This window comes from Nerophis lumbriciformis, linkage group LG23 (genome assembly GCF_033978685.3).
Source record: "Nerophis lumbriciformis linkage group LG23, RoL_Nlum_v2.1, whole genome shotgun sequence".
Classification (NCBI taxonomy): Eukaryota; Metazoa; Chordata; class Actinopteri; order Syngnathiformes; family Syngnathidae; genus Nerophis; species Nerophis lumbriciformis.
In genome coordinates, this window is record NC_084570.2 from 32,953,978 (window position 1) to 33,096,660 (window position 142,683).

Consider the following 142,683-nt stretch of genomic DNA (forward strand, 5'->3'; position numbering starts at 1 on the left):
ACGTGGACACTGACTGAAGATGAAGCTAAGTTGCTAAAAACATACTACGACAGATTCTCAGAATACCTCACCCCGAAAGCAAATCCTATATTTGCAAGATATAAATTCCAGGAGAAGACGCAAGGAAACTGTGAGTCATTTGAGCACTTTGTGACAGATCTCAAGCTACTAGTTAAAGACTGTAACTACACAAACAGTGATGAGATGGTCAGGGACCGTATAATTTTCCCTACCAACTCACCCAGAGTGCGTGAAAAATTACTCAGCCAGGGGCCGGAGCTCACGCTCGAAAAAACGATCGATATAGCCCGCTCCCATGAGCTATCACAAGTGCAGCTAAAGGCTATGGCTAACTGTAGCCACGAAGTACACGCAATCCACCGCAAACCTGGAAGGCCAAATTTCATAAAGGGAGCTAGCAGGCACCATGACAGCCCAAAAGTGCATGAATATGCCTGCAGCAAGTGTGGAGGACACCACAATAAATTAACAGAGTGCCCAGCAAAAGGTAAACAATGTTTAAAGTGTCGAAAATTCAATCACTATGCAAAAGTGTGCAAAACTAAGTCCCACACCCCAGGTAGAACAGTGCACAGAGAAATCCACACAGTTGGTGAAGATAATGAAGATGATAGCTCAGAGCTATTTGTGGACACTGTTACTACAGAGAAAGAAGATGAGGAAAGTGCATATGCAGCCATTGGATTGGGGCCACAGAACAGAAAATTGACTTTTAAGCTAGACACTGGGGCACAAGCAAGTGTGATACCAGCCAAAGACTTTAATGCACTAATGCCCAGTACACAATTAATGACTGCTGACCGTAAGTTAACAGGCTACGGCGGACATGCGTTGGAAGTGAACGGCTACTGCAAAATAGCAAGTACATACAAAGCTAAGTCAACCACAGAAAAGTTCTACATAGTGAACTGTAAAGGCCCACCCATCCTAGGCTACAAAGCCTGCAAGGCCCTGGGACTCATCAAAGTAGTGTACACAGTCGACAGTGACGAAGTGAACAGCACCCAGTCAGACCACATCCTAAGTGAGTACTCAGATGTTTTTAAAGGCATCGGCACATTCCCAGGTGAATGCAATTTCAGAATAGACCCCAAAGTAGCACCAGTTGTCTGCCCACCACGGAGGGTACCATTTGATCTTAAAGACCGTCTAAAAATAGAGCTAGACAACATGGAAAGGGACAGAATAATATGCAAGGTGACAGAGCCCACCCAGTGGGTTAATGCCCTAGTAGTGTGCGAAAAGCCCAAGACACGCAAACTCAGAGTGTGCCTAGACCCAAGACCCCTAAACAAGGCAATAATGAGGCCATATTACCCCCTACCCACACTGGAGGACGTGACATCCAAGTTAGCAGGGGCAAAGTATTTCAGCATCCTAGACGCAAGATCAGGGTATTGGGCAATCAAGTTAAGTGAGGAATCCTCACTGCTCACTACATTTAACACTACTTTCGGAAGATACCGTTTCCTCAGGCTGCCCTTCGGCATCGTGTCCGCCCAGGACGAGTTCCAGAGGAGGGTGGATGAGACATACGAAGGCCTGAGAGGAGTAGCTGGCATCGTTGACGACATCGTCGTGTTTGGAAAAACAAAGCAGGAACCCAACAGCAATCTCCGGGCCATGCTCGACCGCACCAGAGAGAGAGGCATACGCTTGAATCCAGATAAATGCCGCATTTGTGTTTCTGAGGTGAGCTACTTTGGCCATAAGCTCACAGCCAACGGTTTGAAACCAGATCCACTTAAGGTGAGAGCCATCAGAGACATGCCACCACCAACAAATGAGGCAGAGCTCGAAACCGTGCTAGGCATGGTCAACTACCTAGCGAGATTTGCACCCAACCTAGCTGAGGTGTGTGCACCACTCAGACTACTGCTAAGACAGGACACGGAGTTCATATGGGGCACTATTCATCATAATGCGTTTCAGAAGATGAAAGAGATCATCACAGCGGAGCCAGGGCCAGTGTTGGCTTACTTTGATCCTGAAAAAGAAGTGACACTGCAAGTGGACGCGTCAAAAAAAGGCCTGGGTGCAACCATCATGCAGGAAGGAAGACCTGTAGCATATGCATCCAAGCTGCTCACCAGCACAGAGCAAAATTATGCCCAAATCGAGAAGGAGCTGTATGCAGTCCTGTATGGGTGTAAGAGGTTCCATGAGTACCTCTATGTGCGAAATATAACTGTGGAATCAGACCACAAACCGCTAGAGACCATTCTCCGAAAACCCCTAGCCCTTGCTCCACCGCGTTTACAGCGCATGATGCTTGCATTGCAAAAATACAGCATAACTCTCACCCACAGACCAGGCAAAGAAATCCCTGTAGCCGACACACTGTCGAGAAAATCCATGGATGAAGAGGACGAGTCTCTATCTGAGGCTATGGAGACACAAGTGCATACTGTAATTAGCACAGCCCCGGTGAGTACTGACAGGCTGGACAACATCAAAATGGAGACACCTCAGGACGAGCAGCTCTCCAAGCTAAAGCAAGTCATCCGGTCAGGCTGGCCGGAGACACGAAAACGATGTCACCCACTCGTCAGCGATTACTGGAACCACCGTGACGAGATCACAGAAGCCGACGGGATCCTCCTAAAGGGTGAGAAAATAATAATTCCATACAAGCTCAGACCACACATGCTAAAATGCATCCACACAGGACATTTAGGAGTTGAGAAGAGCAAACACAGGGCAAGAGACATAATGTTTTGGCCTGGCATGGGTCAACAGATTGAGGAAACAGTCCAAAGATGTGACATATGCCAAACACATCGTAGTGCCAACACCAAAGAACCCATGCTCTCACATGACATTCCAGAGACCCCATGGGAGACTGTAGCAACAGATCTATTCACATGGAACTCTGAGAACTACATCATCATCTGTGACTACCTCAGCAGATACTTTGAAATTGAGCGCCTGCATAACATCACCACAGCCGCTGTCATTCACAAGATGAAGGCAGTGTTTTCGAGGCAAGGAATCGCCCGCCGAGTTGTCAGTGATAATGGGCCATGTTACAACTCAAGTGAATTCAAGCAGTTCGCAGAATCATGGGGTTTCCAGCACATCACCTCGAGCCCGCATTACCCGCAGAGCAATGGCTTGGCAGAAAAGACGGTTCAAACTGCAAAGCGAATCCTCACCAAGGCCAAAGAGGACAAGAAAGACCCCTATCTCTGCTTTCTGGAGTATAGAAACACACCAGTTGACGGACTAAAATCCCCAGCCCAGATCCTGATGAGCCGCAGACTGCGCTCCATCCTGCCCACGACAACTCAACAACTCCGACCTCAGGTGACCCCCGAGGCTACTGTACGTGCAAGGAGAGAGAACTGCCAGCTGCACCAGAAACAACAGTACAACAGATCTACCAGACCGCTGTCAACGCTGCGCGCCGGAGCACCCATCCGTTTCCAGCAGGGCGATGGCACGTGGAAACCAGCGACAGTCATCCGACCAGCTGAGACACCACGGAGCTACCACATCGAGACCGGTGATGGACAGTCATTCAGACGCAACCGACGACACCTGCTAGACAACCACACACCCATCACACAGCAGCCAGAGGCCAGCGATGACTCCAACACTACACCAGAGGACCCAGGTGCGCAACATCATCACACCAGTTCAGTGTGTGAACCTGCTCACACCGAGCCTTGCCAACGCACAAGGTATGGACGTGTCATAAGGCCGAGGCAAGTCCTCGACTTATAATTGATTGTAAAGGGTGTAGGCGGATCGCTGCCCTAAAAAAAAAAAAAAAGAAAAGAAAGAAAAAAGAAAAAGAAAAGATTGAAGAAAAAAAAAGAAAAAAAAAAAAAGAACCTGATTTGTAACATTGCACTGCATTAATAGATTACATGGTGAGATGTTCACTGCTGTTAATTTTGTTCCAGAAGTAACACACTTAAATACTGCAGCACTTTTGGGTATACTGATGTTATATGGTGTACCGATGTTACTTGCACTGCTAAAGATTTACAGTATACTAGGACTCAAATATTGTGGCTCAGAATTGTGTTTAAATGCCTCCGTTTTTTTGCATGCCACTGATAATCCCCATATACACATCTTATTTTTGTTGAAGGGAGATGTAATGTTTACGGCTGAAACCTTTATTGTGAAAGCCTGTTCCTTACTGCTGTAACCCGGATGTATTGCACTTCACTAACCGGAAGTGGAGGAGATGCAGGTGTTCGACCAAGAGGTAAAATAAATAAAGAGCTCCCGGGCTAAACTGAGAATTAAGTGTCCAGTTAATATCAAGATTAGTCTATAATACTTATCGTGTATAGCTAATCACAACAAATACTTTTAGTCCAACTTGGAGCACGGGGCCTCGAGTGGGACAGTCTTCCCGTTCGGCTGCGAGGAGTCTCTGGGCCCCCCGGGGGGGAGTGCATCCTGTCATTCTGCCCACGTGGGCTGTGGTCTTTCTCTGGTTGGGGGCTGGTTGTCTCCTGCTTCTCCTGTGCCTTGTCCTATATGTCCAATAATGTTCATTATCACCTGCCTTGTCAGGTGTCACGTGAATGGTGTCACGAGTCAAGTGTCACGTGTCATCTGTCAGGTATCATCTGTCAGGTATCATCTGTCATGTGTCACCTGACACGTGACAATTGACATGTGTCAGGTGTCACATGTCGGTTGTCACGTTTCACGTCAGGTGTCATGTGTCATGTTTCAAGTGTCATGTGTCAGGTGTTAGATGCCACGTGTCAGTTGTCACGTGTCAGATGTTAGGTGCCACGTGTCAGGTGTCACGTGTAAGGTTTCAGGTGTCAGGTTTATTACTTGGTTATAAACTCATCTGCTTTTTGTCTGCCAACTCTGCCTTCCTCGGTCAAGTCCCTGACAGAAGAAACTGACCCAGCAGAGTAGGAACCAAATACATATTGGTACCAATACTTACAGTATGAATTAATTGTCCTCTAGTCCTAAAGTGATAATGCTACGTGTAAGAAAGCGCCATGGAAGTGAGGATTAGTGATTTACAAGCAGCATTGCACTGTGGAGGGACATTAGCCGCTAGCTCTCTAGCGAGGATGAATGAGGATGCATCTGTTTGCTTTGTGAAATTTGGGGGCTACAGCCAGAATGTGTCACCAACATAACGACAGTATAAAAATATATATTGTCAGCCAAATGTAAATCATTTATATTGCAATTGTTCTCTCAAATTGAAAGGTTTTGACAAAGTTACACTCGATCTCTGCTGTTAATGACCCCTTTCAAAGCTGTGAAGCCAGGAAGGTTTCACCATCATCAGTGAAAAATGTAAGTGCTCACTTAGGGTTGTACGGTATACCGGTACTAGTATAGTATCGCAGTAGTAATGAATCAAAAACGGGACAATACTCTGTTTGAAAAGTACCGGTTTGCCATATTTTTTTCTCTTACAATCATGACTGTTGTGGCGCATGGTCATACTGTCATTCCCTCCACTGCTGGAGCAGCCACTGCGTGCCCCGCTCAGACGCCACACACCTACACAGCTGCGAGCTATCTGCAATCGGCGCACCAGGACCTGATGAGGCTCAGCAGTATAAAGCCCAACGCAGCCGGGTGGTGGGCCACAGCAGCCGTGGATAAGACTTTGGGGCTGGACTCAAATGATGCTGCTGTCCGGGCGAAGTTTCGAGCAGTGTTCAATCACCCAGCAGATGGAGGGGACGCCTGCGCAAGACTGCACAGCATCCGACAGGGCTTCCACTCAGTGGCAGCCTACACCCTGGAGTTCCGCACCCTGGCAGCAGACAGCGAATGGGGAGACAAGGCGCTTCAGAGCGCCTACATGAGAGGCTTGAATGAAGCCATCAAGGACAGCTTGCTCCGGGATCGACCCTCTTCTTGCCGCAAGCTCATCGACCTGGCGTTGCTATTTTACCAGAGACTCTTGGAACGTGCAGCGGAGAAAGCTCAAACCTCCGCTAGTGTCTCTCCAACACCCCCGCCCCGACCTGCCAACATCCGGGCCCCGGGACAATCAGTACCCCCGCCTACGTCTACAGCAGCAGTCGTGGAGCCGATGCAGCTGGGAAGGTCCCGCTTGGCGGCCGAAGAGCGGGAGAGGAGATTCAGGCAGCGCCTCTGCTTCTAATGCGGCCTCGCGGGTCACACCATCCTTAGCTGCCCGTCAAGACCAAAAGGATCAGGCTCTCCAGCAAGGGGGATCCTGGTGAGCCATTCCGCTGTCCCCTCTATGAAGAGAGATCCTGAAATACTCTTCCTGGTGACCTTGTCCTGGAACTCTGACAATGGGGGCCTACTTGGACTCTGGAGCCGACGAAAGCTTCCTTGATTCGGAGTTTGCCCGACAAGCCGGAATTCCCTTAGTGCCCCTCGACACATTTCTCCCTGCACAAGCCCTGGACGGACACCCCTTGGGACCCATCAAGCATCATACGGTGCCCCTGTCTCTGACCCTCTCGGGTAACCACACTGAGACCATCAGCCTCTGGGTGCTTGACGCTCCTGTCGCCCCACTGGTCCTCGGGCGCTCGTGGCTCGACAACATGACCCCCACATCTCTTGGTCCTCTGGCAAGGTCCTCGCATAGAGCACTCCTTGCTACGCGCACTGCCTCAGATCGGCAGTTCCTCAGTCCAGCAGACCCAAATCCGCCTCACCTCCCACCGATCTCTCCCGTATTCCTGTGATGTATCATGACCTTGCGGCCGTGTTCAATAAGGAACATGCGATCTATCTTCCCCCGCACAGACCCTATGACTGTGCTATCGACCTGCTCCACAACGCTGTCCTTCCCTCCAGCCGGCTGTATAATCTGTCTTTTCCTGAGAAACAAGCCATGAGGAATTACATCTCGGAATACCTCGCCTCGGGAATCATCACCCCCTCTAAGTAACCGGTTGCAGCAGGTTTTTTTTTGTGGGCAAGAAGGACGGATCGTTGAGACCTTGCATCAACTACCGGCAACTCAATTGCATAACTATTAAGAACAATTATCTGCTACCCCTTCTGACCTCCTCCTTTGAGCCCCTCGCCCCAGCCACAATCTTCACTAAGTTGGACCTACGCAATGCCTACCACCTGGTGCGCATCAAGGAGGGTGATGAGTGGAAGACGGCCTTCAATACCCACCTCGGCCACTTTGAGTACAAAGTGATGCCGTGTAGACTCACTAACGCCCCAGCCGTCTTCCAGGCACTTGTGAATGATGTCCTGCGGGATATGCTTGACCGCTTTGTTGTACCTGGATGACCTTCTAATTTTTTCTCAAACTCTGCAGGAACACCAGCAACATGTCCGTCTCGTCCTTCCATGCCTCCTGGAGAACCGACTTTGTCAAAGCCGAGAAATGTGAGTTTCACGCACCATTTGTGGGGTTCCTGGGCGTCATCATTGAGAAGGGACACATCAAAGCAGACCCCAAGAAGGTGGAGGCAGCATTAGAGTGGCCCCAACCCTCTACCCGGGCGGAGTTGAGACGCTTCTTGGGATTTGCGGGATTCTACCGACGCTTCATCCAGGACTTTAGTAAGTTGGCCGCCCCGCTCCATGCTCTCACATCTACCAACATATCTTTCCAGTGGACCAGAGAGGCCAGTGTGGCCTTCAAGAGCCTTAAGGAGAGTTTTGTGTCTGCTCCGGTCCTCATTCACCCTGGCTCTGACTGTGCGTTCATCGTCGAAGTAGACGCTTCGGATTCTGGGATTGGCGGTGTACTGTCCCAGCGCTCCAAGGCAGACAACAGTATCTACCCTTGCGCATATTTTTCCAGACTCCTCTCCCCGGCGGAATGGAACTATGACCCCGGAAATAGGGAGCTACTAGCGATCCATGAGGCCCTTTTGGAATGGAGAGGGCGCCAAGCACCAGTTCCAGCAACATTAAGGCTGATGCCCTATCCCGTCAGTTCACGGAGGAGCCCGCACCTCCAGGGCAGAACCAATCCTTCCTACGGCCAGGATAATTAGTATGGCCACCTCGGAAGTGGAGGACCAGATTCGGGCTGCCCTGCGCTCCAACCCTGGACCAGGGGACAGACCTCCCAACAAGCTATTTGTGCACCGGGAGCTACAACCTAGAGTGTTGGACTGGGGGGCACTCCAGCATTTTTTCCTGCCATCCGGGATTACAGCGCACTTTCTCCTTCATCCGTCGGCGGTTCTGGTGGCCGTCTGTGGCTATGGACACCCGTGAGTTTATCGCCACTTGCACAACATGCTCTCGCAACAAGTCTTCCCACAGACCGCCGGCGGGCCTGTTGTGCCCCCTACCTGTTCCCGGCCGTTCCTGGTCACACATCGCGTTAGACTTCATCATTGGATTTCCCTTATCCCGAGATAACACCACTATTCTCACCATGGTTGACCGCTTTTCCAAGGCCGCACAATTTGTCCCTTTGCCTAAACTCCCCTCTTCTTCCGAGACCGCCGACTTACACACAGTGCATGTTGTCAAACAGCATGGGATACCCATGGACATCGTCTCTGACCGTGGCCCCCAGTTCACTTCCCGGGTGTGGCAGATCTTCTGCAAAGGGATTGGGGCTACGGTCAGCCGTACCATCCGCAGAGTAACGGACAAGTGGAGAGGACGAACCAGTGTGTGGAGACCATGCTGCGTTGTGTTTCTGCCCACCAGCCCGCCTCGTGGAGCAAATTCTTGCCCCGGGTCGAGTTTGCCTACAACTCAATGAAGAGCTCTGCTACCGGTATCTCCCCATCTGAGTGCTCCCTCGGGTATCAACCCCCAATGTTTCCCCAACAGGAGGCCGAAGCGGCCGTCGCATCTTCCCACAGACTCATCAGACGCTGTCATCAAATTTGGAGGACTGCCCGTGCTGCCCTTTTAAGGGCTTCAGAAAGAATGCCGGCACCATCATACACTCCCGGACAACAGGTCCTGTTATGGGCCAAGGGCCTCCTCCTGCAGGTACCGTCCCGTAAATTGGCACCCCGTTTTGTAGGACCTTATGCTGTGGAGGCCATAATTAACCCTGCTTCAGTAAAACTGTCTCTTCCCTCTTCCATGAAGCGACTGTGGTCCATGTTTCACAGATCAAACCTGTTTCTGTCAGTCCCCTCTCTTCCCCTGCCCCTGTTCACTATTTTATTTAAGGACTAAATTACAATAATAAACATATGTTTAATGTACCCTAAGTTTTTTTGTTAAAATAAAGACAATAATGGTCCCCTTTATTTAGAAAAGTATCGGAATACATTTTGGTGTCGGGACCAAAATATTGGTATGGAGACAACTATGCTCGCTGTTGTGCGTTGCTATTTGTCTTTTAGCCGCAGCGTGAGGACAAACTGTAGGCCGCCAAGGAGGAAGTCCTCTGGGTCTCCTCTGAAAGGAGCCATGCAGTGTCACACTTTAAATTATGTACAAGTCCTATAAGGTTTTGCTCTTATGGACATACATATTTGACTAGCACTGCTCTTCCGCGAAGGCTCAACATTCACTATATGTGTTTACGAGCACATACACTTGCTTGTACCTCGCTTTTTTTGTTCATCTGTTCCAACATGTTCCACTTAGATCGATTCGTAGGAATAGCAAATACATTTTCCTATTAGAAGTAATGTTATTCCAATCGATTTGTTCCAGACACGCCAAACTATTAAAGAAAAACACACACAGAAAATAATTATACTTTGACTTGCAGAAAACGATGCAAAATAAATAAAAGATGAATGAAATGGATAAGTCACCTTTACCTTTATTGAAGACTACACGAGAGCAACGAGAAAGGAGAGGACGCCACTTAAGTACTTTTTTATATTTCAATTGTGTTTCTCACCTTCTTTATCAAGGTGCTGGCATTTGTGCTGTATCCAAGAACAATTGCACTGACAATTACAGCACAACAGGTCGCACCGTCATGACTCAACAACCTCAAAGCAGTACAACTTGCAATTTTCTTTGGCTCCATGCTAGGTTATTTTGCAATTGTACACAATTAAAAAAAATCACTTTAAACAAAAGGAACTTATTACTGCTGCGTCTTTTATATCACTTACTTTTGTGACTTTTACTTTGTGTCTCTTATTGTTCTGTCCTGTAAGTTTTCCTAGAGCCTGTCAAAGATGAATTTCTGTTTTGTAAATGTCAATACCTAGGGTGCTCCTCCGTGTTCTCAGGGGAGCAGAGCTGTCTGATACCAGGCGGGTCCCCAGGTGGTGGGTAAGGGTGGGCCTTTCGGGGGTTTGGGGCGAATAAGCTCTATGAGCAAATAAACGCTTGGACCAAGAGTGGCGACCACTACCAGGTAGGGTTGTCTCGATACCAATATTTTGGTACCGGTACCAGTACCTAATGTATGCATTGATCGGATCACTGGTCGTATAGCGGTTAAAGTAATAAAAATAAATTGCATAATTAATCTAAGTGTGTTCATGATCAATACAATACTTTTTTGTGATTAATCACGTGAGTTAACTTGTTAATTTTGGATAGCCATGTCTTAAAGCACCTCTTCCTGATGTTGGTGTTTCAGTGTTATAACTTCACCTTTATCTTTACTTTTTACACCAAAATGCGTCCATTCTCCCTTTTCCGTCTACACACTGTGTCTGCTTGTAAGTACTCTGTGTGTGTGCGCTGCCGAACATGCTCCTCTGCTCGTCATGCCCGTTACATTTTTTTTTTAAATAAATAAATTGGAAACCAGTACTTTTCAAACAGAGTATAGTACTATTTTTTATTCATTAGTACCGCGCTGCTAGTACTATATAGACTAGTACTATACTAGTATCGGTATACCTCACAACCCTACTACCAGGCCACGGCGGGTTTCAAGCTGGCTACTTGTTTCCCTACAAATGCCGCATATGCCCAAGGACGGTGTCTTCACCCTTAAAAAAAGAAGATAGCAAGTGCGCTCTCTGCGTCTGTTGGAATATGGCGGTGAGTTGTCTTTGCTTTATCAAGCTGTCTTGAGGGGTCCTTGGGCAAGACTGCATACCCATTCAGCCCCAGAGTCACGGTTCCAATGAAGCCAGGGAAAGCAGGTATTGGCTGATAGCAAAACACTCAATATGACCAGGCAGATGTTTTCAACCAACGAGACAATGGCTCGGAGTACCCGTTCTGCTCAAACAGAAAGCCATGGCAAACTACTCTTTGTAAACACGTGGCAAAAAACACGAACACGGCTACAAATCTGCAAAATACGTGCTATAACCTTGTACCACCTTCGACCCCAGGCTGGAACAAGGCTCTAATGCTACTGGGAAGGACCAGGATTGAAGAAGAGGTCCCTGATGACAATGCCTTTTAAACTTATTGGACAGGAAAACAATCATGTAGACCCTCCAAAAAGAAGAGACCCAATATTGTGGGTACATGGACTGTTCATACCCTAAAAGAGGCAGGAAAACTATCGCTGCTGATCAGTGTTGGGACTAACGCGTTACTTTGTAACGCCGTTATTTTCGGCGGTAACTAGTAGTTTAATGCGTTATTTTTTATATTCAGTAACTCAGTTACCGTTACTACATGATGCGTTACTGCGTTATTTTACATTATTTTTCATATATCTAGAAACTGAGAAGATCTGAGTGTGTTTTATTGGAGAGCTGCGGTGTCGTTCTTCTGATTCTTCGTGTCACAAGGAAAAGAAGAGGCGCGCTGTGTGTGTGTGGGGCGGGGGGTGGGGGGGGGGGGCTGTCTGTGTTTACTAACAAGACATCAACGCGGAGCCGGAGCCGAGTTTCTTAACATGGAGATATTCTCACTACTTTTCTTTTGTCGAGCACAAAGAAAATAACATTTTAGTTCAATGTAAGTTGTGTCTTGGATCAAAGATCCTATCTACTGCCCAAAACAGCCATTTAAATCTGTTGAAACAGCTACAAAAGCAACATGCTTCGACGAAGCTAGTAAAGAGAGACACAGACTCCGATGACACTTCACCTCCACCTCCACCACCACCTAAGGATTTTAACAGAGGGACTGCTAGCCAGGACAACATTGATAGAACCAGTGCAGCATATGTGCTAGAAGACATGCAGGCTATTTCTACAGTGGAGTCACCCGGTTTCAGGCAGCTAATTAGCATGATAGCGGGCGTCAAACGGCAAATGACACGAAAACATTTTCCAAGTTCCTGGACACAATGGACAGTGAGTACATAAACATGGAAAGCAAGCTAAAGAAGACACTCCAAACTCTGCCTATGCTCATCATTCAGCACTGAAGGTACACACACTCAGGGGCGCCGCTAGGGATTTTGGGCCCCATGAAAAAATCTTTACAGGGCCCCCAACACAGTGTCATTATTTTTTCTGTATTATAATTTCATCATCATTAGGGGCCTCTCTGGGCCCCCCTCCATCATGGGCCCCTAGAATCCGTCTCCTTTACCCCCCCTTTTCGGCGCCCCTGCACACACTCTGTCAATTATCTTATATACTCTTTCATTCTAGACTTCTAAAGTGTTTGATTATCACATCACTCTAAATGTATAGACTATAAAGTTCACAAACATAAAGAGGGATGCTAGTGGGCCAGGCCAATCTTTCCTTATCTCTAAACTAAAACTGGGGAAATACGTAGAGTGTTCAGGGCTTCAGTACACTGTTGATCTCCTGAAAACATGATTTTTTTTTCACAATTCCTTGAGAGAAAAAAAGGCCTGGTTAGGCGTGTGTATAGCAGTATGTGTGCTGTATATGGTAGTGACATAACATATAATCATGTCATATGTGCCTTCCATGGGTGAAGCCAGGTTTACAGCTATGTTGTGACATGTTGTTATTATGCGGTTTGTTACTTATGTATGTTATGTTGCAGCTATTTAAAATAGTTTTGTCAATTTGTTCTGGCCCAAAATAAATTAGCCCTTTGAAACATATCTTTGTCTTTGTGTATTGTATGTAGACCACATTGCTTAGTAGAGTTCAGTGATGCAAATGCATGTCAAGTTGATCAACAGATTGTATAATTCTCCAGTGCAATAACAGTACTGAAATGAAGGCTAAAAGGGCATTATAACATTTTTTTTTTTTTTAAAGAAGTAACTAAATAGTTACTTTTCACAGTAACGCATTACTTTTTGGTGTAAGTAACTGAGTTAGTAACTGAGTTACTTTTGAAATAAAGTAACTAGTAACTGTAACTAGTTACTGGTTACTGGTTTTCAATAACTAACCCAACACTGCTGCTGATAACAAAATCAAAATGAACATAACTGGATTGTGTGAAGTTAGATGGGAAGGAGCAGGTCAGAAAACCAGGGAGTAAACGGTGTTGCGGTTGTCCTTGACAAATATCACTCAATCAGCAACAGGATTTTGCTGGTATAATTAAACAGTAAAGCTGTCGTCACCAACATCATAGAGATATACGCTCCAACATCCAAGCAACGACGAAGAAATCGAGAACTTCCAAACAGCAAAGGTAGAAGAGAAATAACAATTATACTGGGAGACTAATGCAAAAATCTGAGAGGCTCCTAACAAAGAATGCGGCATAGGTCGGAATCTAACTATCAAATCAAATCAAATCAACTTTATTTATAAAGCACATTTAAAATTTACCACAGGGGTAGCCAAAGTGCTGTACAATGAGCAGGTTAAAAGATAAAACGAGTACCGAGCAAACACAACACAACACAAACAGAACATGATAAAAAATAAATAATTAGTCACATATGACATGGTTATAACCAGAGGTGGGTAGTAACGCGCTACATCTACTTGAGTAACTTTTGGGATAAATTGTACTTCTAAGAGTAGTTTTAATGCAACATACTTTTACTTTTACTTAAGTATATTTATAGAGAAGGAACGCTACTTTTACTCCGCTACTTTTATCTACATTCAGCTCGCTACTCGCTACTAATTTTTATCGATCTGTTAATGCATGCTTTGTTTGTTTTGGTCTGTCAGACAGACCTTCAAAGTGCCTGCCTTACTGGTGACGTTTCACTTCGTTCCACCAATCAGATGCAGTCACTGGTGACGTTGGACCAATCAAACAGAGCCAGGTGGTCACATGACCTGACTTAAACAAGTTGAAAAACTTATTGGGGTGTTACCATTTAGTGGTCAATTGTACGGAATGTGTACTGTACTGTGCAATCTACTAATAAAAGTTTCAATCAATCAAAAGTGTGAAGGAAAAAAGATACTTTTTTATTTCAACCGTACATCCCGTTAAAAGCCTAAAGACTGAACGCACATGAGGACATTCCTGTCTTCACAATAAAAGTGCCGCTCCATCGCGCCTGCGCTTTCAAAACAAGAGTCTCCGAAAGCCAGCGCAAACAAGCTAGCAAGCTACGGAGTTTGCCGTCAATATATTTCTTGTAAAGTGTATAAAAACAAATATGGAAGCTGGACAAATAAGATTCCAAAAACCCAGCACTTTCATGTGGTATTAGACAGAAAGGAGGAACTTTTCTTCTCCTCCATTTGAAAACGTGGACGTTATCATCACTACTGTCTGATTACAATCAATGCAAGTCATCACAATCAGGTAATACACCAACTTATATTCTAGACTTCATGAAAGAAAGGAATCTATATGTTGAACATGCTTGTATATTCATTAAAACACCTTTAACATGTAAACAAAAACAGCAAAATAAATAAATATAAATTATATACTGTATATATCAATGTATGTATATATATATATATATATATATATATATATGTATATATATATATATATATATATATATATATGATATGAGTGTGTATGTTACTCATCAGTTACTCAGTACTTGAGTAGTTTTTTCACAACATACTTTTTACTTTTACTCAAGTAAATATTTGGGTGACTACTCCTTACTTTTACTTGAGTAATAAATCTCTAAAGTAACAGTACTCTTACTTGAGTACAATTTCTGGCTACTCTACCCACCTCTGGTTATAACCAACACGTTGTTCAAACATCCACCAAGAAAACACTATACATGGTTATCACCTGCATGAGTGTGACTGCCTTCGTCAAGAGCCAGAGAGAGTCAAACTGTGCCAAACTCAGATTGAAAGCCTACAAACAGCTCGTATCTTAAATTAATCGGCGTTCTGATTTAGAGCAACTGATAAAAAACACATAATGCAAAGTCGTGAACCCTTGAAACAATATTGCACCACACATTTTTAATGGGAGACAGGTCTGGACTACAGGCATGCCAGTCACTTTCACTCTTTTACTACGAAGCCATACAACGTGGCTTGGCATTGTCTTGCTGAAATAAGCAGGGGCGTCTATGAAAAAGATCTTGCTTGAATGAGGGATTCAATGTGGGTTTTTAGCCTTGCCGCTTAAGTGCCGTGATTCCTCCATATTCTCTGAACCCTTTGATGATTTTACGGACCGTAGATGGTGAAATCCCTAAATTGCTTGCAGTAGCTCGTTGAGAAATGTTGTTCTTAAAATGTTGGACAATTTGCTCATGCATTTGTTGACAAAGTTGTGACCCTCGCCCCATCCTTGTTTGTGAATGACTGAGCATTTCATGGAAGCTGCTTTAATACCCAGTCATGGCACCCACCTGTTCCCAATTAGCCTGTTCACCTGTGGGATGTTCCAAATAAGTGTTTGATGAGCATTCCTCAACTTTCCCTGTCTTTTTGCCACTTGTGCCAGCTTTTTTGAAACATGTTGCAGGCATCAAATTCCAAATGAGCTAATATTTGCAAAAAATAACAGTTTCTCAGTGTGAACATTAAATATCTTGTCTTTGCAGTCTATTCAATTGAATATTGGTTGAAAAGGATTTGCAAATCATTGTATTCTGTTTTTATTTACCATTTACACAACATGACAACTTCACTGCTTTTGGGTTTTGTAGATTTTACTGTACGTGCGGACATGGCAGAAAAAAAACAATGCTATTCTTGCATTTCCTTCCTCATAAAACATACAACATGCTTCCAATGCACACCCCTTATTATAGGTAGTATAAGTGCAGTATGCATTCGTCTTCTGTTGTAAAGTGTGCCAAAATACCCATAATACCTGCATGGGTGGAGCCAAACATGCTACTGCCTGTTGATTGGTTGACAGATGAAAGGCACTATTGGGTTAGGGTAACAACAGACCTGTCGTTATTCACGCATGGTACCATCACATATCTTCTAGAGTTTTAGGGTCAGACTTCATGGTCACAGACCATAGCTCTCAGCGTAAAGATGGTATTGGAGACGCGGCAAAGGGACGCCCTTCTCCCGTCATTATCGGGTTATTGAAGAGTGGAGGAGCTGCAGCCGGAGCTGAGCCCTCGCCCTCGTGATCACCATCACAAACATCGATACTGGCCTTCCCCCAGCCGCCATCCATTACGCCCCCCCACCCCTTTCTGCTGGGAATCCCCCACTCGTGCGTTATATAACCCGGCCACTGCTGCAGTCAGGGCGCTGTGATGCTGATTAATCCTCCACCTGGGACAATGAATGATGGCGTCGTCTACACACACTGCCTCTCCTAGGTCTTGTCAGCGCACATTTGAGGCCGCTGCAACAATCGGGCCCATTTGCACGTCTCCCCGTGACAAAGCAACGTTTCTCTGGTCACGATTGGACGCCTTTCTTCCTCTTCTTCGTCCTCCTCACCTGTTTTTTCACCAGGCTGGAAATTCAATTTGTGTGTCAGCAAGTGTTTGTTTTCTCCTTATTGCACCAACGCTGTGCACAAATGATAGGATGCATGTCAACAAAGACTAGAGGCAATAATGAAACACTGTCCTGTAGACATGCAACAACAATATTGTTGTTATCATAAGTACTATTGTTAAGTTATGGCCACTCCTTGGTTACAATGGTATATTACATGATTAATTCCTGCCGCATTATTGTACTCTCACCAGAATACTTTATGTTGCTGTAATACATGAGTAGTTATTTCGGTTGTACGTACACAGAAAGTACTTACATTACAGGCTGCGCTGATCAATCAGCCACCAACTAATTTTATTGAAAAAGTATGTGATCGCCATCCATACATCCATCCATCTTCTTCCGCTTATCCGAGGTCGGGTCGCGGGGGCAGCAGCCTAAGCAGGGAAGCCCAGACAGCCCTCTCCCCAGCTACTTTGTCCAGCTCCTCCCGGGGAATCCCGAGGCGTTCCCAGGCAAGCAGGGAGACATAGTCTCCCCAATGTGTTCTGGGTCTGGGTCTCTTACCGGCTGAACATGCCCTAAACACCTCCCCAGAGAGGCATCCGGGTGGCATCCTGATCAGATGCCCGAACCACCTCATCTGGCTTCTCTCAATGTGGAGGAGCAGCAGCCTTATTTTGAGCTCCTCCCGGGTGACAGAGCTTCTCACCATTTCTCTAAGGGAGAGCCCCGCCACCCGACGGAGGAAACTAATTCCGTCCGCTTGTACTCATGATCTTGTTCTTTCGGTCATGACCCAAAAGCTCATGACCGTAGGTGAGGATGGGACTGTAGATCGACTGGTAAATTGAGAGCTTTGCCTTCCGGCTCAGCTCCTTAACGACAACAGATCGGTGCAGGGTCTGCACTACTGAAGACGCCGCACCGATTTGCCTGTCGATCTCACGATCCACTCTTCCCTCACTCATTAACAAGGGTCCGAGGTACTTGAACTCCTCCAAAAGATCTCCTCCCCAACCCGGAAATGGCACTACAACCTTTTTTGGGCGAGAACCATGGACTTGGACTTTGAGGTATTGATTCTCATCCCAGTCGCTTCACACTCGGCTGCGAACCGATGCAGTAAGAGCTGAAGATCCTGGCCAGATGAAGCCATCAGGACCACATCGTCTGCAAAAAGCAGGGGTTCTAATCCTGCAGCGACCAAACTGGATCCCCTCAACGCCTTGACTGCACCTAGAAATTCTGTCCATAAAAGTTATGAACAGAATCGGTGACAAAGGGCAGCCTTGGCTGAGTCCGACCCTCACTGGAAAGGGGTCCGACTTACTGCCGGCAATTTGGACCAAGCTCTGACACTGATCGTACAGGGAGCGGACCACCACAATCAGACAGTTTGATACCCCATACTCTCTGAGCACTCCCCACATGACTTCCTGAGTGACACGGTCCAAGACCTTCTCACAAAACACATGTAGACTGGTCGGGCAAACTCCCATGCACCCTCAAGAACCCTGCAGAGATTATAGAGCTGGTCCACAGTTCCACGACCAGGACGAAAACCACACTGCTCCTCCTGAATCCGAGGTTCTACAGTACACTGAGTAGACCTTACCTGGAACGATATTTGGAACGCACTCTCCGGTTTCCCTTCTTAAAGAGAGGAACCACCACTCCTGTCCGCCAATCCAGGGACACCGTCCCCGATCTCAACGTAATGCTGCAGAGTCTTGTCAACCAAGACAGCCCTACAGCATCCAAAGCCTCAAGGAACTCTGGATGGATCTCATCCACCCCTGTGGCCCTGCACCTGAGGGTACAAACCGTAATGGAGCTCCTCTGCAAGTTGTTATGGGTGTGCTGGTTCCTCCTAGTTAGTGCTGTCATCTGTAGGTGTCATGCATGTGGTGGTGCACACACACGGAGTGGAAAAGGAATATCAGACGGGGCCGAGCGATGTGGGCGTGCAGTCGCAGCTGCAATCAATATGTAAAAAGTGAAGCCGGAGATGGGGGGTGCTGGTGGAGAGGAGGCGGGAGACGACACTAAAAGCACATTTGAATTTTCTTCATAATTCTCTGCTGGATGGCTGCTTTGCTGAAGGCGACGGATAGATGTGAGAGGCAAGGAAGGAGGGGAGGAATGTGTGGGAGGACGAGGAGGAGGAGGGAGAAGAAACAAAAGGAAGGACATGGGATGCCAGTATGCGGCCTCTGAGGGGGAGGGAAGCTGGGAATTGAATGGCTTCAAACGGGAAGGCAGAGCAACAGAGTCTCTCTGCTGTGTGCAGCTTTGGACGCTCGTTCGATTTGACGCTCACAGAGGACTCGACTCATCTAAAGTCTTCACTTTAACACAGGAGTTGAGATTAGTGTTCAACATCAACACCTGTTGTACACCTGCTGACAGGTACATGCATTCAACTTGCTGAAAAGGAATGTCAGTAGATTAGGGTTGTCTCCATACCAATATTTTGGTACCAGTACCAACATGTATTTCGATACTTTTCCAAATAAAGGGGACCATAAAAAATCCTAGGGTACATGAAACATATGTTTATTATTGCAATTTAGTCCTTAAATAAAATAGTGAACAACTTGTCTTTGAGTAGTAAGTAAACAAACAAAGACTCCTAATTAGTCTGCTGACATATGCAGTAACATAGTGTGTCATTTATCTACCTATTATTTTGTCTATATTATGAGGGACAAACTGTAAAAATGTATTATTAATCTACGTGTTCATTTACTGTTAATATCTGCTTATTTTCTGTCTTAACGTGTTCTATCTACACTTCTGTTAAAATGTAATAATCACTTATTCTTCTCTTCTTTGATACTTTACATTAGTTTTGGATGATACCACACATTTAGGTATCGATCCGATACCAAGTAGTTACAGGATCATACATTGGTCATATTCAAAGTCCTCATGTGTTCAGGGACGTATATCCTGAGTTTATAAACATAGTATGAATTTTTTTAGAAGGAAAAACAGATTTTGTTGCGATTAAAAAATATCGATCATAGTAGTATTGACCAGATACGCTATTGTATTTGGTATCATTACAGTGGATGTCAGGTGTAGATCCACCCATGGCATTTGTTTACATTGTGACGCCGGTGAGCTATTGTATCCTCCTACGGTGTGTAGTGAAGCATGTTTAGCTATTCCTCGTCCTGCAGTGATAATGATACTTGTAAGAAAATTATTTTATTTGTTGCCATGGAGGCGAGGATTAGTGATTTAGAAGTAGCTAAAACACTGCAGACTGCGGCTGGATGTTAGCCGCTAACTACCTAGCCATGTTTTAACGCACCTCTTCCTGAGGGTGTTTCAGTGTTATAACTTCACCTTTATCTTTACTTTTTACACCAAAATGCGTCCATTCTCCCTTTTCTGTCTACACCCTGTGTCTGCTTGTAAGTACTCTGTGTGTGTGCGCTGCCGAACATGCTCCTCTGCTCGTAAAACCAGCAATGTCACGACGTGACGACGACGCGCCGTCATGCTTGTAAAAAAATAAACTTTTGGCGAACTGGTACTTTTCAAACAGAGTATAGTACCGTTTTTGATTCATTAGTACCGCGATACTATACTAGTACCGGTATACCGTACAACCCCACAGTAGATATACTACATGACATAACGATGTTAACCTTGGGTCCCCCCCCAGTCTGAAATAGTCCACAGATTGTCAATGAATGTGATATTAATAACAATCAACCTGCGTGACATTTGGGTTGGGTTTTTTTAGCATATAATATATATTTTTTTATGAAAGGTGGCCAGCATCACAACATTAAACTACCAGTATAAAGGAAAAATGAATGCTATTTATATGCTGATTTGTTTTTATCCGTTAAACCATATCCAATTATATTTCCATATCGTCTAAACCAGTGGTTGTCAACCTTTTTTCAGTGATGTACCCTCTGTGAACATTTTTTTAATTCAAGTACCCCCTAATCAGAGCAAAGCATTTTTGGTTGAAAAAAAGAGATAAAGAAGTAAAATACAGCACTATGTCATCAGATTCTGATTCATTAAATTGTATAACAGTGCAAAATATTGCTCATTTTTTGTGGTATTTCTTGAACTATTTGGAAAAAAAGATAAACAAATAACTAAAAACTTGTTGAAAAATAAACAAGTGATTCAATTATAAATAAAGATTTCTACACATAGAAGTAATCATCAACTTAAAATGCCCTCTTTGGGGATTGTAATAGAGACCCATCTGGATTCATGAACTTAATTCGAAACATTTCTTTACAAAAAAAGAAATCTTTAACATCAATATTTATGGAACATGTCCACAAAAATGTAGCTGTCAACACTGAATATTGCATTGTTGCATTTATTTTCACAGTTCTTTTTGACAGACATTTTAGTGAGGGTCAAACCATCATGACATGGGGGAAACTCTGGGTTTATGGTAATGAATGGAATAGCCTACTTGATTTGATGTTCAGTTTATGAACTTACATTCATATTTTGTTGAAGTAAACTTACATTCATATTTTGTTGAAGTAGTATTCAATAAATATATTTATAAAGGATTTTTGAATTGTTGCTATTTTTAGAATATTTAAAAAAAATCTCACGTACCCCTTGGCATACCTTCAAGTACCCCCAGGGGTACACGTACCCCCATTTGAGAAGCACTGGTCTAAACATCCACAAAATGCCACAATTTCGAATGGCCATTTTGAATATTTCGCTCCAAATGACGTCACGGGGGGTTAGGGTTAGGTTACAGGCACCGTTTGGTAACAATTAAGGTGTGTAAATAAACATTTACAAAAATGTTCTGTGTAATTAACCCATTTCACAAAGTATATGTAGAACTGGACAGCACAGTTGTCACTGTTGAATGGGAAAAAAGGATTGTATGATACAAATTAATATCGATGAACACATGAACCTGCCATGACTTGTACAAAGTCTACCTTGCCTTACGCCCGAGTGCAGCTGGGATTAGCTCCAGCCCCCCCCAGCCACTCCGAAAGGGTCCAGCGGTATGGAAAATGGATGAATGGATGGATAATACACGAACACAAAGAAAATGTGTACCCTTGAATACCGGTATCAATTCCCAGGTACCGTATCGATTCAGATGTTAAAAGTTACATCCCTATTTTATAATGTCGTAACACAGTAAAGTGCAGACCTCCGCCAAAGCTGTGAATGAAAATATCCTGACCTGTTCCACTGGAGTCCTGTAGGAGGTAGTAGAGTCCTCTAGGAGGTAGTATTACAGAAGAGAATACATTTGTCCACATCTTGTCATTGGATTAAAAATACAACAACATTGGCACACTGCTCCAGTAAACTGCTTAACCACTCATAAAAACAGCAATCATCATAGACATATACACACATAACAGATATCAATATTGCAGTGTAGGGTTGTACGGTATACCGTACCAGTATAGTAAGTATCGTGGTACTAATTCATCAAAAACGGTACTATACTCTGCTTGAAAAGTACCGGTTCGCCATCATTTTTTTTAACGGCATGACGACGCGTTGTCGTCGTCACGTCATGACATTGCTGGTTTTACGCGCAGAGGAGCATGTTCGGCAGCGCACACACACAGAGTACTTACAAGCAGACACAGTGTGTAGACAGAAAAGGGAGAATGGATGCATAAAGATAAAGGTGAAGTTATAACACTGAAACACCCTCAGGAAGAGATGCTTTAAGACATGGCTAGCTAGTTAACAGCTAACATCCATCCGCAGTCGGCAGTGTTTTAGCTACTTCTAAATCACTAACCTCCATGGCGACAAATAAAGTAAGTTTCTTACAGCTAGTATTATCACTGGAGGATGAGGAATAGCTAAACATGCTCTACTACACACCGTAGGAGGATACAATAGCTCACCGGCGTCACAATGTAAACAAATGCCATGGGTGGATCTACACCTGACATCCACTGTAATGATACCAAATACAAGAGCATATCTAGTTGATACTCCTATGATTACATCGATATTTTTTATCGTCACAAAATAATTTTTACTTTTTTTTAAAATTAATATTATGTTTATAAAGTCAGGAAATATGTCCCTGGACACATGAGGACTTTGAATATGACCAATGTATGAACCTGTAACTACATGGTATCGGATCGATACCTAAATGTGTGGTATTATCCAAAACTAATGTAAAGTATCAAACAAGAGAAGAATAAGTGATTATTACATTTTAACAGAAGTGTAGATAGAACATGTTAAAACAGAAAGTAAGCAGATATTAACAGTAAATGAACAAGTGGATTAATAATCAATTTTTACAGTTTGTCCCTCATAATGTTGACAAAATAATAGGTCGATAAATGACACAATATGTTACTGCATATGTCAGCAGACTAATTAGGAGTCTTTGTTTGTTTACTTACTACTAAAAGACAAGTTGTCTAGTATGTTCACTATTTTATTTAAGGACTAAATTGCAAATAATAAACATATGTTTAATGTACTCTAAGATTTTTTTTCAAATAAAGATAATAATGACATTTTTTGTGGTCCCCTTTATTGAGAAATGTATCGAAATACATTTTGGTACCGTTACAGGTACCAAAATATTGGTATCGAGACAATCCTAGCAGTGTTAAGAAAAGAGAATTAACCAATAATAAAAGTGCAGTGCCTTGAAGAAAGTGTTTTCTGCTGTTTCTGCTTTTTCTAAATCTGCTCCTTCTTGGTTTGATAGAAGTTAAGTTGGCATGGTATGTACAGTCTTTTGATATGTTTGTGGATTTGGAGAGAAGTCTACAATTTGCAACGTTCTCTGACAGCTGATTATTTTCTGTGCTGTGCTCATGATTCTCTGTATTGTTCTCCTGTCAGCTGCTGACATTAGTACAGTACATGAGAATCAGTGACGTGCGGTGAGGTTCATGGCTGGTGAGGCGCTGACTTCATCACAGTCAGATTTACAAACATATAGACTTAGACTTCCTTTTTATTGTCATTCAAATGTGAACTTTACAGCACAGATAAGAATGAAATTTCGTTACATAAGCTCATGTTAGTGCAGGATAAAAAAGCAATAAGGTGCATATATAAATAAATAAATATATATAAATGATATATATAATATATATACAAAATAAACAAATATATACAAATATATATATATATATATATATATATATATATATATATATATATATATATATATATATATATATATATATATATATATATAAATAAATAGATTACTGTACAGATAAATATATTGCACTTTTTCACATGCATCCAGGTTTATGGATGTATGTTATATTGTCTTTTTTATTCCAGCGAGTTAATCCATTTTGGGGGGAGTTGAGGGGATAATTTATTTATTGATGTTTTGTTCAAGAGTCTTACGGCCTGGATAGGAGGAAGAGGACTACTGATGATCTTTTCGGCCGTCCTCACCACTCTCCGGAGAGACTTCCAGTCTGAGGCATTGCAGGCTCCAGTCCAGACAGAGATGCTGTTGGTCAGCAGGCTCTCTATAGTGCCTCTGTAGAACCCTAAAGAGTATCTTATTCACCATTTGATTGGCAGCAGTCAACGGGTTATGTTTAAAAGCTCATACCAGCATTCTTCCCTGCTTGGCACTCAGCATCAAGGGTTGGAACTGGGCGTTAAATCACCAAAAATGATTCCCGGGCGCGGCGCCGCTGCGGCCCACTGCTCCCCTCACCTCCCAGGGGGTGATCAAGGTGATGGGTCAAATGCAGAGGACAAATTTCACCACACCTAGTGTGTGTGTGACAATCATTGGTACTTTAACTTAACTTTAACTTTACACATACAAACTGTAGCACACAAAAAAGCACATTTAATAAAAAAAACGTTATTATGGTCTTTGTTACGGCTCAGACTCCTGCCAACGCCGTTCATCCATCTGTGCACTCCAGTGAGTGCACCTCGGGACACGCCCACGGCTGCGCTCAGCCAGGGACGCGCCGCGCGCGTCTCCGCCCAGCAGAAGCCGCCAGCTGCAATCATTTGCCGGCAATCGGCACACCTGCCTGTGATGATCAAGCGGTCTTCTTAAGCCTGGACAACCTTCGGTCGCTCGCCGGAGTATAGTCTTCTCTTACCCTTGTAAGCATCCCGTGTCTGGCTTTCATCCCGCGAACTCGCGCCTCCCCTGTGACTTCCGTGTTTCCGTTGTGTTCTGATGTTCCTGTTGTCTTCCTGCAGCGCTTCCTGTGTTCTTCCGTGATCCCCTGTTGTTTCCCCTACCTCCCGGACTGCCCTTTTGGATTCTCGACCTCCCGCTTGGAAACGGATCTTGCCTCTTCTCTCCTGCCCTGGATCATCTGCCTGCCCTATGGACTGTCTTCCTGCCTTGTTCCTCCTCTCGCCCAACACAACACTTGGTAACACACACTACAACTAATCACACACATAGCCACACGTCACATACACTTTTGGATCTAGTTCACACTCCATTTTTCCTTAGTTTATATTTGTATTGTTTGATTATTATATATATATATATATATATATGGTTAATATATATAATAAATCATTGTACATACTGCCATCTAGTGTCTGTCGCCGTCACCTCCCCTTAGTCCAACCATTACAGTCTTACCTTTACTTATAAATGAAGTCCATGCGCCGCTCCTTCTGAACAAAAGCATCAATAACTTTATAGAAGTCTTCCTTATCTTTCTTCAGTTTTAAAAGTCTCTCTGTCTCGATGGAGATCTTCCTTTAAGTATTACCTCCTGCTTCGATTGAAAGTCCAGTTTAGAAAACTGTTTTATTTTAGATATGTAATCCTCGATGTTGAAAGTCCAGGCGAGAGGAAAAAATAAACGATCGCTGCTAACTGTTGCTGCTTGTTGTCACTTATTCTGCAGCTGAGTAGTCGCAGAAATGATCTCTGGGATCACTAGCGCCCTCTACCATCATGAGGCGGGATTACTGTGAGTCTCAGCCAGTGCGTCTTCGCAGCCGTTTTATGATTGCTCAGCACAAGAAATACGTTACACACATACAGTTGTTGACAAAATACACTGTACATTATATACCTCAGCTAACTAAACTATGGAAATGTATAATATAATTCATATAGCAATACGGTCTCACTGCACAGCAGGCCAGCAGTTAGCCGAGTCATTTCGCAATCCATGGTGAGGCTCAACTGGCTGCTGACCAGAGGTGGGTAGAGTAGCCAGAAATTGTACTCAAGTAAGAGTACTGTTATTTTAGAGATTTATTACTCAAGTAAAAGTAAGAAGTAGTCACCCAAATATTTACTTGAGTAAAAGTAAAAAGTATGTTGTGGAAAAACTACTCAAGTACTGAGTAACTGATGAGTAACATACACACTCATCATATATATATATATATATATATATATATATATGTATGTATATATATATATATATATATATATATATATATATATATACTGTGTGTGTATATATATACTGTATATATATATACGTATACATTGATATATACAGTATATAATTTATATTTATTTAATTTGCTGTTTTTGTTTACATGTTAAAGGTGTTTTAATGAATATACAAGCATGTTTAACATATAGATTCCTTTCTTTCATGAAGACTAGAATATAAGTTGGTGTATTACCTGATTCTGATGACTTGCGTTGATTGTAATCAGACAGTAGTGATGATAACATCCACGTTTTCAAATGGAGAAGAAAAGTTCCTCCTTCCTGTCTAATACCACATGAAAGTGGTTGGTTTTGGCATCTTATTTGTACAGCTTCCATATTCGTTTTTATACACTTTACAAGAAATGTATTGGCGTCAAACTCCGTAGCTTGCTAGCTTGTTTGCGCTGGCTTTCGGAGACTCTTGTTTTGAAAGCGCAGGCGCGATGGAGCGGCACTTTTATTGTGAAGACAGGAACTGTGCAGTCAGTCTTTAGGCTTTTGACGGAATTTACGGTTGAAATAAAAAAGTATCTTTTTTCCTTCACACTTTTGATTGATTGATTGGAACTTTTATTATTAGATTGCACAGTACAGTACATATTCCGTACAATTGACCACTAAATGGTAACACCCCAATAAGTTTTTCAACTTGTTTAAGTCAGGTCATGTGACCACCTCCGCTCTGTTTGATTGTTCCAACGTCACCAGTGACTGCATCTGATTGGTGGAACGAAGTGAAACGTCACCAGTAAGGCAGGCACTTTGAAGGTCTGTCTGACAGACCAAAACAAACAAAGCGTGCATTAACAGATCGATAAAAATTAGTAGCGAGTAGCGAGCTGAATGTAGATAAAAGTAGCGGAGTAAAAGTAGCGTTCCTTCTCTATAAATATACTTAAGTAAAAGTAAAAGTATGTTGCATTAAAACTACTCTTAGAAGTACAATTTATCCCAAAAGTTACTCAAGTAGATGTAACGGAGTAAATGTAGCGCGTTACTACCTACCTCTGCTGCTGACTCACCGCAAGTCTCTTCTCAGTATTTGAACGGCAAATGTGAAAATTCAGCGATTTTGAATAAAAATAATCTAAAACTGGTGAAGTTAAATGGAAAATAACTTTATAGTATAATCACTGGATACATATAACAATTTAATTAATTGTTTTTCTTTTTACATTTTTTTTCTTTCCATGATGGCAGGTGAGTCCCCGCCTCACCTGCCTCCCCTGACTGCACGTCACTGATGAGAATGCTCTCCATGGTGGAGGATGAGCAGTTTCTCACAGACATTGTTCTTTTTTAAAATCCTTAGGAAACCGAGTTGCTGCCATCCCTGAGACACAATAGCTGTCCACGTCAGCCTGTCAGAGATGAGGGTTCCCAAGAACTTGAAGTAATTCATTTTTTCCACACAAAGCTCGTTGATGGACAAGGGCAGGGGGTCAGCTCAGGGCGTCCTGAAGTATATAAGGAGTTCTTTTATTTTAGTAGTGTCGGGTCATCCGGAAAAGGGTGGAGTGCCATCTTCGGGTAGAGGAGGAGATCTTGCCCCAAGTGGAGGAGTTCAAGTACCTCGGAGTCTTGTTCACGAGTGAGGGAAAAGTGGATCGTGAGATCAACAGGCAGATCGGTGCAGCGTCTTCAGTAATGCTGACGCTGTATCGATCCGTTGAGGTGAAGAAGGAGCTGAGCCGGAAGGCAAAGCTCTCAATTTACCGGTCGATCTACATTCCTTTCCTCACCTATGGTCATAAACTTTGGGTTATGACCGAAAGGACAAGATCACGGGTACAAGCGGCCGAAATGGGTTTCTTCCGCCGGGTGGCGGGGCTCTCCCTTAGAGATAGGGTGAGAAGATTTGTCATCCGGGAGGAGCTCAAATTAAAGCCGCTGCTCCTCCACATCGAGAGGAGCCAGAAGAGGTGGTTCGAGCATCTGGTCAGGATGCCACCCGAACGCCTCCCTCGGGAGGTGTTTAGGGCATGTCCGACCGGTAGGAGACCGCGGAGAAGACCCAGGACACGTTGGGAAGACCATGTCTCCCGGCTGGCGTGGCAACGCCTTGGGATCCCCTGGGAGGAGCTCGACAAAGTGCCTGGGGAGAGGGAAGTCTGGGCTTCCCTGCTTAGGCTGCTGCCCCCGCAATCCGACCTCGGATAAGTGGAAGAAAATGGATGGATGCCGGGTTGCTTTCTTTACTTCAATCTACCAGCCTTTGGACCTCTGCTCTGTACACTAACTTATCTCCTGAAATGCAACCCACTAGGGTGGTGTCATCCGCAAACATTATAATGGTGTTACTGGGGTGCAGTCATTGGTGTACAGACAGTAGACTAGAGGACTCAACACAGAGCCTTGTGGGGAGCCGGCGCTGAGGCTGAGACTGGGGGACGTGTGGAGGCCAAGCTTTACTGACTGTCAACTTGTGAGAAAATCCATGATCCTTGAGCAGATTTGGGGAGAGAGGCCATGATCACAGAGCTTCCTGATGAGAATGTCGGGGATGGTGGTGTTCAACGCAGAGCTGTAATCCACAAACCGAATCCTGACGTGCATTCCGCTGGTTCAGGGCTGTGTGAAGAGCGATGGTGATGGCGTTTTCTGTTGACCTGTTGGACCTATATGCAAACTGCAAAGGGTCTAATGTTGGTGGGAAGCTGGCTTTGATGTGGTTAAATACCAACCTCTCTAAGCATTTTATAATAGTAGGGGTCAGTGCCTTGGGTCTATAGTCATTTAAAGTGCTGGGGGATGGCTTTTTTGGGACCGGGGTGATGGTGGAGGTCTTCAGACAGGAGGAGATGACAGCTGTGGTAAGGGAAAGGTTGAAAATGCTGGTGAAGACAGTGCAGAGCTGCTCCGTGCATGCTTTGAGTACTTTGCCTGGTACTTTGTCTGGTCCAGCAGGCTTCTCTGGGTCTCCTGACTTGAGCACATTGCACTCCTGAACTGTAAATGGTTGACTATCAAGGAGTGGGGACAGCACATCCCCAGATGGTCTCTTAATCTCAAATCTTGCAAAAAAGCAGTTCAGCTCTTCAGCTAGACAGGCATTCATGTTGGATAGAGTGGAGTTGCTGCCCTTGTGCTTGGTGATGTGTCTAATTCCCTGCCAGGCCGGCTTTGGATCAATGTCTGTGAAATGTTGTCCTATTTTTTATTTTTTTGTCCTGGTCCCGTGTCACCTCTGTGCTAAACTGGGCCTTGGGGTTCGGACTACTATCACCGTGGAGGCTGTGGATTATCCTCACCTGTATTGCCACCATCAATAGCTGCTCACCGGGGCCGTGGTTAACGGCCACACATAATCCTCACAAACTCCATCCCTCTTACAGTTCTCTACATCCACAACATTGGTATATCTGACCATCAGGCAGTAGCAAAAGAAGTCCCCGTATTCTCCCATCTCACCAACGACAGATTACATTTAGGAACAATAATTACATTGGCCAAGCCTCGTTCACCCACCACCTTTAGCTTCTTTCCCCCCCCCTCCACAATCATCAGTTAGTGACCTAATAGACTACTACAACGACAACCTTAGCTCCACACTGGACATTCATGCCCCACAAAAAAACGGGACTGGCCCCTTCACCCACCCGGCTCGCTGGTACATGGAACAGCTCAAGGTCATAAAAAGGTCGGGCCGTGCCATGGAGTGCGCCAGCAAAACACTGAGCTTGACGATGCACAAGTTGGCCTTCCTGGAACACACAGTTCTTTCAAAAACTAGGTCCGTTTGCTACACAACAATTGTCAACAACAATCCAGGCAATTCTAAAAAACTAGTCTCCACTGTAAACCATCTCCTCAAACCACAATTACCCTCATATCACACAACTACAACAATAAACTGCAACCTTTTCCTTGACTATTTCACATACAACATTGACAGTACCCGCTCGTCTCACACCTCTGCACAGGTTCATCCTTGACATCCCGATAACACCCGTTACACAACGTCTTACACACTTCACACTTGCAACGTAGCAGGAGGTCAAGAGAATTATCTGTATTACAAAACCATCCCTAGATCCCATCCCCTCTCCTCTGCTCCACGGTTACAAGAAATTCATTAACCCCCCCATAACTAAAATAATCAATTGCTCTCTCAAAACTGGCTCAGCTCAAAACAGCTCTTATGAAACTCCCTCTGAAAAAAACAACCCTTGATCCCAGGCCCCTTTCAAATTACAGACCAATCTCTAACCTTCCATTCATATCCAAGACCCCCCTAAAAAATCGTTTCTTCTCAGCTCCAAATTCTTCTCAAAAGTAACAGTCTATATGACAATTTCCAATCCGGTTTCCGCACCTCCTGCAGCCCAGAAATGGCTCTCATCTGAAAAACCAGTGATTTGCTGATGTCTTCTGAAACCGGTTCCACATCCCTTCTCATTTTTCTCGACCTCTCTGCTGCATTCGACACCATTGACTACCACGTCCTCCTTCACCGTCTCCAGCACTTCATTGGTCTTTCCCAAAACTGCCCTTTCTGGTTCCGTTCCTACCTCATTGGCAGAAACCAGGGGGTATGCTAAATCTTGTTCTCAAACCGTCACCTGTGGGGTCCCCCAGAGCTCCGTACTCAGTCCAACCCTCTTCACCATCTACATGTTTTCCCTCGGTTGTGTCGTGAGCAGGCAGGGAATAAATTTCTACTGCTATGCTGATGACACACTACTCTACCTCACCGACTCCCCCTCTGGTTCCCCCACTGCCACTGTTGCTCGTCTCAGCTCCTGCCTGGATGAGATAAACGCATAGATGAGACAAAACTTCCTGCAGCTGAATGGCTCAAAAACATCCAAAATGGTACCAACAACTCTGCTCTCCCTCCATTGTCTCAGTTTCACTCTCAGGCCACAACACTCCCCTCTCTTCAACTGTTACCAGTCTTGGGGTAAAAGTTGACCCCCACCTCTCTTTCGACAATCCACCTGCAAAACCTCAATTGTTCACTTCTGTGACATTTACAAACTCCATCTTTTCCTCTCCTTCCCAGCTGCAGAGAAGCTTGTCCATGCCTCTGTGTCCTCCAGGTTGGATTACTGTAATGCACTTCTCATTGGGATCCCTGACACAAGCATCTAAAAGCTCCGGTATGTTCAGAACAGCACTGCCAGGGTCCTAATGAGGGTGTGGAAATACGAGCACATCATCCCCATCCTCCCCACACTTCACTGGCTTCCCATCTCTGTGCGGATTGAATACAAGTTCCTTCTGCACACCCACCACCGACTTGCCTCACTGAGCTGCTCACACCATACACCTCAACCAGATTCCGGTCAGGCCAACGGCACCGTCTGCTTGTGACCAGGAGTCAAGACCATGGGGGTCAAGGCTTTTGAAGCTGCCGCTCCCCGTCTGTGGAATGAGCTTCCTGACCACCTCTGGGCCCCACAGACGGTGGATGCTTTTAAAAAAAGACTGAAGATGCACCTTTTTAGGAACGCTTATGTAGCACTTTGGGGTTTGTTTTCAAATGAACAGTGCATTATAAATACATTTGATTATTAATATTAATATGTTCAGCCTCTTTGATGCCTCTTTTCAGGTCATCTCTGGCTGAGTGATAGCTGGCTCCAAACCCTTACCTGCATGCGGCATCTCTGGCTTTGAGTATAGTTTTTACATCTTTATTAAACCATGGTTTCTAATTTGGAACATGTTTTACATGTTAACTGTGTCAACACAGGTTGTGATGTAGCACATAACAGTCTGGGTGTAGTCTTCCGGGTCTGGTTGTATGAAAATGTCCAAGTGTGTGCGCAATAGCAGTCCTGTCCTGTGCAAGAGCCCCCTCCGGCCAGGTTTGCAGAGTTTGGATTTCAGGCTTTGTCCTCCTCCTAAGGCTCGTATGAAGAGCAGTAAAAGGTGATCTAAAAGTCCCAGGTGTGGAAAGGGAGCTGCTCTGTATGCTTGCCTGATATTTGCTCACACTGTGCTAACGTTAGCATCGTAGTATCGGTAGATACAGTGGTCTGCATCTGACTGACAGGGCCTCCGTGTCAGGAGAACAGTAGCGGTGTGTGGGTTTATTGTCTGTAGACCAGGTGTCGTGCACATATAAACAGAGTCCGCCTCCTCTGGTCTTACTGCAGGCTACGCTGCAGTCCTGTCGGTGGATGGTGCAACCTGCTAGCTGCCCTGCAGCGCCGGGGATGGCCAAGTGAAGCCAGGTTTCAGTCCAGCTATCTTGGATGTAGTTGTTCTCTGTCAGCTGTAATTCCAGTGTGTCCATTTTATTGGCGTTGGAGAGGAAAACACTTGGTAGCGGTCGTTTCCGTACCCTAGCGAGTAGCCCTGCCATCGCTGCCTCCGTCGCTTGCCAGGCCCGACCACAATCCAGGGAGGTCTCGCTCTTTCCTCTGGAATGTTATTACTCCACCGGAAAGGCCGGGTGACGTCTCTACTCAACTGTAGTCCACAGTCGGCTGTAGACGTCTGTAGCCCGACAAGTCACCGATGACCAGTGTTGGGACTAAAATTGAAACTGTAACGCCGTTAGTTTCGGCGGTAACTAGTAATGTAACGCGTTATTTTTTATATTCAGTAACTCAGTTACCGTTACTACATGATGCGTTAATGCGTTATTTTACGTTATTTTTTATGTAGTATCGGCTAGAAACAGAAGATCTGCGGTCGGTGTCGTCCTTCTGAATCTCTTGTGTCACAAGCGGAGGCGCGCTCTGTGTGTGTGTCTGGGTGTGGGGAGGGAGGAGAGGGGGGGTGCGCTATACAACGTAAACCGTTGGCCAACCAAAAAGTAACCACAGAACACGGTATAGTGTTCTGTGGTTACTTTTTGGTTGGCCAAGCGGACGTGACGACAGGCTGTCCTCACTCAGGTCCGCATGGACCTGGAGGGGGCGTGCCTTAAGTCCGGCTGGAAATCGAGAGAAATTTGAGAGAATGGTTGTCTCGGGGAGAGGCACTGAAATTCGGGAGGGTTGGCAAGTATGAGATATTCTCACTTTTCTTTTGTCGAGCACAAAGAAAAGACATTTTAGTTAAATGTAAGTTGTGTCTTGCATCAAAGATCCCGTCTACTGCCCAAAACAACAATTCAAATCTGCCTGGTTAGGCTTTGTGTATGTCACGTGTACCTTCCTTAGGTGAAGCCAGGTTTACAGCTATGTTGTTATTATGCTGTTTGTTACTTATGTAAATAATGTTGCAGCTATTTAAAATAGTTTTGTCAGTTTGTTCTGGCCTGAAATAAATTGGCCCTTTGAAACATATCTTTGTCTTTGTGTGTTGTACAAACCCTGTTTCCATATGAGTTGGGAAATTGTGTTAGATGTAAATATAAACGGAATACAATGATTTGCAAATCCTTTTCAACCCATATTTAATTGAATTCACTACAAAGACAAGATATTTGATGTTCAAACTCATAAACTTTTTTTTTTTTTTGCAAATAACAATTAGAATTTTATGGCTGCAACACGTGCCAAAGTAGTTGGGAAAGGGCATGTTCACCGCTGTGTTACATGGCCTTTCCTTTTAACAACACTCAGTAAACGTTTGGGAACTGAGGAGACACATTTTTTAAGCTTCTCAGATGTAATTCTTTCCCATTCTTGCTTGATGTACAGCTTAAGTTGTTCAACAGTCCGGGGGTCTCCGTTGTCGTAATTTACGTTTCATAGTGCGCCACACATTTTCAATAGGAGACAGGTCTGGACTACAGGCAGGCCAGTCTAGTACCCGCACTCTTTTACTATGAAACCACGTTGATGTAACACGTGGCTTGGCATTGTCTTGCTGAAATAAGCAGGGGCGTCCATGGTAACGTTGCTTGGATGGCAACATATGTTGCTCCAAAACCTGTATGTACCTTTCAGCATTAATGGCGCCTTCACAGATGTGTAAGTTACCCATGTCTTGGGCACTAATACACCCCCATACCATCACAGATGCTGGCTTTTACACTTTGCGCCTATAACAATCCGGATGGTTCTTTTCCTCTTTGGTCCGCAGGACACGACGCCCACAGTTTCCAAAAACAATTTGAAATGTGGACTCGTCAGACCACAGAACACTTTTCCACTTTGTATCAGTCCATCTTAGATGAGCTCAGGCCCAGCGAAGCCAACGGCGTTTCTGGATGTTGTTAATAAACGGTTTTCACCTGCATAGGAGAGTTTTAACTTGTACTTACAGATGTAGCGACCAACTGTAGTTACTGACAGTGGGTTTCTGAAGTGTTCCTGAGCCCATGTGGTGATATCCTTTACACACTGATGTCGCTTGTTGATGCAGTACAGCCTGAGGGATCGAAGGTCACGGGCTTAGCTGCTTACGTGCAGTGATTTCTCCAGATTCTCTGAACCCTTTGATGATATTACGGACCGTAGATGGTGAAATCCCTAAATTCCTTGCAATAGCTGGTTGAGAAAGGTTTTTCTTAAACTGTTCAACAATTTGCTCGCGCATTTGTTGACAAAGAGGTGACTCTCGCCCTATCCTTGTTTGTGAATGACTTGAGCATTTCATGGAATCTACTTTTATACCCAATCATGCCACCTGTTCCCAATTTGCCTGTTCACCTGTGGGATGTTCCAAATAAGTGTTTGATGAGCATTCTTCAACTTTATCAGTATTTATTGCCACCTTTCCCAACTTCTTTGTCACGTGTTGCTGGCATCAAATTCTAAAGTTAATGATTATTTGCAAAAAAAAAAAGTTTCAGTTTGAACATTAAATATGTTGTCTTTGTAGCATATTCAACTGAATATGGGTTGGAAATGATTTGCAAATCATTGTATTCCGTTTATATTTACATCTAACACAATTTCCCAACTCATATGGAAACAGGGTTTGTATGTAGACCACATTGCTTAGCAGAGTTCAGTGATGCAAATGTATGTCAAGTTGATCAACAGATTGTATTATTCTCCAGTGCAATAACAGTACTGAAATGAAGGCTAAAAGGGCATTAATGGGAGCTTTTAAAAAAAAAAAGAAGAAAAAAAAGTAACTAACAAGTTACTTTTCACAGTAACGCATTACTTTTTGGTGTAAGTAACCGAGTTAGTAACAGAGTTACTTTTGAAATAAAGTAACTAGTAAATAACTAGTTACTGTTTTTCAGTAACTAACCCAACACTGCACAAGACACACGAAAAACCCCGCAATGCAGGTGATCTGTAACAATAGAACAAAGAAATAAAAATTCCTTCCTGATGGTTTAAATGAAATATGTTGTTCCGGAACATTCCAGTGGAATCCCGAGCATTTGAGTTTGTGGAGGTTCCACCGTTCATAACGGCACATGATGTTTGAACGATACACCTTTTTTTCTAGATCATTCCTAAAACTCCACTGCAACTCAAATGTAAGACGCACAAGCACACCATATGTGGCTGTAAAATAGTTGTGTGTGTCGTAAACAACCGGAGCTCCTGGACTCGCTCAGCTGTCTAAATATGGACCTGGTGAGGTGGACTCTGTGAGGAAGCTGCAGGCCTTTTGTCTGAACACACACACACTCACACACACATACACACAAAGAACACACACAAAGAGACACACAAAAGCATTAACATTAGTAAAGTATATTCTTCAACAGGAGAGCGAGAGTGTGAGAAAGTTATTAGGACTTAATAGAAATATTTACATGCAGACTAGATTGTATAAAATGTCTTATTTCAGAGGTATTTTAGCACACTATTTATTTGCCTTTTTTTAGATGTTGACCAGATGATACCAAGTGCAATAGTGAAATCTAGTCGATATTACTACGATTACATGGATATTTTTTGTCGTCACAAAATCTTTTTTCCTTTTTTAAAATTCCTATTATGTTGATAAAGTCAGGAAATACGTCCCTGGACACATGAGGACTTTGAATATGACCAATGTATGATCCTGTACCTACTTGGTATCGGATCAATACCTAAATGTGTGGTATCATCCAAAACTAATGTAAAGTATCATAGAAGAGAAGAATAAGTGATTATTACATTTTAATACAAGCAGATATTAACAGTAAATTAACAAGTAGATAATAATCATTTTTTACAGTTTGTCCCTCATAATGTTGACAAAATAATAGAATATAAATGACACAATATGTTACTGCATACTTATTATGAGTCTTTGTTTACCTACTATTAAAAGACACTATTTTATTTAAGGACTAAATTACAATAATAAACATATGTTTAATGTACCCTAAGATTTTTGTTAAAATAACGACAATAATGACACTTTTGTTGTGGTACCCTTTATTTAGAAAAGTTTCGAGATACATTTTGGTACCGGTACAAAAATATTGATATCAGGACAACCCTAGTCACGCGTGAGACAACACTAAGTTTTGATGTTTCATGTCTGTTTGTAGCATTTAAAGACAAATGCAATATAACCCTTCATACTTATCAAAGCTGTAAGCTTTTTTTCTAACTACATTTGTCTTTTGGCGCTTTTTGTCTTGCAGTTTTACTGTGGGTTATTTCCCTGACAAAATGTTGCGGGCCAACAAAACTAATGGCCCTTGGGCCCGCACTTTGTGGACACAACGATTCACGTCCAACAGGTGGACTATGGATGAGACAAATACCCTAACTGAATTGAAGGATAAGTTTGTTGACACAGTCATAATTGTGGCTATGGCGATGGAATGCCTCCAGAGGTTCAACCCAACTGGTGAACTTGTCCGGGGACCTAACGTGGGTGAAGGATCTCAGGAAAATATTGTTGCGGACGACTTGGTAGGCAACCCGAGTGTGCAACCCAAAATACTGGGTGTGGTTGGACGCCTAGATCGAATAGTCAATCGGATGCTTTTCAGGTTGAAGGGAAAACTAAAAGTGAATCCTCAGATGGGGAGGAGAGCCATCGCCCTGCGGATAAGCAATCAGAAGTCTACTGTCTACCTTCACGGTAGAACAGCATTATGAAGCAGCCCCAAAATATATCAGATTGCCGAGGAGGTGTGCAGAGCGATCAAACGTGGGAACCTCTCCAGTGCCCAGATTCAATAAAACTCATAAGGGTCAAAGAGTGGGACCCAAAAGGGGAGAAGTTGTCAGCTTTATTCTCCGCCTTTCTGATCAACTTGTCGTTGTGAAATACTATCTGTCCAACGCTTTGGGTATGAAGATCACACCATCTTTGAGACTCTCTTGCAAGTTGCACACCATCTTCCCAGAACATAGTTTTCCAACCATAAACCCACAACACTTGTTGGCATTAACCCTCATGCCAGACTGTTCCAGGAAGCTCTCCAGGATATTGATGTTGAAAGCCATGCCAGCCCAAGAGTCGCTCACCAAGACCAAATCATCAGCAAAAGCGAGTGCAGATACTTCATATTCTCTGAAGAAAGTGGCGGCCTCACATGGAGCGACGCTGCTCTCTTGTGGTCAAACAAAGAACAGGCTTCAGATGCTGATAGTTAAATAGCAAAAACTGTTGGCTTTGTGTCGACCTGGGTCGCGGGGGGTGCTGGAGCCTATCTCAGGTGCATTCGGGCGGAAGGCGGGGTACACCCCAGCAGGGCCAACACAGACAGACATTGCCAATCAACCTATTCCCAGGTGCATGTCTTTGGAGGTGGGAGGAAGCCGGAGTTCCCGAACCCACGCAGTCAAAGGGAAAACATGCAAACTCCAAACTAAATGTCATTGCAATAATACAAGGTAGTGCAAAAGGTATGTCTTGAATTGAATACTCTTTGGACGCATACAGTGCATCCAGAAAGTGTTCACAACGCCACACTTTTTGCACATTGTTATGTTGCAGCCCAATTCCAAAATGAAATAGTTATTTTTGTCCTCAAAATGTTTTTATTTATTTTTGTCCTGTCCAGCTTCTCAGGCAAATCATATACTATTGGCGTTGTTAGGCCTATTTTAGGGGGGGCTCAAGCCCCCCTAAAATAATCTTAAGCCCCCCTAAATAATTTGGTGTTAATATTTATTTTTTAATTTAATTTTTTTTACAAATACATGCCGACATATTATAAAGTGGCCCAAATATGAGTTTAAATAATCATATAACCTGTCATTATTCACTCAGTTTCCTCACTTCATAGCGTAAGGTAGAGAGCCCCTTTAGTGTGTCGGTATCCAATCCATTCTACTTGTTCATATAGAAAATGCCCACATCACTCAAACTCCGTCCGCATTTTCTCTGCGACCTTGCTTGCGGTCCTTGGACTTGTTCATATAAAAAATGCCCACATCATTCGTAGAATCTATATCAATATACATAAAATAATGAGAAAAAAAACATCATTAAATATATTTGTTTTATTGTATTGTTACATTAATAGCTGGTGTATTATAGCTTGTTATTTCATAGGATTTTCAGAGGGAGGAAAAACCAAGACATTTAATATAAAATGTAAAATTAATAAATACATAAAAAGAAAAAAATGGTTAAAGCCATCGTCCCGGGGAGCATTTCATTTCGTCCCGTGCATTTAAAAAAAAATAATAACAATGAATAATTTCTGAAGTTTTGTGCTCGTGCGCTACTGCATCCTGTGCATCTCCTGGGGGCTAAGCCCCCCCTGTCCTTTTTGTGGGCAGTCTTATTTACGTGCATCCACTTCGACAGCAGCACTCCGGCCTCCTCCCACCTCCAGAGACATGCAACTGGGGATAAGTTGATTGGCAACACTAAATTGTGAATGTGAGTGTGAATATTGTCTCTGTGATGAGGTGGCGACTTGTCCAGGGTGTACAAGCCTACCGTCCGAATGCAGCTGGGATAGGCTCCAACAACCCCCCTCCCCCACCCCCCACAACCCCGAAAGGGAGAAGGGGTAGAAAATGGATGGATGGACCGATGGATGTTTAATAAAAAACGTGGGTTGTTCAAATGACTTGTAATGATGTTTTTTTCTACCCTCAGAATCTTCTGGTAGTCTTTCATGGCAGGAAACATGAAGCTTATCCTTCCATCCTGGCCTCTCTGGTGACGTCATTGAACCGTGGCTCACCTTCAGCCTTCGGGCGCATGGATTTAAAAGGAGGTTTGAAAAGACGAGGTTTGAAAGTGGGACGTCATATCTTCTGTGTTAGAATAGAGGGCAAGGTGTGAAGGGCAGAGTTCAACTCAGCAGCAGTGGATGTTTTCACAGTCGTGTCGTCTGCAAACAAAACCATCTTTGATTCTTTGTAACTTTACAAATGTCGATTGTGAAAAATGTAACAATTTTGGTCCCAGTATTGATCCCTGGGGTACGCCAGAAGAGATATGCAGCTCTGTAGACGCGTGTTCTCCTATCTTCACGTATTGCTTCCTGTTGGTTAAGTAGCTTCGAACCAGTTCTAGATCAAGCCTCCATATTGTTGTCATAATTGTCTAAAGTGTTAAGTAGCTTCGAACCAGTTCTAGATCAAGCCTCCATATTGTTGTCATAATTGTCTAAAAGTGTTAAGTAGATTCTAACCAGTTCTAGACCAAGCCTCCATATGTTGTCATAAATGTCTAAAAGTGTTAAGTAGCTTCTAACCAGTTTTGGACCGCCTCCATATTGTTGTCATGGTCTAAAAGTGTTAAAAAAAGCTTCTTACCCAGTTCGAGACCAAGCCCCCATATTGTTGTCATAATTGTCTAAAAGTGTTAAGTAGCTTCTAACCAGTTCTAGACCAAGCCTCAATATTGTTGTCATAATTGTCTAAAAGTGTTCTAGTTCTAGACCAAACCTCCATATTGTTGTCATGATAGTATTGTTGTCATAATTGTCTAAAAGTGTTCCAGTTCTAGACCAAACCTCCATATTGTTGTCATGATTGTCTAAAAGTGTTAAGTAGCTTCTAACCAGTTCTAGACCAAGCCTCCATATTGTTGTCATAATTGTCTAAAAGTGTTAAGTAGCTTCTAACCAGTTGTAGACTAAGCCTCCATATTGTTGTCATAATTGTCTAAAAGTGTTCCCAGTTCTAGACCAAGCCTCCATATTGTCGTCATAATTGTCTAATAGAGTTAAGTAGCTTGTAACCAGTTCTAGACCAAGCCTCCATATTGTTGTCATAATTGTCTAGTGTTAAGTAGCTTCTAACCCAGTTCTAGACCAAGCCTCCATATTGTCGTCATGATTGTCTAAAAATGTTAGTAGCTTCTAACCAGTTCTAGACCAAGCCTCCATATTGTTGTCATGATTGACTAAAAGTGTTAAGTAGCTTCTAACCAGTTCTAGACCAAGCCTCCATATTGTCATGATTGTCTAAACGTGTTAAGTAACTTCTAACCAGTTCTAGACCAAGCCTCCATATTGTTGTCATGATTGTCTAAACGTGTTAAGTAACTTCTAACCAGTTCTAGACCAAGCCTTCATATTGTTGTCATGATTGTCTAGTAGCGTATCACCCAGTTCTAGACCAAGCCTCCATATTGTTGTCATGATGGTCTAAAATAGCTTCTAACCCAGTTCTAGACCAAGCCTCCATATTGTTGTCATTATTGTCTAAAAGTGTTAAGTGGCTTCTAACCAGTTCAAGACCAAGCCTCCATATTGTTGTCATAATTGTCTAAAAGTGGTAAGTAGCTTCTAACCCAGTTCTAGACCAAGCCTCCATATTGTTGTCATGATTGTCTATTAAGTAGCTTCTAACCAGTTCTAGACCAAGCCTCCATATTGTCCTCATAATCGTCTAAAAGTGTTAAGTAGCTTCTAACCAGTTCCAGAACAAGCCTCCATATTGTCGTCATAATTGTCTAAAAGTGTTAAGTAGCTTCTTACCAGTTCCAGACCAAGCCTCCATTTTGTCATAATTGTCTTAAAAGTGTTGTAGCTTATAACCCAGTTCTAGACCAAGCCTGCATATTGTTGTCATGATTGTCTAAAAGTGTTAAGTAGCTTCTAACCCAGTTCTAGACCAAGCCTCCATATTGTTGTCATGATTGTCTAAAGTGTTAAGGAGCTTCTAACCTCCATATTGTTGTTATGAATGTCTAAAAGTGTTAAGTAGCTTCTAACCAGTTCTAGACCAAGCCTCCATATTGTCGTCATAATTGTCTAAAAGTGTTAAGTAGCTTCTAACAAGTTCTAGACCAAGCCTCCATATTGTTGTAATTATAGTCTAAAAGTGTTAAGTAGTGTGTTGCAAACTGAGCAGTTTAAAGTCCTGAATGGTTGGTTTATTCATATTTTCTAATTTATAGCCTGTGGAAAAAGTCACCTCAGAAGGCTGCAAATAGAAAAGAGGCATTACATTTTTATTTAAATTGTATTTGATATGCCATTGATATTTTTTAATTATTATTATTATAATTTGAAACTCGACTTTGCATGTTACTATAAAGTTATATAAGCCTTGCTTGTTCAATATTCAATGCAAAACTTGTTTGGGTCCCTATTAAAAGGTTAATTTGTTCAACCTTGGCCCGCGGCATTGTTGAGTTTTAAACTTTGGCCCACTCTCTATTTGAGTTTGACACCCCTGGTCTAAGTGTTAAGTAGCTTCTAACCCAATTCTAGACCAAGCTTCCATATTGTTGTCATGGTTGTCTAAAAGTGTTAAGTAGCTTATCACCCAGTTCTAGACCAAGCCTCCATACTGTTGTCATGATTCTCTATTAAGTAGTTTCTAACCCAGTTCTAGACCAAGTCTCCATATTGTTGTCATAATTGTCTAAAAGACGCTCTTACTTGAAATGATTTAGAAGTCCTCCTTCACCCTTTTAAACCAGCCATACCTGCTGTAGCATGTCATGGTTGTGATGACCTGTCCAGATCTGTGATGAGTCTGATTGATTGGCTGGTTAATTGACTGACTGATTGATTGGTTAATTGACTGGCAATGATTGATTGGTTAATTGACTGACAGTGATTTATTTGTTAATTGAGTGACAGTGATTGATTGGCTGGTTAATTGACTGACAGTGATTGATTGGTTAATCGACTGACGTTGAGTGATTGGTTAATTTGACAGTGATTGATTTGTTAATTGATTGGTTAATAGAGTGACAGTGATTGATTGGATGGTTAATTGACTAACAATGATTGATTGGTTAATTGAGTGTAATTGACTGACAATGACAATGATTGATTCGTTAAGTGAGTCATTGGTTAATTGAGTAACAGTGATGGTTAATTGTGGGACAGTGATTGATTGTTTGATTGGTTAATTGAATGACAGTGATTGATTGGTTAATTGAGTGACACAGTGATTGATTGGTTTGAAGGCACGTGGTTCCTGGCAGTCCGCTTACTGTTCAGGGTTTTCCGATGTCCACTGTGATCTGTGTGAAGAGGTCCAGGGTCTGTCTGGACAGCAGCTTGTAGGACAGCGAATTGATGCCATCCTTGTCCATCGTGTCTCGAGTGTGAGATAACTGCTCAAGCCTTTGAGGAGCAGAAGAAGGAACATGAATCAAAGGATGGGTGGAGCTTTCAGAGCACCAAGGCTGCGTACCGTCGAGGGTTGGACTCGTTGTGTTTGTCTCTTTTGTGTCGAATCATCTTATATTTTCCCACCTCGACACTCGGCCTGGTGATTGACATTCCTTTGGACGCCAATCTGCCAAAAGAAAAGGTCGGACTTCACCAGTATGTTGGGAAATGAGCACAAATCCAATGTCAGGAACTGACATGAGTCCATTTGAAAATCATTGATATACAAAACCCAAAACCAGTGAAGAGAGCAGGGTTGTGGTGGGGGCGGGGTTTTGTGGTAGCAGGGGTGTATAATGTAGCCCGGAAGAGTCAGGGCTGCATGGGATTCTGGGTATTTGTTCTGTTGTGTTTATGTAGTGTTAAGGTGCAGATGTTCTCCCGAAATGTGTTTGTCATTCTTGTTTGGTTTTGGTTCAAAGTGTGGCGCATTATAGTTGTTTTATATGGCCACCGTCAGTGTAACCTGTGTGACTGTTGACCAAGTATGCATTGCTGTCACTTACTTGTGCAAGCAGAAGATGCATATAATAAAGGCTGGTCTAGCTAAATGCTGTACCATCATGGCACGCCCTTATTGTTATTGTAAGGGTGAAAATCGGAGAATATTAATCCCGGAAGTTTTCTGCGAGAGGCACTGAAATCCGGAAGTTTTCTGCGAGAGGCACTAAAATCCGGAAGTCTCCTGAAAATCGGGGGGGTCGGCAAGTATGCAGCTGAGCCGCATCAGAGTGATCAAAGAGCCGCATGCGGCTCCAGAGGCGCGGGTTGCCGACCCCTGGTATAGGGGAACTAATACACCCCCACACCATCACTGATGCTGGCTTTTGAACTTTGCACCTATAACAGTCCGGATGGTTCTTTCCTCTTTGGTCCGGAGGACACGACGTCCACAGTTTCCAAAAACAATTTGAAATGTGGACTCGTCAGACCACAGAACACTTTTCCATTTTGCATCAGTCCATCTAAGATGAGCTCGGGCCCATCGAAGCGTTTCTGGGTGTTGTTGATAAATGGCTTTGACTTTGCATAGCACTTACAGATGTAGCGACCAACTGTAGTTATTGACAGTGGTTTTCTGTTCCTGAGCCCATGTGGTGATATCCTTTACACACTGATGTCGTTTTAATTTCAGTACCGCCTGAAGGATCGAAGGTCTGTAATATCATCGCTTATGCTTGCACTTACAAATGTAGCGACCAACTGTAGTTACTGACAGTAGTTTTCTGAAGTGTTCCTGAGCCCATGTGGTGATATCCTTTACACACTAATGTAGATTTTTTTATTTCAGTACCGCCTGAAGGATCTAAGGTCTGTAATATCATCGCTTATGTGCAGTGATTTCTCCATCTTCTCTGAACCTTTTGATGATATTGCAGACCGTAGATGGTGAAATCCCTAAATTGCTTGCAATAGCTAGTTGATAAATGTTGTTCTTAAATTTGCTCAGGCATTTGTTGACAAAGTGGTGACACTCGCCCCGTCCTTGTTTGTGATTGACTGGGCATTTCATGTAAGCTGTTTTTATACCCAATCATGGCACCCACCTGTTCCTAATTAGCCTGTTCACCTGTGGGATGTTCCAAATAAATCTTTGATGAGCATTCCACAACTTTCTCAGTCTTTTTTGCCACTTGCGCCAGCTTTTTTGAAACATGTTGAAGGCATCAAATTCCAAGTGAGCTAATATTTGCAAAAAATAACCAAGCTTTCCAATGGGAACATTAAATATCTTGTCTTTGCAGTCTATTCAATTGAATATAAGTTGAAAAGATTTGCAAATCATCGTATTCTCTTTTTATTTACCATTTACACAACGTGCCAACTTCACTGCTTTTGGGTGTTGCAGTACTTACATCTAGAATTTGTAAAACATGTATTGAGTATTGTTTGTTGGTACTAGTAGGCGTGTCCAAATCCCATGTTGATATCGCTCCAATATCAGTGAATTTGGCATACATCTAAATCTTCGATACAAACAGTCCTGACTTGTGCAAAGTTGGACAGCCGGTTAGCAGTCAAGTCTTTTACAAAAGGTCAACATGGCATGCTACTGGAAGCTACACCGCGGCCAAGCACACACTAATATACAAGCTAGACTTGCGTATTATAAGTGTCCTTGGTTGAACAACACTGCAGTCAAAAAGAACATTGGTCAAGAAACACAAGTACCAAATAGAGTTGCAATTCACTGACATGTGTTTTCATTTGTTTCACCTGCATTGAAGCAGGCATTAAAATGATGATGATGACTAAGGATGGTGCACCTACACATATATATACAGTCTGTATACATACATATATATATATATATATATATATATATATATATATATATATATACATATATATACATATATATATATATATATATATACACATATATATATATATATATACATATATATACATATATATGTATATATACAAACATATATATATATACATACATACATATATACACATACATACATATATATATACACATACATACATACATACATACACACACACACACACACACACACACACACACACACACACACACACACACACACACACACACACACACACACACACACACACACACACACACACACACACACACACACACACACACACACACACACACACACACACACACACAAGAATCAGGTGTCCTAATCACTTGGCCCGGCCACAGGTGTATAAAATCAAGCACTTAGGCATGGAGACTGTTTCTACAAACATTTGTGAAAGAATGGGCCGCTCTCAGTGATTTTCAGCGTGGAACTGTCATAGGATGCCACCTGTGCAACAAATCCAGTCTTGAAATTTCCTCGCTTCTAAATATACCAAAGTCAACTTTATTAGAAAAATCAAGCGTTTGGGAACAACAGCCAGGAAGTGGTAGGCCACATAAACTGAAGCGCATAGTGCCAAGACTTTCTGCACAGTCGGTTGCTACAGAGCGCCAAACTTCATGTGACCTTCCAATTAGCCCACGTACAGTACGCAAGAGAGCTTCATGGAATGGGTTTCCATGGCTGATCAGCTGCATCTAAGCCATACATCACCAAGTCCAATGCAAAGCGTGGGATGCAGTGGTGTAAAGCACGTCGCCACTGGACTCTAGAGCAGTGGAGACGCCTTCTCTGGAGTGATGAGTCACGCTTTTCCATCTGGCAATCTGATGGACCAGTCTGGGTTTGGAGGTTGCCAGGAGAAAGGTACATTTCGGACTGCATTGTGCCGAGTGTGAAATTTGGTGGAAGAGGAATTATGGTGTGGTGTTGGTATTTCAGGAGTTGGGCTTGGCCCCTTAGTTCCTGTGAAAGGAACTTTGAATGCTCGAGGATACCAAAATATTTTGGACAATTCCATGCTCCCAACCTTGTGGGAACAGTTTGGAGCGGGCTCCTTCGTCTTCCAACATGACTGTGCACCAGTGCACAAAGCAAGGTCCATAAAAACATGGATGACCAAGTCTGGTGTAGATGAACTTGACTGGCCTGCACAGAGTCCTGACCTGAACCCGATAGAACACCTTTGGGATGAATTAGAACGGAGACTAAGACCCAGGCCATCAGTGTGTGACCTCACCAATGCGCCTTTGGAAGAATGGTGGAGAATTCCTATGAACACACTCCGCAACCTTGTGGACAGCCTTCCCAGAAGAGTTGAAGTTGTAATAGCTTCAAAAGGTGGACCGACATCATATTGAACCCTGTGGGTTAGGAATGGGATGGCACTTCAAGTTCATATGTGAGTCGAGGCAGGTGGCCAAATACTTTTGGCAATATAGTGTATTTACATATACATACACATACATATATACATGTATATATATATATATATACAACATAAACACAACAGAACAAATACCCAGAACCCCTTGCAGCACTAACTCTTCTTATCATAACAATATCACTGATGCTTGTTAATATTTATAATAACAATTTGTTAATATTTATAATAACAATTTGTTAATATTTATAATAACAATTTGTTAATATTTATAATAACAATATCACTAATACTTGTTAATATTTAAATACGTGCACTTCCCCCTTAAGCAGTGATTCTCAAACTGTGGTACATGTACCACTAATGGCACGCGAGCTCCAACTCGTGGTACGCCCAGGAATCACCTAATTAGGTGATGAGGGGCAGTGTTACTGTTCAAACTGTGTGTAATGTTACAGTGGCCAATCATATGGAATATACTTGTTAAATAAAACCTCTGCCTTGTTATTAATGAATACATAGGCCTACTACGCTACTGTATTTGAACGTTGCTCATGATGGTGGTAATTGGAGAACCAAGTGTTGTCTGGTGGAAAAAGTTTGAAAAGCACTGGATTGAAGCGCTCGTACAGCAGAGAGCAGAGTGGCAGACACAAGGCACGTGTGTATTAGAAAGTATCCAGTATCAAACGTGTCCGCATCATTCAACTTACTGCGTCATGAGTTCAACTTCATGAATTATTATGACTACTAAGTCACGTTTTTGCTTGAAAAGAAAAAAAACAAAGTAAAAAAAACAGTCTTCAAGGCAGAAGTGTATTAGAAAGTATCCAGTATCAAACGTGTCCGCATTATTCAACTTACTGCATCATGAGTTCAACTTCATGAATTAGTGTGACTACTAAGTCACGTTTTTGCTGGGGAAAAAAAACAAAAAACAAAGTCTCCAAGGCAGAAGTGTATTAGAAAGTATCCAGTATCAAACGTGTCCGCATTATTCAACTTACTGCATCATGAGTTCAACTTCATGAATTAGTGTGACTACTAAGTCACGTTTTTGCTGGGGAAAAAAAACAAAAAACAAAGTCTCCAAGGCAGAAGTGTATTAGAAAGTATCCAGTATCAAACGTGTCCGCATTATTCAACTTACTGCGTCATAAGTTTAACTTCCTGAATTATTGTGACTACAAGTCACAAGTCACGTTTTTGCTTGAAAAGAAAAAAAAACTAAGTCTCCAAGGCAGAATTGTATTGGAAAGTATCCAGTATCAAATGTGTCTGCATAATTCAACTTACTGCATCATGAGTTCAACTTCATGAATCATTGTGACTACTAAGTGTTGATGCAAAAACAATTAGCACTCCACTTCAACTTGACAGCATAGGTCCATCACACACGACTAAATGATCAAGAATGGAGGATTCCTGCTGATATAATTATCGGGTTAATATCGGTATCGGCCAATACTCAAAACTAACCTAGTTGATATTCACCTGTTGTAGACATCATCGTCCTCGCCCCCCCACCCCCAGTAGTTGTTGGGGAAGCCGTTGATGGTCAGGAAGTGTTCCTTGGACATGGAGGACACACCCCCAAAAGCCTGATCGTAGTATAACCTGCACACAGGTGGTCATGAAGGACTAGTTAAGTTATTGTTACCACTGAATGAAAGTTAATAAGTACTTAAGGTATTGTTACCACTGAAATAATGTTAAGTTATTAAGTATAGTTAGTTTAGTGTTACGACTGGATGAACGTTAAGTTATTAAGTAGTTAGGTTATTGTTACCACTGGATGAATGTTTCGTTATTCCATCCATCCATTTCTACCGCTTATTCCCTTCGGGGTCGCGGAGCCTATCTCAGCTACAATCAGGCGGAAGGCAGGGTACACCCTGGACAAGTCGCCACCTCGTCACAGGGCCAACACAGATAGACAGACAACATTCACACTCACATTCACACACTAGGGCCAATTTAATAATGCCAATCAACCTATAAGTAGTTAATTGATTGTTACCACTGGATGAATGCTTCGTTATTGTAAGTAGTTAATTGATTGTTACCACTGGATTAATGTTAGGTTAATAAGTAGTTCAGTTATTGTTACCACTGGATGAATGTTAAGTTAAATAAATAGTTAAGTTATTGTTACCACTGGATGTATGTTAAGTTAATAAGTAGTTCAGTTATTGTTACCACTAGATTAATGTTAATTTAATAAGTAGTTCAGTTATTGTTACCACAGGATGAATGATGTAAAGATCAGATAATGTACTTGTCTCTTTAAGAAGCTGCTGCTCTGAAGTTCCCCAGGTGCAGCTACGTATTTAGATTACTCCTGTTTAATTGCTAAAGTTAAGTTGAATAAACTTGTATTTTCTTTGCATCGCTGTGGAAGGAAAACAAGTACCGGTAGCCTTCTAACTCCATCGCCCACATTTGTTTTTTTCAGTTGTTTTTCTGGAATGTCAAAGTCTTCCAGAGCGACAGAAAATTCTTAGACTCAAGCAGACTGTGTGTGTGTGTGTGTGGGTCTGCGTGTGTGGTAAATGTGTCCGTGTGTGCGTGTCGTGCGTGTCGTGCGTGCGTACACATTTGAATTCTAAGAAAGTTGCAAACATTGATCATGCAGAACACTACTTAACCCAAAAGCAGTGAAGTAGTCACGTTGTGTAAATGGTAAATAAAAAGAGAATACAATGATTTGCAAATCCTTTTCAACTTATATTTAATTGAATAGACTGCAAAGATAATATTTAATGTCACACTGAGAAACTTTTTTTTGCAATAAATCATCAACTTCGAATTTAATGGCAGCAACACATTGCAAAAAAGTTGTCACAGGGGCATTTTTACCACTGTGTTACATGGCCTTTCCTTTTAACAACACTCAGTAAACGTTTGGGAACTGAGGAGACACATTTTTGAAGTGAAATTATTTCCCATTCTTGCTTGATGTACAGCTTAAGTTGTTCAACAGTCTCCCTTCTGCTATTTTAGGCTTCATATTGCACCACACATTTTCAATGGGAGACCAGTCTGGACTACAGGCAGGCCAGTCTAGTACCCGCACTCTTTTACTACGAAGCCACGCTGTTGTAACACATGGCTGATTGTAGCAACCCAGAAGGGAATAAGCGGTAGAAAATGGATGGGCTTGGCATTGTCTTGCTGAAATAAGCAGGGGCGTCCATGAAAAAGACGTTTTGGATGGCAACATATGTTGCTCCAAAACCTGTATGTACCTTTCAACATTAATGGTGCCTTCACAGATGTGTAAGTTACCCATGCCTTGGGCACTAATACACCCCTATACCATCACAGATGCTGCCTTTTACACTTTGCGCCTAGAACAGTCTGGATGGTTCTCTTCCTCTTTGGTCCGGAGGACACGACGTCCACAGTCTCCAAAAACAATTTGAAATGTGGACTTGTCAGACCACAAAACACTTTTCCACTTTGCATCAGTCCATCTTAGATGAGCTCGGGCCCAGCGAAGCGTTTCTGGGTGTTGTTGATAAATGGTTTTCGCTTTGCATAGTAGTTTTAACTTGCTCTTACAGATGTAGCGACCAACTGTAGTTACTGACAGTGGTTTTCTGAAGTGTTCCTGATATCCTTTACACACTGATGTCGCTTTTTTATACAGTACCGCCTGAGGGATCTAAGGTCCATAATATCATCGCTTACATGCAGTGATTTCTCCAGATTCTCTGAACCTTTTGATGATATTGTGGACCGTAGATGGTGAAATCCCTAAATTCCTTGCAATAGCTGGTTGAAAAATGTTGTTCTTAAACAATTTGCTCAAGCATTTGTTGACAAAGTGGTGACCCTCGACCCGTCCTTGTTTGTGAATGACTGAGCATTTCATGGAAGCTGCTTTTATACCCAATCATGGCACCCACCTGTTCCCAATTAGCCTGTTCACCTGTGGGATGTTCCAAATAAGTGTTTGATGAGCATTCCTCAACTTTCTCAGTCTTTTTTGCCACTTGTGCCAGCTTTTTTGAAACATATATTTGCAAAAAATTGTTTTCCAGTGTGATCATTAAATATCTTGTCTTTGCAGTCTATTCAATTGAATATACGTTGAAAAGGATTTGCAAACCATTGTATTCTGTTTTTATTTACCATTTACACAACGTGACAACTTTACTGCTTTTGGGTTTTGTAGAAGGTGACATGAAGGCAGGCTGACCTGAAGCCGAACTTGTCAATGAAGGCAGCCAAGTGTCGAGGTTGACTGAAACACTGGTACATGTTGCGGTCGTCCATGGGGATCAGGTCCACGTCGCTGAAGACAAAACACTTGTAGTCGTCGTCCTTCAGCGCCTCCGTGTAGCCCACGTTCAACAGTTTGGCTCGATTAAAGAGCTCGTCTCCGTCCTGATGAGTACGTGTACACACACACACACACACACACACACACACACACACACACACACACACACACACACACACACACACACACACACACACACACTTCTATTTGTTACCTTCTTGAGACCTCCGAAAAATGCCTTCCTCTTTAGGACTACCCTTCCTAGATATATAAAGATTTGTATTTACCAACATTAATATATACATACTATGCAAATATAAAAAAGCTAAGCTTTTAGTTATCTATTTATTTTTTGTTTGTTTTGTTTGTAATTGTTTTTTAATCTTCATTATTTACTTCAAGTTATTACAATATGTCCATAAGGAGGGGGGTACTGTCACGGCCCGGGTGCATTCCAATGCACATTCATATTTGCGCTCCGCTGAGCGCACCTCCAAGCGCGGACCTGCGCACGCCACTCCTGCAATCAAGCAACAATCACATACCAGACGCTGAGGAGTCCCCTGTGCTTCTTAAGCCAGAGCAAACCTGCGTTCCAAGCCAGAACGTAGTTACCTGTTCCGTACAGTAAGCCGACTCGTTTCTAGCTCTATGCTCACTCTCTCCTCCGTGTTCATTCGTCCCTGGTGACAAGATGTGTGTCTCATCTCCCCGTATTCCCTCTGGTTCCCTGGTTGCCTTTTTGGATCTCGACCTCCCGCCTGGACAGGGACTTGACACCTCGCTCTTGCCCCTGAGCCCCTGCCTGTCCCTGGATCTCCGAGCTTGCCTTGCCCTCTTGGACTTCCGCACCTCGCTCAACACTCCTGGTAACAACTCAGTGTATCCCTACACATAGTCACACCATACACATATTTGGATTAAGTTTCACACGTCATAATATTGTAATATTAATAAATAGAGCTAAAAAGATGTCCATGCATCTGTGCCGTCTCATTTCCACCCCCAGTGACTCAAGCCCATCTCCCAGTGATTCTAGGCCCACCCCCAGTGACTTTGGCTCCACCCCCATGACTCTTGTTCCGCCCACCGCTCTGGAATTTTTTTCATGTTGGAATGAGAAGAGGACTGTTAAAACAATCTAGAGGGGAGGAAGAATCTACCTGCCTCCTGGCCTCCCGCCCTTTGTGACGGTTCCGCATTTGGCAGGATGCGCCTGGCATCATACTTAGGGAAGGGGGGTGCTGATGGCTGTTCTGGTGGGGTGGCACAGCTGCGGCCAGCAAAACGGCTACCTCCTGCTAGACCACCACCACCTAGTCTTCGGCAGACCAAGCCGCAACCTCCAGCCAGACCACCACCACCTGCTCTAAGACTGCTTCCCGTACCCGCTACAAGGCTGCTTCTCGCACCAGCACCTGCTCCGAGGCTGTTTCCCGCACCAGCACCTGCTCCGAGGCTGGTTCCCGCACCAGCACCTGCTCCGAGGCTGGTTCCCGCACCAGCACCTGCTCCGAGGCTGGTTCCCGCACCAGCACCTGCTCCGAGGCTGGTTCCCGCACCAGCACCCTCTCTGAAACTGGTTCCCGCACCAGCACCCTCTCTGAAACTGGTTCCCGCACCAGCACCCGCTCTAAGGCTCGTCCTCGTGCCAGCACCCGCTCTAAGGCTCGTCCCCGTGCCAGCACCCGCTCCAAGGCTGGTCCCCATGCCAGCACTACGGCTAGCTCCCATGCCAGCACCACGGCTAGCTCCCGTGCCAGCACCACGGCTAGCTCCTGTGCCAGCACCACGGCTAGCTCCTGCGACAGCACCTCGGCCAGCTCCTGCTTCAGCACCTCGGCCAGCTCCTTAGCCTGCTGCTTCGTCTCTGGCTCCGACGACATTGTCCTCCTCGTCTCCGGCGGGCCGTCCTACGGCGCCGCCCTAATCTCCAGCATCGTCGCCTACGCGACCTCCGCATGCAGCGCCCTCTTTAGCCAGTGCATGGACGCTTTTTGCGCCAACAGCAGCGACGCCCAGGACGGAGGTGTGGAACTACTAGGCTGCTGTGGTTCTGGCGCCACTCGCATCCGCCTTCCCGACTGCCAAGGAGGTGGTCGTTCCATGGTCGCCCGCCTCACCTGCTGCAGCGGCGTTCTACTCGCCGCCGCCTCCAGACGCATCCCCGGTGGATTTGGGGACACTTGGGCCGGCGACCCACCACCAGTTCCCCCCTACGCCCTCCTTTGACTCTTGATCTTCGTCTGTTTTTTGTTGTCTGATTTCATATGACATCTGGAAGCTGTCCATTAGGATGGGGGAACTGTCACGGCCCGGGCGCATTCCAATGCGCATTCATCTGTGCGCTCCGCTGAGCGCACCTCCAAGCGTGCATTTGCACGCGCCACTCCTGCAGTAGCTGCACCGGTGCACAACTGCAATCAATCAGCAATCAGGTGGTGGGATCAATACAAACCCATCATAGTGATCAATACTTTGGTTTATTCTTGTGTCAAATGAGTCGACTTTGACTTTGTTACATTGAGTTGTATCACAATGACTGCATTAATTCATGTCGTCATTTTGCAAAGACCTATTCCTTCGGCTGGTTGGAGACTTCCGTCACATGACTAGTTCTGGAGGACATCAATGGATCAAACATTGTTTGAAAAGGCAACGCGTGTGTTTCATCGCTAGCAGAAGAAGAAACACAGTGGATTTAAGAAGGGCAGACTTGGTAGGAACTAGGGTTGTCTCCTTGCCAATATTTTGGTACCCGTACTGAGATGTATTTCGATACTTTTTTATACTTTTGGATACTTTTCTAAAAAAAAGGGAACAAAAAAATATAATTTTTGTCTTATTTGAACAAATAATCTTAGGGTACATTAAACATGTGTTTATTATTGCAATTTAGTCCTTAAATAAAATAGTGACCATACTAGACAACTTGTCTTTTAGTAGTAAGTAAACAAACAAGACTATTAGTCTGCTGACGTATGCAGTAACATATTGTGTCATTTATCTACCTATTATTTTGTCTATATTATAAAGGACAAACTGTAGAAATGTATTATTAATCTACGTGTTCATTTATTGTTAATATCTGCTTATTTTCTGTTTTAACATGTTCTATCAACACTTCTGTTAAAATGTAATAATCACTTATTCTTCTCTTATTTGATACTTTACATTAGTTTTGGATGACACCACACATTTAGGTATCGATCCGACACCAAGTAGTTACAGGATCATACATTAGTCATAATTTAAGTTGTCATGTGTCCGGGGATGTATTTCCTGAGTTTCCATCCATCCATCCATATTCTACCGCTTGTCCTTTTCGGGGTCGCGGGGGGTGCTGGAGCCTATCTCAGCTGCGTTTGGGCGGAAGGCGGGGTACACCCTGGACAAATCGCCACCTCATATCACAGGGCCAACACAGACAGACAGACTATCTGTCTATCTCACACTATAGATCCAAGATTGATTGATTGATTGAAACTTTTATTAGTAGATTGCACAGTGAAGTACACATTCCGTACAATTGACCACTAAATGGTAACACCCGAATAAGTTTTTCAACTTGTTTAAGTCCACGTTATCAATTCATGGTACAAATATATACTATCATCATAATACAGTCATCACAAGATAATACTATCATCATAATACAGTCATCACAAGTTAATCATCAGAGTATGTACATTGAATTATTTACAATCCGAGGGGTGGGATGAGGAGGGTTTGGTTGATAACAGCATTTCAGTCATCAACAATTGCATCATCAGAGAAATGGGCATTGAAACAGTGTATGTCTGACTTGGTAGGATATGCACAGCGAGCAGAGAACCTAGCGAGTTCAGATAGCATAAGAACAAGTATATACATTAGAAATACATTTGATTATTTACATTTGGTTATTTACAATCCAGGGAGGTGGGATGTGGAAGGGGAGGGTGTGGCGCAGTGGGAGAGTGGCCGTGCGCAACCCGAGGGTCCCTGGTTCAATCCCCACCTAGTACCAACCTCGTTGTGTCCTGAGCAAGACACTTCACCCTTGCTCCTGATGGGTGCTGGTTAGCGCCTTGCATGGCAGCTCCCTCCATCAGTGTGTGAATGTGTGTGTGAATGGGTAAATGTGGAAGTAGTGTCAAAGCGCTTTGAGTACCTTGAAGGTAGAAAAGCGCTATACAAGTACAACCCATTTATCATTTATTTATCATTTAGTCAAGGGTTGAGGTTGCCTGGAGGTGTTGTTGTAGTGTTGTTTATGGCGGCGCTACGCCCGATTGCAGCCAGCCACTCACCCCAATTCAATTCATGGCGTTTCTTGTTCATCTATTTGTATTGTTGTACCAAAGTATCTTGCGATCCAACCGGATCATTTACAGGTATGATCGGAGAGCGCTTTTTGACATCCGTGCCTCAATGGAGGAAAACTTTTTGGTGTGAGCAGCAACAAACAAAGCCGAAAAAACTATCGCCAAACGACTTTGTTATTCCCTTCGAACCTTGAGAGTAACGTCAATTTTATAAACTTACGGACTCACCAGAAAGGCGGAGGTAGACGCCGAGGACATCGCGCGGGCAGAGCGGTGAAAAACAAACTTTCTCAAATGACGACCCATCTCTCGTCTCCCACCCAGCCCCGAGCTCAGTGTTTACCGGCAAGTGAAGTCACCGTGAAAGTCGGTCTGCTCAATGCCAGATTGGTGAAGAAGAAAACATCCGTCCTGTGTGAGTTTATTTCCAAACAACTGGAATTCTTCGCGATCACGGAATCATGGCAAATCCCCGGGGATTATTCCTCTCTCAATGAACTGTGCCCACCTGGCTGGAGTTACCATGGCAACCTGAGACACGGAAAGACTGGAGGGGGTGTGGCCTTCATGTACAAGGACAACTATCCAGTTTTGAAGCTCTACTGGTGAAAGTGGGCTTGTCTGACACCCTCCTGGTTCTGACTATCTACCGCCCAACGGACAGCAAGTTTTTCAAGGAGAGCAAGCATTTTACAACTCAATTCTCAGACCTCCTCAGTAAAATCATGCCCAGCCATGATAGAGTGCTGATCTTGGGAGATTTCAACATCCACAATGATAATCCCACACGGGGCTTTGAATGTGAATGTATGGACCTGATAAGACTATTTTGGTCTCACCCAACACGTTTCCGTCCAAACCCATAAAAAAGGTCACACCCTAGATCTTGTCCTCTCTGTCAATCTCCTTGTCAGCAATATGGAAACAATGCCAGCCCACACTGACTGTGACCATTTTGCTGGGTTTTTTTTAAACCTCTCTGTCTCCTCCCTCCACTAACACCCAATGTCCTGCACGCCTCTCACGGTTATCAACGCCCAGACACCTGCTAAGTTTTACTCTGCTTTTGCTGCCGCCCAAAACGCCAGAGCAGGTGAGATGCTGTCATCAGACCCAGAAAAGCTTACGTCCGTGTTCAACTCCACCTGCCTTTCTGTTCCGGACTCTATTGCCCATCTCAAGCTGAAAAAGCCCAAACCCAAGACCACGGCTTGGCTCAACGAGACCACCAGAGCAGAGAGGAGAGCATTGAGACAGGCGGATCAGAGTGGAAGAAAGACGGCCTGCAAGTCTCTCTTGAGATACTGAGGGACAGACAGAAGAGCTACCACAAGGTGGTTAAAGCTGAGAGAGACAAGTTATTTGTTATTGTCTCATTGCCAATGCTCCAAACCCCAGAATTCTATTCAGAACCATCAATTCTTGAAAAACCCCATGTCAAAAACCTTGGTCATATTCGACCCAGACCTTAAGTTTGACAAGCAAGTGAAATCTGGCGAAATCCTGTTTTTTCCAACTGCGCATAATAGCCAAGATCAAGTCTTTCCTCTCCCCTAGTGACCTACGGAGGGTCGTGTTGATGCTCATCTTCTCTAGACTGGACGTTTGCAATGCCCTCTATGCTGGGGTCACCGACAAGACCATCCATAGCATGCAGCTAGTACAAAATGCAGCTGCCAGGCACAAAAATGAGGGAACACATTTCTCCCATCCTCTCCTCCCTTTATTGGCTCCTAGTGAAGCGCATAGTGAAATTTAAGATCGTCACGTATGTCTTCAAACCGCTCAATGGTCTCGCCCCAGCTTACATCAAAGATCTCCTGGACCAACCTACCAGCTCCAGGCTTGGTCGTTGCCTTAGATCTGACAACCAGATGACCCTGAACGTCCCACGGTCAAAACTAGTGACAAAGGGAGACCGTGCTTTCTCAGTGATGGCACCTAGGCTATGGAATAAGCTCCCTCTGAATATCAAGCCCGCCACCACTCTGGACTCTTTTAGAGCACAGCTTAAAACTCACCTCTTTACTGCAGATGACTTTTGATTTATGTGTTCATTGTGAGTCTTAAATGTTTAGTTTAGATTCCTTTGTGTGTCTCAGTCTGTTTCTCTTTTTGGTTTCTCTACTCGGGCTGCGCCCTGGGCTGATGTAACAGTTGGTTGGGGGGCGCATAATAAATGAAAATAACATAACATAACAGACAACATTCACACCCACATTCACACACTAGGGCCAATTTAGTGTTGCCAATCAACCTATCCCCAAGGTGCATGTTTATGAATAAAATATGAATTTAAAAAAATAAGAAAAAAGATTTTGTGACGATTAAAAATATCGATGTAATCATAGTAGTATCGACTAGATACGCTCTTGTACTTGGTATCATTACAGTAGATGTCAGGTGTAGATCCACCCATGGCATTTGTTTACATTGTGACGCCGGTGAGCTATTGTATCTTCCTACGGTGTGTAGTGAAGCATGTTTAGCTATTCCTCGTCCTCCAGTGATAATGCTACATGTAAGAAACTTACTTTATTTGTCGCCATCCAGGCCAGAATTTGTGATTAAGAAGTAGCTAAAACACTGCTGACTGCGGCTGGATGTTAACCGCCAGCTAGCTAGCCATGTCTTAAAGCACCTCTTCCTAAGGGTGTTTCAGTGTTATAACTTCACGTTTATCTTTACTTTTTACACCAAAATGCGTCCATTCTCCCTTTTCTGTCTACACACTGTGTCTGCTTGAGAGTACTCCGTGTGTGTGCGCTGCCGCAATGTCACAACGTGACGACGCGCCGTCGTGCCTGTAAAAAAATGAAATATGGCAAACCGGTATTTTTCAAACAAGTATAGCACCGATTTCATTAGTACCGCGATACTATACTAGTACCGGTATACCGTACAACCCTAGTAGGAAGTGTAGCAATAAGGACCTTAAACCTTATTCACGACTGTCTCATGAAGACGTTGTTCATGACTGAACAAGTGGTCACAATTAACTCACTTTTCCAACCACTCTGTTTAAAAAAAAGTCATACAAAATGAATTGGAGCAATTAATTTTTCAATCAGTGATCATTCCAGAGCAAGACAGGACCTGATTGATGACGTAGACTCCATAGTCCAGCTGCTGGCGCTGCAGGATGGGGTGCAGATAGTAGAGCCAATACTTGAGGTGCTCGTCTCTCCTGCGAAACGGGATGATGATGGCGACCTTCTGTCGCGCCTCGCAGTCTTTGGGCTTGTAGCGTCCGCCCGGCTCCAGGTGCCCATTCTTCTCCTTGATGAGCTCCAGACTCACCGCCATGTTGAACTCCACCCGCAGAGGACCCACTGGCGACACAAGAGGGACGGATCAAGCTAGGCCGGGGGTCCCCAACCTTTTTGCACCACGGACCGGTTGAATGTGGAATTAACCCAAAAGCAGTGAAGTTGTCACGTTGTGTAAATGGTAAATAAAAACAGAATACAATGATTTGCAAATCCTTTTCAACTATATTCAATTGAATAGACTGCAAAGACAAGATATTTAATGTTCACACTGAGAAACTTCTTTTTTTCTTTGCAAATAATCATAAACTTTGAATTTTTTTGCAGCAACACATTGCAAAAAAGTTGTCACATGAGCATTTTTACCACTGTGTTACATGGCCTTTCTTTTAACAACACTCAGTAAAGGTTTGGGAACTGAGGACTCGTTTTTGAAGTGGAATTATTTCCCATTCTTGCTTGATGTACAGCTTAAGTTGTTCAACAGTCCGGGGTTTCTGTTGTGGTATTTTAGGCTTCATAATGCGCCACACATTTTCAATGGGAGACAGGTCTGGACTACAGGCAGGCCAGTCTAGTACCTGCACTCTTACTATGAAGCCACGTTGTTGTAACACATGGCTTGGCATTGTCTTGTTGAAAATAAGCAGGGGTGTCCATGATAACGTTGCTTGGATGGCAACATATGTTGCTCCAAAACCTGTATGTACCTTTCAGCATTAATGGTGCCTTCATAGATGTGTAAGTTACCTATGCCTTGAGCACTAATACACCCCCATACCATCACAGATGCTGGCTTTTACACTTTGCTCATAAAACAGTCTGGATGGTTCTTTTCCTCTTTGGTCCACAGTTTCCAAAAACAATTTGAAATGTGGACTCATCAGACCACAGAACACGTTTCCACTTTGCATCAGTCTATCTTAGATGAGCTCAGGCCCAGCGAAGCGTTTCTGGGTGTTGTTGATAAATAGCTTTGGCTTTGCAATAGTAGAGTTTTAACTTGCACTTACAGATGTAGCAACCAACTGTAGTTACTGACAGTGGTTTTCTGAAGTGTTCCTGAGCCCATGTGGGGATATCCTTTACACACTGATGTCGCTTTTTGATGCAGTACCACCTGAAAGATCGAAGGTCCGTAATATCATCGCTTACATGCAGTGATTTCTACAGATTCTCTGAATCTTTTGATGATATCACGGACCGTAGATGGTGAAATCCCTAAATTCCTTACAATAGCTCATTTAGAAATGTTGTTCTTAAACTGTTCCACAATTTGCTCACGCATTTGTTGACAAAGTGGTGACCCTCACCCCATCCTTGTTTGTGAATGACTGAGCATTTCATGAAAGCTGCTTTTATACCCAATCATGGCACCCACCTGTTCCCAATTAGCCTGTTCACCTGTGGGATGTTCCAAATAAGTGTTTGATGAGCATTCCTCAACTTTCTCAGTCTTTTTTGCCACTTGTGCCATCTTTTTTGAAACATGTTGCAGGCATCAAATTCCAAATGAGCTAATATTTGCAAAAAATAAAGTTTTACAGTTTGAACATTAAATATCTTGTCTTTGCAGTCTATTCAATTGAATATAAGTTGAAAAGGATTTGCAAATCATTGTATTCTCTTTTTATTTACCATTTACACAATGTGCCAACTTCACTGCTTTCGGGTTGTGTACTTTCCACTCGTGGCAGATAAATACATCCAAAATAAGTGCATGAAAGATACAACTCACTATAACACTGAATTAGTGGAAGCTCTGGCGTGTTTCTTTGCAATGAGATGCTGATGGAAACACATTCATATTTGATATGTTGTTTAATGTGCAGTGTATCATGTCACTACGTTAGAACAAATATGCAATGATTATGTCTCATTTTTATTATTATATGACATGTTGGTCCCAGGCAAGCAAAATGACACTGAGGCAATTGGAAAGCTTTCACAAAAAGTCGCTCAAAATCCTTGACCGAAAACCACAACCAACATCATCACTGTTTAGTTGGCGGCATGGCGTAGTGGGTAGAGCAACCCTGCCAGAAACTTGAGGGTTGCAGGTTCGCTCCCCGCCTCTTACCATCCAAAAAAAAATCGCTGCCGTTGTGTCCTTGGGCGGGACACTTCACCCTTTGCCCCCGGTGCCACTCACACCGGTGAATTGAATGATAGGTGGTGGTCGGAGGGGCCGTTGGCGCAAAATTGCAGCCACGCTTCCGTCAGTCTACCCCAGGGCAGCTGTGGCTATAAAAGTAGCTTACCACCACCAGGTGTGAATGATTGATGGGTTCTACATGTAAAGCGACTTTGGGTACTTAGAAAAGCGCTATATAAATCCCAGTTATTATTATTATTATTATTAGTTCTTCAAAAATGCAGACTGTTCAATTTTGCTAACATTCAAAGATTAGCATCAATACCAATGGCCCATCCATCCATCCATTGTCTACCGTTTGTCCCTTTTGGGGCCGTGGGGGGTGCTGGAGCCTATCTCAGCTGCAATGGCCCATTGAATGCTAAATGACACTGCGCCAGCGCCACTTAAGCACTTTGTCCAGTTTACCATATTTTCCGGACCGGACTATAAGGCGCACTGCCGATGAGCGGGTCTAGTCAGGCGCATTAAAGAGGTCATATTATTATTATTATTATCATTTTCTAAATGTAAAATACTTCCTTGTGGTCTACATAACATGTAATGGTGGTTCTTTGGTCAAAATGTTGCATAGATAATGTTTTACAGATCTTCAAGTCCCTTTCTGCGGGACGAATTTGCCGTTTTATGGGCGGTCTTATTTACATGCCTCCACTTCGACAGCATCTTCTCCCCGTCATCTTTGTTATAGCGGTGTAGCATGCAAGGACGGTAGTGGAAGAAGTGTCAAAAGGCTTGAGAAAATTTGGCATGCCACCCTAAATTCTCAGCAACTTCTATAGAAGTATGGTTGAGAGTGTTCTTACCAGCTCAATCACGGTCTGGTATGGAAACTTCACTGCTAAGGACAGGAAGGCACTCCAGCGAGTGATTAAAACTGCTCAGTACATATCAGGAGCAGCCTTCCCCTCACTACAGGACATGAACTCTACCATGGCCACCAGGAGAGCACACATCATCATAAAGGACAGTACACACCCCCAGTACAGTCTCTTCAGCCTCCTACCATCAGGCAGACGATACAGGAGCCTGAAATCCAGGACTACGAGACTGACAAAACAGTTTCTACCCACAGGCCATCAGGCTTGTGAATGCTAACTTGTGAATGCTAGCTCCCCCCTCCCCCGTTTTATTTTTGTCTTTTTGAACAAAAGACAGCTACCATGACCACCCCCGAACTGTGAACCATCACTGTAGACACTTTTCACCTTTGATCACTAAAGACACTAACTGCTGCTGTGACCAAATGTCACCTCCATAGTTATACTGTTGACTGTCAATCAGAATGTGCAATAATGTTATGTTACTTACTGTGCCTTGTATATACATTTTTATTTTAATTTTTTATTTTTAGCTAAGTACCGTGTGACTTGTTGAAGGGTGGACTAGCAAAGTAAGATTTGCATTGTACGGCAAACTGTCTGTTTAACTGTGCATATGACAATAAACAATCTTCAATCTTCAATCTTCAATCTTGAAAAGATGGAGCTAACTATTTTAATGACATTCAGACTTTACTTCAATCAATAACTGTATAATGCATATGTTCCTTTTTGACTGTACTTGAATGTATAATAGACTATTTATATTATTCACATGTGAATAATGCTGTATAATAGACTGTATTTATATTATTCATATGTGAATAATGCTGTATAATAGACTGTATTTATATTATTCACATGTGAATAATGCTGTATAATAGACTGTATTTATATTATTCACATGTGAATAATGCTGTATAATAGACTGTATTTATATTATTCACATGTGAATAATGCTGTATAATAGACTATTATTCACATGTAAAAAATAGCTAAGTGTTTATTGTTTATTGCCGCATAACAAGAAGGTAGAGAAATAGAAGCTTATTGACTATGGTGTTGGCACAGACTATAATGGCGGACCTGCGCACATTTTCAGGACTTATGCAGATCCCAAAAACAGGTCAGCAGGTACCACAAGGTAAGAAAGGTTGCTTTTGCATAATATTGCAAAACAAAACACCAGATAATGTGTCTTACCTTATACACACACCATAATAATACTCCTATGTTGAAGCACAGTACAATCCATCAAGCGGTGCGGCTTCATAGCTTACCAAAGTCCTACTAAAACATTTTGATCGATTTTTGAGCGGCATTTGTAATGTTCTATATTTTCAATGGAACTTATAAAATGTTGGTGTTGTTTACTTGAGTCATATTGCAGTCTACACGTATCTCTTATGTGTGACTGCCACCTACTGGTCATACTTATCATTTCACCATGTGCCAAATAAAATTGCTTTGAGGTCAGTGAGCACAACCAGAATTATTCCGTACATTGGGTGCACCAATTTTAACACACACACACCTTACATCTTACAACAAAATGTTCTCATCCAAAAATATAATACACTTTAAGATTACATGTGAGGTCGTTCCATTCCTTTATCGCTTTTCGTATTAAAGCGATAAAGGAATGGAATGACCTCACAACACACTTGAAACGCCGAACAGATTATTCTTCATTCACAGTTGAACTAAAAAAGTGGCTTTGGAGTCATCAAAGCTGCTGACACGGTCACTGAGGTGGGCACCATGTTTGACATGTCATCTTAAAGTATATTATATTTATGGATGAGAACATTTTGTTGTAAAATGTAAGGTGTGTGTGTTAAAATCATGGTTGTTTTTATAAATGATGACAGATGTGAACAAGAGCATGTATTGTCTCTGTGTTATGATGTAAAGGAGGGGTGTTTGTAATGTACAAGTATGTGTCAATGAATGACTTTTCTTAATTTGATTACATGCTGTAGTATAATTTTTTTGTTAGAATTTTATTGCATCTTTTTGTATATCTTTGATTTAGGTAGCCAGCGATTGCAGATGGAAATTAGCTGTAATCTGGTGCAGAAGATATCTGTCTTTGATCTTAATGTCTCTGTGCATTGTCCCTTCAAATAAGACTAAACTAAAACTAAAATGTAACAACTTCCTATCAGGAGTTGTTTTGTACATCTATAAACCAGCCTATTGGTGAGTCTAGTAGGACAGGCCAAAGTTAAGTCAGAGAAAATGCGGTAGTTTATCAATTATTTAATGTTTCTCTGCGGCCCAGTAGAAAATGCGTCACGGACCGGTATCTGTCCCCGAATGATTGATTGGGCACCACTGTTATAGACGATGTAGCTTTTATTTTCATCCTCATGTCGTGATAATACATTCTGGTGACACATTTTATCTGTGTCCCGCAACTAACGTGTGAGCTGGCAACTAACGTGTGAGCTGGCAACTAACGTGCGTCCACTGTGCAAAGCTGTGTCTAAGTCACACATCCATGATGCGTAGTCACCTGATGGGCACATGAGTCCCAGAGAAACATAAAAGTCCAAACCAGAAAGGTGAGGTCCCAACTAGCAGTCAGGTTCTGGACCAGTTCAGACGCACATCAGCGCTCACCCCGCGAGGCAAAATGAAATTAAAGCCGATACGAGACCAAAACAATAACAAGTTTGTCACGTGTAGATCAGAGCCAGGTGGTAGCCTGAACGAAAATGAGGAACTATCAACGCATGAGATTGTACATATTGACTTTAAAGCGCAACGTGAGGGCTTGGGCAGGGAGATCAGTTAGGAGAGATGTATATTAATGTTAACGTTACGCCACCCCGAGAAAGTTAAGGTGTGTCTTACCGGGTAGCAAGCTACGTTAGCTGTTTGCCGTCACAGTAGCTGGCTCAAGACCCAAGTTGCAGCTCGCGGCCCGGGTCGCAATGAATGCTTTGGCCTCATCGACCGAGGAGAGGGATCTCCGGCCTGTCTCCACCTTGATGGAAAGTTTGGCCGGGTAGTGTAGGGCAGGTCTGAGACCCAGCTTGAAGAGCTTCGACATGACATCGCTGTACTCCTTTCGTTGTTGTTCACCAGTCCTCATATGAACGGTACTTTTCCTTGTCGATGTCTCAATAAGGGTAGAAATACAACACACACACACACACACACACACGCGCGCGCGCAAGGGTGGAGTGTCTTGCTCAAGGACACAACGGATGTGACTAGGATGGCGGAAGCCGAGTTCGAACCAGGAGCTCTCAAGTTGCTGGCGCGGCCGCTCTACCACCCAAGCCAGGCCCAGTTATCCATGTTTTTTGACCAGCTACAGCTGCTGTGTAGCCTGCTCCTCCCACTTCTGCACTCGCCCTTGAAGGCTCAAAGCGTTTGATTCCAGACTGAAGGGGGACTTGACGGAGAAGCGGGACACGTTGACTGTTTCAGTCGCATGGAAACGTAGCGTTCTGGGCACCCGCCAACAAAATGGCATCTACCGATCAGCGGAGTAAAGGTGGCCAAGAGAGAGGACACACACAAGTCCTTGATCTTGTGGTGCATTCAAAGTTGTGTTGAGAACATCCTAATGTCCTGAAGACCAAAATCCAACACTAGCGTGAGTTCAGTGGTCCAAGTAACACCCAGACCCACTTCTCCACCAACCAGTCCTAGGCTTGTGGGCTATGGGGAGAATTCATACCAAACAACCGTATTGTTGTCATATTGAAAGAATCCACTTGAATGAAAAGATTTGAAGACACCTGAGCCTCACTAACTCAGCAGTCACACAATACCGGGACGAGTCCAAGACAATAGAAAAGCACAAAAGTGAAGTGTGAACAATGAAAGCAACAACAACAAAAGTCTCACCGAGCAGCGGAGATCTTTCAGGACATTTGTCCACCTCTTCCTTTTTCTCCTTTTGCTCTTTGGGGACGGTGGAGACCAGGACCAGCTCAGACTGAGTACCTGTGCCAGTGCTGGAACTGTTGTTCTGCTGGCTGTGGACGAAGTCGAAGGTGATGTTCCAATTGCGACTGTAAAGGACCATGACCACTGGGATGAGAAGACATAACAGCAGCAGCAGCTTGACCACCTGGACCAGGGCCATCCTTAGTCCGGTTTTGGGACTGCCAGCTGGCTCCTGATCCTTCTCAGTCTTGGCAGTGATGTGACCAAATGTGTCGAGACTGTGAGGCGTGTGTGGAGTCACGGAGGGGGCGTGGCAACAAAGCACAAAGCAAGTTGATGACACATAAACCCACCAAGCTCCACTTTTACAAAAAGGTGGTTTGAAACCCTTAAAATTGCAGATTCGGTACTGTGAAGGCTTTAAACCGGACTGAAAACCCCCAAGAAAAGCGTGCAAATCAAGATAAAAGCACAGCTTTCTCTCAAATCTTTAAATTAACGGGAAGCTTTGAAATGGATCTAAAATTCAATAAAATAAGTTTTGCTTCTTTAGCAGAGGTTCCACAGTAGCTTGTGTTGGAAGGTGAGAACAGGTGACAAGAATAGAAGGGTCAAAAACTGTTGGCTTTAATTGTGTGGACCTGATTAATAAAATAGTCGAGAAATTTTCCACAGACCTCTGGTGAAGCTTCCAAGCCCGTGGACTGGGGAACATTTCAAATAGAATCCCTTGTTTTGAATAAAACACATGGTTGTTCGTCCCACTGGGAGGAGACCCCGCGGCAGGCCAAGGACCAGATGGGGGGAATTACATCTCCTCTCTGGCCTGGGAACGCTTCGGGATTCCCCAGGAGGAAGTTGCTAATGTTGCTCTGGAGAGGGAAGTCTGGGGGTCTCTGCTGGAGCTGTTGTCCCCGCGACCCGATTCCGGATAAGTGGTTGAAGATGGATGGATGGATGGATGGACGCGTAGTTGTTCAAGTGACTTGTAATGATGTTCTTTTCTACCCTCAGAATGTTCTGATCCCACGAGTCTTTCATGGTTTGGAAACATGAAGCTTATTCTTCTTCCATCCTGGCCTCTCTGGTGACGTCATTGAACCGTGGCTCACCTTCAGCCTTCGGGCGCATGGATTTAAAAAGAGCAATGGAAACAAGAGCTTTGAAAGTGGGACGCCATATCTTCTGTGTTAGAAGAGTGAGGGAAACTACCTACTCAGTGGCCTAGTTGTTAGAGTGTCTCCCCTGAGATCGGTAGGTTGTGAGTTCAAACCCCGGCTGAGTCATACCAAAGACTATAAAAATGGGACCCATTACCTCCCTGCTCGGCACTCAGCATCAAGGGTTGGAATTGGGGGTTAAATCACCAAAAATGGTTCCCGGTTCTGCCCACTGCTCCCCTCACCTCCCAGGGGGTGAACAAGGGGATGTGTCAAATGTAGAGGACAAATTTCACCACACCTAGTGTGTGTGACAATCATTGTTACTTTAACTTTAACAAAGTGTCCAGGGCGGAGTTCAACTCAGCAGCAGTGGATGTTTTAACCATGCGGCACTTTTTTCCATAAGACAGAGCAAGTAAAATTCAAACGACATATGGTCAGAGAAGATAGCATCACGTACCGTATTTTACGGACTATAAGGCGCACTTAAAATCCTTTTTTTTTTCCTCAAAACTCGATTGTGCGCTTTATGTAAGGAATCATTCTGGTTTCGACCTCGAAGCAATTTTATTTGGTACGTGGTGAAATAATAAGTGTGAACAGTAGATGGCAGTCACACATAAGAGATATGTGTATATTTTAGTTTTAGTTTAGTCTTTATTTGAAGGGACAATGCACAGAGACATTAAGATCAAGGACAGATATCTTCTGCGCCAGATTATAGCTAATTTCCATCTACAGTCCCTGACTACCTAAATTAAAGATATACAAAAACATGCAAAAAAATATAACAATAAAATTATACTATAGCATGTAATCAAATTAAGAAAAGTCATAGAATGCCCTTTCATTGACACATACTTGTACATTAAAAACACCCCTCCTTTACATCATAACACAGAGACAATACATGCTTGTTCACATCTGTCATCATTTATAAAAACAACCATGATTTTAACACACACACCTTACATCTTACAACAAAATGTTGTCATCCATGAATATAATACACTTTAAGATGACATGTCAAACATGGTGCCCACCTCAGTGACCGTGTCAGCAGCTTTGACTGCTCCAAAGCCACTTTTTAAATTCAACTGTAAATGAAGAATAATCTGTTTGACGTTTCAAGTTTGTTGTGAGGTTGTTCCATTCCTTTATCGCTTTAATATGAAAAGGCTGATTGAGGAAAATAGGTTTTATGCTACACTGCCCCCGGTGGAGACTCGTGTGTTTCTAGTTGTCACAGCACATGTACCGTATTTTCCGGACTATAAGGCGTACTTAAAATATTTTTTTCTCCTCAAAACTCGACAGTTTATTAACCCGGTGCGCCTGATGTACGGAATAATTCTGGTTGTGCTTACCGACCTCAAAGCAATTTTATTTGGCACATGGTGAAATGATAAGTTAAAGTTAAAGTACCAATGATTGTCACACACACACTAGGTGTGGCGAAATTATTCTCTGCATTTGACCCATCACTCTTGCTCACCCCCTGGGAGGTGAGGGGAGCAGTGAGCAGCAGCGGTGGCCGCGCCCGGGAATCCTTTTTGGTGATTTAACCCCCAATTCCAACCCTTGATACTGAGTGCCAAGCAGGGAGGCAATGGGTCCCATTTTTATAGTCTTTGGTATGACTCGGCCGGGGTTTGAACTTACGACCTACCCATCTCAGGGCGGACACTCTAACCACTAGGCCACTGAGTAGTGAGACCAGTAGATGGCAGTCACACATAAGAGATACGTGTAGACTGCAATATGACTCAAGTAAACAACACCAACATTGTATTTGTTCCATTGAAAATATAGAACATTACACACAGCGCTCAAAAATCGATCAAAATGTTTTAGTACCACTTTAATAATAACTGGGATTTATATAGCGCTTTTCTAAGTACCCAAAGTCGCTTTACATGTAGAACCCATCAATCATTCACACCTGGTGGTGGTAAGCTACTTTCATAGCCACAGCTGCCCTGGGGTAGACTGACGGAAGCGTGGCTGCAATTTTGCGCCGACGGCCCCTCCGACCACCACCTATCATTCAATTCACCGGTGTGAGCGGCACCGGGGGCAAAGGGTGAAGTGTCCCGCCCAAGGACACAACGGCAGCAATTTTTTGGATGGTAAGAGGCGGGGAGCGAACCTGCAACCCTCAGGTTTCTGGCACGGTTGCTCTACCCACTACGCCATGCCGCCCACTTTGGTGAGCTATGAAGCCACACCGCTTGATGGATTTTACTGTGCTTCAACATAGGAGTATTATAATGTTGTGTGTATAAGGTAAGACATATTATCTGGTGTTTTGTTTCACATTATTATGCAAAAGCAACGTTTCTTACCTTCTGGTACCTGCTGATGAGTATTTGGGATCTGCATAAGTCCTGAAAATTTGCGCGCATCCGCCACTGTAGTTGGTGCCGACGCCGTAGTCGATAAGCTTCTTCTTTTTGTCTATCTTTTTGTTATGAGACATTCATCCTCCGCTGTTGCCATTTCTAATATAAAGTAGTGTAAAGTTCATACTTATATCTGTCAGTATACTCGCCATGAAAGCGCTAAAACATACCGGTGTAGTGAGTTGACATAATTCACCCAAGGAACTTTATAGTTATTAGAGAGTTTGGACGGTTTTTCACGGGACACATTTCCGGCATCGTTGTTGTTTCCGGATGAGAAGATGCTGCTCCGTTATTGATTGAAGTAAAGCCTGAATGTCATTAAAACAGTTAGCGCCATCTTTTGACACTTCTTCCACTCCCGTCCTTGCACGCTACACCGCTACAACAAAGATGACGGGGAGAAGACGCTGTCGAAGTGGAGGCACGTAAATAAGGCCGCCCACAAAACGGCGCATCCTGAAGCGACTGTCAGAAACCGACTTGAAGATGATCTGTAAAACATCATCTATGCAACATTTTGAGCAAAGAACCACCATTACATGTTATGTAGACCACAAGGAAGTCTTTTACATTTAGAAAATAATCATAATAATATGACTCCTTTAATGCGCCTTAAAATCTGGTGCGACTTATACATGACAAAAGATCGCAAGTAGACCATTCATCGACAGTGCGCCTATGGTCCAGAAAATACGATATTTGAACGTTAATTATATCAGATCATGTGCCATTAGAAGGGGGAAGAAACTAAAACTTAAATTGGGGTTTTTCTTCCGTAATAAGAGATGTTTTTCTTTTGGTGTAAAAAAGTGCCTTGTCTCTGCCACATTTTTATGCGTGCTGGATTATGGTGATCTTTTTTATATGAATGCTCCTTATTCCTGTCTTCAGATGGTGGACTGTGTTTTGCATGCTTCTTTGTGGTTAATCACAAACTGTAGACACCACTGGGACTTGTACTGTCGGGTGGCATGGCCTTCTCTGTTCACTAGGGGACAGTGTCATTGGTACACTTTTATTTACAAGGCTCTTCTGGGACTATTGCCTGATTACATTTGTACATTGATCTCACAGAGAAGTACGGACTCTTATGCACTGAGATCCAACGATCAGATGTTGCTCTCTGTCCCTTTTGCCTGCACTGAGCCAGGGAAAAAAGCTTTTGTCTATGCAGCTCCTTGTGCTTGGAACATGTTACAAAGAGACTGACTTTGTATCCTTAAATGCTTTTAAATCTAAGCTGAGAGCATTTGAAGGAGCCTCAATTATCTGCAGAGGTGGGTAGTAACGCGCTACATTTACTCCGTTACATCTACTTGAGTAACTTTTGGGATAAATTGTACTTCTAAGAGTAGTTTTAATGCAACATACTTTTACTTTTACTTGAGTATATTTATAGAGAAGAAACGCTACTTTTACTCCGCTACTTTTATCTACATTCAGCTCGCTACTCGCTACTAATTTTTATCGATCTGTTAATGCACGCTTTGTTTGTTTTGGTCTGTCAGACAGACCTTCATAGTGCCTGCGTTTCAACAAATACAGTCAGTGGTGACGTTCACTCCGTTCCACCAATCAGATGCAGTCACTGGTGACGTTGGACCAATCAAACAGAGCCAGGGGTCACATGACCTGACTTAAACAAGTTGAAAAACTTATTGGGGTGTTACCATTTAGTGGTCAATTGTACGGAATATGTACTGTACTGTGCAATATACTAATACAAGTTCCAATCAATCAATCAAAAGTGTGAAGGAAAAAAGACCATTTTTTATTTCAACCGTACACCCCGTCAAAAGCCTAAAGACTGACTGTACAGTTCCTGTCTTCACAATAAAAGTGCCGCTCCATCGCGCCTGCGCTTTCATAATAAGAGTCTCCGAAAGCCTGCGCAAACAAGCTAGCAAGCTACGGAGTTTGCCGCCAATGTATTTCTTGTAAAGTGTATACAAACGAATATGGAAGCTGGACATATAAGATGCCAAAAACCAACCACTTTCATGTGGTATTAGACAGAAAGGAGGAACTTTTTTTCTCCTCCATTTGAAAACGTGGACGTTTGTCATCACTACTGTCTGATTCCAATCAATGCAAGTCATCAGTATCAGGTAATACACCAACTTTTATTCTTGTCTTCATGAAAGAAATGAATCTATATGTGTTAAACATGCATGTATATTCATTAAAACACTATTAACATGTAAACAAAAACGGCAAAAAATAAATAAATAAATTATATACTGTATATATCAATGTATGTAAATATATATATATATATATATATATGTATATATATATATATATATATATATATATATGTGTGTGTGTGTGTGTGTGTGTGTATATATATATATATATGTATATATGTGTGTGTGTGTTTGTATATGTATATATATATATATATATATATATATATATATATATATATATATATATATATATATATATATATATATATACATACATATATGATATGTGTGTGTATGTTACTCATCAGTTACTCAGTACTTGAGTAGTTTTTTTACAACATACTTTTTACTTTTACTCAAGTAAATATTTGGGTGACTACTCCTTACTTTTACTTGAGTAATAAATCTCTAAAGTAACAGTACTCTTACTTGAGTACAATTTCTGGCTACTCTACCCACCTCTGATTATCTGTAACTGTTTTACTTGATGTCCGTCCTGTCATTTTCATGTGTAATGTGAATGTCATTGTATGTGTAACTTTGCTGCCTCCAGGACTCCCTTGAAAAATATTTTTTTAATCTCAATAGGATTTTTTTCCTGGTTAAATAAAGGTAATTTTTTTATTTTTCTTAAAAGGTTCAAAGTCTGGCCCTGTTCTTGTGTGGGAACAGCAACATGTTGTACAAAATTAAAAGAGTCCAAAATATGTAAAAACTCTTTAGAAAGTGGCTTCAGAGGACAGCTGACATGAATGTTGAGGCGTCCAACAATTAAAAGTCTGTCATATTTAGGTACCACACCAGACACAAACTCAGAAAAAACATATATAAAGTATGTTGTGCAAAAGCCAAAACCAGTGAAGTTGTCACGTTGTGTAAATCGTAAATAAAAACAGAATACCATGATTTGCAAATATTTTTCAACTTATATTCAATTGAATAGACTGCAAAGACAAGATATTTAATGTTCACACTGAGAAACTTCATTTTTTATTGCAAATAATCATTAACTTCGAATTTAATGGCAGCAACACATCGCAAAGAAAGTTGTCATAGGGGCATTTTTACCACTGTGTTACATGGCCTTTCCTTTTAACAACACTCAGTAAATGTTTGGGAACTGAGGAGACACATTTTTGAAGTGGAATTCTTTCCCATTATTGCTTGTTGTACAGCTTAAATTGTTCAACAGTCTCCCTTCTGCTATTTTAGGCTTCATATTGCACCACACATTTTCAATGGGGGACAGGTCTGGACTACAAGCAGGCCAGTCTTTACTATGAAGCCACGCTGTTGTAACATGTGGCTTGGCATTGTCTTGCTGAAATAAGCAGGGGTGTCCATGATAACGTTGCTTGGATGGCAACATATGTTGCTCCAAAACCTGTATGTACCTTTCAGCATTAATGGTGCCCTCACAGATGTGTAAGTTACCCATGCCTTGGGCACTAATACACCCCCATACCATCACACATGCTGGCTTTTGAACTTTGCGCCGAGGACAATCCGGATGGTTCTTTTCGTCTTTGGTCCGGAGGAGACGACGTCCACAGTTTCCAAAAACAATTTGAAATGTGGACTCATCAGACCACAGAAAACTTCTCCACTTTGCATCAGTCCATCTTAGATGAGCTCGGGCCCAGCGAAGCGTTTTTGGGTGTTGTTGATAAATGGCTTTGGCTTTGCATAGTAGAGTTTTAACTTGCACTTACAGATGTAGCGACCAACTGTAGTTACTGACAGTGGTTTTCTGAAGTGTTCCCGAGCCCATGTGGTGATATCCTTTACACACTGATGTCGGCTTTTGATGCAGTACCACCTGAAGGATCAAAAATCAAGGGCCTTGCCGCTTATGTGCAGTAATTTCTCCAGATTCTCTGAACCTTTTGATGATATTACGGACCGTAGATGGTGAAATCCCTAAATTCCTTGCAATAGCTGGTTGACAAATGTTGTTCTTAAACAATTTGCTCAGGCATTTGTTGACAACGTGGTGACCCTCGCCCCATCCTTGTTTGTGAATGACTGAGCATTTCATGGAAGCTGCTTTTATACCCAATCATGGCACCCACCTGTTCCTAATTGGCCTGTTCACCTGTGGGATGTTCCAAATAAGTGAATATATAGATATATATTTAAAGAAACAATTGTGTTATAGGTAACTAAGTATATCATTATTACCTATTATTTCAAAACATTAATTTTTTTTCACTAAATTCCGATTTTTTTGCTCCTTTTTCTTACACTTTTACTGTTTTATTTAAAAAGATGCTATTATTTGAAAATACACAACTTTAAAAATGTTGGCAGACACATTAGCTATAGTCGCATAAATCATCGATGTCGGATCGGTACCGCCGACACCGGACCGAATTTCAGATGGGAAAGACAATCAGTGGTATCGCACATCAGACTGTGTGGAGTGTTGCTAATAATTTTATTTTCATACTGTATGTAGCTAGTAAACAGTAAGTAAACACAATTAATTGGCTGTTATCTACCGCCCCCCAGGGCCCTATTCGGACTTTATCAGTGAATTCTCAGAGTTTGTCGCTGATCTAGTGACGCACGCCTACAATATAATCATAATGGGGGACTTTAATATCCATGTGAATACCCCATCACACCCTCCGTGCGTGGCCACGCTCCAGACTATAATTGATAGCTGTGGTCTTACACAGAAAATAAATGAACACATGCATCGCAAAGGTAATACGATAGATCTAGTGCTTGCCAGGCGTGTCACCATCTACAAAGTTATGATACTCCCGTATACTAAAGTAATGTCCGATCATTACCTTACAAAATTCGAAGTTCTGACTTATTGTCAACAAGCTAATAATAATAACTGCTTTAGCAGCCGCAACATTAACATTGTCACAACGATGACTCTTGCTGGCCTACTGCGTTCGGTAATGGCACCATGTCGTTGTGGCTTGTGCAGCCCTTTGAGACACTCGTGATTTAGGGCTATATGGTAAATGGTAAATGGGCAATGTTGGGTTAGTTACTGAAAACCAGTAACTAGTTACAGTTACTAGTTACTTTATTTCAAAAGTAACTCAGTTACTGACTCAGTTACTTACACCAAAAAGTAATGCGTTACTGTGAAAAGTAACTATTGAGCTACTTCTTTTTTTCTTCTTTTTTTTTTGAAGCTCCCATTAATGCCCTTTTAGCCTTCATTTCAGTACTGTTATTGCACTGGAGAATAATACAATCTGTTGATCAACTTGACAGGCATTTGCATCACTGAACTCTGCTAAGCAATGTGGTCTACATACAACACACAAAGACAAAGATTTGTTTCAAAGGGCCAATTTATTTCAGGCCAGAACAAATTGACAAAACTATTTTAAATAGCTGCAACATAACATTCATAAGTAACAAACAGCATAATAACAACATAGCTGTAAACAAAGGAAGTACTTTAACTTTAACTTTACATACACAAAGCCTAACCAGGCGTTTTTTTCTCTCAAGGAATTCTGAAATAAAATCATGTCTGAAGCCCAGAAAACTCTATGCATTTCCCCAGTTTTAGTTTAGAGATAAGGAAAGATTGGCCTGGCCCACTAGGATCCCTTTTTATGTTTGTGAACTTTATAGTCTATACATTTAGAGTGATGTCATAATCAAACACTCTAGAAGTCAAGAACGAAAGAGCAACAGTATATAAGAGAATTGACAGAGTGTGTGTACCTTCAGTGCGCAGTGCCTCGTTAAAATCTAGCCGCTGTTGCTTAGGAGGTGAAGTGTGTCTCTCTTTACTAACTTCGTCTAAGCATGTTGCTTTTGTAGCTGTTTCAGCAGATTTGAATTGCTGTTTTGGGCAGTACATTTAACTAAAATGTTATTTTCTTTGTGCTCGACAAAAGAAAAGTAGTGATAATATCTCCATGTTAAGAAACTCAACTGCAGCTTCGCCATGAACAGACACCCCCCCGCCCCCCCCTCCCCACACACACACACAAACCCAGACACACACACAGCGCGCCTCTTCCTTGTAACACAAGAGATTCAGAAGGACGACACAGCAGCGCTCCAATAAAACACTCAGATCTTCAGTTTCTAGCCGATACTACATAAAAAATAACGTAAAATAACGAAGTAACGCATCATGTAGTAACGGTAACTGAGTTACTGAATATAAAAAATAACGCGTTAGATTACTAGTTACCGCTGAAACTGACGGCAATATTTTGTAACGCGTTAGTCCCAACACTGTAAATGGGTTATACTTGTATAGCGCTTTTCTACCTTCAAGGTACTCAAAGCGCTTTGACACTATTTCCACATTCACCCATTCACACACTGATGGTGGGAGCTGCCATGCAAGGCCCTAACCACCACCCATCAGGAGCAAGGGTGAAGTGTCTTGCTCAAGGACACAACGGACGTGACGAGGTTGGTAGAAGGTGGGGATTGAACCAGGAACCCTCAGGTTGCTGGCACGGCCACTCTCCCAACTGCGCCATGCTATCCCCCACGCCATATAAGTAAACATTGATTGATTGATTGATTGAAATATGCCACATCAATATGGAATGCACTCCCAAAAGGTGTAAAAAAAAGTGCATCTCTATCCTCCTTCAAATCCTCACTAAAAGAACACCTCCAGGCAGCTACAACCCTAGCCTAACCCCCTGCCACCACCACAACCCACCTCCCCGGATTGTAAATAATCAAATGTAAATAATCAAATGTATATACTTGTTCTTATGCATTCTGAGCACACTATGGTCCCCGCTTGCTGTACATATCCTACCAAGTGAGACCTACACTGTTACAATGTCCATTTCTCAGATCATATAATTGTTGATGACTGAAGTGCTGATAGCAACCCGACCTAAACCCCCCCACGCCCTTCCCCCCCTCCCAACCCCCTCCACATCCCACCCCCCGGATTGTAAATAATGTAAATAATTCAATGTATATACTCTGATGATTAACGTGTGTTATGACTGTATTATGCTGATAGTATATATTTGTGTGTGGGTGTGCTCGCGCACAGGGTGCGTGTGATGTGTCAGTGCGTTAGATTTGTGGCAGAAGTGCTTGTAGTTAGTGCATGCTGCATGCTGCCCCTGCTTGCTACTCTCTGCTTACAGCTATCGCCGCCAGCTAGCCCCTAGGTGGGTGAAAAGAGGAGCCGAGTGCGTAAGCCTCCTCCTGCTGGTACAAAGCCTCTCCCCCACCAAGACCCCTGTGGTGCCTCCTCGTGGCCACACACGGTAAACTGCGTCTTTGCGGACACAGGCTAAACTGTAGGGGATCTCGGAGCAGCAGTGGGCCCCAGAGGCGAGGCGTGCAGGCCCACCAGTGTGTGGACACGCCCTGGCGTCCGCCAACCACTGCCCCATCTATGGGTTAAATAGATATAAGACCTCAAGGGTGGAAGTGGCGGAAGATGACACTGCATGTCACAACGGCACTGAAGGCGGGTGAAGGCTGCAACAGAGGGTGGTCTCCAGTCGTCATGGATCCATGCCACTGGATCAAGGCCCCTCTCTGCCAAGGACTGTGTGGTGGCTGCAGGCGCATCAGTCTCCCCACGCTAAAAGACGTCACGCGCAGGCGACCTCCCGAATGGGAACCCATCCATTTTACATCCCGGATACTTCAAAGTCCTTTGGCGACCGGGAAGTTGTAACGGGGGCAGGACAGTGAAGTCTGGCAGTCCCTAGCCACAACCTGGCACACAGGCGGTGGGTGTTAGATGCAGTCGTTAAGCTCATGGACTGAGGCAGAAGAGCTTCTCGGCAGCTGCACCCATGACTGAGCAGCCCTATTCAGGATCCACTCTACTCACCACAGTAGGGGAGGGGGTTAGAAAAGGTACCCTAAAAATAGCCTGCCTTGCAACATCCTGTCTGGAATACCGCATCCAGAGGGATCACCACCACGGGGTCAGAAACAAAGAAAACACAAATTACACGTTGGAGCCTGGAACGTGCGAACCCTCACGGACAACCAAGCCAGCGATCAACCTGAAAGGCGAACTGCCATCATCTCCAAGGAGTTAAGGAAGTTCCAGATCGACATCGCAGCACTCTCCGAGACCCGACTGGCCGACGAAGGGCAGCTTAAGGAAGAAAAAGGCGGATATACTTTCTTTTGGAAAGGAAAGCCTGCAAATGAGCCACGAATCCACGGTGTGGGTTTTGCTATTAAGAACTGCCTCATCAAGCACCTCCATGAACTCCCTGTGGGCATCAACGAGCGCCTATTGACCTTACGCCTTATGCTTGCTAGCAGTCATATGGCCACGGTCGTTAGTGCCTATGCACCAACCCTTGATGCACAGGATGAAGTTAAGGAGGCCTTTTATGCTGACCTGGGCAAAGTTCTATCTGAAGTCCCCAAGGAGGACAAGTTAATCCTGCTCGGAGACTTCAACGCCACAGTGGGACGAAACCACCACCTATGGAGGGGTACGCTGGGGAGAGAAGGGGTCGGAAATACAAACTGTAATGGCGCACTACTGCTAACTAAGTGCTCGGAGCACAACCTGGTCATCACCAACACACTTTTCCGTCAGAAAACCAAGTTCAAAACATCATGGATGCACCCTCGCTCCAAACTGTGGCATCTCATTGACTATGTCATTGTCAGCTCTAAAGACCGTCGCGACGTCCTAAACACCAGAGCAATGACCAGTGCAGACGACTGCTGGACCGACCATCGCCTCATTCGCTCCATCATGTCCATCCGCTTAATGCGGAAAAGACGGATGCAGAAAAGACTGTGCCGGCCAAGAATTAACATCGAGCTGTTGAGTGACACCAACTACCAACAACAGCTGTATGAGGCCTTTAGCACAGCATTGCCCAAACAGTACCCAGAGGATACGGAAACACACTGGAGCACACTTTCGACTGCCATAATGAAATCCTGCAAAAATATCCTTGGTCTCAAAAAGTGGAGACATCAAGACTGGTTTGATGAGAACAACACTGAGATCCAGCAACTAATTGACAACAAGCGGCAAGCTTTCATCACTTGGCAAAACGACATCCACTGCAAAGTGAAAAGAGTAGCCCACGCCAAAGCGAAGGCAGCTGTCCAAACACAGGTTAGGAAACTGAAGAACCAGTGATGGACAAAGAAGGCTCTGGAGATCGAGCAGCTTGCTGACTCTGGAGACACGAGAGGCTTCTTCGATGCCACAAGAGTGGTGTATGGTCCCAGCCACCGCTGCCTAACCCCCCTTCACTCAAAGGATGGTCTGCTGCTGCTGAAGGACAAGGACGCAATTTCAAACAGGTGGAAAGAACACTATGAGGACCTCTTAAACAGGGACACTATACCTGAGATGGAGGCTCTTGACCAACTCCCACAACAACCCACAGATGAAAGCTTGGGAGAACCACCTACCTTGGATGAGCTGCAGGATGCCATTGGGAAGATGAGGAACAACAAGGCTGCTGGGCCCGACGGCATTCCAGCAAAGGTCCTGAAGAAAGGCGGACCCGATCTTACCAAGCACATCCATGCCCTGCTTCTCAAAATATGGGAAGAAGAGGACATCCCTGCACAGCTCAGAGATGCCCTAATTGTCTCCATATTTAAGAAAGGAGACAAGGCAGACTGTGGGAATTACCGTGGCATCTCTCTCCTGTCCACCATAGGGAAAGCCCTCGCTAGGGTTTTGGCCAAGAGACTCACCCCCCTGTCAGAAAGCGTGCTTCCTGAGTCTCAGAGTGGATTTCGCCGAAGCAGAGGCACCACAGACATGATTTTCATCGCACGACAACTGCAAGAAAAATGCCGGGAACAAAACCAATCACTATACATGGCCTTCATAGACCTCACCAAAGCCTTCGACTCGGTTAACCGTCAGGCCATTTGGCTGGTTCTGTCCAAGATTGGCTGCCCAGATAAATACATCCGGGTACTGAGACTATTGCATGATAGCATGTCAGCCACAGTGCTCAGTGGCAGTGGAGATGAAACGGAACCCTTTAGGGTAGACACAGGTGTAAAACAGGGATGTGTCATCGCTCCAACACTATTTTCCATTTTGTTGCTACTATCCTCCATCTCATAAACATACATCTGCCCCAGGGAATGGAAATAATGTACAGAACCGACGGTCAACTCCTCAACATCAACCGTTTCAGGGCTAAAGGTCAAACCACCACCATATCCATCATGGAGCTGCAGTATGCAGACGATAATGCCCTCGTAGCCCTCTCAGAAGAGGAACTACAGTGCACTCTGTCTGCGTTTGCGAAGGCATACAAACAGCTTGGTCTTGCCATCAATATAAAGAAAACCCAAATCCTCCACCAATCACCACCAAACAGTAGTGCGCCTGTCCTGCCCCCAAACCTCTCAATTGACAAAATCCGACTGGAAATTGTGGACCACTTCCCATATCTCGGGAGCCTCCTGTCATCTAAAGCTGTCATTGACGATGAAATTCACCACCGCCTCAGCTGTGCCAGTGGGGCCTTCTCAAGGCTGAGGAAGCGAGTCTTCGAGAACCGTGACCTCCAAGCAAAGACCAAAATCCTGGTCTACAAAGCAGTCGTGCTCCCCACCCTTCTGTATGGGTCAGAAGCCTGGACCACCTACAGCAGGCACTCGAGGCCTACCATCATAGATGTCTCAGAAAAATCCTCAGGATCAGCTGGGAGGACCGACGCACCAACACCAGCGTCCTGGAGGAGGCTGGCTTGCCCACCATCACTGCCACGATAGCCCAAAACCAACTCAGATGGACTGGCCATGTAGTTCGCATGCCTGACTCTCGCCTCCCAAAACAAGTCCTTTATTTCCAGCTTGTTGAAGGGAAACGGGCCCCGGGAGGTCAAAAGAAGAGATTTAAGGATAACATCAAGGCAAACCTGACAAAGTGTCGCATAGGCCTTAAGTCTTGGGAAGTCAAGGCAACAGACAGGACGATGTGGAGAAACCTTGTCCGTGAGGGTGCCGCGCAATATAATGACGACCTCCGCCATGCTGCACAAGACAAGCGCAGACTAAGAAAGGAGAGAGCATCCACCAAACAGGCCCAACCCAAACCCACCACCACTACATTCCCTTGTCCACATTGCCCCAGAATAATCGGGTCCAGAATCGGCCTCCACGCCCACCTGAAGACCCACAAGGACCAGGAAGGAGGACAGTCATACTCGACCACGAGTGACCGCCGATGATGATATATTTGTACCATGAATTGATCAACGTGGACCCCGACTTAAACAAGTTCAACAACTTATTCGGGTGTTGCCACTTAGTGGTCAATTGTACGGAATATGTACTGTACTGTGCAATCTACTAATTAAAGTTTCAATCAATCAATCAAAACCAATGTGTTTTTTTGTGGGTTTAGTTTGCAGTGATGTAGAATTACATAATACTGACATATTTTTGTTATATTTTTACCATCAAATTTCTTGAGTAAATAGAAAAGAAACAGCTTTTAACATATATATATATATATATATATATATATATATATATATATATATATATATATATATATATATATATATATATATATATGTGTGTGTGTGTATATATATATATATATATATATATATATGTATATATATATATATATATATATATATATATATATATATATATATATATATATATGTGTGTGTATGTGTATATATATATGTGTGTATAAATATATGTGTGTGTATATATATATATATATATATATATATACATATATATATATATATATATATATATATACATATATATATACATATATATATATATATATATATATATATATATATATATATGTGTGTGTGTGTGTGTGTGTGTGTATATATATATATATATATATATATATATATATATATATATATACACATGTGTGTGTATGTATGTGTGTGTCTGTGTCTAATGGAAAAACGGTGCAAGTTAATTTCATATTTTGTTATCAAAATACGGGTTATTTGGTCTGACGCATGCGCACTGGAACATACATATGACGTCACCGTATAATCTCGCGAGATGTGCCGACCAGCGAGGCTGCCGAGATGTCAGATGACTAGATGACTATCGCTGGTATTTGTAAACGAAACTCGCCAGCGCGCTAACATGTCTCGGAATAATAAACAATTTAGAGACCTTTCTGTTTTCTATGTCACTATGTAAGCCATACGGTGACGGTGTATTCTTACTTCACATTTTCACTTTCATTCGAACGAGGGGATACGAGTCTTCTGAGAAGGTAAAACGAGGTCTTTTCGCAGGATTAGCGTCGCCGCGTTCGCACGGTTTTCACTTTTGTTTTCACACTAACAAAACTGGTGGTTTCTCATCAGAATCAATTCCGATGAGAAATATTCATGTGAATGTCACTAATCGGCTGTCGATGTGCATTAATGCCACTTTGATACGTAAACTGGTAGGCTAGCTAGCAGCGTCTGCTAACCGATAACATTCTCTGAAAAAAAGGGATGTTTTAAAACTAAGCGAATGTTTAAGTTAAAGTACCAATGGTTGTCACACACACACTAGGTGTGGTGAAATGTGTCCTCTGCATTTGACCCATCCCCTTGTTCACCCCCTGGGAGGTGAGGGGAGCAGTGAGCAGCAGCGGTGGCCGTGCCCGGGAATAATTTTTGGTGATTTAACCCCCAATTCCAACCCTTGATGCTGAGTGCCAAGCAGGGAGGTGATGGCTCCCGGTTTTATAGTCTTTGGGGTTTGAACTCACAACCTACCCATCTCAGGGCGGACACTCTAACCACTAGGCCACATTTGAATAAACTAGAAGAGGCAATTCCTGAAGGAATTGCGTGTGAATGCTCCAATGAAGTGGAATGCTGACGGAATGTAGTATGAATGTAAGAATAGTTTGAATGTTGGAATGGTTTGAATAGGTTGAAAAAAGTGAGAATTGTGCAACTTGGAATAGGTCCCATTCACTTCAATTGGAACTTCCTGGAATTTTTGGGGATTTTTGGGAAAAGCAGGATTTTTTAAAAAATGATTAGGAGCGTGAATGAGCTGAATTGGTTGGTGTTGGAATTGTTTAAGTCGGGCAAGAAATGTTGACGTGGTAAATGGTATTAGAGAATTTCGGAAAAATCTGGAATTTTTTTAACTTGGAAAAAGAGTAGTTTGAATTTCCAGAATGGTGGAATGTGTTAAAGAATTTGGGAATTGTGGAACTTTGAAGAATGTCCCATTCATTTCAATGGGAATTTCCCCAAAAATAGGGAAAGTGGGAATTTTTTTTGAAAATGGTCAAAAACTTGAATGGTCGGAATGAGCTGAATTGGTTGGTGTTGGAATTGTTTAAATCGGACAAGAAATGTTGACGTGGTAAATGGTATTAGGGAATTTCGGGAAAATCTGGACATTTTTGGAATAAGGGTCGTTTGAATTTCCAGAATGGTGGAATGTGTTGAAGGTGGAATGGGTTGAAGAATGTGGGAATTGTGGAACTTTGAAGAATCTCCCATTCATTTCAATGGGAACTTCCTGGATTTTGGGGAAAAGCGGGATTTAAAAAAAAAAATGATTAGGAGCGTGAATGTCCTGAATGGGCTGAATTGGTTGGTGTTGGAATTGTTTAAATCGGGCAATAAATGTTGACGTGGTAAATAGGGCTGCAACTAACGATTAATTTGATAATCGATTAATCGGTCGATTATTACTTCGATTAATCGGTCGATTATTACTTCGATTAATCGGTTAATAAACAGATACAAGAGACAAACTACATTTCTACCCCTTCCGGTATTTTATTGAAAAAAAACAGCATACTGGCACTAGGGATGTCCCGATCCAGGTTTTTGCACTTCCGATCCGATACCGATATTGTTTTTGCATTTCCGATCCGATACCGATACTGACCGATACCGATACTGGCCTATCCGAGCATGTATTAAAGTTTAAAGTTATTTAGCCTACTTAGTTGTCAGAATCATGTTGAAAAGGGTTTTAGTACTCTTGATAACAACTAGCCAGCTGAATTAGGGGAGTTTGAATAATACACAATGGTTGGTAACAAGAAACTGACCTGTTTATTCAAGGATAAACACAAAATAGACAAAATTATACATGACAAACAGAAATGGCATCATTGAACTAGGGCTGGGTGACATGGCCTTTTTTTAATATTGCGATATTTTAAGGCCATATTGCGATACACAATATATATCTCGATATTTTGCCTTAGCCTTGAATGAACACTTGATGCATATAATCACAGCAGTATGATGATTCTATGTGTTTTGATTGATTGATTGAGACTTTTATTAGTAGGTTGCACAGTGAAGTACATATTCCGTACAATTGACCACTAAATGGTAACACCCCAATAAGTTTTTCAACTTGTTTAAGACGGGGTCCACTTAAATTGATTCATGATACAGATATATACTATTTTGATGGTGTGGAGTCTGGACGTGTGGCACCGAATGGAGATAAGCGTCTCGACAGACGTCACAATATTTGAACAATGATGACGAAAACTGTTGTCTCTGTCGTGTCCGTGTGTCGAAAATTGTTATGCGCTTATTTTTTTATTTGATTTTGTGCGTGGCATAGATTTGCCGTGCGCAGAGGACGCTTGAGCAGGCGCGCACCTTAGCAGCTGCGCTAGCATCACAGCTAACGTTAGCCATGCCGCTACCTCGCTCTCTGCTGGGAGAGGACGTATACGTATGTGCAGAGGTGGGTAGTAACGCGCTACATTTACTCCGTTACATCTACTTGAGTAACTTTTGGGATAAATTGTACTTCTAAGAGTAGTTTTAATGCAACATACTTTTACTTTTACTTAAGTATATTTATAGAGAAGGAACGCTACTTTTACTCCGCTACTTTTATCTACATTCAGCTCGCTACTCGCTACTAATTTTTATCGATCTGTTAATGCACGCTTTGTTTGTTTTGGTCTGTCAGACAGACCTTCAAAGTGCCTGCCTTACTGGTGACGTTTCACTTCGTTCCACCAATCAGATGCAGTCACTGGTGACGTTGGACCAATCAAACAGAGTCAGGTGGTCACATGACCTGACTTAAACAAGTGGAAAAACTTATTGGGGTGTTACCATTTAGTGGTCAATTGTACGGAATATGTACTGTACTGTGCAATCTACTAATAAAAGTTCCAATCAATCAATCAAAAGTGTGAAGGAAAAAAGATACTTGTTTTATTTCAACCGTACCGTCAAAAGCCTCAAGACTGACCGCACATGAGGACGTTCCTGTCTTCACAATAAAAGTGCCGCTCCATCGCGCCTGCGCTTTCAAAACAAGAGTCTCCGAAAGCCAGCGTAAACAAGCTAGCAAGCTACGGAGTTTGACGCCAATATATTTCTTGTAAAGTGTATAAAAACGAATATGGAAGCTGGACAAATAGGATGCCAAAAACCCACCACTTTCATGTGGTATTAGACAGAAAGGAGGAACTTTTCTTCTCCTCCATTTGAAAACGTGGACGTTATAATCACAACTGTCTGATTACAATCAACGCAAGTCATCAGAATCAGGTAATACACCAACTTATATTCTAGTCTTCATTAAAGAAAGGAATCTATATGTTAAACATGCATGTATATTCATTAAAACACCTTTAACATGTAAACAAAAACAGCAAAATAAATACTTATAAATTATATACTGTATATATCAATGTATATGTATGTATGTATGTATATATATATATATGTATGTATATATATTAATGTATATATATATATATATATATATATATATATATATATATGATATGAGTGTGTATGTTACTCATCAGTTACTCAGTACTTGAGTAGTTTTTTCACAACATACTTTTTACTTTTACTCAAGTAAATATTTGGGTGACTACTCCTTACTTTTACTTGAGTAATAAATCTCTAAAGTAACAGTACTCTTACTTGAGTACAATTTCTGGCTACTCTACCCACCTCTGCGTATGTGACGTATGACGTGACAGTATGTGACATGTGTAAGAAGGTGCGCTCGCTGTCTGCGAGAGGGAGACACAGGAAAGAGTGAGAAGAGCCTGTCGTGTAATGCCAGCAGCTAAAAGCAACAGCGTGAGAATTGTGGATGTGTTGAAGGTGTGCTGGAAAATGCGGAACGGAAATTACGGAGCAGCAGAAAAGTGGAATGTATTATTTAAATAGGTGCGTTGGAAAACACGGACCGGGGTTTTTTTTTTAAACTGGATCTGGATCGGCATTTTCCCATGCCTTGCCGATACGCAATTTTTGGCAAATATCGGCAGCCGATCCGATCCAAATATCGGATCGGGACATCCCTAACTGGCACCATACTTATTTTGATTATTGTTTCTCAGCTGTTTGTACATGTTGCAGTTTATAAATAAAGGTTTGTTAAAAAAATAAAAATTTAAAAATGTTTTTTAAAAATTGCCTCTGCGCATAGCATAGCATAGATCCAACGAATTGATGACTAAATTAATCGGCAATTATTTTTATAATCGATTTTAATCGATTAGTTGTTGCAGCCCTAGTGGTAAATGTTATTAGGTAATTTCGGGAAAATCTGGAATTGTTTTGAACTTGGAATAGGGTAGTTTGAATTTCCAGAATGGTGGAATGGGTTGAAGAATGTGGGAATTGTGGAACTTTGAAGAATCTCCCATTCATTTCAATGGAAACTTCCTGGATTTTTGGGAAAAGCGGGATTTTTAAAAAAATTATTAGGAGCGTGAATGTCCTGAATGAGCTGAATTGGTTGGTGTTGGAATTAATTAAATCTGGCAAGAAATGTTGACGTGGTAAATGTTGTTAGGTAATTTCGGGAAAATCTGGAATTTTTTTGAACTTGGAAAAAGGGTAGTTTGATTTTCCAGAAAGGTGGAATGTGTTGAAGAATGTGGAGATTGTGGAACTTTGAAGAATGTCCCATTCATTTCAATTAGAATTTCCCAAAAAATAGGGAAAGCGGGAATTTTTTGGAAAATGGTCAAAAACTTGAATGGTCCTGAATTTTTCAAATCGGTTGAGAAATGTTGAAGTAGTAACATGTTGAATTGAGAAATGTTATTACGGAATTTCGGGAAAAACGGGAATTTTTCCAGTTCAAAAAACAACTTTGTTTTTTGTCCTGATTAAGAGGAATGTTTTGACGGTGGAAGGGTTGAAATGCGTTGAAGAATGTGGAAGGAGTAGTCGCCAGAAAAAAGGGTGGAAATGGTGGAAGTTTGAAAAATGGCCAATTCGTTTTGAATGGGAAAAATGTCCCGGAAAACCTGGAATTCTGGGAATTTTTGGAATTTGTCAAGGGAAAGCCCGCGATTCCCGAATAGGCTGAACAGTTTGAAGTTGGAACGGTTTGAATCGGGTGAACAATGTGGAAGGTAGATCGCGCCAAAATCTGTAGAAGAAGAATAAGTTGAATAATAATAAATAGATGCATTTTGGTGTAGAAAACCATATGTGTGAATGTTTTGGAGCATTCACACAATTAGCTTAACATTTTTTTATATATCTACTTTGAGCGAGTATATCGCTAAAGCTTACTGTTGTGTTTGTTGACCCCAGTAAATTTCGTATATTAGTATTTTACATAAAAAACAGGTTTACATCATAATATACAGGTTTGTAAATTTTTTGTATTCATAACACTCTAAGGTAGTGGTTCTCAAACTCTAAGGTAGTGGTTCTCAAACGTTTTCCAAGTACCACTTTTGGAGCATTCACACAATTAGCTTAACATTTTTTTATATATCTACTTTGAGCGAGTATATCGCTAAAGCTTACTGTTGTGTTTGTTGACCCCAGTAAATTTCGTATATTAGTATTTTACATAAAAAACGGGTTTACATCATAATATACAGGTTTGTAAATTTTTTGTATTCATAACACTCTAAGGTAGTGGTTCTCAAACGTTTTCCAAGTACCACTTAAAAAAAAACATAGCTCTCCATGCACCACCATAATGACCAAAATTAAAATACAGTAGCATAGTAGGCCTAAGTATTCATTAAAAACAAGGGTGAGGTTTCATTTAATATTTTCTGCCACTGTAACGTGAAACACGGTTTGAATATAGGAAAATAAAACAGTGTACTTAAATCAAGGGATTCTGTGGCGTACCATTATTTATAGGCGCAACTCAGTTCGACAATCACTACTCTAAGGCACAGGTGTCAAACATTTAATATGGGCCGTGAAAGCCTGTAAACAGCATATGTGAATAAAGTACTTCATCTTTATGCATACGTATCTTATATATATCTTATATATAATAGTGCAACAAATATAATATCATATAGTCTATTTGTTTTATTCATTTTGTAAATCATTTAATATCTGCCCAACTTTTTAAAGCAAGTTACCCATCAAATTGTACACTGTAAAAATGACACAATATTTTACAGTAAACTTCTGGTGACTGAGCTGTCAAATTCTTTCTGTAAATTTAGGGTACTTTTTACAGCATAATACTGTTAATGGAAAAACAGTACCACTTTTTTACAGAAACATTCTGGGAACGGAGCTGCCGTTTTTCCATTTGCAGGAATATACTGTAAAAACAACAGTCGTAGATTTTAGGGTAATAAAAAATTGGCAGCTTGTTTGTTGGAAATTTACAGTAAAAACAGTGCCATATACAGTAATATTCTGTAAATCAGGGGTTCTTTACCTTTTTGACCTCAGGACCCAACTTTTTCACTACAAATATTAACACAGAATTAGTAATCTTACTCTAGATTCTAATAGTATTTAAAAATCATATCTAACCTACGTAGATATGATTAAACAGTTAAACAGGTAAACCTTGTCAAATGAAATCAAAACACGTGTTAATCACAAATATTATTATCAAGGCTTTGGTCAGACTGATTACAAAAAATTAAAATTAATCAAACATACTGTAAAAGAAGGCACTCAAAAAACGATGAGGAATAAATGTACTTACAAATATGTTGTGAAAAAAATATATATGTTTTTTTCTTAACTGTCAGTAAAATTAATGTGCAAATGAAAATACAGCTTCACCACTGAAGTTATAATTTTTGCACTTAAAAAACTTTTATGACTTTAGCTGCAGACTTCTTCTGTTTGATATTGTCACTACTGCCACATGTGGTGGAAAAGTGTATTACAACTGAGGACCACATCTGAGAAACAGATATTATCGGCGTCCCTCTGAAATCAGATGCCTTTTTTTTTTACAGCAGCCGTAAAAACTGTAATTGAATGTTTAAGCAAATGTGTAATAATTTCAGGCAAATCTTTATCCATTTACTAGATTATTCCCTGGTACTGTTCGAGTGGCCTTGTGAGGGCAGCCATAACTGCCATGTGGCCCTCAATAAAAACATGTTTGACATCCCTGCTCTAAGGTGTCGTTTCATGTTTGTCTTAAAGCAGAAAAGAAACAACCGTAAGATACAACATAGTAAAAGCATTTGAACTATGGAGGTATGACACTCAAAAATGCAGATTGTAACTAAGGCTGCAGCTAACGATTATTTTTCTATTGATTAATCTATAGATTATTTTTTTCGATTAATCGGTTAATCTATAGATTATTTTTTTCGATTAATCTATAGATTATTTTTCCTTTTACCGATTATTTTTTTATTTAAAATGAAGATGAAAAAATAAATGTTGGCCAGTTTTTTCAAAAGGCATGACTTTTATTTACAAAAAAAAAAGTATGGCCACTCAGTCAACATTGACAACAACATGACAAAATATTCTGTAACAATGTAAACATTTAAAACTTTTAACATTTAACAAAATTAAAAGTAGCTTATTTGCTTTTTAATGTGCAAATATAAAAGTAAACATCCAGTGCAAATCTTAATATTCTGCAATAGTATAAGCATTTCTAAAGTAAAAGTATTGGTTATTTTGCTTTAAAATGTGCAAAAATAAAGATAAACATCCAATACAAAAAAGTGCAAAACGAAATATTCTGTAACAGTGTAAACATTTCAACAAAAGTAAAAGTATTGCTTATTTTGCTTAATAACACAACAATGATAGTATGATTAAAGTGAAAGTTAATTGTTCGTTTGTACATAGTATATGTAACTGTTAATGTTGTAAAAGGTATTTGCACAACTAATTAACGTTAGCGTTAAAGAGGAGCGCGTCTTTGTAAACACTGAACAGGCACGCCAAACGCGCCTCTCAGAGCGAAACAGTGTTTTAGTCTATGAATTTACAACGCAGATACAAATGACACATTCATGATTTTGTGTAATGATGACAACGTATACTCACGCGGACGATTGACTAGTTGATGGTGATGGCAAGAACGCTGTCGGGTGTTTTCTTTTCAAATGTTCGTTCATAGCCGTTGTGCTGCTATGATAGGCCATTTCCGCTCGACACAGTGTGCATACAACAACTGTCAAGTGTTTTGCTTTTTTCGCTGTGCTTATCCCACACTTGAAGGGATGTACCAATGCTGAATGTGGCTTCTGGATTTCACTCAAAAGACCAGACCGTAGTTACTTTTTCCTTTTATTTTCCTTAAGTTTGCAACAGTTTTTCCAACGAAGAAACAGCTTCTTTTTTCTTCTTTAGTCTTTTTAGCAGTCTTTAGCAGTGTTAATAGACTTTAGTTTCTTTAGCTGTCATTAGCTGGCATTAGCTGTCTTTAGTAGCCTTTAGTAGCCTTTAGCTTCTTTAGTAGGTGAAAAACCTTTAAGGACAAAACACCACAAGATTAACATGCTGTAAAAAATCAATCAATTATCAATCCCATCATTTACAATTATTAATTAGGCTATCAAACTCTTAACCATTAAACAAGTGCAAGAAAATGGACACATCTTTTCCCTTTAAGTTAAAACAGATTTTAAATAAATTGTCTCAACATAAATGCACCAAGATACATATAAAATACATTTAACACCAGAAACACAATAGATAAATGCAACAGAAAACCCAATATGCAAATACATAAATACCTAACCAATTAACCACCTATTTAGATACATATTTAAAATCCATATTCAATATAAATATATTATTAATTTAGCAGTGAAACACTCAATCTTAAACGCTGTCTACTGGTAGAAAAATGCCCCTTTTTCTATGCCCTCAACAGCAGCCAATGATCCAACACAGTTAAATCCAACACTTTAGATTGAGCGACTTCACCCTCCTGATGAAGCAAACTGCTCCAACATTTATCAAACTAAGCAAAGAATATCAACACTAAACAACAGTTACATAACACACTGTGTGTATTTAGCCTCCAGACTAAGCACGCTACATGCACACAACCCCGCCCCCCAATCTCACCAGCGCAACAAGTGCGCCACACCCATGAAGAGAAATATTAAATCTTACATACTTTTGGCACAACTCTGGGTTTTCTGTAATGAACTAAACCTTTTTCCACTCTGCGCTGGCGTCTTTTGTACACCTTGATTTGACAAAGCTGTCTAATTACCGGGCTCGCGCACCAGCAGATGAGACAGGAGCGCGCCGCGTTATACCTGCGCGTGAACGTAAACTGATCGGCTCTGATTTTATAAGCCGACTGGCCGAAATAATGCCGAATTATATACATTTCCTGGGGTTGCCTAGGTGAATAGGGATGCGGATGTGCTCTAAGATAAAATATAATTTTATTAAGTGGGGTTTGGCTGGTTGCTAAACAGCCACGGTTGCGAGCTCGCGCGTTAGCTGACGAGACAGCTGTTCACCGCTACAACATTATTAGGCCGTTTATTGAAATACTCCCACACTTTTGACGACTTTTGGCGTGCTTTTTTTCCCTCGCTCGCACCGCTCGTATCATCTGCTTTGCGCTCCACCATGACGGCAGTGTGACGTAAATATGCGACGCGTCGAAGCATAAAAATGGCGTCGACGTATTCACGTAACCGATGACGTCGACGCGTCGTTTCAGCCTTAATTGTAACCATTGGAATCATTTCAGTAGTTTGAAAATATGTCAATTATCTTGTATTCTGCCTTTTTTTATGCTGTTTTGCAAGACCCGTGTCATGTGACTTGAAACTTGACACCTCATTGGCTGGTTCTGAGTCAGGATCTTAATTTACCGGAAGTGAGTGGTTGCTTTTTGAAGCAGCACATGTTTTGACAATACATTCTTTTTACATTGCATTTTTATAGTTATTTTTTTTACACTGAATTTTTTTTACTCCGAATTGTTATACACTGAATTTTTTTACACTGATTTTTTTTATACACTGAATTTTTTTACACCACATTTTTATAGTTATTTTTTTTTACACTGAATTGTTATTCACTGAATTTTTTTTACACCAAATTTTGATAGTTTTTTTTACACAGAATTTTTTTTACACTGAATTGTTATACACTGATTTTTTTTTACACTGAATTGTTATACACTGATTTTCTTTTTACACTGAATTTAGCTCCGGCACCGCCGCGACCCCGAAAGGGACAAGCGGTAGAAAATGAATGGATGGATGGAATTTATTTTACACTGAATTGTTATACACTGATTTTTTTACACTGATTTTTTATACACTGAATTTTTTTACACCGCATTTTTATAGTTATTTTTTTACACCAAATTTTTATAGTTATTTTTTTACACTGATTTTTTTTTTACATTAAATTGTTATACACTGATTTTTTTTTATATTGATGCTTTGTTTACACTGCTTTTTTATGCGCTGTCTTTATACACTGATTTTTTTTACACTGCATTTTTATGCAATGTATTATAAAACAATTAAATTAAATTTTAAAAATAATTTGATGTAACAAAAATTCAGTTCACAAAATGCAGTGTCAAAAAAAGCTTCTGTAATAAAGAGCCACATTAACCTCCGTAGTGTGATGTCAGTTACAATACCAAAATGCATGGTGTCTAGGGACCGTCCTCAGTGTACTTAGTTTTAATTTAATTTTGTCTCTCTGACAGGTTTCCATAGCATTCATAAGCAGTTTTAAAGTTTATTTTGTTAATCTCCCTACATGATAAAATATCTGTCACGAGGTGTTAAACAATGTTTCTCCCCCTCAGGAGGAAAAAACATGCTAGCCACAGTAACTGCTGTGGTTAGCAATGGCAGCGCCACGTCCTCGCCGCTGGAGAACACCTCTGCATTCCCTACCTGGATTCCCGAATCTGAAGCCAACATCAGCAAGCCTCATAGATGTCTCCAAGTTCTGTATGAGGATGTTGGTAACTCCAGGTAATGGCAGCTGAAACTAAAGAAGGGTCATTTCTGACACTGCCAGTGATGATTGTCTTCACCTCTCCAGGGTGCGTTTCTGGGACCTTCTCCTTCTCGTGCCTAATGTGGCCTTCTTGGTTTTCCTGATGTGGAAGCTGCCTTCAGCCAGGGCCAAGATTCGACTCACATCCAGCCCCATCTTCATCACCTTTTACCTGCTGGTAGGACTCAAAAGCACCGTCAATCTGACTTTTATTACGGTTCCTTCAGAATTTTACTGGCTCTTTTGTCTTTGGCGCAGCCTAAAATTCTTGATTTCACGGCAGCTTTTTGGCAAAGTTGCGACATATGTTTTGACGGGTTACTGACAAAAACAAATACTTTATTGATTAGGGGTGTCAAAAAAAAATTAGATTTTCCAATTAATCGCGACTCTTATTTGTAACGATTCTTAATCGATAAAAAAAAAAAATCAAAAATCGATAGAAACTTATTTTTCCCCCCTTCAAAATCAGTCCTGTGCAGCCACTTTATTAAATGTTTGGGTAAAATTTGATTAAAAAAAAAACAGTTTTCTTTTAAGTAATATAGAAATGTCTCAGAGCTGTTTATCTATTTTATGGAGGAATGTAGTTAATCATAGAAGTAGCACCCAATGTTATTAAAAAAAAGTACTGATTTTGAATCGAGAATCGTTTCTGAATCGAATTGTTACCCCAAAGTATCGAATCGTGTGGTGGCCAAAGATTCACAGCCCAAGTATTGATTATTTGGTCCTTATATACAGCACTCATGCAAAAGTAGGGCTGTAAATTTTTGGGCACAATTTGATTCGATTCTTGGGGGTAGTGATTCGATTCAGAATCGTTTCTCCATTCAAAACTATTCTCCTTTCAAAATCAATACTTTTTAATAACCAAGGTGCCAGTTCTATGATTAACTACTACAGATGCGCGGATAGGCAATTATTTCATCCGCAATCGCATCAGAAAGTCGTCAACCATCCGCCATCCACCCGATGTAACATTTGATCAGAACCGCATCCGCCCGCACCCGCCCGTTGTTATATATCTAATATAGACGATGCAAGTCATTAGTGAGGTTATAAAGCTTTTGCCTGTTAAAGAAAGGAGACCGATCCAATGCAGGGCAGACATTCGCGTGCCACGCTGTCACGACCCAGACGCACACCAGTGCGCAATCATATGGGAGCCGCGCTGAGCGCACCTCCAAGCGCGTCTCGCTGCCGGCGACGGCCGCGTATGAGCCCGACGCTCCAGCGCCATCCATTTTCAGGGCTAGTTGATTCGGCAGGTGGGTTGTTACACACTCCTTAGCGGGTTCCGACTTCCATGGCCACCGTCCAGCTGCTGTCTATATCAACCAGGGTGAGCCCCACCCCTTTCGTGAGCGCACTGCGCGCGGAGTGACCCCTGTTACGCGCCCCCGGCAATGGGGGTGGCGGGCAGGTAAGCTGCGCGGGCGGAGCGCGCGGCGTGACCCCTGTTACGAGCCCCCGGCCACGGGGGTGGCGGGCAGGTAAGCTGCTTACCTGCTGCGCGTGACGCTGGCCGCGGCGAAGGCGGACGAGGCGGGGTGTCGGTGCGGTGGGCGCGGTGGTGACCCTGGACGTGCGTCGGGCCCTTCTCGCGGATCGCCTCAGCTACGGCTCCCGATGGGGCCCTCTCGGGGGAAGGGGCCTCGGTCCCGGACGCCGGCGAGGCGTCCCTTCTCCGCTCCGTAAAAGTGTTCATCTCTTTTTCTTTTTTTTCTTCTGTTGTGGCATATGCAGCAGGTGCCTGCTCGTTTTTCGTATGTGGGTAACAACATTTAACTATGTATATATATTTCCGAATTGGTTTAACTGCCACCCGCCTGAATCTATTTAAAATCTAATTTTTTTTTATTTCAACCACCCGACCCGACCCGACCCGCGGATAAAATCTAATTTTTTTTAATTTCATCCGCCCGATCCGCGGATAATCCGCGGACTCCGCGGTTGCGCCCGCAAACCGCGCATCTCTATTAACTACATTCCTCCATAAAATAGTGAAACAGCTCTGATCAATTTCTATATTACTTAAAAGAAAACTGTTTTTGCTTAATAAAATTCAACCCAAACATTTAAACAAGTCAAATACAAATAAGGCAACAAGAGAAGTATCCCACACTTCTCTTTTCTAAAATAATTGTGTACAGCAGATATAGATCATCTACATCATATGATTTTTTTTTAAGATTCAACATTCATTCAAAGAAAAAAAATTCACACCCCTATGGATAAGTAGACACTAAGGTTGTACGGTATACCGGTACTAATAAAGTACCGCGATACTAATTGATTGAAATCGGTACTATACTGCCTTTGAAAAGTACCGGTACCGTTCTTTCTTCTGAATGCCGCTGTGTGGCGGTGACTACAGAGAAGATGTTGAGGGTGTCAAAACACACACAGTGCATACAAGTAATAACATCTTGGAGAGGAAGAATGGCAAAAAACTACAATTCTACTGGTTAATAAAAAGTGTGTGAAGTACAATATGGAGGTATTTGGACTTCAAAACTAACAATAAAAACTACACACTCTTTATTAACCAGTAGAATTGTAAAGTATAATATGGAGGTATTTGGAATCAAAACTAACAATAAAAACTACAATTCTACGGGTTAATAAAGAGGGTGTGAAGTACAATATGGAGGTATTTGGACTTCAAAACTAACTATAAAAACTACAATTCTACTGGTTAATAAAGAGTGTGTGAAGTGCAATATGGAGGTATTTGGACTTCAAAACTAACAATAAAAACTACAATTCTACTGGTTAGTAAAGAGTGTGGTGAAGTACAATATGGAGGTATTTAGACTTCTAAATTAACAATAAAAACTACAATTCTACTGGTTAATAAAGAGTGTGTGAAGTACAATGTGGAGGTATTTGAACTTCAAAACTAACAATAAAAACTACAATACTACTGGTTAATAAAGAGTGTGTGAAGTACAATATGGAGGTATTTGGACTTCAAAACTAACAATAAAAACTACAATTCTACTGGTTGATAAAGAGTGTGTGAAGTACAATATGGAGGTATTTGGACTTCAAAACTAACAATAACAACTACAATTCTACTGGTTAATAGAGAGTGTGTGAAGTACAATATGGAGGTATTTCAAAACCAACCATAAAGTTGACGTTTTAAACAAGGAAGCACCACGCTTCAAGTGTTGCTTTAAAACACGCCTTGCCAAATGTGGCGATTAGTATTAGCACCTTTGCTCCGAACTTGGGTAAACATTTATATAATAAACATTCAGATTTGCACAAGGAGTTTAAATAGTGAGAGGTAATAATGTCGCCGATTTGTGACAATCTACTTTATTATTAGTTTTGCAGGACACAACCAGACCCGTTCATTCTTCTACTGCAGTGCAGCACTACCCCTCTCTCCCCTTACTCGCCCACTCACTCACTGAAGTCACTCAGGCAACACTTTGCCATTCTCTTAAAGACACATACACTACTCTCATAAGTTAACCAGCTCCTCTGTTGTGCACATGTAGATACACAACATGTAGATTCACAGCGTGTACTGTAGATACGTAACATGTAAATACATAACATGTAGATATGTAATATGTAGATACGTAGACGCTCACACAGCTGCTTGGCTTGATGCCAAATATTAGCGTAGTTAAGACCGCCCATCTAACCTCAACTAATGCAAGTAAAATGACTGAATTTTGTAACAAATTGCTACAATTTGTGTTTTATCTTTAACAAATGTGTGTTTTACCGGCTACGTGTCTTATCAGTGTACATATATCTTCAGTTTTGTTTTTAGTACTTACTAATAAGTGTATTTTTCTTAAAGCACAGACCAGGAGTGGCAACCATAAATCATGAAGCATTTAATATAATGTCAATAAAGCTTTGTATTATATTCTAATCTAATCCTGGATTATGACAGCCTATGTGTTATATGGAAAATTGTCAATTGTTCTTTGAGTGCAACAAGAAAAACACAATATGTTTAATGCCTTTTAATTTATATTTTAACCTTCTAGAATTGTTCTTTTGAGTGCAATAGGAAACATATGTTTTTCTGTTAAAACAAAGCCAATATTGACATTTGTAGTTGCCTTTATTTTGAAAAGTATCGATATACATTTTGGTACAGCTACCAAATTATTGGTATCGGGACAACCCTAGTAGACACTAGATGGTAGTAAAAGCGCACACTCATAGCTCATTGTCAAATGACTGTACTATTTTAATTACCTGTATCTATAACCTAAAATAATCATAATTATAGTTCCATCAGGAAACACCACAAAAGTCTTCCTCATGTTCACTGTCTTCACGGTCGTCCGTATTAATAACGGCGATAAAACAGTTAGTAAAGCAGTTAATATTAAGATTAAAATGATAGAAAAACCGAGATTGATCACTGCACTTTGATAAACTCACAGATTTACTCGCGTTATCTTAAATGCTAACATGAAAACAAGAGAGAGTAACATCTTTCCCCATTAAGAAACGACATACCCCAATCTAAACTTGTATAAACACATTGCGGTCTGAGCGACTAAGACACTTAATTGTGCACATTGAACCTACAAGCTGTGCTTTCTTAGCACAGAATGATCGTTCTAAACTCAAATGTGTACGAGACTGAGGGTTTTTTGCGGTGCCTTCAAGGACAGCTGAACAGAGTAGAATGCCACAACGTCCGCCAGAAAAAAAAAGTGTTGCGTACTTTTCGTTTAAATTATACTTAAAGTGCTAGAACTGCAAATCAATATTTAAAACAATAAAAGCTTAAAGTGGGTACAAAACAGGCAAAAAACTCAATGAACCAAAAGAAACATGTAAAACAGTTTGTTTTCTATTTATTTTAGTTACCGTATTTAAAAAAACCTGGTCAAAAGATTGCGCTGTGCGCTTACGTAATTTTTGAGCACATGCAACAATACTGCGCTAATGATAACCGTGACAATTTTGGTCATGATAACAGCGATATGAAATTGTCATATCGTTACATCCTTGGTCCACATTTCCCCCTCCCACATTAAGATACTTTGTAAAGAGAGCAGTGTATAGCGCTATTTATTGTTGATAAATGATAGATGAGACTTTATCATCACACGTCAACATCTCGTTCAGCATTCCAAATGACAACGTGTTCCTAATTGCATTACCGCTGATAAATGGCAGTTACATAAATACATAGAAATAGGAAGTAAATGTTTATATACTAAATTACCCAGAAGGCTCGGTGCTAAGCAATAAGAAGTTGAAATATTGTTACTGTATATTTTTGTGATTTAGGGATAAACACCTTCCACGCCACCCTGAGAAAACTGATGTTTAAGTTTATATGTGAACTGCAGAATGATCTTATTATACAGATAACCAATCCTAAGTGTAGTTCTGTTATGTACCAATCCTATATATGGAAACACTGGTATCTCTGCCATTCATAGAATGTGTAGACGCATTTTTATAGTAAAAAAAAATATATATATATTTATTTTTTTTATTGCTGATTTTATTTATTTATTAGATGCCTTTTACTGAAAATGCACAAGCATTGTTTTATTATTATGTGATAATGCCTTTTATACCGTATTTTTTGTTTTGTTTTATGTACTGTATGTGGTTGTATGTCTACCGTACTTGGATGTTGGAGTCTGCAATAAAGCTTGATATTTCTGCTTTGGCTACACAAAAAAACAAACATTCGTTTTGACCGGACGTGTGCGTTTCACCGTCGCTCAGAGACAAATTTGATTGGGGAAAATGACACAAAGTGGCCAAAATGTGCAGGGAAGTTGCAGGCATCGGACAAAAGTTGCAAGGTCGCGCATATTTCGCGGGGATTGGTTGAATTTTTTGTGAATTGGCTTAAAATCGCAAAATCCTGGAGGAACTGGTATTGTCCCTGAATGGTCAGTTCCTTTACTTGTTTTTTATTTCCTTTCCATGAATGTTATTCCTACTGGATGGTAGAATATTCCCTAACATGTTTGCGTGTTCTTCAGGTATTTGTGGTAGCAGCAGTGGGAATCACCCGGGCCATTGTATCAATGACTGTCAGTGCGTCCAGCTCTGCCACCATCATTGACAAGGTAAGAAATGACAGTTGTTGGTCACACCCACACCACATAATTACATCCAGTGCTGTTTGCTACACCCAGATGGACAACATGCTAGAAACGACTCTTAGTAAGAAAAACTACTGTGCCGCACTATTACTTTATTGTTGGGCAACACACCATTTGATTCAATTGGATTCTTGGGGGTAACGATTCGATTCAGAATAGATTCTGGATGCAAAATGATCAATATCAATACCTTTTTATTAACATTAGACGCCAGTTCTATGTATAATTATTTCATAAAACCAATATACAGCTCTGATTAATTTCTATATTACTTAAAAGAAAACTGGTTTTGTTTAATAAAATTCTACCCAAACATTTAATAAAGTCAAATACCAATAAGGCAACAAGAGAAGTATCCAACACTTGTCTTTTCTAAAGTAAATGTGTACAGCAGATATAGATCAACTACATCAACAATATGATTTGTCTGAGTGGCTGGACAGGACAGATTGAAATCAAATCAAATAAAACAAAATATATATAAAATAAAATAAAATACAACAAAATACATTTAATATATATATATATATATATATATATACACACACACACATACACACACATGCATGTATGAAGTAGATCACCTCAACTTGGTCATTTGATAGGTAGCACGCCTGCTATGTATTAGGGGTGTCAAAAGAAATCAATTTTCGAAAAATCTGGATTCTTACTTTCTTCTTAATCGATTAAAACATTTTTTAAATCTATTTAAAAAAAAAAAAAAAAATATATATATATATATATATATATATATATATATATATATATATAGATGTCTTTCAGTCTATTCTTGGTGTTGGGTTTTATCAAATACATTTCCCCAAAAGATGCGACTTATACTCCAGTGCGACTTATATATGTTTTTTTCCTTCTTTATTATGCATTTTCGGCCGGTGCAACTTATACTCCGGAGCGATTTATACTCCGAAAATACGGTATATCATGATATTCGAGTATACGTTCTCACGTAGTTGCTTTTAGCTGCTGGCATTACACTACAGGCTCTTCCCACTCCTTCTTGTGTCTCCTTCTCACAGACAGCAAGCGCACTTTCTTACACACGTCACATACTGTCACGTCATACGTCACATACGTATACGCCCTCGCGGAGCAGAGAGGTCGCAGCCTGGGTAACGTTAGCTGTGATGCTAGCAGAGTGGTGCGAGCGGTAATACGAGAGAAAGAAGGTGCGAATCTGGTAACAAATGAAGGAATAATTAATTCCAAGAAAAACAGCAGGGGTCCATCGTCTGGCGGTGGTTTGGCTTCAAGTGGGAATATGTCGAACAGACAACCGTAATTTGTCAAGTGTGAGGCAAAAGTGTTGCTACAAAAAGTAGCATTACTGCTAATATTTAGCATCATTTGAAAAGTCCCCTGCTCGAGAATGAGGAGTGCTTACTCCGCATGTCAACATCTCCATTCGGTGCCACACGCCCACACCATCAAAATGCCGTGCAAACATTTCCAGATCAACACCGTATGAAAAAACTAGTCATCAAAAGGAGATAATGTCCGTAGTAACCTACCACATAGCGAAGGACATACACTATTTGATTTCCTATTATGCAGCTCATTTTTATTTGAGTTATATCTTGTGTGACATTGTGCACAAAAGTGCACTTTATTTGTTTTAAACTATTGTTGTGGCGTTCTGTACAGAAAGTGCACTTTAAGTTAGTGTTGTTTTGAAATGTCATCTTAGTGACACGCACAAAAGTGCACTAATAACTTGTTTTAAAATGTCTCTGACAATCTTGCACTTTCTGTTTTAGAAATGACATGAATGTTTGTGCCACTGCTGTTTAATAAATACACTTTTGGTCAATTCACTTAGTTGTGATTTCTCTGCATGAAAGTTTAAAATGAGCATATATTAATGCAGTATGAAGAATAATGTTTTAATGTAGACACATAGAATCATCATACTGCTGTGATTATATGCATCAAGTGTTCATTCAAGGCTCAGGCAAAATATCGAGATATATATCGTGTATCGCGATATGGCCTAAAAATATCGAGATATTAAAAAAAGGCCATATCGCCCAGCCCTACCCCAGATATACAACATCTATCTGCCTTTTAACAATATGTAACAAACGCACCCAAGTTCTCCGGGTGTCTCTGCCACTACGCAATTAAGGAGTCACGGGTGGGACCTGATATTCAGCTGGGAATGATCAATACAGTAAATAAACACAAGACATGTATAACTATTAGCCACAATACGATCAGGCTCGTATTTAATATGCCACAAATTAATCCCGCATTACAAACACCTCCCCCCTCCCGTCCATATAACCCGCCAATACAAAACCACACACCCGCACAAAACACACAATCCCACAGCCCAAAGTACCATGCACTTTCCCGAAGTTCATACAACACATATATTTCCCCAAAGTCCCCAAAGTTACGTACGTGACATGCACATAAAGGTATGCACGTACGGGCAAGCGATCAAATGTTTGGAAGCCGCAGCTGCGTACTCACGGCACCGCGTCTGCGCATCCAAATCAAAGTCCTCCTGGAAAAAGAGTCTGTTGTGCCGGTTCTCCACAGGCCAATGGAAAGTCCACAAAAAAGGTAAAAAATGAGGATTCTTCCAAGAAGTGGCTCCGTAGCAAAAACGCCGGGTCTGACAGGTGCTCCTAGGTGGTTTATGACGTCAATTTCCGCTTCCCTGGCTTGTTAGCACCGGATGCCTTTTATATCCCCACATATTATTAAGTTGCATTTTTAATATTAATATGATTATATGATACGCCTGTAACAGTTTATAATAAGTAAATGGATGACATAATAAGTATATATATATATTTATTTTCCCAGCTGAGCACAAGTTAACTGTGACTGGCAATATGCATTCTATGTATATGCCTCGATGGACCCCTATGGCCATTACAAATATTACTTCCTAGCAATGAAGTTAGCGCCCACATACCTGAAGTAGAGCTCTTCTCTCTTTTACCACAGAAGATTGTGGATTGCTCCCATTGGAATCTTGCTGCTCTTGTACATCATTCGGCATATCTTTGTCTGTGACCAGGCTGTCAAGGGTGAATGGAGAATCCGAACTCCTGTAAGAGCTTGTGTCAATATCTGATGTTTCTATTCCAAATTGAATGGATGTAGTTGATGGAGAACCGCCCTAGATCTGCTGGCATAGTTGGAAGTACAGCAAAACAACTCTAGCGTAACCACTTCTTCCACCTGCGTCGACTGCTTGTCTGTACTTTCCACGAATTGCTTTCAATTTAGTGCCAATAGTTGTTTTTGTGATGTCCTGTTTCCGATGAGGAAATTCCTCAGATGTTCCTCCAAGTCCGTACCGTTCCAAAATAGGGTAAGAATGTCACTTGGACTGGCAAGTTTCCCATTCAACACTTCGTCAAGTTTTGTTAACTTTGTTGAGTTTTGTTAACTTTAAACTCCAAAACGAGTTTTGTTCCACTGTCAAGTTTGTTCCACAACGCACACCCTAGATTTAAATGCATCTTTCCATTGTTACTGTTTTAAATCTATATATTTTTAAAAGACCCTGTTCCTTTTAGGTAATAGTACTTTCTCTTTTTACAAATCTGTTCCAGTACTCCCCGCGACTCCGAACGGGACAAGCGGTAGAAAATGGATGGATGGATGTTTTGAATATTGTTTGGACGATGTTTTCTTTGTGCTTTATACACTTTTTTTTTCAATATTGTTCTCGTACCAGTTTATTAGATTTTTAATACGTATAATCGTTTTAAAATTAGATTTGTGGATTTCATCCATATTACATATGAGGAAATATAGTATGTACTAATAAAAATTAAGATGAGGCGCTAAGGACTTAATGTTAAAAAATACATATGTCAAGAATCCCTTCTTGCAGAGTTTATACCAGGGGTGCCCATTACGTGGATGGCGGAGGGTGTGTCAGTCGATCGCCAACCAGGCATTGAAAAAATAGACCTAAAAATGATCGATCCTCAATCTTCACCAAGACGTGACTTTTGGATTGACATTCACGGCACCCGACGGTCTTGTGAGATGACGCTGGCTGCTGCCAGATCATTATTAAGAAAAAATGACCGACAGGAAGGCGAGAAACACTTTTTATTTCAACAGACTCTCGCGCCGTACCTGCTGTCAAAACTCTAAAGACCGACCGCACAGTTCCTGTCTTCACAGTAAAAGCACTGCTTCATACTGCCTGCACTAACAAAATAAGAGTCTCAGAAAGCTAGTGCACACAAGCTAGCAAGCTACGGAGTTTGCCACCAATGTATTTCTTGTGAAGTGCATAAAAAGGAGTATGGAAGCTGGACAAATAAGATGGCAAAAAGCAACCACTTTCATGTGGGAAGACACGGCAACTTTATTTATATAGCACGTTTACAACAATGTTTTTTAACCTGCTTTGCAGGTTAAAAAGCATAGAGCAAAAAACAAAAACAAAAATAACGAAGAACATAAACAATGCATAAGCTAAACAAGATAGTGCAAAAGAAATACAGTGAAAGGGTTCGAATAAAAAGTAAAATTGCAAGATAAAAATAATGAAATAATAAAAGTGCAACAAATTGAAAAAAAAAAAAAAAAAACTAAAGCAAAGTGGCGGGGCCGGGGGACTACAACTGGTGGCCTAGTGGTCAGGCTCAGCTCAGGTTAAAGGCCAGCGAGAAGAGATAGGTCTTAAGAAGGGTTTTGAAGACCACCAGGCTCTGGGCCGACCTAATGTGGAGGGGAAGGCTATTCCAGAGCTTAGGGGCGGAGAAGGCTCTGTCCCCTCTGGTCTTTAGCCTGGATCTGGGGACCGCCAGCAGCAGTTGGCCGGTATGTGGTATTGGACAGAAAAGGTGGACTTTTTTTCTCCTCCATTTGAAAATGTGGAAGTTATCATCACTACTGTCTGATTCCACCCAATGCAAGTCATCACAATCACACCAACTTATATTCTTGTCTTCATGAAAGAAACATGCTTGTATTATCATAAAACACCTTTAACTTGTTAACATCTCTTCATAAATAAATCAATATAAATTATATATATGAACGATCCCCTCCACTTGGTCAATTGAAAAGTAGCTCGCCTGCAGAAAAAGTGTGGTTTATGATGTTCCAATATCAGTTTGAAGCAGCTGCCACTTAAACTTCTTTTAGGAAATAATCCCCAGATATGAGCCTCACTCAGCATGACCGTGAATAAGAAAAGGCCGAGTGGACATAGTTTACTAGATATCTGCACACTCTGTTCTCACTGCTAACATTGTAACGGCTGGTTATGTGATGTTTTTTCTCTGTTTGTTTTGCCGCAGTGGACTCTCCTAATCTTTGTTATATCTTTCTTTAGGTCTTATGGGAAATCACCCGCTTCTTCCTGTTGGCAATTGAACTCAGTGTTGTCATTCTTGGACTGGCTTTCGGTTCGTTTGACCTATAGTTTGTTTTCCTGGTACATATACATCTTTCCAAATGTTTAAAAGCAGTTTTTCCTTCTATGCTCCCTATGTATTAGGTCACCTGGAGAGTAAATCCAGCATCAAGCGTGTTCTGGCCATCACTGCTGTGCTGGCCCTGGCCTACTCCATCACACAGGTCATTTCACAAGACAGGAAGTGGCAAAAAATTACAGTTGGAGTAGGAGTCATGTGGTCCCCTGACACATGAATGAATGAATGAATGAAATAAGTTTATTTCGGTCATATAATCAACCATCAACCATTTTGTGTGACCAGTTTAACAGTACAGATTAGACATATTTAACAATCATACACATTTACACACAAAAATAAAATAAAATAAAAAGAATGACCGAAAAAGGAATAGGCTGAAGCCAAAGCTTATATTTGCCTATCCATTCACTGAACATTAGATTGCCTGGAACATCAATGTTAAAAAAACTCAATGGGATGAAAGTAATTGTTACTATATTTTATCATTTTCAATTATTTCACCTTTCAAGGTTTTCTTGAACCTTAACAAAGAACTACATGTCTTCAACTCATCACTGAGCTTGTTCCACCATTTAACTCCTAAAACTGAAATACATTTGTATTTGATATTCCTTCTTACTTTACCTATTTCAAAAATCAATATCCCCTGTAAATTATAGTTTTTTCCTCTTAATTGAAATAACCTAAGAATACAAGCTGGAAGGCTGTTTTTCTTTACTCCAAACACAATTTCCATTGCTTTTAGAAACACAATATCTGAACATTTTAACACATTAGAACTTATAAATGATGGATTGGTGTGTTCATAGTAGCACGCTTTGTGTATTATTCTAATGACCCTTTTTTGAAGTTTAATTTTTGGGTCTATGTTTGTTTTATAAACATTTCCCCAAACTTCAACACAATATGTTAAATATGGAAAAATAAAAGAATAATATAACATCTGCAGACCTGTCTTACTTTATAAAGAATAGCAATGGATTTGGATATTTTTCCCTTTATATATTCAATATGCGGTTTCCAACATAATTTATGATCAATTATTATTCCCAAGAATTTAGTTTCATATACTGTTATCAATTTCCACTAGATTTAATTTTGCTTCACAATTTGTCCTTGCACCACTAAACACCATACATTTAGTTTTCTTATCATTTAATGATAACTTATTGATATCAAACCATCTTTTTAGCTGAATCAACTCAACCTCTATTCTCAACACTTCCTTCAAGTCTTCTCCTGAACAATATACATTTGTATCATCTGCAAACATAATACATTTCAATTTATTAGATACTTAACAAATATAATTTAAATAAAGTATAGATAACTTAGGTCCCAATACCGAGCCTTGTGGAACCCCACAAGTTACTCTTCTTGAAACATGACGAATTGGGAGGTTGCGCTATCCAGTTTAGCCACCAGATGACAGTAGTGTTGAATATCTCCCCCCCCCCCCCCCCTAGACGGATGAATACAGTACAGCCCAGACTTGGTTTAGCATTTAGCGGGAGTCATGGCTATTCAATACAGCTAAGGGAAATCCAGAAACGAGAGAGCCTGTTTTGTAGCGCGTCCAAAGGCCGCAGCTTTTGTATTAGACAGAGCCTCATTCTAAAAATACAATAGGTTTGTAATGAGATATTACAGTATTTTGCTTTGTCACTTATAACACAATGATTATATACAGTAGCTGACCTATATTTGATTTTTGCACCTTTATTGCACAAAATAGTTCAAAGTGGCGCCGACACCTTTTCATTTTTCTGTTTGCTATACATGGACTTCATTGGTTTTAATAGTTTGTCTATTGAAGCAAATTTCTCCACCAAAAACAATGTAAATATAAATAATGGGTTCCAGTCTTGACAAAAGTTCATATTTTAGTGAAAGATTGTACACTTAGAACACAACACAAGCGCTATACAGTACTGTAGATCAAACTAGAATCTGTGCAATTCCGGTAGGAACTGAAATGCTAACATTAGCATGCTAACATTTAACATGTGTCACATACCAAGTTTAATTAGTCAAAGGTGTACTTCTGCGAGAATGGCTGAAAAAGTTAACTCGCTAATGTTAGCATGTTAAAGTTAGCAAGCTAACCGCATGTGTCAGGTACCAAGTTGTATCACTCAGATAAATGGTTGTAAAAGTAGCTAGAAAAGTTAGCATGTGTTACATACCAAGTTATATGACTAGGGTAAACTGTTGCTAAAATTTGCTACAAAAAAGTTTGTGTGCTATTGTTAGCATGCTAACAGTTGGCATGTGTCAGGTACCAAGTTTAATTAGTCAAATGTGTACTTCTGCGAGAATAGCTAAAAAAAGTTAGCTTGCTAATGTTAGCATGTTAAAGTTAGCAAGCTAACCGCATGTGTCAGGTACCAAGTTGTATCACTCTGATAAACGGTTGTAAAAGTAGCTAAAAAAGATAGCACGTGTTACATACCAAGTTATATGACTAGGGTAAAGTGTTGCTAAAATTTGCTACAAAAAAGTTTGTGTGCTATTGTTAGCATGCTAACAGTTGGCATGTGTCAGGTACCAAGTTTAATTAGTCAAAGGTGTACTGCGAGAATAGCTAAAAAAAAGTTAGCTTGCTAATGTTAGCATGTTAAAGTTAGCAAGTTAACCGCATGTGTCAGGTACCAAGTTGTATCACTCGGATAAACGGTTGTAAAAGTAGCTAAAAAAGTTAGCATGTGTTACATACCAAGTTATATGACTAGGGTAAAGTGTTACTAAAATTTGCTACAAAAAAGTTTGTGTGCCATTGTTAGCATGCTAACAGTTGGCATGTGTCAGGTACCAAGTTAATTAGTCAAAGGTGTACTTCTGCGAGAATGGCTGAAAAAGTAACCTCGCTAATGTTTGCATGTTAAAGTTAGCAAGCTAACAGCACGTGTCAAGTATAAAGTTGTATGACTCGGGTAAACGGTTGTAAAATTAGCTAAAGAAGTTAGCATGTGTCACATACCAAGTTATATGACATGGGTAAACTGTTGCAAAAATTTTTGCTACAAAAAAGTTAGTGTGCTATTGTACATTTGACATGTGTCAGGTACCAAGTTTAATTAGTCAAAGGTGTACTTCTGCTAGAATGGCTACAAAAGTTAGCTTGCTAATTTTAACATGTTAAAGTTAGCAAGCTAACAGCATGTGTCAAGTATAAAGTTGTATGACTGGGGTAAACGGTTGTAAAATTAGCTAAAAAAGGTAGCATGTGTCACATACCAAGTTATATGACTGGAGTAAACCGTTGCAAAAGTTAGCCAAAAAAAAGTTTGCGTGCTATTGTTAGCATGCTAACAGTTGGCATGTGTCAGGTACCAAGTTGTGTGACTCGGGTAAACGGTTGTAAAAGTAGCTAAAAAAGTTAGCATGTGTTACATACCAAGTTATATGACTAAGGTGAACTGTTGCAAAAAATTGCTATAAAAAGGTTTGTGTGCTATTGTTAGCATGCTAGCAGTTGGCATGTATCAGGTACCAAGTTTAATTAGTCAAAGGTGTACTTCTGCGAGAATGGCTGAAAAAGTTAGCTCGCTAATGTTAGCATGTTAAAGTTAGCAAGTTAACAGCATGTGTCAAGTATAAAGTTGTATGACTCGGGTAAACGGTTGTAAAATTAGCTAAAAAAAGGTAGCATGTGTCACATACCAAGTTATATGACTGGGGTCATTGATTGCAAAATTAACTAAAATAGTTAGCATGCTAATGCTAGCACTTGAATAACAAGAGCAAGGAACATTTCCATGAGGGGTTTGTAAATAGAAGTTCTGCTGAATCTTGATTGTTTTTTATTTGAGAATTGAATTTATAGGAGAGTGACCTGCCAGCAGATTGCAGTTGTCTTCATTTTAATACCATCCAGCACAAAGGCTGAGCAGTTTTTTTTTCTTTTACTGTACTGAAAATAAACCCAACCGTAAACTAAGGTTGTCTCGATACCAATATTTTGGTACCAGTACCAAAATGTATTTCGATACTTTTCTCAATAAAGGGGACCACAAAAAATTTCATTATTGTCTTTATTTGAACAAAAAATCTTAGGGTACATGAAACATATGTTTATTATTGTAATTTAGTCCTTAAATAAAATAGTGAACATACTAGACAACTTGTCTTTTAGTAGTAAGTAAACAAACAAAGACTCCTAATTAGTCTGCTGACGTATGCAGTAACATGTGTCATTTATCTACCTATTATTTTGTCAACATTATAAAGGACAAACTGTAAAACATTATTATTAATCTACTTGTTCATTTACTGTTAATATCTGCTTATTTTCTCTTTTAACATGTTCTATCTACACTTCTGTTAAAATGTAATAATCACTTATTTTTCTCTTGTTTGATACTTTACATTACGGTAGTTTTGGATGGTACCACACATTTAGGTATCGATCCGATACCAAGTACTTACAGGATCATACATTGGTCATATTTTCATATTTAAAGTCATATTTACTGACTTTATGAAAATAATATGAATTAAAAAAAAAAAAAAAGGAAAAATGATTTTGTGACAATAAAAAATATCGATGTAATCACAGTAGTATGGACTAGGCACGCTCTTGTACTTGGTATCATTACAGTGGATGTCAGGTGTAGATCCACCCATGGCATTTGTTGACATTGTGACACCGGTGAGCTATTGTATCCTCCTACGGTGTGTAGTGAAGCATGTTTAGCTATTCCTCGTCCTCCAGTGATAATGATACGTGTAAGAAACTCACTGTATTCGTCGCCATGAAGGCGAGGATTAGTGATTTAGAAGTAGCTAAAACACTGACTTCCTGAGGGCGTTTCAGTGTTATAACTTCACCTTTACTGTCAGTTTTTACACGAAAATGCGTCCGTTCTCCCTTTTCTGTCCACACACAGTGTCTGCTTGTAAGTACTCCGTGTGCGCGCGCTGCCGAACATGCTCCTCTGCTCGTATAACCAGCAACGTCATGACGTGACGACGACGCGTAAAACAAAATATGACAAACTGGTACTTTTAAAACATAGTATAGTACCATTTTTGATTCACTAGTCACGCGATAATATACTAGTACCGGTATACCGTACAACCCTAGCCCGAACTTAGAACTGAGGTACGTACCGAAAACTGTGAATTGATGGTACCGTGACACCTCTAATACATGCATTGGACTCTCATGATAAGCAATAGCTGACTTTTATTGACCTAAAAAAATTAATATTCCTCCCAGGGCACCTTAGAGATCCTGTACCCAGACAGCCACCTGTCTGCTGAGGACTTCAACATATACGGCCATGGAGGACGCCACTTCTGGTTGGCCAGCTCCTGCTTTTTCTTCCTGGTTCGTCAGCAGTTGTAACATGAGGAAAAAAAGGGGGGAGCACACAATTATTGCTAACTATGTGGTTTACAGGTGTACTCTCTGATTGTGATCTTGCCTAAAACTCCAGTGAGGGAGAGGATATCTCTGCCATGTAAGTTTGAACACATTTAGGAGTAGAAATGAGACATTATTATACTTTAATGTGCATCATATTGATAGCTGTGTTCACTGCATGATAGATATTATCAACATACACACTAATACACTCATGGTTCAGCTAAGTGACACACTCAGTATACACTTCCCGTATTTTCTGGACTATAGAGTGCAGCTGTATTTAAGCCTCACCCACTAAATTTTAGAAGAAAAATATATTTTTCCATATTATCTGCACCGGACTATAAGCCGCAGATATATAGGTTGCGAAATGAGTTATATACACAGAAACATTTTGAAAATGTTTATTTACAAACCTTCTCAGTGGCCTAGTGGTTAATGTGTCCGCCCTGAGATCGGTAGGTTGTGAGTTCAAACCCCGGCCGAGTCATACCAAAGACTATACAAATGGGACCCATTACCTCCCTGCTTGGCACTCAGCATCAAGAGTTGGAATTGGGGGTTAAATCACCAAAAATGATTCCCGGGCGCGGCCACCGCTGCTGCTCACTGCTCCCCTCACCTCCCAGGAGGTGATCCAGGGTGATAGGTCAAATGCAGAGAATAATTTCGCCACACCTAGTGTGTGTGTGACTATCAGTGGTACTTTAAATTTCTTAATTGTTTTCAAACGCCCTCTTTGACACGGCAGTAAAGCGGCCGATCAAACAAAACAGAAGTCATCGTCATGGACCCCGCTAGCTGCGGAAGCGCGCTCTCCAATCAGCAAAACAGACTCAATAACTCCACGGTGACGTACTGGTAAAATTTATGAAACTGAAACAATACAAAAAGAAGTGTAAGTTAATAATACTAACACAGACACTCGTAAACGTGTTAGCTTATTAGCTAATGCTGACGACGCTATCTTCATTACATTATGATAGCATGTACACATATGCAAAAAAAACAAAAAAACTCAGACAGATGTCACACATGGTTTTTTTTATTGATTGATTGAGACTTTTATTAGTAGATGGGATGGTTTAGTAAGTATGAATCGTTGTAGCTATATTGTAAAATTTACAAACGTTGCTTGGAGCGACGAGTGAAGAATCCATGCGAGTCGAAACGCTATGGATGACCAGAAGATGGAACGGCACTTGTACTTCCGGTTGAACAGAAGGAAATACTGTCGACGTTCAGCCTGCAGCACCTGCGGTGAGCCAATTCATCCAAAAGATGGGCCATAGCACAAACAATAAAACACTTTCAGTGTTTGTTGAAAACTATTTGTTGAGGTCAAAACATTATGGCCTTTAGCGAAGAAAAATCCATAAATTAGCCGCACTGTTTAAAAGCCACAGTGTTCAAAGTGTAGGAAATAAGTAGCGGCTTATAGTCCGGAATTGATGGTCGTATGAAATGGACTTGCACGCTAAAAATGTGGACTTGTTATGTATTTTTTAAGGTTATGTTGATGTTTTATTAACCTGATGCTACTTCCTGTCAATCTAATTAAGAACTTTTTAGTCAATGTTTTGTTTTTAGGCCTGGAAATGCATTCTTCTTACATGATTTCCTCTTTCCAGCCAAGAGGAGTTTCTATGTGTATGCTGCCATCCTGTCTCTACTGAACTTCATCCAGGGCCTGGGAAGTGCTCTTCTGTGTGCAGACGTCATAGAGGGACTCTGGTCAGTATAATAACAACAACAATAATAATACAAAACCCAAAAGCAGTGAAGTTGTCACGTTATGTAAATGGTAAATAATAACAGAATACAATGATTTGCAAATCCTTTTCAACTTATATTCATTTGAATAGACTGCAAAGACAAGATATTTCATGTTCACACTGAGAAACTTAATTTATTTTTTGCAAATAATTTATTAACTTAGAATTTAATGGCAGCAACACATTGCAAAAAAGTTGTCAGAGGGGCATTTTTACCACTGTGTTACATGGCCTTTCCTTTTAACAACACTCAGTAAAGGTTTGGGAACTGAGGAGACACATTTTTGAAGTGGAATTCTTTCCCATTCTTGCTTGATGTACAGCTTAAGTTGTTCAACAGTCCGGGGTCTCTGTTGTGGTATTTTAGGCTTCATAATGCGCCACATGTTTTCAATGGGAGACAAGTCTGGACTACAGGCAGGCCAGTATAGTACCCGCACTCTTTAACTACGAAGCCACACTGTTGTAACACGTGGCTTGGCATTGTATTCTGATTCTGATTCTGATTGTCTTGCTGAAATAAGCAGGGGCGCCCATGAAAAAGACCTTGCTTGGATGGCAACATATGTTGCTCCAAAACCTGTATGTACGTTTCAGCATTAATGGTGCCTTCACAGATGTGTAAGTTACCCATGTTTTGGGCACTAATACACCCCCATACCATCACAGATGCTGGCTTTTCAACTTTGCGCCTAGAACAATCCGGATGGTTCTTTTCCTCTTTGGTCCGGAGGACACGACATCCACAGTTTCCAAAAACAATTTGAAATGTGGACTCGTCAGACCACAGAACACTTTTCCACTTTGCATCAGTCCATCTTAGATGAGCTCGGGCCCAGCGAAGCCAGAGCTGTTTTTGGGTGCTGTTGATAAGTGGATTTGGGTTTGCATAGTAGAGTTTTAACTTGCACTTACAGATGTAGCGACCAACTGTAGTTACTGATAGTGGTTTTCTGAAGTGTTCCTGAGCCCATGTGGTGATATCCTTTACACACTGATGTCATTTTTTGATGCAGTACCGCCTGAGGGATCGAAGGTCACGGGCTTAGCCGCATACATGCAGTGATTTCTCCAGATTCTCTTAACCTTTTGATGATATTACAGACAGTAGATGGTTAAATCCCTAAATTCCTTGCAATAGCTGGTTGAGAAATGTTGTTCTTAAACTGTTGGACAATTTGCTCAGGCATTTGTTGACAAAGTGGTGACCCTTGCCCCATCCTTGTTTGTGAATGACTGAGCATTTCATGGAAGCTGCTTTTATACCCAATCATGGCACCCACCTGTTCCCAATTAGCCTGTTCACTTGTGGGATGTTCCAAATAAGTGTTTGATGAGCATTCCTCAACTTTCTCAGTCTTTTTTGCCACTTGTGCCAGCTTTTTTGAAATATGTTGCAGGCATCAAATTCCAAATTAGCTAATATTTGCAAAAAATAACAACGTTTTCCAGTTTGAGCGTTAAGTATCTTGTCTTTGCAGTCTATTCAATTGAATATAAGTTGAAAAGGATTTGCAAATCATTGTATTCTGTTTTTATTTACCATTTACACAACGTGCCATCTTCACTGGTATTGGGTTTTGTAATTTTGGGCCAAATTTTATTTTGTAAATATATTGACCGCTTATGTCTATGAGCTGCTGGTCAGAGGTGGGTAGTAACGCGCTACATTTACTCCGTTACATCTACTTGAGTAACTTTTGGGATAAATTGTACTTCTAAGAGTAGTTTTAATGCAACATACTTTTACTTTTACTTGAGTATATTTATAGAGAAGAAACGCTACTTTTACTCCGCTACTTTTATCTACATTCAGCTCGCTACTCGCTACTAATTTTTATCGATCTGTTAATGCACGCTTTGTTTGTTTTGGTCTGTCAGACAGACCTTCATAGTGCCTGCGTTTCAACAAATACAGTCACTGGTGACGTTCACTCCGTTCCACCAATCAGATGCAGTCACTGGTGACGTTGGACCAATCAAACAGAGCCAGGGGTCACATGACCTGACTTAAACAAGTTGAAAAACTTATTGGGGTGTTACCATTTAGTGGTCAATTGTACGGAATATGTACTGTACTGTGCAATCTACTAATACAAGTTCCAATCAATCAATCAAAAGTGTGAAGGAAAAAAGACCATTTTTTATTTCAACCGTAAGCCTAAAGACTGACTGCACAGTTCCTGTCTTCACAATAAAAGTGCCGCTCCATCGCGCCTGCGCTTTCAAAATAAGAGTCTCCGAAAGCCTGCGCAAACAAGCTAGCAAGCTACGGAGTTTGCCGCCAATGTATTTCTTGTAAAGTGTATACAAACGAATATGGAAGCTGGACATATAAGATGCCAAAAACCAACCACTTTCATGTGGTATTAGACAGAAAGGAGGAACTTTTTTTCTCCTCCATTTGAAAACCTGGACGTTTGTCATCACTACTGCCTGATTCCAATCAATGCAAGTCATCAGAATCAGGTAATACACCAACTTATATTCTTGTCTTCATGAAAGAAAGGAATCTATATGTGTTAAACATGCATGTATATTCATTAAAACACTATTAACATGTAAACAAAAACGGCAAAAAAAATAAATATAAATTATATACTGTATATATCTATGTATATATATATATATATATATATATATATATATACATATATATATATATGTGTATATATATATATATATATACATATGTGTGTGTGTATATATATATATATATATATATATATATATGTATATATGTGTGTGTGTGTATATATATATATATATATGATATGCGTGTGTATGTTACTCATCAGTTACTCAGTACTTGAGTAGTTTTTTTACAACATACTTTTTACTTTTACTCAAGTAAATATTTGGGTGACTACTCCTTACTTTTACTTGAGTAATAAATCTCTAAAGTAACAGTACCGGTACTCTTACTTGAGTACAATTTCTGGCTACTCTACCCACCTCTGCTGCTGGTATACACAGTAAAATATGAAATATTTACGCAAACCGTGGTTAGAAAAAAAAAAAGTAGAGGCTAATAATGTATGGAAAATTACAGTGTTTTTTAATGAAATAATTTTTGGGAAAATTGAGTACAGTAATAAAGATAAAATGTTCCATCTTACATTATCAGTCCCTTTTTCCAGAGTCACTTAATGTATTTTTGTCCTTGTGCACAATTGGTCGTACAGATACAGACAACTCACCACATCGCCAAAAGTGCGATAATGCAAAATCAATAAGATCAATAAGTTAGTAGTGGTACATATCGGAGTAATTTCAAATAATATACTCTAGCGGATGATTGCAGCATGCGTGTGTATATTCTGTCACACCTGCCCTCTTTTTGGAATTGTGTTTATCGTTTCGTAATCATTATGAAAGACATGACGACGGATGGATTTTTTTTTTTAATGCATTCTAAATATTAATTAAACTTAAATAAGAGTCTGCTTACGGCGGAGCCAATGCACTTTTCCGCCCATAAAATCCGATAAATAACCATTCAAAAAGCGGCAGCAATATTCCATTTAGCTTTGGTGACTTGAATATTAACCAAGTATCAGTGATATTGTTATTATAAGTGCTAACGCAGACAAACTATTTGTAGCGGCGACGTGATCACTTCCTGTGTGTCCCTATGTTTACATTATGGAGTGGTCTGCTGCTTCCTTGCTCCCTGTAAGTTTATTGTAGATTATAAATCATGCCTCTCACCTGGACATGAGACATCTGAGTAGGTAATCCAATAAACTGTGACACTTTGACAGCCATTTTGGGCCTGGAACTGGCGAGGACGACACGAAAAATGGTTGTCCTCGTCCTACCCACCCTGTTTCTTTGTGAGGATTTGAGAAATGTTTCAAGTAAATGGGAAAATATGAACATCCGAGCATTCGGCATCCTAATGACATTGTACAGTAAGTCTGTAATAAGCAGAAATCAGTGATGAAAAAAAAAAGCAAACGTCTTGATGCGTTTTTGAAATTAATGCGCCGCGTATGCTTAAAATGATCAAAATAGGTAAATATTACATGTTATTATAAATGTTACTACATGACTTATATACTTACATCATGTACCGTATTTTTCGGAGTATAAGTCGCACCTGCCGAAAATGCATAAAAAGAAGGAAAAAAACATATATAAATCGCACTGGAGCCTGGCCAAACTATGAAAAAAACTGCGACATAGTCCGAAAAATACGGTATATATTACATATTATGAATTTTACTACATTACATATATACTTACATCATGTATATATTACATATTATGAATTTTACTACATTACATATATACTTACATCATGTATATATTACATGTTATTATGAATGTTACTACATTACATATATACTTACATCATGTATATAAAACCCTAATGGGAGTGTTTGGATGTTTTTAGGGGCTCTATGGACAGAATTGAATGGCTTCTATAGGCTCCATTGCAAGCAGACTTTTGATCGCATTTATTTAATATTTAGAATGCATTAAAAAAAATGCATCCATCCATCCATCCATCTTCTTCCGCTTATCCGAGGTCGGGTCGTGGGGGCAGCAGCCTAAGCAGGGAAGCCCAGACTTTCCTCTCCCCAGCCACTTCGTCCAGCTCTTCCCGGGGAATCTCGAGGCGTTCCCAGGCCAGCCGGGAGACATAGACTTCCCAACGTGTCCTGGGTCTTCCCCGTGGCCTCCTACCGGTTGGACGTGCCCTAAACACCTCCCAAGGGAAGCGTTCGGGTGGCATCCTCATCTGGCTCCTCTCGATGTGGAAGAGCAGCGGCTTTACTTTGAGCTCCCCCCGGATGGCAGAGCTTCTCACCCTATCGCTGAAGGAGAGCCCGCCACCCGGCGGAGGAAACTCATTTCGCCCACTTGTACCCGTGATCTTGTCCTTTCGGTCATAACCCAAAGCTCATGACCATAGGTGAGGATGGGAACGTAGATCGACCGGTAAATTGAAAGCTTTGCCTTCCGCCTCAGCTCCTTCTTCACCACAACGGATTGATACAGTGTCCGCATTACTGAAGACGCCGCACCGATCCGCTTGTCGATCTCACGATCCACTCTTCCCTCACTCGTGAACAAGACTCATAGGTACTTGAACTCCTCCACTTGGGGCAGGGTCTCCTCCCCAACCCGGAGATGGCACTCCACCCTTTACCGGGCGAGAACCATGGACTCGGACTTGGAGGTGCTGATTCTCATCCCAGTCGCTTCACACTCAGCTGCGAACCGATCCAGTGAGAGCTGAAGATCCTTGCCAGATGAAGCCATCAGGACCACATCATCTGCAAAAAGCAGAGACCTAATCCTGCAGTCACCAAACCGGATCCCCTCAACGCCTTGACTGCGCCTAGAAATTCAGTCCATAAATGTTTTGAACAGAATCGGTTACAAAGGGCAGCCTTGGCGGAGTCCAACCCTCACTGGAACGTGTCTGACTTACTGCCGGCAATGCGGACCAAGCTCTGACACTGATCATACAGGGAGCGGACCGCCACAATCAGACAGTCCGATACCCCATACTCTCTGAGCACTCCCCACAGGACTTCCAGAGGGACACAGTCGAATGCCTTCTCCAAGTCCACAAAGCACATGTAGACTGGTTGGGCAAACTCCCATGCACCCTCAAGGACCCTGCCGAGAGTATAGAGCTGGTCCACAGTTCCACGACCAGGACGAAAACCACACTGTTCCTTCTGAATCCGAGGTTCGACTATCCGGCGTAGCCTCCTCTCCAGTACACCTGAATAGACCTTACCGGAAAGGCTGAGGAGTGTGATCCCACGATAGTTGGAACACACCCTACGGTTCCCCTTGTTAAAGAGAGAAACCACCACCCCGGTCTGCCAATCCAGAGGTACCGCCCCCGATGTCCACGCGATGCTGCAGAGTCTTGTCAACCAAGACAGCCCCACAGCATCCAGAGCCTTAAGGAACTCTGGGCGGATCTCATCCACCCCTGGGGCCTTGCCACCGAGGAGCTTTTTGACTACCTCAGCAACGTCAGCCCCAGAAATGGGAGAGCCCACCACAGATTCCCCAGGCACTGCTTTTTCATAGGAAGACGTGTTGGTAGGATTGAGGAGGTCTTCGAAGTATTCCCTCCACGGATCCACAACATCCGCAGTCAAGGTCAGCAGAACACCATCCCCGCCATACACGGTGTTGACATTGCACTGCTTCCCCTTCCTGAGGCGGCGGATGGTGGTCCAGAATCGCTTCGAAGCCATCCGGAAGTCGTTTTCCATGGCTTCCCCGAACTCCTCCCATGTCCGAGTTTTTGCCTCCGCGACCGCTGAAGCCAGACACCGCTTGGCCTGTCGGTACCTGTCCGCTGCCTCCGGAGTCCTATGAGCCAAAAGAACCCGATAGGACTGCTTCTTCAGCTTGACAGCATCCCTCACCGCCGGTGTCCACTAACGGGTTCTAGGATTACCGCCACGACAGGCACCAACTACCTTGTGGCCACAGCTCCAATCAGCCGCCTCGAGAATAGAGGTGCGGAACATGGTCCACTCGGACTCCATGTCCAGCACCTCCATCGTGACATGTTCAAAGTTCTTCCGGAGGTGGGAATTGAAACTCTCTCTGACAGGAGAGACTGCCAGACGTTCCCAGCAGACCCTCACAATGCGTTTGGGCCTGCCAGGTCTGTACGGCATCCTCCCCCACCATCGCAGCCAACTCACCACCAGGTGGTGATCGGTAGAAAGCTACGCCCCTCTCTTCACCCGAGTGTCCAAAACATGAGGCCGCAAATCCGATGACACAACTACAAAGTCGATCATGGAACTGCGGCCTAGGGTGTCCTGGTGCCAAGTGCACATATGGACACCCTTATGTTTGAACATAGTGTTTGTTATGGACAATCTGTGACGAGTACAAAAGTCCAATGACAAAACACCACTCGGGTTCAGATCCGGGTGACCATTCTTCCCAATCACGCCTCTCCAGGTTTCACTGTCGTTTCCAACATGAGCGTTGAAGTCCCCCAGTAGGACAAGGGAATCACCCGGGGGAGCACTTTCCAGTACTCCCTCGAGTGTATCCAAAAAGGGTGGGTACTCTGAACTGCTGTTTGGTGCGTAAGCACAAACAACAGTCAGGACCCGTCCCCCCAACCCGAAGGCGGAGAGAAGCTACCCTCTCGTCCACTGGGTTGAACTCCAACGTGCAGGCTCTGAGCCGGGGGGAAACAAGAATTGCTACCCCAGTACGTCGCCTCTCACTGCGTGCAACGCCAGTGTGGAAGAGAGTCCAGCCCCTCTCGAGAGAACTGATTCCAGAGCCCTTGCTGTGCGTCGAAGTGAGTCCGACTATATCCAGTCGGAACTTCTCCACCTCGCGCACTAGCTCAGGCTCCTTCCCACCCAGCGAGGTCACAGTCAACGTCCCAAGAGCTAGCTTATGTAGCCGAGGATCAGACCGCCAAGTGCCCTGCCTTCGGCTGCCGCCCAGCTCACACTGCACCCGACCTCTATGGCCCCTCCCATGAGTGGTGAGCCCATTGGAGGGGTGACCTACGTTGCCTCTTCGGGCTGTGCCCCAACTCCAGGCCTGGCTCCAGAGGGGGGCCCCGGTGACACGCGTCCGGGCGAGGGGAATCTGAGTCTTTGTTGTTGCATTACCGTAGAAGTCTTGTTCCATAAAAGTCATGTCTTTCATAATGATTATGAACGATAGGCAAAATTCCCCAAAAAAGTGCAGTTCCCTTTTAAAGGGGCTGATTGCAAACTGCCGACAGGGTGCCAACTTTTGTAGGGTACTAAATGTTATTCTTGTGTAATTTGCACATGATTTATTTTGTTTAACTCTACAGAAGAATATTTATTACATTCATTTTCAAAAACATACCTTTTTTTTTCTTCTATGCTACGTATGTGACCTCACTGTAGGCTTCGTAAGGTCATGTGACCTCCAAACTCGACAACATTGAGGCTAATCCAGCTTTTTATTCCTCTTTCTTTCCAATTCTGGAAATGATCATTCACGCGTTCATTTCATCTGGTATTGACTATTGCAATTCTCTCTTCACTCGTTTCAACAAGGAAGATTTTAGTCCTGACTTTCCGTGCGTTGCATGGTGGGGCCCCTCAGTACATCACTGACTTGTTATGCCCCTACTCTTCAGGGTCTTCAGGCCAGGGTCTTCTAAAGATCCCAAAAACTCATTTTAAAACCCGTGGAGACCTGGCATTCCAGGCTATAGCTCCCAGACTCTGGAACAACTTGCACCAGTCCCTCTGTGATCTTGACTGTATTGACACTTTTAAGAAACATTTGAAAACTTCTCTTTTTGGTAAAGCTTTTAGTTAATGCACCTTTTACTACCATTTGAATCCACTTTGTATCCTTTTTATGATATTGTTGTATTCATTGAATCGTTGTTTTACTTCACATATGTTTTGTACAGCGCTTTGTGATTTTATCTATGAAAAGCGCTTTATAAATAAAATGTACTTACTTACTTACTTACTAATGAGAATCGATAAGAGGACCGTTAAGGAACCGAATCGTAAGTGGAATCGGAACCGGAAAAATCGTATCAATTCCCATCCCTAGTTCTGTGAAACCACTAATTGTAACATAAACAAAGCGATTGTGTTGTTGTATTTTTTTTTGTTTGAAAAATTTAACTTTGCGCAGGTTTGCCACTATTTACAGCAGCCCTGGGCAAATTAGGCCCGGGGGCCAAATGCGGCCCGTTAGGTTTTTCAATCTGGCCCGCCGGACATTCCCAAATAATTTTTTTAGATCTTTAAGATGGAAAGTGTAGCTGCCATGTTGATGTGCTGTGAAGTTTTAAAATGACCGTAAGTCTTGAACTATACAAAGTATTTCAATGCTTGGAATCTGCGCTTTTGCATGATATACTAGTTACTATGGTAATGTAATTAGTTACTATGGTCATCTAATTAGTTACTATGGTAATGTAATTAGTTACTATGGTCATCTAATTAGTTACTATGGTCATCTTAAGTCACAGCACCTCAGACGAGGCACCAAGTAGTGTGGGTGGGTAGCGTTTGCACAGAGTGTTTCCAGAGTGGCCAGCCTGAAATACAGGTGTCAGGGACAAATGCGGAAGGAGATTTTTACAACAAAGTTCTAAAGCTTAGTGATATATCAGATATGTCAGATTGTAGGCGGGTTTTTTTACCCTTCGCGTTCATATTTCGCTGTTTGTTACATTTTTGTTGCATTTTGATTGATTGTAAATAATGACGATTGAGTGGGGGTGTGTCGTTCATATGTTGTCAATATTCAGTGTTTTATCCTTCATAGTTAATATTGTAAATCCCACATTCTTTATTTTCATGTACATTCTGGGTGTCTCATTCAGTAAAAAAAATTTACCATTCCGTTTTTCAAGGTGGTCTGTCATAACGTTTTTAGCATTCTCTAAATTTGGCCGCCCGAGTCTAAATACCGGTAATTGCCCAGGCCTGATTGACAGTGTTGAACACCAAGTGTTTGTGTCTTTGTGAATCAGCTGCGTGGACGTCACCACCTTCCTGTACTTCTCGGCTTTCGCGCCACTCATCTACGTCACATTCCTCAAAGGATTCTTTGGGTACGTCAGACAAATCCCAGACATTGAAGTTGTTTCCGCCGTTTAATTTTAAACCATTAAAGCCCTGGTGATTTGGTGTCCCCCGTGCAGCTCCGAACCCAAGATCCTGTTCTCCTACAAGTCCCAGATGGATGAGCCCGACGAAACCGACGTCAACCTTCCCCCAACCGTTGCCGCCAACCTGGGTCGCAAGGAGCTCACTGACCAGAGCCTGTACTATTCCTCCACCCAGTTCGACGGGTCCAGTGCAGGAACAGCGGGAGCATACCTAGACGACGTGGCTTCCGGACCCTATGGGTCCAGCAGCATCAACAGCATCGAAGCTGACCGCTGGAGACCTATTAATGTCTAATTCCCTTTACCTGGACTGGAAAGTGTGTAAGGATGGTGTTAGAGCAACATAGTTTGACACATGGGACAAGCGAGGCGGGACCTTTTTCTATCACTCAAGTGGAGGTCTGTGAATGGATGCTTTTATAACCCTTTTTCCCAGCACGCAAGCTGCTGGAGCACGGTCTGCCCTCAATGAGGAAGATTTCTTCATTTCACAAGTCTTAACATTATTTTAGAAACTCGAGCATTCCCAGTGTTTCAGTTCAACTCCCGTGTTTATTGTTGTCATGTCCCAATACACCAGGCAAGGTTTTGTGCTATGAACTGGTACATTTTAGATGGTCAACTAGTTGCTGTTGTGTTAAGTATTGTTGTGTAAAATGAAAGTCACCTACAGTCTACCAACACTGAGCAATTCAGTCTCAACTATTTTTTCTGCTATTTATTTTGGAGCTTGACATTCCTACTTCTAACGGAAGTATTGATCTGTTTCTAACAACTTACTGATGCCAAACTTGTTGCTTTTATCTAAGCTGGCAGTGCATTTTGCTTAAGATGGGTACTCGTGAGTTTTTTGGAAGTTATTGGTGTATATTAGAATAAAAATCACTGCATTGAACCACATAATATTCCCAGTGATAACCTTGTAGTACGCCTTCTACATGCAGGTTATGTTTGAATGTATTAATTATGGTGCGGCGACACAGCATTCTCGATTTGACGTTTTATTTTTAGCCGAACAGTGCTTAATGAGGGGACTGGGAAATTAGCTTTTAGTTTTGGGATGCATTTTGTCAATCTGTTTATGTGAGGACATCAAATGAAGAATGTTAATTACCTGTCAAATGCTTACATGATATATAAAGAATAAAACTTGATCCGTTTTCATGGTCTGCATCTGTTGTAGATGGTGAGTCTTTTTTCTTAAATAAACTTTAAATTTAAAAGATAATTCGAAGTCATTATTAAATTAGAAGAAATACCGAAGAGTCGTATTTAATTAAATTAAATAATGCTATTTGGAAATAAAATATTTTAATTGGACATTAACCGTCAGCGTTACTAATGGACTATATTACCCATCGACCCCCTCTGCTCATCTGATACAAAAACGTCACTATTATTTGATCCGACCAATCAGCGTCGAGGATACTGCATGGCCACAGCGACCTTGATTGGACCGTTTTCAACAGCGGTGTCGAGCTGCGAGTCAAACAAATGTCTCACGGGCAGGCGTCAAAAATGAATTAAATCCCCTCAAAAACATCCAGGTGGGACAAAAAAGGTGCTCGACATGGAGGGAATGGCAGTGCGGCGAGGATAGTGTCTTTCGGACTGGACGAAGGGGAGAAAGTTAACGTTATTGAAGGAGTGAAGGTACGGTAACTAACTTATCAGTTTTCTTCATACGGTAGTCGTCTTGTTGTTAGATTTTAATTAAGGGAAAATATTTACTTATTGTGTGAATGCTCCAAAACATTGATTGATTGAAACTTGTATTAGTAGAATGCACAGTACAGTACATATTCCGTACAATTGACCACTAAATGGTAACACCCGAATTAGTTTTTCAACTTAACGTAAATCAATTCATGGTTCACACATATGGTTTTTATTATTAAACTTCTCCTGATTTTGGCGCATTCTACCTTCCACATTTTTCACTCGATTCAAACTGTTCAGCCTTTTCGGGAATCGCGGGCTTTCCCTTGACAAATTGCAAAAAAAATCCCAGATTTCACAGAATTCCAGGGTTTCTGGGACATTTTTTCCCATTAAAAATGAATTGGCTATTTTTCAAACTTCCACGATTTCCACATTTTCCAACCTATTCCCACCATTTCACCTTCAACATATTCCACCACCCTGGAAATGTTAACTAAATTTTTTCAAGTTAAAAAAAATTCCAGTATTTTCCAGAATTCCTGGTTTTCCAAAGCCCTATTTCCACCCTTTTTATGGCGACTACTCCTTCCTCATTTTTCAATGTTTTTCAACCGTTCCACCGTCAAAACATTCCTCTTAATCAGAAAAAAAACCAAAGTTGTTTTTTGAACTGGAAAAATTCCCGGTTTTCCCGGAATTCCGTAATAGCATTTCTCAATTCAACATGTTACTACAACATTTCTCGACCGATTTGAAAAATTCCAACACCAACCATTTCAACTCATTCAGACCATTCAAGTTTTTTACCATTATCAAAAAAATTCCCGCTTTTCCCGAAATCCCCAAATTTTTGGGAAATTCCCATTGAAATCAACGGTACATTCTTCAAAGTTCCACAACTTCCACATTTTTCATCTGATTCAAACTGTTCCAACTTCAAAATATTCAGCCTGTTCAGGAATTGTGTACTCCAACAATTCTAAAAATAAATCCAGGATTTCAGTTCAACTTCAGCATTGGAGCATTCACACGTGATTCCTTCAGGAATTGCCTCATCTAGTTATTTATTATCATTTTTTTTAAACCGACGTTACGGTTGGCTGTCCTCACTTGAACCTGCTCTTACCCACTCAAACACCATTGCATATTTGACACCCCTATTACAGAACAACTAGCTTACAATGTAATGAAAGGAAACTGACTACATGTCTCATTGTTAATACATTGTAGACTTTTAAATGGTCATATTTTATAGTCAACACTAATACGTTTATTTCTGGAGAGACACTTTTCATGGAGGGAACTGCAGCTGATCATACTAGTACAGTACTTCTACAAACCCCAAAAGAAGTGTAGTTGTCACATTGTGTAAATGGTAAATAAAAACAGAATACAATGATTTGCAAATCCTTTTCAACTTATATTCAATTGAATAGACTGCAAAGACAAGATACTTAATGTTCCAACCGAGAAACTTTATTTTTTGCAAATATTAGCTCATTTGGAATTTGATGCCTGCAAAATGTTTCAAAAAAGTTGGCACAAGTGGCAAAAAGACTGAGAAAGTTGAGGAATGCACATCAAAGACTTATTTGGAACATCCCACAGGTGAACAGGCTGGGTGTCATGATTGGGTATAAAAGCAGCTTCCATGAAATGCTCAGTCATTCGCAAACAAGGACGAGGCGAGGGTCACCACTTTGTCAACAAATGCCTGAGCAAATTGTTTAAGAACAACATTTCTCAACCAGCTATTGCAAGGAATTTAGGGATTTCACCATCTACGCTCCGTAATATCATCAAAAGGTTCCGAGAATCTGGAGAAATCACTGCACGTAAGCGATGATATTACGGACCTTGGATCCCTCAGGCGGTACTTTACTGAGTGTTGTTAAAAGGAAAGGCCATGTAACACAGTGGTAAAAATGTCCCTGTGACAACTTTTTTGCAATGTGTTGCTGCCATTAAATTCTAAGTTCATGATTATTTGCAAGAAAAAATGAAGTTTCTCAGTGTGAACATTAAATATCTTGTCTTTGCAGTCTATTCAATTGAATATAAGTTGAAAAGGATTTTCAAATCATTGTATTCTGTTTTTATTTACCATTTACACAACGTGCAACTACACTGGTTTGGGATTTTGTAATATTTTGCCTCTCCAGTGTAACCAAGGCAACCAAAGCATTAGAAACATCATACTTTTTACGCATGGGAGTCTTACAACAACTCACGATTCGATTCAACACGAGTAGGGCTGAAACGACGCGTCGACGTCATCGGTTACGTAAATACGTCGAGGACGTTTTTGTTCGTCGACGCGTCGCATATTTACGTCACACTACCGTCATGGCGGAGCGCAAAGCAGACGATGCGAGCGGTGCGAGCGAGGGGAAAAAAGCACGCCAAAAGTCGTCAAAAGTGTGGGAGTATTTCAATAAACGGCCTAAGAAGAAACGCTACTTTTACTCCGCTACTTTTATCTACCGGTACATTCAGCTCGCTACTCGCTACTAATTTTTATCGATCTGATAATGCACGCTTTGTTTGTTTTGGTCTGTCAGACAGACCTTCAAAGTGCCTGCCTTACTGGTGACGTTTCACTTCGTTCCACCAATCAGATGCAGTCACTGGTGACGTTGGACCAATCAAACAGAGCCAGGGGTCACATGACCTGACTGGCTCCGAGCTAACTTCGGGTGTTACCATTTAGTGGTCAATTGTACGGAATATGTACTGTACTGTGCAATCTACTAATAAAAGTTCCAATCAATCAATCAAAAGTGTGAAGGAAAAAAGACCCTTTTTTTATTTCAACCGTAAAGACTGACTGCACAGTTCCTGTCTTCACAATAAAAGTCCCGCTCCATCGCGCCTGCGCTTTCAAAATAAGAGTCTCCGAAAGCCAGCGCAAACAAGCTAGCAAGCTACGGAGTTTGCCGCCAATGTATTTCTTGTAAAGGGTATAAAAACGAATATGGAAGGTGGACAAATAAGATGCCAAATAACAACCACTTTCATGTGGTATTAGACAGAAAGGAGGAACTTTTTTTCTCCTCCATTTGAAAACGTGGACGTTACCAGCACTGCTTCCTGATTACAATCAATGCAAGTCATCAGAATCAGGTAATACACCAACTTATATTCTTGTCTTCATGAAAGAAAGGAATCTATATGTTAAACATGCATGTATAATTATTAAAACACCTTTAACATGTAAACAAAAACGGCAAAATAAATAAATATAAATTATATACTGTATATATCAACGTATGTATATATATATATATATATATATATATATATATATATATATATATATATAGCTGGGAGAGGAGGAAACTCTCTCTCAAAACTTCCCATAGTGACGTCAAATGTTGCATTGTTCTTTTTTTGCCATGGTGTACTGTTGTGGATGAGAATGGAGTTTTTTGCGTGGATGATGATGTTTCTTTCGTTGCCTGTGATTGAGTCGTAGTCTGAGGCGAAGTCTAGTGCTTGAGTCAGTAGGTCTTGCGTGATGGAAGGGTAAAATTCTTCGATATCAAAGGAGATAAAGTTGTGCTGTTGTTTGTCTTGGATGTTGTTGAACCATTTAATTACTGCTGCTACACCATGGCAAAAAAAGAACAATGCAACATTTGACGTCACTATGGGAAGTTTTGACGGAGCAGAAACGTGTGAACTCGTTGGGAGTTTCCTCCTCTCCCAGCTCGCTAGCCTCAATCTGAACCTTGGTATTTACCGTGATGACGGACTGGCAGTGTGTCGCGCCTCGCCAAGGAGCAGCGAGAATACCAAGAAGCGCATATGCCAAATTTTCAAAGAGAACGGCCTACGGATCACGATTGAAGCCAACAAGCAAATCGTCAACTTCCTTGACGTCACTTTCAACCTGAGAAATAACAGCTACCAACCATTCACGAAACCCAACACAACACTCCAATACGTGCACCATGACAGCAACCACCCACCCACCACCACGAAAAGAATACCTACCGGAATTAATAAAAGGCTATCGATGCTGTCATCTAGCAAAGCTGAATTTGACCAAGCAACCCCCCCGTACCAAAAAGCCCTTGATGAAAGCGGATACAATTTCACCCTCACCTATGAACCCACGCCAGGAAACCAACCAAAAAAGAACAGAAAACGAAACGACATCATCTGGTACAACCCCCCATACAGCAAAAACGTCTCAACTAACATTGGACACAAATTCCTCAATCTGATTGACAAACACTTTCCCAAAGACAACACCCTAAGAAAAGTATTCAACAAGAACAACATTAAATTGAGCTACAGCTGTATGAACAATATACGACAAATTATCTCAAACCACAACAAAACAATTGCAAATGAGCCGTCGGCCCCCGGACAGAGCGACTCCAAAACCAACAAAGGCTGTAACTGCCGAAAGAAACCTGATTGCCCTCTCAACGGGGGATGCTTACAAACATCAGTTGTCTACCAATCTAAGGTAACACGCAAGGACATTAACACATCCGACACATATGTAGGATTAACCGAGGGAGAGTTCAAAACCAGATGGAACAATCACAAGGCTTCTTTCAGGAACCAAAACCTGCGGAATACCACAGAACTCAGCAAACACATTTGGGACCTCAAAGACAATAATGTTGAATATTCAATAACATGGCAAATTCTTGCATCCAGCACACCTTACAATAGTGGTAATAAAAGATGCAACCTATGCTTGAAAGAGAAACTGTTTATTTACCGTCCAGACCTGTCATCCCTCAACAAGCGCAGCGAAATTGTAACAGCATGCCGCCACAGACGGAAACACCTCCTAGGTAACACATGAGCCAATCACCACGCCCCTACGCCAGCCTGTACCCACCCACTCTGTGCCCTATATAAACCATGGTATGTGAATGCTCCCATTAAAATCTCCTGATGATTGAGGGAACCCCCTCATGAAACAGGCCTGTAGAGATGAAATAGTCTTGTGATTTTTTTTCCCACATATATATATATATATATATATATACGTGTGTGTGTGTGTGTGTGTGTGTGTGTGTGTGTGTGTGTGTGTGTGTGTGTATATATATATATATGATATGTGTGTGTATGTTACTCAGTACTTGAGTAGTTTTTTCACAACATACTTTTTACTTTTACTCAAGTAAATATTTGGGTGACTACTCCTTACTTTTACTTGAGTAATAAATCTCTAAAGTAACAGTACTCTTACTTGAGTACAATTTCTGGCTACTCTACCCACCTCTGCTAATAATGTTGTTTTATGCACACTGTGTCGAGCGGAAATGGCCTATCATAGCAGCACAACGGCAGCGTTCTTGCCATCACCATCAACTAGTCAATCGTCCGCGTGAGTATACGTTGTCATCATTACACAAAAACATGAATGTGTCATTTGTATCTGCGTTGTAAATTCATAAACTAAAGCACCGTTTCGCTCTGAGAGGAGCGTTTGGCGTGCCTGTTCAGTGTTTACAAAGACGCGCTCCTCTTTAACGCTAACGTTAATTAGTTGTGCAAATACCTTTTACAACATTAACAATTACGTATACTATGTACAAACCAACAATTAACTTTCACTTTAATCATACTATCATTGTTGGGTTATTAAGCAAAATAAGCAAAAGTTTTACTTTTGTTGAAATGTTTACACTGTTGTTACAGAATATTTCGTTTTGCACTTTTTTGTATTGGATGTTTATCTTTATTTTTGCACATTTTAGCAAATAAGCAATACTTTTACTTTTGTTGAAATGTTTACACTGTTACAGAATATTTCCGTTTTGCACTTTTTTGAATTGGATGTTTATCTTTATTTTTGCACATTTTAAAGCAAAATAAGCAATACTTTTACTTTTGAAATGCTTATACTATTGCAGAATATTAAGATTTGCACTGGATGTTTACTTTTATATTTGCACATTAAAAGCAAATAAGCTACTTTTAATTTTGTTAAATGTTTACATTGTTACAGAATATTTTGTCATGTTGTTGTCAATGTTGACTGAGTGGCCATACTTTTTTTTTTGTAAATAAAAGCCATGCCTTTTGAAAAAACTCGCCTACATTTATTTTTTCATCTTCATTTTAAATAAAAAAAATAATCGGTAAAAGGAAAAATAATCTATAGATTAATCGAAAAAAATAATCTATAGATTAACCGATTAATCGAAAAAAATCTATAGATTAATCGATAGAAAAATAATCGTTAGCTGCAGCCTTAAACACGAGTCTCGATTCAGTTCGATTCTCGCAATATATCATTTAGAATTAAAGTTATGATACAAGCATGTTAAATGCCCGCAAAAACGTGTAACTCCGCTTTTTAAACATCCATTTTGGCGTCACAATATCACTTGCGCTTTAATGAAATAGATTAAAAAAAATACGAGTTCAACAAAATGTAAAGAATTTCTATAAATATTAATACTAGCACAATTGTCCTAAATGATATGATTGGGTTGGTGTTGGAATTTTTGGGATCGGTTGAAAAATGTTGACCTAGTTACAGTTTGAATTGAGAATGAGTATTTCGGAATTCCCGGCATTTCGGGAAAACCGGAAATTTGAACGAAAAAAAAATAGGAGCATTTGTTGTTCCAACTACGAAGAATGTTTTGAAGGTGGAATGATCAAAAACGCTTGAAAAATGTTGTTCCAACTACGAAGAATGTTTTGAAGGTGGAATGGTCAAAAACGCTTGAAAAATGTGGGAATTCCTAGAATTTTTATGAAATTGGTAGTTTGATTGTCCAAGGTGAGTGGAGTGTCTGCAATGCTTGGGCATTCACACAATAAATTGCCTCATGATATTATAACACATGTTTTACATTATGTGTTTTTACGTACAAAAATCTGTAGAGTAGCTTTTAAATAAAAAATAAAAAAAACTGCTCAATTGCCAAAATGTTACCGTAAAATGTACAGTTTTTACTATACATTCGATGGTTGTTGTTTTTACGGTGTATTACTGTAAATAGAAAAAGGATACCACAGTTGTATTTTTATTTACGGTAAAATTTTGGCGACTGAGCTAACAGTTTTTTTAACCATAAAAATAGTATTTACAAGGCACAATTTGATGGATAACTTGCTTTAAAATCATGAATTAAGCCGATATTTAAGTACTTATTTTGATTTTAACAAAAAAATAAGTTTGGTGTGTAAAATTAAATTACGTTTAAAAGTACATGTATTTTTTTATGTCAAAATGGAAAGTGAACTACATTTATTAGGAAAAGACAAATTAACTTTAGGCTTTCGCGAGCCATATAAAATGACGTGGTGGGCAAGATCTGGCCCCCGGGCCTTGTGTTTGACACATGTTCTTTGAAGATATCAACTTAATAGCATTGGTTCTTGTTTTGTTCTTTCTATTGAGTTTCTCATAACAGGAAGTGTAAATATATTGCTAGGTATCCTGGTATTTCTTTGGCGGGGTTTCCAGATTTAAAACCGCCCAGAGCGTCCACCACAGAAGTGCAGGAAGAAATTTGTAGAATGTGAGTGCTCAGAGTTTTAATTTCGATTTGATCTTCCGTACTTTCCGGACTATAAGGCGCACTTAAAATCCTTTTTTTCCCTCAAAACTCGACAGTGCGCCTTATAACCCGGTGCGCCTTATGTAGGAATACGTTTGGTTGAGCTTACACACTTGGAAGCAATTTTTTTTGGTACATGGTGTAATAAGTGCGACCAGTAGATGGCAGTCAAACATAATTGATAAGTGCAGGCTGCACCGTTTGATGTGTTTCAACATAGGAGTATTATTATGGTGTGTGTATAAGGTAAGACATATTATCTGGCGTTTTGTTTCGCAGTATTATGCAAAACCAACTTTTCTTACCTTCTGGTACCTGCTGATCTGTATTTAGTGTCTGCATAAAATCCTGAAAAATTGCACACGTCCGCCTTTGTAGTCCGTGCCGATGCCGTAGTCGATAAGCTTCTTCTTTTTCTCTATCTTCTTGTTTTGGGACATTCATATAAAGTAATAATAATATAATTCATATAAAGTACTTCTTACTTATATCTGTCACTAGACTCGCAATGGAAGGGCTAAAACATACCGGTGTAGTGAGATGACATCATTCATCCAAGGAACTTTAGTTATTAGAGCGTTTCGGTCGGACGTTTTTTTCACGGGACACATTTCCGGTGTTGTTTCTGGATGATGCTACTCTGTTACTGTTTGAAGTAAAGTCTGAATGTCATTAAAACAGTTAGCTCCATCTTTTGACACTTCTTCCACGCCCGTCCTTGCACGCTACACCGCTACAACAAAGATGACGGGGAGAAGACGCTGTCGAAGGTGAGCCACGTAAATAAGACCGCCCACAAAATGGCGCATCCTGAAGAGACTGTCAGAAAGCGACTTGAAGATGATGTGTAAAACATCATCTATGCAACATTTTGAGCAAATAACCACCATTACATGTTATGTAGACCACAAGAAAGTTTTTTACATTTAGAAAAAATAAATAATAATATGACTCCTTTTAATGTGCCTTATAATTCGGTGCGCCTTATATGAAAAAATATCATTAATCGGCAGTGCGCATTATAACCCGATGTGCCCTATGGTCCGGAAAATACGGTACATCGTGTGCAACCTTGACAAGACATCAGTGGTGCATGTGCGAATTTGCAGCTTGGAGTCTGAAACGCTATTTTGACCCTCTCTCATTCAAGTAACTTGCATCATTTCAGATCTATAATCCCCTGAAAACAATGTGTTGTTCTGATTTAACTGCACTTTAGTTTTAATTTATCAGTCAATTATGTCCAAAATACTTTAGTAAAAGAAGAATCAGGTAACCAATAAAATGTGACCTTTGCCCTAAACGGCTCTTATCCCTCTAATTTCAGTTTTGAGAAGCAGCAGGCCTTGGAGAGAGAGGGAGCGGGAGAGAGCGAGCAAGAGAGAGAGAGAGAGAAAATCATCATCATCATCAATTACCGGGGCGTTGATTTACTGATTGGTGACTCTTTAAAAGACCAACAGGACTCTCTGCAAGATGCAGCAGGTTGTGCCCTGGGGAGAGAGCGCATATTTTACGACCATGTAAACCTATTTGCCGGAAGTGACGAATATTTATTTGAACACTTTAAGCTACCTCAGCGGTCCCCCCTTTCTTAAACTTACGTTTTGACAATATGTATTTCCCCCGCGGGATAATACAACATTTCTCTTCTGTAATCTGTTTGTTTTCTCCGTGTGTGTGATGTTCGGCTTTTCCGCCGGAATTGCGCCCTTATATGGGGAATTAAGGGCGTTTACCTATGCAAATTACAGAATTAAGGGTGTTACATATGCATATTGGGGAAATAAGGGCGTGTTTATATGCAAATTATGACAGACACACACATACTTGCCAACCCTCCCGAATTTTCCGGGAGACTCACGAAATTCAGCGCCTCTCCCGAAAACCTCCCGGGACAAATATTCTCCCGATTTACAGCCGGAGCTGGAGGCCACGCCCCCTCCAGCTCCATGCGGACCTGAGTGAGGACAGCCTGTTTTCACGTCCGCTTTCCCACAATATAAACATCGTGCCTACCCAATCACGTTATAACATCTACGGCTTTTAGAGAGAGCACAACTGCGCACACAACAAGGAGACGAAGCAGAAGAACGAGGAAGATACAGCCATGGCGACGCCGACGACGAGTAAGATGAAGAAATACGCTTGTAAGTTCCAAGCCGCAGCTGCGATTGGACCTGGATAGCCTCCGGGAAGAAGTAGTGGACTACCAAGTGCTTGGCAGTGAAGATCGTCCTCAGGAAGCAAGGATTGACCGGTTTGGGCCATGCTAGGGAGAGATGGAAGATTCCAGACTCTAGTGCATTTGATGAAAGCACTTTTGTGCGTGCCACACAGCAATGCATCATCAGAGAGGGTGTTCAGCATGGTTAGAAAAATAGTGACAGAGAATAGAACAAGGATGGACAATTCAACCCTTAACTCAACAATGAGTAGATGAGTGTTCTGTGTGTGTATATGTGTAAATAAATGAACACTGAAATTCAAGTATTTCTTTTATATATATATATATATACAGGTAAAAGCCAGTAAATTAGAATATTTTGAAAAACTTGATTTATTTCAGTAATTGCATTCAAAAGGTGTAACTTGTACATTATATTTATTCATTGCACACAGACTGATGCATTCAAATGTTTATTTCATTTAATTTTGATGATTTGAAGTGGCAACAAATGAAAATCCAAAATTCCGTGTGTCACAAAATTAGAATATTACTTAAGGCTAATACAAAAAAGGGATTTTTAGAAATGTTGGCCAACTGAAAAGTATGAAAATGAAAAATATGAGCATGTACAATACTCAATACTTGGTTGGAGCTCCTTTTGCCTCAATTAGTGCGTTAATGCGGCGTGGCATGGAGTCGATGAGTTTCTGGCACTGCTCAGGTGTTATGAGAGCCCAGGTTGCTCTGATAGTGGCCTTCAACTCTTCTGCGTTTTTGGGTCTGGCATTCTGCATCTTCCTTTTCACAATACCCCACAGATTTTCTATGGGGCTAAGGTCAGGGGAGTTGGCGGGCCAATTTAGAACAGAAATACCATGGTCCGTAAACCAGGCACGGGTAGATTTTGCGCTGTGTGCAGGCGCCAAGTCCTGTTGGAACTTGAAATCTCCATCTCCATAGAGCAGGTCAGCAGCAGGAAGCATGAAGTGCTCTAAAACTTGCTGGTAGACGGCTGCGTTGACCCTGGATCTCAGGAAACAGAGTGGACCGACACCAGCAGATGACATGGCACCCCAAACCATCACTGATGGTGGAAACTTTACACTAGACTTCAGGCAACGTGGATCCTGTGCCTCTCCTGTCTTCCTCCAGACTCTGGGACCTCGATTTCCAAAGGAAATGCAAAATTTGCATGGTTGGGTGATGGTTTGGGGTGCCATGTCATCTGCTGGTGTCGGTCCACTCTGTTTCCTGAGATCCAGGGTCAACGCAGCCGTCTACCAGCAAGTTTTAGAGCACTTCATGCTTCCTGCTGCTGACCTGCTCTATGGAGATGGAGATTTCAAGTTCCAACAGGACTTGGCGCCTGCACACAGCGCAAAATCTACCCATGCCTGGTTTACGGACCATGGTATTTCTGTTCTAAATTGGCCCGCCAACTCCCCTGACCTTAGCCCCATAGAAAATCTGTGGGGTATTGTGAAAAGGAAGATGCAGAATGCCAGACCCAAAAACGCAGAAGAGTTGAAGGCCACTATCAGAGCAACCTGGGCTCTCATAACACCTGAGCAGTGCCAGAAACTCATCGACTCCATGCCACGCCGCATTAACGCAGTAATTGAGGCAAAAGGAGCTCCAACCAAGTATTGAGTATTGTACATGCTCATATTTTTCATTTTCATACTTTTCAGTTGGCCAACATTTCTAAAAATCCCTTTTTTGTATTAGCCTTAAGTAATATTCTAATTTTGTGACACACGGAATTTTGGATTTTCATTTGTTGCCACTTCAAATCATCAAAATTAAATGAAATAAACATTTGAATGCATCAGTCTGTGTGCAATGAATAAATATAATGTACAAGTTACACCTTTTGAATGCAATTACTGAAATAAATCAAGTTTTTCAAAATATTCTAATTTACTGGCTTTTACCTGTGTGTGTGTGTGTGTGTGTGTGTGTGTGTGTGTGTGTGTGTGTGTGTGTGTGTGTGTGTGTGTGTGTGTATATATATATATATATATATACCTGCCAACTACTCCGGTTTTCCCGTAATTAGTACGGTTTTCATCAACCTATTCCGGGTTACGGTTGCAGTGATAAAAAATACGGTTTTTCATCAATTAAAAAAAATAATTTTTTTTTTAAGTTTTAGTCACGAAATCGCGTAACAACAATGACAATCGACACTGCTTCCCGTAACTTCCTATCGGGCCATTCCGAATGCCATGCGCGAGGCTATTTATAGCACCGCTGCCAAGCACGAGGCACCTGTTGCCATTGTTTCCAAACGAGCGAATGATCATGGAATCAGCCGGAGAAAAATCGCAAATGAGTCTTAAACCGAAAAGAAAACTGCAGTCATTCCGTGAAGAATATTCAAAAGCCTATCCGGGACGGCGTGGCGCAGTGGAAGAATGGCCGTGCGCGACCCAAGGGTCCCTGGTTCAATCCCCACCTAGTACCAACCTCGTCATGTCCGTTGTGTCCTGAGCAAGACACTTCACCCTTGCTCCTGATGGGTGCTGGTTAGCGCCTTGCATGGCAGCTCCCTCCATCAGTGTGTGAATGTGTGTGTGAATGGGTAAATGTGGAAGTAGTGTCAAAGCGCTTTGAGTACCTTGAAGGTAGAAAAGCGCTATACAAGTACAACCCATTTATCATTTATTTATTTATCCGGGAATGAATAATTATCCGTTCCAAAAAGGGTGAAAACTACGCGAATTGCACCTTGTGCAGACAAGATTTTTCGATCGGACACGGAGGAATTAGCGATGTAAAAGTCCACGTTGGGACAAAAAAACACAAGTCTAATGCCGTTGCTAGCGATACAAGTGGAAAACTTTCAACGTTTTTCGTCGCCCAAACAGATTCTTTGGATACATTTGGATTTTAGCCACAAAAAGGTAATGACACCAATGTTATCTATTGGAATTGTTTAGTACTGTTATACTGTTAAAAGTGTTTATACTATTTATGCTTTCAAGTTCAAGTTGAAGAAATCTTGTTAAATGTTGACAGCATAACTACCAAAATACAGAAGTATGTCCTTAATATTTTTGCAGTGCTATTTCTGTTGAAAAGTTAAGATGATTACATTAGAGATGTGATGTTCCACTTTTCAAGTGTCTGATGGCTTAAATTAATTTTCATTAATTTTTCATATTTTGAATTCTTTTGAAAGGCTTACAAACAAACTACATTTGAATTGTAATTCCATGCTATTGACAGGAATATTCATTTTAATGAAGTTAGCTTACCATGTTTACAGTATGATAATTGTGATAGAAATGTGAATTTTAGGCACAGAATATTTTTTACAATTGAACAAGGCAGTAGATTATACAAGCTTGGACAAAAAGTTAATAATGACACCAATTTTTTTTTTTATGGAATTGTTTAGTACTGTTTTACCATTTGTTTACTGTAAAAAGTGTTTATACTGTTTATACTTTCAATTAACAAATTGAAGTCTTGTGAAAGGTTGACAGGATAACTGGCATTAACTGTCAAAATAATTTCAAACTATTGAAGTTAGCTTACAGAATAAACATGTCAATCAACCCATATGATTTTTTCTGTAATATTTTTGTTTTGAAAAGTCACTGTGGCTGATAGAAAAGTGATGGTTTTAGCAACATTTTAACCTGTCTGAATGCTAATAATCATTTTGCGTCGAGGGGGGGGGGGCGAAACCTGAACCCCCCCCACCAGGACTTTGTCCTTGACCTACCGGGGCCTGCAACCCCTGGACCCTGGCTACTAGGTTTTTCTGATTTCAAAAGTTGGCAGGTATGTATATAGCTAGAATTCACTGAAAGTCAAGTATTTTTTATATATGTGTGTGTGTATATATATATATATATATAATGAAATACTTGACTTTCAGTGAATTCTCGCTGTAAATATACTCCTCCCCTCTTAACCACGCCCCCCGCCCCCAACCACGCCCCCACCTCCCGAAATCGGAGGTCTCAAGGTTGGCAAGTATGGACACACACGCGCTAACCATTTGGCATTCAGCAACTTAAGAACAGCAGGTGGGAACAATTTGGCCGTTTAAGAACACTTCATGAATTTGAATGGACTCCTTAGGAAATCACTTAGGAAGAAAGAATAAGAGGAAAAGTTAGGAACTTATTGCTGAACCCATTGTGTGTAGACAGAAATGGGAGAATGGACGCATTTTGGTTTAAGAAGTATCAATCAATCAATCAATGTTTATTTATATAGCCCTAAATCACAAGTGTCTCAAAGGGCTGCACAAGCCACAACGACATCCTCGGTACAGAGCCCACATAAGGGCAAGGAAAAACTCACCCCAGTGGGACGTCGATGTGAATGACTATGAGAAACCTTGGAGAGGACCGCATATGTGGTTAACCCCCCCCTCTAGGGGAGACCGAATGCAATGGACGTCGAGTGGGTCTGACATAATATTGTGAGAGTCCAGTCCATAGTGGATCCAACATAATAGTAAGAGTCCAGTCCATAGTGGGGCCAGCAGGAAACCATCCCGAGCGGAGACGGGTCAGCAGCGCAGAGATGTTCCCAACCGATGCACAGGCGAGCGGTCCACCCCGGGTCCCGACTCTGGACAGCCAGCACTTCATCCATGGCCACCGGACCTGTGTGTCTCCCCCTCCACAAGGGAGAGGGGGGAGCAGAGGAGAAAGGAAAAGAAACGGCAGATCAACTGGTCTAAAAAAGGGGGTCTATTTAAAGGCTAGAGTATACAAATGAGTTTTAAGATGGGACTTAAATGCTTCTACTGAGGTAGCATCTCTAACTGTTACCGGGAGGGCATTCCATAGTACTGGAGCCCCAATAGAAAACGCTCTATAGCCCGCAGACTTTTTTTGGGCTCTGGGAATCACTAATAAGCCGGAGTTCTTTGAACGCAGATTTCTTGCCGGGACATATGGTACAATACAATCGGCAAGATAGGATGGAGCTAGACCGTGTAGTATTTTATACGTAAGTAGTAAAACCTTAAAGTCACATCTTAAGTGCACAGGAAGCCAGTGCAGGTGAGCCAGTATAGGCGTAATATGATCAAACTTTCTTGTTCTTGTCAAAAGTCTAGCAGCCGCATTTTGTACCAACTGTAATCTTTTAATGCTAGACATAGGGAGACCCGAAAATAATACGTTACAGTAATCGAGATGAGACGTAACGAACGCATGAATAATGATCTCAGCGTCGCTAGTGGATAAAATAGAACGAATTTTAGCGATATTACGGAGATGAAAGAAGGCCGTTTTAGTAACACTCTTAATGTGTGACTCAAACGAGAGAGTTGGGTCGAAGATAATACCCACATTTTTTACAGAGTCGCCTTGTGTAATTGTTGTTAAATGTTAAGGTGGTATTATTAAATAAATGTCAGTGTCTAGCAGGACCGATAATCAGCATTTCGGTTTTTTTGGCGTTGAGTTGCAAGAAGTTAGCGAACATCCATTGTTTAATTTCATTAAGACACGCCTCCGGCTGACTACAATCCGGCGTGTTGGTCAGCTTTAGGGGCATGTAGAGTTGGGTGTCATCAGCATAACAGTGAAAGCTACACCGTATTTGCGTATGATGTCGCCGAGCGGCAGCATGTAAATACTAAAGAGTGCAGGGCCAAGAACCGAACCCTGAGGAACTCCGCACGTTACCTTAACATAGTCCGAGGTCACATTGTTATGGGAGACGCACTGCATCCTGTCAGTAAGATAAGAGTTAAACCAAGACAAGGCTAAGTCTGACATACCAATACGTGTTTTGATACGCTCTAATAAAATATTATGATCGACGGTATCGAAAGCAGCGCTAAGATCAAGAAGCAGCAACATAGATGACGCATCAGAATCCATCGTTAGCAGTAGATCATTAGTCATTTTTGCAAGGGCTGTCTCCGTGGAGTGATTTGCCCTGAAACCGGATTGAAAAGGTTCACAGAGATTGTTAGACACTAAGTGTTCATTTAGCTGCTGTGCAACAATTTTTTCGAGGATTTTCGAAATAAACGGAAGGTGGGACACCGGTCGGTAGTTTACCATGAGGTCAGGATCGAGGTTAGGTGCTTTTTGAGCAAAGGATGAATAACCGCTTTCTTGAATGCTAGGGGAACAGTGCCAGAGGAAAGTGATAAGTTTATAATATTTAGCACTGATGGACCTAATAATACAAAAAGCTCCTTGATAAGTTTCCCAGGAAGTGGGTCAAGTAAACATGTTTGTTTTATCCCATTTACACGCCGTAATAGTTCCTCTAATGTTATTTCATCAAAAAGAGAGAGACTATTTTGGAGGGCAGTATCCGTCGTATATACAGTCGTATCTGTGTTAATAGAACCCAGTTGTAGCTGGGATGCGTTGTCTTTAATCTCCTTTCTAATGAGTTCAATTTTCTTATTAAATAAATTCATAAAGTCATCTGCCTATTGGGAGGAGTCCCTTGTTGGGTTAGCGATGCTACTGTACTAAACAAAAATTTAGGGTCGTTTTTGTTGAGGCAGATGAGATTTGAGTAATATTTAGCTTTAGCTAAGGTAAGCATGCGTTTATAAGTTATTAAACTATCACTCCATGCTTGATGGAAAACCTCAAGCTTAGTTGCGCGCCATTTGCGTTCCAGCTTTCTACATGATAATTTATTAGCTCTAGTTTCTTCTGTAAACCATGGGGTACGCCCTTTAGGGGCCCTTTTTTGTTTTAGCGGTGCTATACTATCAATGGTTTCGAGCAGGGCATTGTCAAAGTTGTTAGTGAGGTTATCAATAGAGCCGACATAATTTGGGAATGGTGCCATTACCGAAGGCAGTAGGTCAGCAAGTCATCGTTGTGGCAGCATTAATGTTGCGGCTGCTATAGCAGTTATTATTATTAGCCTGTTGACAATGAGTCAGAACTTCGAATTTTATATGGTAATGATCGGACATTACTTTAGTATACGGGAGTACCATAACTTTGGAGGTGGTGACACCCCTGACCAGCACTAGATCTATCGTATTACCGTTGCGATGCGTAGGTTCATTTATTATTTGTGTAAGACCACAGCTATCAATTATAGTCTGGAGCGCCACGCACTGAGGGTCCGATGGGGTATTCATATGGATATTAAAGTCCCCCATTATGATTATATTGTCGGCGTGCGTCACTAGATCAGCAACGAACTCTGAGAATCCATTGATAAAGTCCGAATAGGGCCCTGGGGGTCGGTAGATAACAGCCAGGTCGAGAGGCAGCGGTGTGACAGACCTCATAGTGTCATATCTGTGTGATCATGTTTTGTTTTAGTCATGTTCGGGGGTTTTTTTGGACTTTTTGTGCACTTTTGTTTGTTTTGTCACCATAGCAACAATTAGTTTCACCTGGTTCACATCCTCATGTCACGCACCTGTCTCACGTTTTCACATTTTGCGTCACGCACCTGCTGTCACTAATCATGTCACTATTATTTAAGCTCCCAGTTGCCAGGCTGTCTTCCTGGAAACATCACCCTCTACACACCCTTGTTATTCATGCTGATGATCCATGCTGCTCTTTTTCATGCTTTTTTCTCGTTCCAAGTAAGTTTTCTTTATTCATGCCATAGTTTGCAAGTTTTGTTTCAGTAGTCAAGTTTGTTCTCCGCCTTTGTGTGCGCCTTTTGTTTTCATAGCCAAGTTTTTTTTACCTCCGCTGTGAGCGCCTTTGGTTTATACCTTTTTGAGCTTTTTGAGTTAAAATATTAAACATGTCCTTACCTTCACGTCGTGTCCAGTCAAGTCGCTTTGCACCACGAGAAAACCAACCACACCATAGTCCTAGTCTTGACACATAGTAAGCACCTCAAACGATTTAGATTTATTATTTAGGTTAGGGGTAAGGTTAAGGTTTTCATTGTATATTAGTGCGACCCCCCCACCCCTTTTAAGGGGACGGGCAATATGTGCACTCGTATAGTTAGGAGATGCCTCATTTAGCGCAAAAAAATAGTCTGGTTTGAGCCAGGTTTCGCTAAGACCAATGACGTTAAGATTGTTGTCTCTAATGACCTCATTAACTAATAACGTTTTGGGAGACAATGATCTTATGTTTAAAAAGCCCATATTATAGGTATTGGGCTGTTTTGACGAGTTTTTGTTGGAATTATCCGTAGTAGCAATATTAATAATGTTGCGTTTATTATGCGTAGTGGACTTTAAATAGTTTCGACCATATCTAGGAATTGATATGACGGGAATTTTCAGATTGTTAGCTTGGTGCTGCGATAAACTGAACGCATCATAATTTGCCACTTCAGTAGAATGCATGGAGTAAAGTAAAGATAAAGGTTAAGTTATAACACTGAAACACCCTCAGGAAGAGGTGCTTTAAAACATGGCTAGCTAGCGGCTAAAGTCCAGCTGCAGTCGGCAATGTTTTAGCTACTTCTAAATCACTAATCCTCGCCTCCATGGCGACAAATAAAGTACGTTTCTTACAAGTAGCATTATCACTGGAGGACAAGGAATAGCTAAACATGCTTCACGACACACCATAGGAGGATACATTAGCTCACTGGCGTCAACATGTTGTTTAGGTTGGTGCAGAAGTTGTAAGTGTATCTTGTGTTTTTTATGTTGATTTAATAAAATATTTTAATTTTTTTTTTTTTTTATTCTTGTGCGGCCCGGCACCAATCGATCCACGGACCACTGGTTGGGGACCACTGCTCTACACAGCACCCAGCATTGTCCCACCCACACAACCATCTGATTGGTTACAACCATAGCGGTAACAGCCAATCATCAGTGCGTATTCAGAGCGCATGTAGTCAGTGCTTAGCGTTTAGCAGGTAAGCATCAGGCAGCGGACTCTCCCCAAATTATAATATACACCTCCCAGTCAACTACTAGTAACATCACTATGAGCCCGTTGACCTTCTAGAAATATAAAAGGCAGTTCAGCTCGCTCGCAGTCCTGGTTTGAGGTGAAGGCTAATTCGCTTTTAGCGTAACGTTAGCTCATTTTGCGGTGTGTGTGTGTGTTACGGACAAAGCCCTGTCACTTTACCTTTTTCTGTGTTGATTGAGCTGTGTTGAAGCAGCAAAAAAGGACATTATGTTAAATGAAGAGTTTCTGTCTCTGATAGTTGATATAATAATGTAACTGCATCATAAAGCCTACATGAACTCCATGGTGTTCAGGGATGAATAGTCTCTCCTATTGCTATTGTACCATTTTTTCAGCTATAGTTACATTAATCATTAGAAATGCAGCAGCATAGTTTTGAATGGCAGGGTCCCTGCTATCACATGTTGATAAAAATATAACATTTACATAATAAAAATCAGCTTCCCAAATGCTGTAATAAATTAAGCATGATGATTTGACTTGAAACTGTTTAATGTTGCACTTTTTATATGTAGAAGAAAAGTTTTGTAATTTTATTTAATCTGAGCAACAACTTGAGGCAGTTTAATGTGGATTAACGTGGGCAGAATTATTATAGTGTTCCCAATGTTAAAAGGATAAAGCCATTGTTTACAAATTTGGTAAATAAATAACCAAAAACTTTATATTTTGTTGTTTTCTTACTGTACCAAAAATGAACCGAACCGTGACCTCTAAACCGAGGTACGTACCGAACCAAAATGTTTGTGTACCGTTACACCCCTAGTATATATATATATGTATGTATGTATATATATATATATATATATATACACACACACATATATTACTGCTTTTTGCGGTAAAATTGTGTTGACTGAGCTGCCAGTTTTTGACTGTAAAATCTAGGGTTGTTGTTTTTAACGGTGTATTACTGTAAATGGAAAGACGGTACATTTGTTTTTATGGTAGAAAAACTGGCAGCTAAGTTGCCAGAATAAAAAAAAAACTTGTACTGTTTTGCCATGAATGTTGTAAAAACCAATGTTCATTTAACAGTAAAATTCTGGTAACTAAGCTGCCAGGTTTTAACGTAAAACCCCCAAAAAACATTGGTACTGTTTTTCCATTTACCGTAAAATGTTGTAAAAAAAACAAACAAACAAACAAAACACTATTTTACAGTAAAATTTTGTATATACAGCATATATATGAAATCATTCACAACTGCATCCCGGAACTGTGTGTGATTAGTGTTGAAACAGGAAGTGTGTCACAAAAGCCAGCCTTTGGACTCCCAAGCTAAGCTTATGAGATGATGGTGATACGTGCTTTGGAGTGCCCTGACATCATCCTGTAGGCCAGGTGTGCAGGTTCAGTCAGGTTCACCTCACAAGTGTGCACCAGCGTCTTCCCAGCACCGGAGCCGATGTTGTAGAAGCTCAGCGTGCGGCTGCTGCAGTTCAGCCTGATCTCCAGTCTGCAGGAGACCGTGGTCCTCATCAGCGGCACATCCCGGCCCCGCTGGAAGGCTGTCAGCAAGTTCTCGAACCACATTAGGCACCAGGAGCCTCGGCTGCTTTCCAGGGCTGAGGCCAGGCCGCTTCGCTCCAGCGTCCTGCCGTCGCACACACCAACGATCCAGGGGGCGCCGTCGAGCTCCACCTCCCAGCAGTGGTCGCCTTGGTAAAAGCTCTGCGAGCTGAGCACCTGGAGGAAGCTTGTGAATCTTTGAGGAGATGGCGGGTAGGGCAGCTTGGTAGCGCTGAACGTCACCGTCTTCAAGTCCTCTGAGAGGACAAGGTTTGGGTGAGCTGTCCCCAGGTCGAAGGTCACCTCGGACGGGTTGAAGGTGTTGCGAAGAGAGTGATGAATCACGCCCAGTCTTTCCTTGAGCTCCGCCTTCAATTGCTCCAACTTGGGAATGACTCGAGCCGGGCTGAGTTTGGACTCCACGCGGTCCTGATGGTCTCCGGTGAGTCTTTCGATCAGATCCTGGAATTGCGGTTGAAGGTCTTCTGGGAACTCCGCCTGGTCTTCCTCGCTTAGAGACTCGGCTCTGAGCAGGACGTGTCTCAGCTGCTGGGTCAGCTGACCAGCCTGGTGGACTCTCTGCTTCACGCTGGCCTCGCCCGGGGAGAGCTCGTCTTCGATCACCTGCCACACCTGCACTTGGTACTGGTGCAGGACTTCACTCACCTGCTGCAGATGTTTGGATGCTTGCTCTCTCTGCTGCTCGTTAGCAGCCATCAACTCAGCCTCCTCTTCCTTCAGCGCATCCTCCGCTATCTCTAACTGGGCGGCTAACTCCGTGACGTGAGACGCCAGTTTCAACTTGGTCAGTCTAGTCTGAGGTTTTGATTCACTTGTCTCCACGTTGCTGTCCGTACAAATTGGACCGGA

At 41.5% G+C, this 142,683-nt stretch overlaps 3 protein-coding genes across 7 annotated transcripts in view; 1 reads left to right on the forward strand and 2 right to left on the reverse strand.

Moving 5' to 3' along the window:
- Positions 1 to 34,902: 34,902 nt before the first annotated feature.
- LOC133622220 (beta-1,4-galactosyltransferase 1-like) lies at positions 34,903 to 65,100 on the reverse strand. Of its 2 annotated transcripts, none has more exons than XM_061984710.2 (7): positions 64,786 to 65,100; positions 57,773 to 58,008; positions 50,286 to 50,473; positions 47,576 to 47,698; positions 42,378 to 42,482; positions 42,175 to 42,307; positions 34,903 to 35,494 (listed from the first exon to the last, which is right to left on the reverse strand). In XM_061984710.2, the coding sequence occupies exons 1-6, from the start codon at positions 65,024 to 65,026 to the stop codon at positions 42,178 to 42,180; spliced, it is 1,023 nt and encodes a 340-aa protein (XP_061840694.1). In that variant the 5' UTR covers positions 65,027 to 65,100; the 3' UTR covers positions 34,903 to 35,494; positions 42,175 to 42,177. The 2 variants fall into 2 exon arrangements, with proteins under 2 accessions (XP_061840694.1, XP_061840693.1); XM_061984709.2 differs by lacking the exon at positions 34,903 to 35,494 and adding an exon at positions 36,116 to 39,106.
- A 4,458-nt stretch (positions 65,101 to 69,558) lies between these two features.
- Positions 69,559 to 121,230, forward strand: tpra1 (transmembrane protein, adipocyte asscociated 1). 4 transcript variants are annotated; one of them, XM_061984704.1, is made up of 11 exons: positions 69,559 to 69,672; positions 91,531 to 91,702; positions 91,773 to 91,905; positions 97,724 to 97,810; positions 103,182 to 103,254; positions 103,347 to 103,426; positions 108,506 to 108,616; positions 108,689 to 108,749; positions 110,287 to 110,389; positions 119,924 to 120,004; positions 120,095 to 121,230. In XM_061984704.1, the coding sequence occupies exons 1-11, from the start codon at positions 69,564 to 69,566 to the stop codon at positions 120,354 to 120,356; spliced, it is 1,272 nt and encodes a 423-aa protein (XP_061840688.1). In that variant the 5' UTR covers positions 69,559 to 69,563; the 3' UTR covers positions 120,357 to 121,230. The 4 variants fall into 4 exon arrangements, with proteins under 4 accessions (XP_061840688.1, XP_061840689.1, XP_061840690.1 ...); XM_061984705.1 differs by lacking the exon at positions 69,559 to 69,672 and adding an exon at positions 80,581 to 80,785; XM_061984706.1 differs by lacking the exon at positions 69,559 to 69,672 and adding an exon at positions 80,581 to 80,785 and having other exon boundaries at positions 91,534 to 91,702.
- Positions 121,231 to 141,457: 20,227 nt separating this feature from the next.
- Positions 141,458 to 142,683, reverse strand: part of trim107 (tripartite motif containing 107) — an 8,521-nt gene continuing 7,295 nt past the window's right edge. The window contains exon 2 of the mRNA XM_061984702.2: positions 141,458 to 142,683. This exon is cut by the window's right edge and continues 283 nt beyond it. Coding sequence (XP_061840686.1) covers positions 141,589 to 142,683 — 1,095 coding nt within the window. The 3' untranslated portion in view covers positions 141,458 to 141,588.

Bases quoted from the DNA above. Each gene is read 5' to 3' on its own strand.
- LOC133622220 (XM_061984710.2), bottom strand. From the start codon at position 65,026: ATGGCCCTGGTCCAGGTGGTCAAGCTGCTGCTGCTGTTATGTCTTCTC. The intron at 50,474-57,772 runs GTCCTGTCTTGC...CGTACTCATCAG, and splicing joins GAGTCTACGTCATCAATCAG to GACGGAGACGAGCTCTTTAA. The intron at 42,308-42,377 runs GTACGCAGCCTT...TGCTCCTCAAAG, and splicing joins AACGAGTCCAACCCTCGACG to GCTTGAGCAGTTATCTCACA.
- tpra1 (XM_061984704.1), top strand. From the start codon at position 69,564: ATGCAGCTCCTTGTGCTTGGAACATGTTACAAAGAGACTGACTTTGTA. The intron at 97,811-103,181 runs GTAAGAAATGAC...ATCTTTCTTTAG, and splicing joins CTGCCACCATCATTGACAAG to GTCTTATGGGAAATCACCCG. The intron at 108,750-110,286 runs GTAAGTTTGAAC...TCCTCTTTCCAG, and splicing joins GGAGAGGATATCTCTGCCAT to CCAAGAGGAGTTTCTATGTG.